This window comes from Rhipicephalus sanguineus, chromosome 1 (assembly GCF_013339695.2).
Source record: "Rhipicephalus sanguineus isolate Rsan-2018 chromosome 1, BIME_Rsan_1.4, whole genome shotgun sequence".
Taxonomy (NCBI): domain Eukaryota; kingdom Metazoa; phylum Arthropoda; class Arachnida; order Ixodida; family Ixodidae; genus Rhipicephalus; species Rhipicephalus sanguineus.
This window is the reverse complement of record NC_051176.1, coordinates 156,277,165-156,421,343: the sequence shown is the minus strand read 5'-3', so window position 1 is coordinate 156,421,343 and position 144,179 is coordinate 156,277,165. Positions and strand designations below refer to the sequence as shown.

Below are 144,179 nucleotides of genomic sequence, written 5' to 3'. Positions count from 1 at the left end.
ATCGCCAAAATTTGTGACGTCATCATGATGTCTCTGTGACGTCACATGATGACGTCATTACATGAAATCGTCGCTTGGTCAAAGGTGGGCCGATCACGGAGGCAGTGCACAAGTGAGGTGCAGAAAGCTTGCAATGCTTCCGATCCTGGACGCTGTGCAAAACCACGTTAGGTGCAGAAAGCTTTCGGAGGGGGGCAAGGGAGGATCGATGGATCGGCTGAGAAGAAAAAGAACAACAGCGGTAGCTTTCACCTTCGAGTCGTCTTAGGCGAACGCATAAGGGACCCTGTGAGTTTTGTCGTCGGATGTCGCACTGGGCTAAAAGGCACTTGTGTTGTCGTACGGCTCTTTTTTTGTGTGTGCTTTTGTCGCATACGTTTTGAACAAATAATATTTCGGACTAATGGGCAAATGGGCAGCCTGAATCATTGGTGAAGTGTTACCTCGTGTCATTTTGGTAAAAAAAAAAAATATAGCGTAGCTTGGCACTGGGGGCGCAATGCTAAAGAGTCAGCGGAGCTGATGGTCACCTATGCAGTCCTTGCTGTTTTGCAAATTTTCTCTTCCTTTCTTCCTCTATTTCTTTCTTCTTCTCTCTTCACTCTGTTTTTTTCTGTCTTTTTTTGCGTTTATTTCTATTTATTTATTTCTCTGTCACTCTCTATTTCCTTCTATTTCTCGCTCTTTCTATCTTCCTTCCTCTTTCATCCCTCTCTCTCTCTCTCTCTATTTCTCGCTTGCTTCTTCCTTCTTTGTATCCTTTTCTCTCTCTATCTCTCACTATATTTCTTTCTCTCTCTCGTTCTTTGATTCTCTCTCTTTCTCTCTCTCATTCTTTCTATGCTATGCTTTACTCTCTCTCCCCTCCTCCTCACCATCACATCTATCCTCCTCACGCTCACTTCCCTCTCCAATCCCCCTTTCTACACTATACTATACAAGGCTAGGCTATGCTCTGCTGGCGTGTCTGGATAGCCGAGAGGTTATGACTCTCGCTTTCGGATTGAGGGTTCCCGGTTCGAATCCCACCTCGTGAAACAATTTTTTCGCCAAGAATTTTTTTCTCTTTCTCTTTCTGTATATCTATTTCTCTCTTTCTCTCTCTCTCTCTCTCTCTCTCTCTCTCTCTCTGCGCTCGTTCTCTCATCCACCAGGGCTATTGCAGGCCACGCCGCAGAAATCGGCGCACGTGTTCTGGGAGCGAAGCAGGAGAGATGAGGAAGAGGATGTAGAGAGCGCGCGCCGAATCATGATGATGCTCATTTCTGTTTCCGACAGACAAATTACGGCGCGCTGCAACTGTTAAAACGAGAGGAAAAACGCTGTTAAAACGAGAGGGAAAAATATGGACAGGTGGATATACATGCAGTCACCCATTGGCAAGATAGCGGTCTATGCCGCTTGGCATAGACCGCTATCTTGCCAATGGGTGACTGCATGTATATCATCGAACAGCTAAGAGCCAACGTGTACACAAATAGCAACATGAGTATGGAGTTCGGCATCGAATGGCATGAAGCGCGTGCGTCGTGCGAGTCAGTGATGAAAGGCGAAGGGAATAAGAATGAACAGGATAACTTTTTTTAATGATTTCAGACATTCCTCATTAGTTCCGTATCGCCATTATCGTCGGGTCAGGCCATTCACTGCGACTTGCGATAAGAAGCGCTTCGCCCAGTGTGTCGATAGTGTCAGCTTTGCAGACGACCTTGAATGGCGCTGTTTCTCGATTTATCTCTCTCTGCCTCTCTTGTTCTACGTCCCTTGCCTTGACTCGCGCTTTAAGTAAGTACCTTTGCGAGGAGGAGCCAAAGTTTGCTAATGACTGTGATCTGTAGACGATAACCAGCATATTGCATGTATTGTATGTCTGCACAACCCATAACGTTACCGAAGATAAGTCTTTTACATGTTCTTTTTTTTGTCTGTTTTGAGAATATATAAAACGAAAAAAATATTGCCGACGATTGCGACATTCACTAATGCGAAGCGCTAGCGCAGCCGTGCGTGTGTTTTCATTTGCCGATACATCCAGGCAAGGAATTTGAAAGAGACGCGTATGTACTTGCAGTTACAGACAACACTTTATTAATTTTGTTTATTTTTGTTATTTTTATTAGCTTGTTCTAAATTATTTTTATTGTTTATTTTGAACTACAGGGTAAACGAGAAGAGCGTCGCGTGGCTCGAGTCGCGCGCGCCAGAAGATCTTTCGTTGCGCTCGTTCGTTCGGTTACGGCGAGGGACGACCGTACGACGTCCAAACCAGGAACGGGCGCCTAAAATCTGCGGTTTAAAGCTTCGCGCCCTATGGGGTTTGTCTTGTTCTAAACAACAATCATGTCACCCTGCGTGCGCTTACTTTCTTAAGCGCTGCGTGCTCGATACAATGCTGACAGCAACGCTATGCCACGCTGATATGACGCATGCATGTCGTTCGTAACCTGAAAGTACCGGGAACACATTGTTAGAGGAAGTGCGCACAAGCCAGATTAGGATTAGTGAAGACAATATGAATGCTACTTTCCCTTACAGTGGCACTCGTTCGGGATACCCGATGCGAAAGTTTATAATAAAGGAAATGAACAGCGGGGCAAACGAAGAACAATCAGAAAAATACTGATTCGCCCTAAGCGAGAGGCGGAGATTGAGAAAAAAAAAGCCATCGCACAGAGCGGAATCTTGCTGCATTTGCTTTATCACAGGTACTGAATTACTCGCCACACGAGGGCAACGCGTCAGTTTATCGTCAATCGCTTTTTAACTCAAAAAGTGTGGTGTACGGCTGCTTGGAAATTAAAGCCGCATGTCGCCCTTGCACGAGGGCGACTGTCTTGTTCCAAGCACGGGACATATCATGCGAAAATTCGGAGGACCCCCCTCCCCTCCCCAATATCTTGCTGTCGTGGCCGAGCATCCGCATGAGTCAGCCGTGGAAATTTATTCGCGATGTTTATACGCCATGTAGAGCTACCCTGTGTAGTACATAGTATATCGGGAGTCTCCTGCAAAAAGTGAATGCGGTGATCTTTATTTGATGGCTATACGTCAAGACCACTGTTAGCAAGAGCATCGTCGTGCAGAGTATCAGCGACATTGCCAGGCACAATGTTATCTCCATATAATAACTATTGGCCTCGAGGCCCACCACTGGAAACGCCGGCGACACCGTCGGCGTGACGTGCTTGGCAGGATCACGTGGTCTCAGCGGCCGCGTCGGCTGCTTGAGGCGCACTGCCGCGTGCTTTGAAAACGAGTTTCAAGTCCCACATGCGCTGCGGTCCGTTCAAATTCGGAAGTTTTCTCTCATTTTCTACTCAATTGAAACCATTGTAATAGAGTGGCTGCCTCCGAAGGCGACGAACATGGGGCTCTACCGCTCGGTGCCGCAGTGCCACGCTTACGCAAAGGAGCCCAGTGTAAGCCTGCACTGGTAACCGCGGGACAAGAAACAGCGTGAAGCATGGGTTGTAAAGCTAAGAACCGGCAAGTAGCCATCCGCTACGAGTCTTGTGTGCAACGAGCACTTCCGCGACGAAGACTTTTGTTACTGCGTCGAGCTGCGATGTTCGGTGAGTAGCAGACAGCGCGCACTGAGACGATGGCTCGCGCGCGCTTCCCGCCGGCAAATGATGCTTATCTGCCACAGGATGGTAAAAGCGCTACCTTTTACCACGTGCGATGCTATCTCAGAACCCTCCAATGCGACCTCTTGATCGTTGGCCCCGTGCTCAGCGACCACAAAATCGGCTGCAGATGCGCAAGTCATTGTTTAGATACGTTGAATTAAAAAACGCACAGGGTCCCTTATGCATTCGTTAAAGATGATTAGAAGGCGAAAGCCATCTTCTTGTCAGTCGATGTACTGATTCTCCCGCGCCCCCCTCCAAAAGCGTTCTGCACCTAACGCGGTTTTGCACGGCCTCCGTGACCGATCACGGAGGCAATGCAAAGCGACCATGACGTGTGAATACGTCATCACGTGACGTCACATTATGTGACGTCATATAGACGCTACACATTTTGGCGATCTGTGACGTCATGATGACGTCATATGGTGACACCATCACGTGACGATTATTTTTTGCATCACTCGTGTTGACGCCGCCGACGCGGGACGCCGACAGGCAACCTTCTCATTTGATTGGGCATGCATTGCTTCATAAGCTACATAAATTTTGCATCGCCTCCGTGATCGGCCCACCGGCCAACCCCATGTATTTTCTTGGAGACATTTATTTACGTGGGAAAGATGCCACCCTGTTGGCGTTAGACACGACGCTGCTGCCAAAATTGCTGGGGTACACGCCAAATAATTACTAACCTGTTTTGCGGCTGCTGGTTGCTGCCATACCATCTATTTTATTCACCGCTATTTCAAGTTCATGTGGGTCCTAGTTCACAGCCGACGTTTGCAGAACAAGTCCGGCAAACGTTACTGTATTTTCTTTCTTTTCCTAGGCGTCGCATGCTACTACATGCTCGGTCTCGTAGACTGGTTCTCCTTCCACCAGTAATCTCGAAGTGGTGAAGCTTTGGTCTATGAATTTGTTGATGACAGAGAGCGGCAAGTTCACTGGAATACAAAGGGAACGATAATTAAGGAGCATTAAAAAAATCACAGCATATCCACGGAGTGAATGATGATGAGTGGGCGAAGCTGCGGAGGTTCATCGGTAAACCGTGAATCTTCCGTGAATTCTGCCCAGTACATCATCACTGACGTGAGATCGGGCGCGTTTATACTAAAGGTTCGATGAGAGTTATGACGACTTGCAGCTCACTTTAATTTTACATGTACGCTGTGAATTTTCATTGTTTAGAAAACCATTGCTTTAGAAAACTTCTGGCGTCTTTCGTTAAGCAGCTGGCGTCTTTTCGTTTTGCTTTAGAAACATCTGGCGTTCTTTCGTTTTGCTTTTAGAAAACATCTGGCGTCTTTCGTTGGTTTATTTCATCAATCAACGGCGTTTTGAACAAAATTTTTATTGTTTAATCACGCACAGGAGAAATCTCACCAGGCACTACCTTGGAGGTAAACAATGGCTGCTAATGGGAATGAGAGACAGAAGTCGGCTTTTAGCTAACACTTACACTTCTACTTCTACTAACGTTTCCTACTGGAACATGCCAATGGCTGCTAATGGGGAATGAGAGACAGAAGAATTCGGCTTTTAGTTAACGCGCACGCTGCGAATTTTTTATTGTTCAACAACGCACAGGAAAAATCTCCCACCGGCACCACCTTGGAGGTCAAGATCTGGTACTAGCGTTACGACTGGTTACGCACTACGACTACTACGACTACGAGGGACGAACGGGTGCCGCCTTAAGGAGCTTCGCCCCTAAAAGGCGTCGCATTTGCTTACGTTTTGTGTGAGCACCAAACGAAACAAATGCGCTGAATAAAGAAACAGAAGCAGCGGCATTTGCCAGCTGAGAAGACTGATCAATACGCAGTGCGAGACAACTTGTCAAATGACATTGAAACGTACACGAATTTAGACCGAAAAAAAAAAACACACTGAATCGTCGGGACGGCAGATCACAAAGTTGCCATGCGCACCGAAGCCGTATAGTTGTAACGAAATTGTTTTTGAACTACCCTGATAGCGTCCGCGCAACAGTAGTTGTTTGTTTACTCACAAATTCTCATATTTTGCGGCCTAAAGTTCACAGCGCGGTGCCAAAACGCGCTCGTAGCAAAAGCGAAACCATCAGTACGAACATACATGCAGACGCTCATACATGAAGAGGCACCGTCAGTCGTCGCGAACCCGTGCGATCGCTGGCTTGAGGCTTCTTTCTGTTATGCTCCGTTTGGTTATACAGGCAGTCTACTGTAACGAGATATTCCACATAGTTTGCACTCAGCGAGTGACTACCTTTCACGCAAGAAGCCGGTTCAGGGGTCTCCAACTCGGTGACAGCGTGAAGCGGGTGCTCGGTTTTCTGCCAAGAGACAGCGACTGTAGACTATCTTGTGCTTTCAGTTCGTCGAAAATGATTATTTTGACAATAAAGAACACAGTTCACTTCGAAAGTACTTACAGAAATGTCCTGGAGGGCTTCCGCGAGGTGTTTTTGTAAAGCGCCGACAGCAAAACCAATGGGGAGCGCGCCGGCGGTATCCTGCCGCGCCAGCGTCGCCCAACCCGCAGTATACGTATCCATAAATGAAACGATGCAGCGTTAGTAATTGTTACAAGGCTGAAATGGATTGTTTATGATTAAATTAAGTAAAAATAAGACTTCAAATAACCGCTTTGTTCATATCGGTAATGGTCAAGAAACAGGTCTAAACAAGCCAATGTTTCACATGCATTTACCCAGCGTATGTCATCACAAACCGACGCGGGCCACCGATGCGTTCGAAGAAGGCGAAAATCGTCGTGTCATCTTTATTTAATGCGTCTGAATACAGGCTGCGTCATCGTCGCGCCCGTGGTGTTCAATGGTAGTGGCACTGGATTTGACTAGAGCTGCATAGTGGCCCCTCATATGCGCTACAAAAACACAAGTATAAATACACGTTAATCGTGCTCGTTGAGCTAACGAGCAAACCATATGTATCGAGGAGGAAGCGAAAGGGAAGGAAATGAGCGAGGGACGCATTAGCCCCATTCCTTGCGCACGATCGCGCCGCGGTTGATTGCGGTGCCGCTGCAGAGCACGGTGTCGCTTTGCAGCCGCAATTGGCGCGGCATGCAGCGATTACAATTTCGACACGGCAAGTGCGCCGTGGGCGCGCGTGGCGAAAGTGTTTCGAATTCCGGTCCCTTAGCAGCAGAAAAGCCCCAACCCGATTCGACCTATGTGCAATTACTAAAGCACCTAGTTAATGAAATGTAAGGAAGACTGATCGACGCACAGCGCGAAGCAATTGCGACACCCGAAGCGAAGGGGAAAAACGGCCACTTTTCGTGCGCCAACGTGAAATTCTGCCGTTGCTATTACTCAGAGTGCATTGTTTTTTGTTATGTTAGCCAGACAATTATTATTATTACTAACGCGATTGCGTTAAAGAGCTCATTTCGCAGAAATTCCGGTCTCGTTGTCGCCGTCTGTGTTGGTGTCGGCGTCGGTGACGGCGTCGCTGGTTGTGAGCGAAAAATCATCATCTTGTCCGTGACCGAAAAATCGAGAAAGATGCGAATGAAATAAATCATAAAAATATTCGGGTTCGAGTGAGAATCGAACCCAGGCCGTCTGCGTGACAAGCAGGTGTGGGCCCTTTGCTTATTCGCAAAAGGAATAATTATGGCGTAGTATGGACTTAACAACTGTACTTGCAGTAGGAATTTTAGGATAGTTTGAAACGGCCAGTCTTACGTGCACAGTCGTTCGTTTCCTTACGGCACGGTTGGGGCATGCACCGATAATCGAAGCCAGGCTAGCAATTAAGAAGGCGATGCGCACGGAGCCCGATTACGCTATCGCGTTCTACTCTCGAAGGCGAAGCTCAAGCGTCCTCCAAGTTAACAACAACAACAACAACAACAACAACAACAACAACAACAACAACAACAACAACAATAATAATAATAATAATAATAATAATAATAATAATAATAATAATAATAATTATTATTATTATTATTATTATTATTATTATTATTATTATTATTATTATTATTATTATTGTTGTTGTTGTTGTTGTTGTTGTTGTTGTTGTTGTTGTTGTTGTTGTTGTTGTTGTTGTTGTTGTTGTTGTTGTTGAGGATGATCATCATCTAGGCAGTGAAATTCCCTCTAGCGGAACTAAACAGAAAGGTGATGGTGTCCTGATGTCTGTTGACAGTTCACCGAGCGAGACATGTTAGACGGAATGATAATGAAAGTATTGCTGAATCTATCTGGTGAGGAATCAGCCTAGAGCGCTGTGAAAAAAAAATGTTGATTGTGTCTTTCTGTATGTCGCCTAATATTGCCCCTAATTTTTTTTTTCATTGTGTCATCCCTCCTCTTGAATATGTATTGTACATTCCCATAGTAGGCACAAAGTAACTGCTCAAGGTAATTAAATGCACTGGAAATTGATTAGAACACATGTCTCATTGCACTCGTTGAGAAGAGAACAAGTGTAGCCTACTTTTGGATATTCTGGCCTTGTAATTTCCTTCAGCAGCATTATTTAATTTGTTCGCCAATTGCTGTGGTTACGCCTCACACCTCTTCGCGTCGTATAGTCAACTTGAAATCTCGCGCTCCAACATTTCCCTCGTTCGTTCCGACGAGTTTAATTAATCCGTAAAACTGGCAATGCTTTCTGTGTCAGCCATAATCCGAGCTCCTCCAGTGGCATCAACGAAACGCCTAGATTTGCTTTCAAGCACTGTGATTACGTTGGCCTCAAATAACGTGAGCACAACGTTCATCATTCGTCATCTTTGCCAATATACGCATCATTACTGTCAGCATTGTTCAGCGCGCTGCTCAGCCGAATAAATAGCGTTTAGGTAACAGCGTTTCGTCTTGCAGAGTGGTGTATGGTACGGGGTATAGGCGGAGAACCGAACGAATCTCTACGGAAACTCGTCGTCCTACAAGAGGTACAAGGGATCGAAAGCACTAGCCACTGGTTACTGAAAAAATTAATGTTGGGGACCAAGTTAGTCAGTTCACGGAGTTTATATTGAGCAGCATGAGCAAATCCATTCCTCAGTTCAGACAAAACGTCGTAAATATTCCCGTTGGTTTTCATATATTTTAACTGCGCTAGAGCATAAAGAGCGCACTGATAGAAAGTCTAGAAGTAACGCGTTTAATCAGTGAAGAGAACAATTCCGTTCTATTTTTTATCGTATATCACATTCCTAAAAAAAAATCGTTTTTGGTCGGCCGGCAGAGTTTGCTAAGTATATCGCTGTATAACGGCGACTCTCATAATCATATCGTGATTTTGGGATGTAACCCCCCCCCCTTGCCTCATAAGGAAAAAAAAGGTCCCATCCTTCAGTCTGCTTTCCTTTCCTTTCTCTGAACGTCGCAAGAATCCTCTCCTTGGATACTGATAAGACTAAAGTCAAAACTTTCACTCGCAAAACAGCAAGCGTATTATTTTTTTTATTTTGCAAATTCTGTGCTGTTGTGTAAGGTTTATGAAATCAATTGTCCCCGGTTATTTTTTTTCTACCTTTTTGGTACAACCTTACGCTTTTCTTCTCCCATTAAGCGCGTTTCAATGTAGGGTCTTCGCTCTCTCTGCTCTCTTTGCAGACTGTCGAGAGAAGTAAATTTCTAACACCTTTCCGAAAATTGTGCAGAACAATTTGTCTTCGCCAACTAAAATGTGTGTCGGTGATCTGGAGTGGTATCCCTAGGTCCAGCAGTGGCATCATAGAACGGGTCGAGAAAACATTCCTAAGCCTATATAATCATCGTTTTGCTGGAAACGACTCTATATCTTGTTCCAGCGCTTTTTTATTACTGTCATTGCCATTACATCATTGTGGACGAAATCTCACTGATATGTTTTTTTTTAACTGCTTCATATATCGTCACCTTCCCTGAAATGCTCAGTTACATCGTTTTTCGAATGCCGCGTAAGGTAACCAGATATCAAGGACCATTTCATGTTCCTGCCTGCCATGGCCAACACTCAGCCGTCCACAGAATGCAAAGTCTTTATAATGCTTGTTTTCTTGGTCGTGACATTTTTGGTAACACGAAGTCAATTTTTCTTTTTTTGCTCTGCACATCACAGTCTGGGGTAACACAATTCGCGTGTGTATAAATAGAGCTTGTTCTATCTATCTATCTCTCTCTCCTTGCGCTCTTGTAACATGGCTGAACGCATTGCTCAATTCCTTTTCTTTTCACTCTGCGTTGCGTTTTGCTTTACGTGAAGTCTGTATCATCATTGGGCTTTTTTCCCTATTGTGTTTGTTTGCTCGCATTGTGCCCTTGTCTTCTGACTTTTTGCTTTATGTTTTCCATTTTTTTTCACTTGCTTTCTTTTTTTTTAGATTGTCTCTGTTATTATTTGTCTATATACTTTTACTTTATGTGTGCTCCAGCACTCGGACCAATAAGATGCGTTGCCGCTCTAGTTGGTTCGTTCTAGTAAGGTATAAAAGAGTTGTAACTTTACGCGGGACAAGAAGACAGACAATGGATAGGTTCTAACTCGCAGTCGAATTTTATTGAAAGAAACATAGTAGCATTCATAGAGCAGTAGTTAAGAGTTTCTTTGATTAGTTATTTTCGCGATGGTTTCCAGCATTCAGGTTCCAAAACGTGGCATGCATATAAAAGTGGTAGCAGATGTTCTTCCGCAGTTTGTTTTACGTCAAGCTTGTTTCTTGTTTCTGACTAGCAGAGGAGCGTGAACGAGGTGGGCAGTGTATTTTCTCCCCGGTGTCCCTCTCATGCGTTTATATGTTGATATAAAAATGTCGGAGGGTTGCCGTCGATCGCTTTATAGCTTCAACACAGAATAGGAAACCGCTGGTAGGGCTGCACGAGGGATGCAAGAGATCATCATCACGTGATGACGTCATGTGACATCACAAATCGCAAAAAGTTGTGACGTCATTATCACGTCGCAAATTCTGGCGCGCAGTCACCTCACGTAACGTCACATGATGCCGTCATCACATGACATCTTAGCTTGGTCAAAGGTGGGCCGATCACGGAGGCAGTGCAAAACCACGCTAGGTGCACAAAGCTTTCGGAGGGTGGCGAGGCAGGATATATACATGGGCTGAGAAGAAAAAGAAGACGGCTTTCGAGTTCGCGTCGTCTTAGGCGAATGCACAAGGGACCCTGTGAGTTTTTTTGTTTCACATGTCAAGAGAAAATTTCAGATCGAAAACTCTTATCATGGGAACCGAGCGGTCGTTCGTAATCGTTCTTCTCGGTAATCACTCCACTGATTTTGATGAGATTTGCTGTGTTTAAAAGAAAAAAAAAACAGTTTGAAATCTCGTAATGTTATGGCAAAGGAATACCTAAATCAATGTATCGTGCACCACTCTTAAGTACTCTGTACTGATTCACGGTTGTTATTTTTGCCAAACACTAACGACCATAATAATCTCACGTAAGCTGTAAAATCGTATAACAAAGTTTGTCAACTTGAGATGCTCTGACCAATGCAGTTTTAAAAACTGCGATATGTGGGGCCGAGTTCGCAAAGCGTCTTGCTCGTAAGTTCTCTCTGCTATTGGTTGAATGCCTTCAGTAATATGCCCAGAGACAGGAGTGGTTAAAATTTAAAAATTTTAAGTTCACGTGGTTTGGGAGGTTTTTTTTTTGTGCTAGAACTCTGTGCTCTCTAAAGGTTTTACTTACTAGAGTCACTAGAATCTAGCTCTAGCTATCTGTCACATGGAACATATTTAATTCAAATCGGTCGGTCCAGCGATTGTCTTATTAAGGAGTTCATGAAAATGGCCTTCTGGATTGATTTTCATTCGTTATGTAGCTTCTTTAACATGGCACAAAGCATTGTTCACAGGCGTTTTTCATATATTCTGTCCCATATATAGAAGCGTCGCCACGGCAGGGAATCGAAGCCGCGAATCGTTCAGCTGCGTGACGCCGTAGTCGCAGCGTCATGCAGGAGAAATAATTATTGGCATGGATTATTTTATTGCCCGTTAGGCTTTTCTGTTCGTTGTTCGGTTGCGTGAATTATGCAAGAAACAGTATGGCAGCAAACATTTTCCAGTCGTTAAGGACAAATAATCATGCATCGTAAAAACACAATGTGTGGACCCTCTTCGCTTCAACTGGAGTTTACTTCAGTTACTGCAAATTTGATTAGTTACTTGCGTAATGTGCCTCACCTACCCTGTTTTAAACTTTTTATATTTTTCTCTTAGGCTTAGGCTTATTTTTCTCTTAGGCTTTTTATATTTTTCTCTTAGTGCATCACTCTATGTCGTCCTTGACTTTTAATAATATGAGTTGTTGGCTTGAGAGCTTCCAAGTAAGAGAAAGCTTAGGTATGCGGTAAAATTGAAGCGTATTAGTTGTTTGGGAACAATTGAGGAAAGTTGCAGGCGAACACTTGTTCACTGAAATGCAGTTTGGCATATTTTTCACCTAATGAATAAATTATAGCCGTGTAGCTCAACACTGGCGTGCGATATCTTAAATGACGTGTGCGTTACGCTTTCGCACCGATTCAGCCAAGTTGATATTGTGACAAACGTAAGCCTCATCAAAGCTATACTTTTTCAGAAGTGGCTTGGATATACATCTGGGCATCGCGTATCGTTCTTATAAAAAGCCACACACGCTTCGAGCTAAACCCACGGGTAAATCAACGGGCTAAACGCAGAGAACAAGAAGCAGTTCGTAGGAACATCGACAGTATATAGATGAAGTTTTGGTTTAAGGAAGTATAAGCTTCGGCGGTTTTTGCAGGTATGGAGGACGACGCGTGCGAACAAAGTTGAGATCTTCAGGGAAAAAGAATTCGTGAAACTCTCTGACAGCACGCGGAAAACGCTGACGATGTTGGCGCGTTGCCGAAACTCACATTGTGCGAACGTCAACATACATACGTGACACCGTCGACTTGACAATTTGCCAGTAAGCGCAAGTGTGCTGCGTACGGTCTAAGTGCGCCTTGAGACAATAGCAAGTGAGTGCGTAAAGTAATTTGAAATACGAGGATATTTTTTTCTCAAAAGATTGCGTAACAATTAATTTCCCATGAAGTCTGCGCACGCGTGGGTGTGCATCGGCTTCGTCGGACTTGTCTCATAGCATGGGTGTATGGCGTCATTAGTTATTGAAGCAGAGACCTATCTTCTGCGGCGCTATACATTGACGCGTCCAGAAACGGCAGGTGCGTCAACGCAGGCTTCGCGGCAACAATACGCGTCAAACGCGTTTGGGCCGCATGGTGGAGGAGGCGGCACAAAAGAGACGCCCAGCTTCCACGCTGACACGCTTCGCCGTTTCGCGCTGCCACGTCGTGATTCCCGAAGCGATACCGCAATTTGCAAATCGGCTCGTGCAGAGACCGGTCGAAGTGGGCCAACGAACTGGGGCCGGCGGAGCACACTCGACGACGCCGTCTCGGGCCGCCCTACATCGCGCGCGCCGCGGCGGACACCCACTCCGAACGCCGCATGGTCTCTGCGCACCGGCTTCCGATAGCACGGCCATCTTGGGAGCATGCAGCTGCTACGGCACAACGATCATGCCATGCAGTTGAAGACGGCACGCTGCCAGCATCATGTTACTGAGAGACTACGCGCGAGGCACTGCAGCACTGGGCCCTTTGCGGGGGCGCTGCACTATAGCATGTAGTTTAATGCATGGCGCCCATGCCGCTCCCTTGCGTGGCTTTGAACGTGTGGCCATGAACACAAATGTATAGCTGGGCCTTCAAATCCGGGCTCCGTCGCGTAAGAACAGGGATGCTTGGCTTGCACGCATCCGGCTGCTAGGGCGCGAGCTGAAACAAATCGCAGCTACTTCTCTATGTGCGAGCGGACGTATATACGCTACACCCCTGAGTAAGGCGTAGCCTTGATATCGCGTTTCATTATAGCAGTTATTTCGCCACCGTTTATTTTTCTCTCTATGGGGGAGAGGGGGGGGGGAAGAGGTAAATACAGAGTTTGACAACCCTTGCGAACGTTTACGTGCACCGGAACACTCATGAGGTGTGATGGATGAGTTTATGAACGGTCTGTTACCGACTGCCGCAAATACTCACCTCTCCTAGATGCGTTCGCTCGAAACTTCACTGTATGTGCAATTAGCTGCAGTGCATGCAAGCTTTAGACGTTCAATGGCAGGTTGGCGAGTACCACTACGCAAAAAAGTTCGCAAGGAGGGGGCGTATGCCTGCGATGTCCTCAATAACAGCGGCCACTACGTCTGTGTCGTATATTATGTTACGGTGGCTTGCTCATGCAACGTTCATTAATACTTAAGTGGGCGCCGGTGAAGCTTTTCCAGCTGCAAGGTAAAAACAGGCAAGGTGTCGCAAAGGATCAAAAACAAAAAGAACGAGGTCTGCGCAAGAAAGGTTACAGCTGCGACCACTGGTGTAGGTAGTGGTGCTCTGCGAAGTATTGTATGCGCTTACATCAGTACGCGAGACTGGCGATCTAACATTAGGGTTGAATCTAAATGGCGCGAAGCTTGTGTGAGTTAGCGAAATAGCTACATTAGCGGACGACACGAACACGGCGTCGTCCCTTGTAGCGGTCTGCACCACGAAAACGGAAACATTGCGTTTAATAGCCAAAGTGCGACACACACACACACACACAAAAAAAAAAAGAAAAAAAAACTCAAAGGGTCCCTTACGCAATCGCCTAAGACGACTCGAAGGCGCAAGCCATCTTCTTTTTCTTCGCAGTCGAGGTACTGATCCTCCCACGCCCCCCTCCGAAAGCTTTCTGCACCTAACGTGGTTTTGCACTGCATCCAGTATCGGAGGCATTGCAAGCTTTCTGCACTTAACCTTGTTTTGCGCTGCCCCCGTGATCTACCTAAACGACGATGTCATGTTCGTTGTGTGACGTCATGATTACGTCACAAATTTTGGCGATCTGCGACGCCGTGATGACGTCACAAGGGGACGTCATCGCGTGATGATTTTTTGCATCACTCGTGTTGACGTGGGACGCCGACGCCGCCGGTCAATTTTCGTGTTTGACGAGGCACCTAAGGCTTTCGCCTTAGTGCATTTAAGACTTCATGACCCTTATGTAATCTTGGCGCATCCATTCCGGGACCAGTAATGGGTACATATTCAGTCGAGTGTACCCAATGTCGAAGTTCTGTTCGTGCACATACCGAGCGACTCTATAGTTGTCTACTCGGCAGGGATAGGGGCTGTTGTATTCAGCAACGCTATATATAACCGAACGCACGAAAGCGCCAGACAACGCGAACTTATACCACTCCACAATTTTGCTTACCGCGACTGTGCGGTCATACTGTCACAGCGTAAGACCGAGTTCAGCATTGCAAATAGAAAGAGTTGAATGCATGAAGCCGTTTTTCTCTGAAGAGTCCGCTACTTCTCGTCCGCTTCTGCGTCCGTCTCTCAAGATCGATGGCTGCAAACATGGTCAAGGGGTCGAGTAAAAGGCACAACATCCTGGGAGAGATTTCTTTGGCGTAAACAACAGCTTTCGCCCGCTTGGAGCCACCTGCTCCTGACAACGTCGTTAAGGTCGTCTTTTCCTCGTCTTGTGACTGACCTCTCAATACCTCTGCAGTTTCTGTGCATCTGAGACCAAATTCACAAAACTTCACTTTCGTAAATGCGTTTCCCCATTGGTCAGCCGGCTTCGCTAATATGTCCCACTTCGTGATTTGCTGAAATATTATCTTACGAAAATATTTAACGTAAGACGTTTTTGGGAATATACGGGCCTTCTTTCCTAAGTGTTTTTTTTTTTTTGCCGTTGGCCGCCCTAATTCGCTAATTATTGGTCGGGCATCAGGATTGGCAGAAACATTCTCTTGCGAACATTTTTAGCGCAAGACACTTTTGTGAAAAGGAACCCTTAAGCCGAATCCACAAAACTTTTCTTTCGTAAATGCTCTTTGCCAGGACCGGCCGCTTCCGCTAATAATATGTCCAGCATCCAGATTTACTTTTTTTTTTCTTACGAGCATTACCTCGTTTCTTCCGCCATACTATCTGATGCACTGTCCCAGGAGATCTTCATTTTGCTCCTAAGCGAAAGATAGCTTTATGTAATCACACTGAGATGCGAAGGAATTACGCGTGCCTTGAACGTGCTGTGCGGCAGGAATGGCAACCCGCTGTGTTATTGCAAAACAGCTGCTGCGATCGAGCTGTCTTGTGCATGTCCATAATCATAATTCGTATACATAAAGTGACAATGCGGACAAAACATAAATGTTTTCTTCTCTCCTTAATGGTATACAGCTTTGTGTGCTGTCCAGGCATAAACCGTACGCTGACAAGCTAGCGCTGGGGCTGGAATTGACGTGTGTTTGGAGCAAGAGGCGTCAAAACGACCTCGCCATGCGCCCCGTCGTTAGCTAGGAAGCGAATCCGGAGCGTTTTCTTTTATCGAAACTTCTTTATGAGAACTCTTTTTCCCTAGCGAAGAACGTCGATGTCATCACGCGTCTGTTGTCAGTCTATCGTCTTGCTTCCTCAGCGCTGTGCCCTGTCACGTTTATTTATTACTGTTGCTGGGCATAGTAAGAGCATGATACATTGAACGAGCATTTTACTTTGACTGAATTCATTCTTTGAATTCGCGTTTATGGCATCTCAACTGTTAAATCGGGTTGTTGTGCCGAGTGTGCCAAGCGCATGCCACGAGTACTTCGGTGAGTCGCTTTCCGCGTATGCTACCAAATGCATACAAATACATTGCCTTAAGGCTAGATAATTATTTTGCTCGTGGTGCGAACATCCAGTCTCTCTCTCTCTCTCTCTCTCTCTCTCTCTGTTTGCTTTTTAACCCGCCACGGTGGTCGCAGGTCGCGGGATCGAACCCCGGCCGCGGCGGCCGCATTTCCGATGAAGGCGAAAATGCTTGTGCTTACATTTAGGTGCACGTTAAAAACCCCAGGTGGTCTAAATTACCGGAGCCCTCCACTACGGCGTCTCTCATAGTCACATCGTGGTTTTGGGACGTTAAACCCCAACAATTATTATTATTGTTTGCTTTTTTGAACTCTTAGTCGACGAGAAATGTGGTTGAAATCCTTGCAGAATTAGGACATTTTCCGAGTTATTTTTGCAGTCATAAAGGAGCATGCACGCACGCAAAACAAGTGCTGTTTCGTTAAGCGGACAGGTAATATCATTATCACCTATAATACTGTATGTTCATGCTGTTGTAAATCAGTTCCTAATAGGTAACCTAACGCCGTACAATAGAAGAGAAACTATGTCTTTAGAAATTATCTTAACCTCCTAAAGGCACCCAACTCGCACAGATCACCCACCGTGGTTTCGTACGTCAGTGTCTCAACTTCGTATTGCGGATTCGAGACAATAAAGCTGCAGCCACTGACCATTGCATCTGGTATTTTAGGAAAGTTTATTCTCGAATACTTAGAGATGTTATTTGCTTTATTCTTGTTCATGTATAAAATAGCACGTTTTGTTTCGTTGTTTTGTATTTTTCATGTTGTAACCCGCTCCCCTCTGTAAAGCTTCGGCGATTGAGGGTAACAAAATAAATAAATAAAATAAATATGTATTAGCCTTTATGTTTATTAAGCTGGCCTGTTTTCTTTTCTCTTTTTTTTTTTGCTCTTACTGTAGGGCACCCTTACTGTAGGTTTAATAGGATCCGACACCCATCGTGCTCATTTCTGTTTTCTCTTACATCGCTTTCCGAAAAAAAGAAATGCTTCGGTGCTGAAAGTAATCACTGAACATTGGACAAAGAAACGCGTACTAACGAGCAGAAAACAATGCTTCATTCATATACTTTCATGTCCGAGTCATTAACTTGTACGTTATGCCCACTGCGTGCCCTCCATTCACGTGTTTACTATTCAGAACGAACAAAAAGTCTGAATGAACGCGTGCACACCACACAGCTGGCAGTGCGCAGGGAGAAGTACCGAACGATAATGACTGCCTAATGGCAACGAATAATTTAGCAAAGTGAGCTCATGCATGTCTCCCAAATTACCGGATGGCAATTACGCATTCGGAGCGCCGCGTATAAATCACAGACTTCTCCACGCTTCCCTCAAAAAGCAAAAGACCACTGCGCGCACTCATCATGTCCGGGCGTCCCAGAGGAAGCTTGGTCCGGGGACGGCATTGCGAGCTTTGTAGGAAATCTGTGGCTTCCTTCATCTGCAAGCACGTCAGGGTCCCTTTTTTTCTTTTTTTTTTTCGGCATGGTTAGCAAGACCGCAGGGCTGTCACCGTTGATTACTTATTAACCATTAAACAGCGATAGCACAGAACGCACAAGTAACCGCGGAAAGTGGCAACGAATTGTAGAATGAAGGGAGCAAACGCGAATAAGAATTGGAAGCACAACACAAGACGAGAAAAAAGACAAACACCTGCCCCTGGCGTACCACCTTAAGCGAGCACGTAGAGGCACTGAAAAGCACGTCGCTGTGGGTGTATCTAATGGTATATCTACAAAAGCGGCGCCCTCCCTCGGCACAGGCTAGCGATATATACTTCTAAGCTCGGCACTCGAGCGCATTTGGTTGTGTCAATGAAGTACCTTTCGTATCGGGCGTCCTTGTGCGTCCTTAAGCAGCGCTTTTATTTCTGCGTCGCACGTCGAATGCCGGTTTCCTAATGAGCGGCGGCAGTGAGGCCGAACGGCACATACGTTTCGAGCAGCGGCGTCGAATGCATGGGGACCATTGAAAGCCCACGCTGCCCATATGCGTATAATACACGGCAGCCCGCGGTGCTACTGAAAGTGTTTTCCACCCGAGACACGTTCCGCGTGTCTCCGAGCGCGGAACGCGGAATGAAAGCTGCATGGCATTTTGATTCTTCAGAGGGACGTGACTGCTCGGAGGAATTGTCATCGAATTGGGACCAGGGGGTGTCCCGAGTTTTGCAATTGTCACGCAAACTCAATCGAGGCGTGCGTATATGCGCGACTGCGTGCACCGGCGCGATCTTGTTTCTTTTCCTTTGATATTTGCGTGTGTGCGCGTGCGTAGGCTAGCGGAGGACGCTGAGTGTTGGATGCTCGTCCTTTAAGCAGGTTTCGTTTATCTTTTTTTTGCGATATTTTTCTTTGCCGCGCTGTGGGGGCGAAAGTTGTTAGAAGAACGACGACGCAGCTGTCCGACGTCCCTGAACTGCTAAGCGACTCCGATATCAGGCTTTATGGGGCCGAAGAAGTTTCGTATATATGTAACTGTCCCGTGGGACGCATTCCAATTAGGGAACAGCGCTCTTTTTGTGCTCACGAACGCTTAATATGCAACAAACGATGAAGTCAATACCAAGGCATCTGTGCTAAACATACATGCAGTTTCCTTCGGTGTGGGTGACTGATACGTTAGGCCATACACGTCTGCTGGATCATCATAAGCTGTAAGCTTCGGGCAGATGATAAGAGTCGTGCAAGCTTAAAGTAAGTTTTCGTTTCAGTCAAATGAGACATGTATACTATACACATTATGGAGCGCTTGACTGAAGCAAATACGCTCACTTTTCACCCGGAGCTTACGTTCACGGTATAACTGCAATTTATGAGCCTCTTACTTGTCACATCGTCATACCATGTATAATGAATAATGCACTATTTTTGCAGGGTATTTATTGTTCAAGTTCCTGACTTTCTTTTTCTGCCTTCAAGAATGTAGGCAACGTAGCTGTTAGACGTGACAGCGAAAATGGCCTGCAAAGACGAACAAGCGCGTGGCTGCTCAGATTCAACCCCTCTGTTTCTTCAACCTCTTTATTTCTTTCTCTCTCTTTCTTTGATTCTCTCTTTCTCTTTCTGCATTTCCGTCTCTCCCTTTCCTACCTCCTTGGTTTACTATACTATACAAGGCTATGCTATGCTCAGCCAGCGTGCCTGGATAGCCGAGTGGTTAAGACGCTCGCCTTGGGATCAGGGGTACGCGAGGGTTCTTTCTTTCTTTCTTTCTTTCTTTCTTTCTTTCTTTCTTTCTTTCTTTCTTTCTTTCTTTCTTTCTTTCTTTCTTTCTTTCTTTCTTTCTTTCTTTCTTTCTTTCTTTCTTTCTTTCTTTCTTTCCAGCTCTCTATCTGTAATCGTTCTCCTCTCGCCCATCAGAGTTATTAGGTACATCCCACGCTGGAGAAATCGGCGCAAGTGTTCTGGGAGCAAAGCAGAAGAGGACGAAGAGAGCGCGTTCGTGATGATGATCATTTTTGTTCACCCGTCACGAATCAATGCTCGGCTTAAACAGCTCCGCTCATAAAAAGAGCCATTCCAGTCAGCTCGCGGGTATGAAATGTACCACCATCACGTTGTATTAAAGTTACTGATGATGGCGCAGCAGTGCACATATCAGGGGGTTGGTATCGCATGCGGGCAATTTCCGACAGAATGACGCACCAAAGGCGACCTCTTGGAGCGTTTTCATGTGCACGCTTGCGATATAGCGTTCAATTGAAAATTTCGGCCAGTACCTAACTTGTCAAATTTAGTGTATCGACTTTGTAGTGTATAGCGACTCTGCCAAGATATAAAACGCGTTCATTTGATCTTTCACCGGTGTTCAGATTCTCTTCTTCGTCGTCAGTATCTGGCGCTGTTAGGCGGCAAGGATCTCCCTGCCACGAAGTATGATCGGGTGAAGGACCCGTCGGAGCGGTTTTCACCGGAGGCGAACGTCTTAAGTGAAGCGCCGTCAGTATACCTTTACATTTTTGCCTGAGGAGCCAGCCCTGGCAACGAAGCTCTAAAATTGGCCCAAACCTCGCGGCACGCTAACGAAATGCGATCGCGACACCAGCACGGAAATCTAAAATTGTCGCAAGATTCTGCCGAGTCTGACCGCTCGAACGGGGTCCCCAAGTGACACGGGATACGGGCTGCGTCAACTCTCGGTTGCCCTTTGTTTGTTTGTTTGTTTGTTTGTTTGTTTGTTTGTTTGTTTGTTTGTTTGTTTGTTTGTTTGTTTGTTTGTTTGTTTGTTTGTTTGTTTGTTTGTTTGTTTGTTTGTTTGTTTGTTTGTTTGTTTGTTTGTGCGAGAGAGAGAGAGAGCAGGGGCGACAGTCGTCTACGTAACTGTAGGCATATGAGGGAGCGGCTAACCCGTGCTGTTTTAAACTGCGCCGCATTTTTGCTAATGCCACATAACTCCGGGTATAAGCCAAGAAGTAAAATACTAAGAGCAGGTAGTGGTAGCGTCGGCTCCCCTACTCTGCTCACAAAATACTTATTTGCCAATGGGAGTGCTTACAGCAGCCATTGGCCGCTGCAAGCACTCCCAGTGGCAAGTTTATGATTTAAGTTTTAATTCAGTTCTTTAGCTTCAGTTCAGTTTTTGAGATCAGTTCTCAACTCTACTGCTTAGCGGCTATACTGCAGAACTGGGCCCGTGTGCGTGAAACTACTGTTACTTAAGCACGCTTTCTCAATGGCCATACAGCGTTCTGACGAGCGCCAGTCATGGTGATTGGTGGTGGATTAAGGAGACAACTGCCCCGAGCTAAGCATTCGCAGATGGCACTCAGGCCCAACGAATTGTTGCTGTGTGAGTTGGCTCATTATGCTGAAGGAGAAGAAAATTCGCAAACGAGACAAAGACGACATGTCTACTACATAGATTGCGCCCGTCCGTTTCTACTTAATTGCTGTCATTGGTTGGTTTGCGCATTTCATTCGCCTTAATAGGAAACTTTTTGTGAGTATGAGTCCTGAGCAAGGACTACGTGCTCCTTCAATATAATCCGTTTGATTTGCTTGAGGTGCTGTGTTCGATTGAGCAGGCATGAACTAATCCCTCAAATAAGTTAATTTAGTTGTTTCAGCGCACCAATCTTTTTCTGGCTCTTCGTTTCGAGTCGTTTCTATCAAGCTAATCCTCTGTTTTGTACAAGCCTACAGGCTGCACTCTTGAGCTGGTAAGAACAACGAAGGCAACACGGGTCTGCGTTCAACAACGGCCGCTATTCCCTGTATAGTAGAGCACTGCACGGCAGGGGCGTAGCCAGAAATTTTTTTCGGGGGGGGTTCAACCATACTTTATGTATGTTCGTGCGTGCGTTTGTATGTGTGCGTGTATATATACGCAAGCAAAACTGAAAAATTTCGGGGGGGGTTTGAACCCCCCCAACCCCCCCCCTTGGCTACGCCCCTGCTGCACGGGCTCGGGCCTCCTCGAAAACCCGGGCCCGTCCCGTGGGCCGGGCTCGGGTCTAAAGCTCCGGGCTTAGGCTCGGGCCCGGGTTTGAGGTGGCGGGCTCGGGTCGGGCCGGGCTTGGACTTTGCTCAGCTCCTAAAGGGACGCAATGAACTGGTTTAGATTGATAAAGTATACTCTGAGAACTCTAGTGTCATTAATTTCACTGTCATAAATTTATTATTCGAGGAGAAAATCAAGGTAGCAGAAAATCAAGGAGCAGAAAATCGCGCCGAAATCTCCGAGCGTGACGACATGGATATGTCGTATTTTGGGCATATTGACTCAATGGAACTTTCCGAAACCTGGTACGTCATGTCTATGGTCCCCTCAAAGGTTAATATACTACATTTTTACCGATTAGGAAATACCTAGGCCCTAGTAGACGCCGTCAAAATTTATGATGTCACAGCGGTTGGTGCGCAAATTTTAAGGTGGCTTCGCCACCCGCATTTTCTTTTTGCGCGCTTTCTCGTTTACCAAGAGCCTTGCGGCGGCGAGCGTGGGGATTTTGGAATTGTGAAAGAGTAATTTTCTGACAATAGAAAAATTGTTTTTATCGCGCTCCCTATTGAAACTGAACTCATGCTGTAAATCACTCTCCTTGCTGCAATATCTGCTACAAAACGCCCTTGATGATTCTCATTGTATTTGCTGAAAAAAATAGGTACAGTATACCGCTGCCGAACAAGTGTTCATCGTACCCAGTACGTCCGCTCAGCTGTTTCCACTGTTAGGCCCTTTTGTACAAGGAATTACCGTAGGTTAAAGTATAATTGTTAGCGAAGCATGCGCCAACAAAGCGTAAATATCCGCTACTTAAAACGCCTTGCTGTCCGATTGCATGTTCGGGCAACACCGCCTATAGATTACTGGCTCGGGCCCCTGTCGGGCCCGATCTGCGGTCGGGCCGGGCCGGTCCGGGCCGGGCCCGGGCTTCGCTTTGAGTCACCGGGCCGGGCTCGGGCGGGTAAACGTGAACGAGTTCCGTGCCCGGGCCGAGAATCACGGCCCGTGCAGTGCTCTAACGTATAGTAGTATATTCGGCTGAATTCCTCCAGGAGACGCAAACCGCTTTTCTTTTTCCCTTGCCGACACAGATGCGGGATGCTTCCGCATATTGTTGCGGGCTCTCATCCATCGATGCGGAACTGCAGACACGCCAAGCGTGGGTGACGCATACGCGCGTGCTGATAGGTGGAAAGGGCTCGAGTTAACGAATTATTTGGTGACTGACCTACGGCTGTGCGGAGAAGTTCGCTTAACGGTTCCTCGCGACTGTCCTGAACAGCGCGTGGGAGCTGGTCCGTTGGTTCCCTCGGCCTCATACATATGCGTGAGAAATGGCCGCCCCCATGGCTCATCGCCCTCGCTGTACGACAGAAGAGCGCCGGACGACAATGCGCCCTGTCTGAGAACGGCTGACCCATTTGGTTCATTTGCCGCTCCCCCGGACCTTCGTCGTCCTCGCGTCACGTTGACAATGACGACCGTGGACGTGAAACCGGCCTCGCTGAAAAGCTTCCGCACCGTCATTGGTCGCTCGTTAGCGTTTTCGCGGGAACGCTGACGGCGATGGCAAACTACCAGGATAACGGCAAAAGGCGGAAGAGCAGCACAAATCATGCGCTTGTTTTTTGCCTTCACTTACTTCTTCGTTACAGAGCTCCGTTCCCACCGTCTACATAAACATTCCACTTCCTCAGGCGCTTCTTCGGGCGGTTTAGTTCAGTTCAGATAGTCCGAAACGCAGTCTCCATAGTATACAAGGAACGCGTGCGCGCTTCTCGGCAGGCTGAGTCGAGTCGCGGGTCACATCTGTAAAAAACTTTATCTTGTCGAGGCCCGACGCTCATTTCTTCGGTAATGTTTCACAGATTCTGTCGACAGTCTTCTACTATTTGCCAAGTATTGCCTGTACGAATGAGTATCACGACGAGCGGAGCAACACCGTTGCTAACGGACAAATACTGCAGCTGCCACTTTGTGAACTTACTCAGAACATTTGGTTGTTAAATAAACGTATTGAGCTCACACACGCACGCGTGCTACCTAGTTCAGGGATGATATGCGACGCTTTCTACGTAGCTCAGACATGACATATGACGTTTTATATGTATCTCAATAAAGCGTTTTTAAGGGTTTTTTTACGGAGTCGTAGTTTATGTAACAGAGAGTCGCAGTTCAGGTGCAGCATATTTCCTTCAAGAAATACATGCAGTTCACGCTGCTTCTCGAGCAGTTACATGCGACATAAACGCTGCAGGTCGAATGTCAAGGTCGCTCTTTATCTCCCCCTTAGTTGTGGTCCCGTGAATTCTGCCTTTTATTTGACGTCCGAATATTTTTCTCTCGATACAAATAAAAAGCGTGCGAGGAAGGCTGTGTGCAGACAGACATTTGCAATTTCCAATGAATTGTCCGATTTAGTGAGAAGCTATATCGTACACCTTTGATATATATATTACCCGTAAAAAGGCGACATATAGACTAGAGAAGTGAAATGCGCTTTTTTGTTCGTCTACTTGCAGGTTTCTCGCAACTTCCAAGTTCCAGCCCACGTATGCGCGGCGGGCCTTTCCGTGCTTCGACGAGCCCAACTTCAAGTCGAGGTTCAACGTCACCATTGTACACGACAGTGATCACATGGCACTGTCCAACATGCCGGTCCTCAGTGTACGTGAGTTTTGTATTCAGTCTGCCAGTGACGCATATACGGGAGGCGATGGCCGACAGCGAGGTGGAATGATGTTGCCGCTGCCTGTGAAATGTGGCGACACCCAAGAATTTGCGTGTAGGGTGGAAACAGAATTTAGAGGCGTCAAGTGTTTCGGACGGCACACAGGAGGCGGTACTACACAATAGGTAAATAGTGTATGTCGCGCGATTCCCTGTGACAGATATTATTCTCATCTTGTCGACTTTCAGTGGCGGGATACTTTCCCGGGCAACTGCGACATCACATCGCCGCAAGCCAAGCTAACGCTCGCAGCACTGTTCTCGTGGTGCATCATGGCAAACGTTGCGACCTAACTTTAACGTCTGGCGACAGTGTGCATGCATGGTAGAGCACGGAATCTGCCTGTCATTTGAACGTGTCACCCACGCTTTGAATGACATGCTGTGCTGGGCTAGCTTGCAGCAACAAGCGCCACAGGACACAAGAAAAAAACGACGAACGTTTGCACTCGTGTCTTGTGTCCTTGTTTCCTGTTGCGCTATTCTACAAGCCATTCCATGATGACAAACCAATAATTTTTGTCGGGTCATTCTAAAGCTTGCGTCAAAGTTTGAATATTGCCATTTTTATTACGTCATATACAACGTACAGCTTCTCGGAACTCTGGTACAATTATACCCATAATAAAAATTTAACCCTTTCCGCGTGCCCGTACCATAATTTAGTGCCCTTCGTTTCGTTTTGCGGGTTTACGTTTCCAAAATTAAAGTGGAGGGGACGGATAAAAATTGGCCGCTCTTTCTAAAGTCTATAATTGGAGGAAAATCGCTTTCATGAAACCACTTCAGAATTCGAGTTAGCCGGAGTTATTTGTACGTGGGAAACTCTAAGCAAACCGTCAGTGCCTAATCTTTTCCGTAGCACAGTATATTTCGTTCCCGAAATCGTGTTACAGCATGTCGTTGCGAGCGAGCGTTTCCCAAGTTCCGTTTTTCTCTCTTTTTTTTAATCATTTCTTTTACTCCGGTTCACGCATAGCGTGATCCGCTTTTGCAAAGAAGGCCTAGCTGGTGATGAAGACTGTATATGTAAAACGCTTGTATTTTATTGCATGCAAAACTTATAGGACGCATTGGGCTGGCATCTATCCCTTAAATAATTGTCCACGCACCTTCACGTGGTAATTCAGCTACAATTGGCAGCGAAATAGTAACGAATGGGTGTTCCTTTTATGAGGACGCTATATAGACCGAGACCAACTGCGATTTAAGTTCCATATTCAAATACAAGTAAAACGCAGAAGGGCTTTCATACTGAGACAACCGATGGAGTAAATTGAAATCAGTCGCATATGGGAGAGAAAAGGTGAAACTCTAGCGACTCTCATGAGCAGAATTTTTATTAAGGGCCTGAATATATTTTTCACGAAAGTGGCCGAATATGGTAAAGTGTTCACAGAAACTTTAAGCACGAAGTTTACAAAGTCGTAACCCTCCACAAAATACAAATATCGCAGCTCTGTAAATTCCATCCATTAAATCACCTATAGGAGAAAAATCTGACATATTAATATACAGCGTATATACGTAATATATTTATAATGCTTACGGTGGTTCTGCGAAAGTTTTCACGCCATGGACTCTTTCATAACGCCGACGAAACGGAACAGGGCCGTGTTTTGTAATGAATAGATTCAATTCCCGTTGGTTTTTTGTAATCTTTTTTCTTTCCTTGCTTCCTGATTGGCTCGCGCGAATTGACGTCCATACTATCGTCAGGATCGGTCGCTGAGCGAGACATGTAATGAGAAGGGAAAAAAAATCGAATCCAGTGGTAATAACCGGTACAAAATATGACGCCCGTGTTCACCTTTTGTAACAGTGCCTCCCTTTTAAGTTTATGCCGTTATCCTCCTTAGCGCTGATTGGCCGATTCTGGCGTAAACAGAAGACGACGACGCGTGCAGTGCCGTGGCATGACGGAAAGCGAAAATATTCGATATGAAAAAAAAGTAATCCTTACGAAATCAAGCAGAGGCGCCGGACTTCGTGAATATTTGTTACACTTTATGAGCTTGCTCCTCTTGCTGGGGGGTTGTCTCTTGTCCCTCCTGCCGTGTACGCTAGTTCTCATTGCTCCCGCTAGAGGCGCAGCTGTGCCCTCCGTTGATTCAAGGGCGCGTGCTCCGCTCTCGGCGGAGCGCGCACCCTTGAATCGTGCGCTTGAAAAAAAAAGAACAAGAAAAAAAACAAAAAGATGAGTACAAAAACACAAAATAATATAAATAAGACAACTTCGCTGCTGATACTAAACGGGTTCGTCGACAAGCGGACCCAGAGGCGGCACGGGCCCGCGAGGCCGAAGCGAAGCGGGCGCAAACACAAGCGGACCCCGAGCCGAGAGCCCGCTAAGCAGAAGAAGCCATTACACTAAAAGGAAAACGTTCCTCCGAGCTTATCTGATCCGTAAATAAGCTCTTGAACAAAATGTACATACTGCATCAATATGTAATATAGTGCATCTATATGTAAATTATAAGCATTGTGTGTATAATGTGTATATACAATCACACCATAATAACTCTTGTGTCACTTCTTTATATGATGATGATTGAGCAGATGTACAGAGGATTCACGCTTTACCGGATTTAACCTCTGGAGCAAGCTCCTTCGTCATCATTCACTTCGTGGATATGCTGTGATTTTTTTAGAGCGCAGCTCGTAGCTCCCGTTCCTGCGTTGAGCGGCGTCGCCGTCGCCGTTGCCGTCGGTGGCGTAACCGATAGATTGAAAAAAATATGAGAAAAAAATACACAGGATGGAATGGGATTTGAACCCGAGACAGCTGTGTGGCAGTCGAGTATTGTACCACAGAGCCAGGCTGGGGCTTGATACTCGTTTGCAAAAAGACCGTATACTGGCGTCATGTCGGGCAAGGAATAGCGTTAACCTATGTAATATAGCGTGGCAGAAAAGTAAAATAACAGCCAGCCATCACACAATGGTAATTGCGCAACGAGTGTGTGATTTAATGCTTCCCACACACTGCAAAGTGCTCAGCCATAATTCTTGATCGTCATCAGCCACATGCAGTATCAACAAAGTGCACATAATACCTTACAGATGTGTAGCTGGTACCTCGCTTATCCGCAGAAACACGAATAATGGCGTAGCGAGTGCTGTCCTACTTCACAAAAGTTATGATTTATGGCGTTGTCGATGCGGAAAGCCGAAACTTCAAACACAGTTGGCTTTGGCCCAACACGAAGCTGCGCTCTGAATTCTCATTAGGCAGTATCGTAATCATCGGTGAATTTTTTTTCTCGACTTTCGTTGGGAGACCTGCCAGTACGACTTAGCAAAAGAAAAAGAAATAGGAAGAAAAGACGCTGTTACAAAATGAGGTCCGTTTACACACACGTGTAAAACATAGTGGTAAATGAAGGTGGATAAGGGAAAAAAGCCGCACAAACGCGGCTTGAGGGAAACCTCACCCCCTTTACGGGCAGAAATTGAGCTCAGCCCGACTGTTATGCATAGAGCGGCCACGGCGCGCGAAAAGCGGATTCAATTCAAAATGGGAGACAGGTCCAGAATGTGGGAGACGACGGGTGTTGCATCACATGACTTATCAAATGAAATATAAAGATACAGAAGGTACACGCACTACTTTCGCCTAGCCTTATTTCACCAGAAAAGTGCAATTACATACTATCAAATGCACAAATGTTGAATGTTCAGCGGATGCGGCTCTATTATGGAATAGTGTCGACGGCAGTTACTATCTGACGCTAGTCCGCCGCGGTGGTGTAACGGTTATGTTCGGCTGCTGACCCAAAGGTCGCGGTTTCGATCCTGGCTGCGGCGGTCGCATTTCGATGGAAGCGAAATGCTAGAGGCCCGTGTGCTGTGCGATGTCAGTGCACGTTAAAGAACACCAGATGGTAAACGTTTCCGGAGCCCTCCACTACGGCGTCTCTCATAATGATATCGTGCTTTTGGGACGCCCAGATATTATTATCTGACGCTAAACTAAAGCCAAATTTACAAAGTCTTTTGTTGGTAAGAACTGTTCGTCATTGTCAGGCCGCCTTGTACGTGTAGCTCAAGTAAAAAAAGTTCAGCAGGTGTTACACACCTGTAACACAAGAAGGCGTAAGCCTTGCTGTGCTCGTGTAAGACAAGATGAGTCGCAATGAGCAGTACACATATTTGGCATTAAAAGGGACCCTTTGAACGCCTTATGCGAGTCCCTTTTAATGGTGTGCATATATTTACGTCTTCCGCTCGTTGGGCCCGTCGTTGTTCCGCTTCTCGCTCCCGCAGTTCGGGATCCCCTTGTCTTGAGCATCGTGCTCGAACAGAAGCAGAAGCATGAGCAGGGACACGGAGGAGGAGGAGAAAAACTTTATTGAACAGGGGAGTTTGGAGCACGCAGGCTCCCGGGCCCCTGCACGACCCCGTTGCGCACAAGCGCTCATTTGGTGGCGGTCCATGACGCTGGAAGCCCGGTCGGCAGCCATGGCCTGCTCAACCGGGTCCTCTGAACGCAGTAGGGTCTCCCACTCCTCCCAAGTCTTTAGGTGCTCTATATGGCCCGCGGAGGAGGATCCGCCGGGCAGCGTGAGGGGATGTGAATAGTGGAAGCACGAGGTTCAGGGCAAAGGGTGCAAGCTGAGGTGAGGAAAAGGGGGTGGTAGTGCGATGGAATGAGAGGAGAGGGAAGAGTGTGAGTTTGTAGCTGGCGCCAGAGGGTTTCCTGTTGGTTGCTGAGGGACTTGTGCGGTGGAGCTGATATAGCTGACGCGATGCCCTATAAGCCCGAGTCAGCTCGTTGAAAGTGTGCGCGCGCTCCTTCGTGAATCTCGGATCTGAGGCCGCGAGAGCTCGGTGTAAAGAACCTCGGGCTAAGAATTTGGCGGCCTCGTTTCCAGGATTCCCGCAGTGCGCGGGCACCCAAATCAACTTCATTTGATGGGGCGGGCCGGGGTGCAGCGGGCGAATCCAGTATGCAAAAAGCAGGGACGTGAACTCGGCCTCGTGCAAAATTTAGGATTTCGGTTTTGGAATCTGATAAGACATACTGTGCTTCTGTGTTTAGGATTGCTAAGGCAATGGCAGCTTCCTCTGCAGCTTCGGGGGAGGTGTCTGGAGGAAGTGCCTATGGGAGAGAGATTGTGCTTCTTCCGCAGTGGCATGCTTGCGCGGCGCGCTCCATCGTCCACCTCCTCGCCGCCGACAACAGCCGACGCCGGAGCAACTGCGCCTAGTTTGACGTAATGCGCAGTGCGCGCGCGCCCACTTTTATGCGCAACAAGACCTGCTGATCTACTGAGTAAAGCCGAGAGGAGGCGTTGGCTGCTCGCGCATCTCTTCTTTCTCTCGCTCACAGCTGTTTCCGCATGCATCCGCGGAGGGGGTCTTTTCGTCACATCGCGTTTCGCGTCAAGGTCACCGGATCTCCTAGGGGACTTCCAGCAAAGACACCTAAGGCTTTCGCCTTAATAATACCAGGCATCAAAACTATATCCCCGAGTTCGTCTTATTCTGGAGAGGCGCTGCACCAGTCGGTTTGACGGTGCTATCCCGCTCGTTCGGATGAAGTCATTCATCTAGAAAATGATTCACCATTGTATCCAGCTCCCCTTTGGTGATGTTTATTAATATTATTTTTTCATCGATGATGGACAGCGCCAGCAGAGTGGGTGCATGTAATGTTTTTGAGGAAAACCCCCATCCAGGAATGAGTATACTAGCGGCGTTTAGGGTAGCAAAAGCGCCTGTAGCTCCTTAGTGCAACCTTAGTGCAGCCTGTAACTCAGTTGGTCGCTGCAGCCACACGCTCGTTTTTTCCGTGAAGCCATTTGAAGCGCGCCGGTGCCCCCACACGCAAACCATTAGCGTAATTGTGAATTCCGCTGGAGCGTGTTTTCTTGAGTCGCGATGGGGAATTTGCTCACTCGTCGATGGCTGGAGGAGTGTGGGGTCAGGATCGCGCTCTCCATCGTGGATTAGGATCGACTCGCTTCGCGGTGCATTGCTCCTGTTTATAATGCGCGCCGCGAAGCGAACGGCCTAGATTCAACCGGAAGTTCAAAAAGCATTCTTCCGGGTAGTGCACGAAGTAGCGTGCGTGCGTGCGTGCGTGCGTGCGTGCGTGTGTGTGTGTGTGTGTGTGTGTGTGTGTGTGTGTGTGTGTGTGTGTGTGTGTGTGTGTGTGTGTGTGTGTGTGTGTGTGTGTGTGTGTTTAATGCCTTTTTTAATACGTCATTCATTGTGTAATCTCGTAATGCATGACATAGTGAATGCCTTTGCTGAAGCTTTAAACATCTTTTTTATAGCGCATAGTGATTAGGGCTTAAAAGCGAGTGAATGCGAGCCAGTTGGGGAGAATCCATGGTTAAAACAGCGCGAAGAAGACGCGGACAAGAAAGAACATAGGACTAGCGCTGACTGCCAACTGATGGTTTATTGTAAAACGCGCAAATATACGCAGAAACAGAAAAAACGGGCAAGGGAAACATAAGGACGCATGCGCCGCTAGAAGCTCTCTTATGTTTCCCTTCCCCGTTTTTTCTGTTTCTACGTATATTTGCGCGTTTTACAATAAACCATCAGTTGGCAGTCAGCGCTAGTCCTATGTTCTTTCTTGTCCGCGTCTTCTTCGCGCTGTTTTAACCATGTGATTAGGGCACTAGGCGTAGTAGCTGAGACGCCAGCAGTATTGGCCAGTTTCTTTGAGGCTGTTCGATTTCCATCAGGTGTTGACGCGGCTGAAGTGACAGCAGCTCTCGGCGCGGGGGATGTCGCTCTCTGTTGGTAAATCTCCAATTACTAAGTGAAAAATAATTAGACCAAGTTGAAAAATTACCTAGGCACTTCCATGTCATGTTCTACAAAAGAAGAAAACGCTTACTTGTTGCATTAATTTGTCCACATCGTCATATTCACTACAAGGTTACCTCAGTAGTTGGAAAGAAACAATCCATGCTATGTATAACACGGACGCACGCAGTATAGAACGTAGAAGACAACACAAATGCTTGCTTTCGACTGATATGTCGGACGGTTGCGGAAAACAAAATATAAGACACATGGCGAACCTTGTGGCGCAGAAAGAAGGACACGGACGAAGCAAGTGAAGACAGGACGACGCACATCGTGCGGTCTTCACTTTCTTCGTCCGCGTCCTTTGTGCGCTGCAAGTTTCGCCATGTGCCACCACCAACAAGCCCATTCTTACATCCTTTCAAGTAAGGCACGAAATTTCTCGGCGCAAGATGAAAAGGCAGCGCCAACTGGTCGTCAATCATACATACTCAAGTGCGGTGTGGGCGCTCACGGAAAGGAACTGTTTATGAATGACAACTCACCTTCGTCTAAAATAATCGAGGTCCGTGTTACGCACCTGGTGCCTCTGTTGACGATGATGATTATTAGTGGGTTTTAGTGGTGCGATGGCCAGATGTGGCCAAAGAGTGGGGTGCCTTCAACCACAATTAATGATGCTATTTGATACAATGTAATCGACTGAGGACGTCAAAGTAACTTAAAGCGCGCCTCTTGAGAGCATACGCTTTCGTATATGCTGTCCTTAGCGTTAGCTAAATATATTAGGCTGTTTTAGAATCGGGCACCCAAACCTTCGCGGTTGCGTTTGTTGCCACTGCGCATGCGTCATACGCTAACGTCTTGGTTACGCGCGCTACATTTCGAAAATAGCGTGCGCACCCTATAGCAAAGCAAACCGTATACGGACCCAATTCTAAAGCTCTCTGCTGTCATTTTTTTTTAATAAAAACTTGTACTCTTGCTAGCTAAGCAATTTGTTAGATATTTCCGCCGGAGTTTTAATAGTAATACAGACTCATTGCAAGTTCGCCACACGTGAAGAACACCCGTGAACAGTCTTAGCGTGCATAATGTTGGGATAGCTGGTGGCATACAGCGAAAGCTGCTCTCTTTTGTACGAAGGTTATTAACAGCTATATATGGAGTTTGGTCGTTTATTCGTGCGAAAGAATGTAATCGGGCGTTTACTTGTTGCTGCGCTTCAGGAGTGATGCTCAAACTCAAAGAACGTGTACCAACAGTTTTAAGACGGTACCTCTCAACGTTTGCGTGTGCACTAGTCGTGTACCTAGCGGATCATGTACGGAAGCTCGCCTGCAAGTTGCCGTCATATCACATTTAACATTGCAAGTCCATGAAACTTCGAATCAAACAATGGAGGTTATTTTGGTAGCGCATGCAGTAAATTACGAGAAACTTGAGGGCTGTCGTAACGGCAGCAACGCGTGCGTGGTCGCGCATTGCCAGCCTGCGGATTACGCCGATGGCTGCATGCCTCCTCCATAGCTCTTATAGTGCCGCTCACTCGAGCGTGGACGCGAACGAGCCCGGACACGCGACGTATGCTGAAATAAGGCGGCCACAAATAGAACCACGAAGAGGGAAAAAGATTGGCAGCGGTGTCGGCGCACGGGGTTATCCGTCCGCTGGAACGCCGTTCCGCGCAGTGCCGCGTGACTCATTGGGACCGGCCGCTGTCCCTTCATCTCGCACGCACGCTTGTCAAGCCCGTCAAACGAGGTGCAGGGAAGGATCCGCCGCTGGTGGCACGTGGGCGGGCCCGACAAAGCGAAGTTGCGCGCGGCGGTCACGTTCGCTCCCGGTCGAGAGGTCCCAAACAGCGTTTTCCTGCTTACCGCCACTTGCACCACGGCGTGCCACCGTTCTACGGGCGCGCTTTGTTTATATAGCGCCCATTGCGCTGTTTACCCGGAGTCATAGAGAGCGCCCGGGAAATCAACGACTAGCAAATTTGCAATCATCGCAAACACAATTCTTCGCGCTCATCACTCATACATTCATCTGCTCGTGTCTAATGGACGACGCTCCATTAGTGCTTGGGAGCCCATCACGGAGCGTACACGTGGCCGCGTGCGACGCGTGCGTAGCATGTACTGTCAACACGCATTCTTGTAGGATTGTTTTCCTACGTGTACCCCAGTCATTTGCGATGTTTTGTTGTCACAGCAATTATATGAATGCTGCAGGCAAATTATTGCCGTCAACGTTGTAGACGCCGTGAGGTTCCGAAAAATCTCAAGTGCGATGAAATTGCGCGCCGTATGCCGTAGAAGGGTGAGCCGGTCTAGAGTGGCAAAAGTTGAGCGCGCCTCTCCACTGGCCTAGTTGTGGCTGCTGCGCTGGCTTTCCGCACTGGCTTTACGCGCACTGTTTTAGGGTGACCCAGCCGCGGCGGGTGCGCGTCTAGTGTCGGAGGTTACGCAGTCTTTAATTTCGGAGATACGTTGAAGAGAAAGACAGTACGGAGCGTTTGCTCGACTCTGTGTTACCGCGCTTTCATTACTCCAGCATTGTGACAGCGAGTGTTAGTCGTTATGGATGGAGGTCAGTTCACGTTTGCCTGTGGGCGCTTGACACTATGCTTGCTGATTTACTTAGTAAGCTAATACCTACTGCAGTTTATAAGGCAGATGCAATTCATAAGGCTACAGACATTCGTGCGGTTGCCTTTACATCGCTATCGTCATCAGTACTTCGTGTTTCAGAATAAACATTACATTTTATTGCGATAGCAATTATATTGACTCTGTCGACGGGTCGCCGTCGCCACCATGTTCCCTATAAAGTCCAAATCGATGACAACGCCCCGCGCATCGTATGTTCTACCCGCGAGTAAAAGCGCGCGAGCGGGGGCGACGAGCGCGGCTGAAGCAGTGAAGAAACGAGCCGGCCATCTCAGTCGCACGGAGGCCGCACGCGATAACATCATCTCGCGTGCGAGGCCTGCCGTAAATTGCTCGTCATGCACAGAGGAAACACCCCGCCCGTTTTGCCTCGGGCGAAGGAGCATGGACGCCGAGGGAGGGGCTGCGTCGCTCGAGCAGTACGGTTAAACTTTGATCATAAGGGCGCGCTCGCGAGCGCTGGCGCGCGTGCTATCTCGGCAGACATTACCAAACGGCTCGTATACCCTGCTCCGTGCTGTGCTCTCACCGCTTCGCGTTGAGGCAACACATTGCACGAAAACAGCTTCTCTCCCTGGAGCGGCCATATTCTCTTGCACCAGCGTTTTACAGCGGAGCTGTTAAAAGCCAAGCTCAAACGGGTATAGTATCGTCCAGAAGACAAGCTTAAACTGCGAAGACAACACGTAAGAACATAGAAACACGCACATACGCGATGTGCTTCGTGTGTGTGTGTGTTTCTATGTTCTTATGTGTTGTCATCGCGCAGTTTAAACTTGTATGCTGAATCTATGAATCGACTATAGCCCAACAACATGCCGCACTGAAGTATCATCTGCAGCCTAGCGAAGGAAGGTAAGGAGGAGGAAGGAGTTAAGCATGGCATAGCCATGTATTGTGTAGTATAGCAAGGGAGTGAGAAAGGGAAGTGAAGTGAGCGTGAGGAGGGGAGAGGGTAAAGGCATAGCATAGCCATGTACAGTATAGTATGGCAAGAGAGTGGGAAAGGAATATGAAGTTGAGGAGTGATGTGGTGAGGAGGAGGAGGAGGAGGAGAAGGGTAGAGGGTAAAATCATAGCATAGCCATGTATAGTATGGTATAGCGGGGTTGGGAAAGGGAAGTGAGGGTTAGGAGGAGAGAAAGCAGGAGGGGAGAGAGGGTAAAGCAAAGCATAGCCATGTATGGTATAGTATAGCAAGGGGCGTGAAAGGGAAGTGAGGGTGAAGAGGAGGGAAGGTATAGTATAGTATAGCGTAGGCGAGCGGAGAAGGGAGACGAGTTGGAGGTTGGAGAAATGCAGGTGGTCAAGCGGAGAGGAGGTTCCTTCAGTGCTAAAGCATGTCCATGTTCGCCTAGCGTTGCATCACATTGCATTTCATCGCTGAGGCTTCCCCTCAGCTCCGTTGTACACTGGCCTTTATGACGTTAAGTCAGTTAAAGCCACGCATTTATTGTAGATTTGCGCGAGATCGGATCCAAAAGAGTTAGCTACTAGCGTTACGTCGTATAACATTACAATATGTTGCTACCGGATTCATTGCTTCGCCCTTGCGGTGTAACTGTAATTTTTTTTATTGACGCACGAAGAGGCAGCTCAGTGCTTTCTGTAGATATCTCTGCTCTTTTAATAACCGCGCTCTTTTAAAAAATCATCCGCGATCTGCTCATCGGACGTCTATGCGCACTGAGCTATCCAAAGGAAATGCACGCGGTCATCCGTTCTTGCGCTGTACACTTGCATAAGATCATAGGCTAGAGCAACAGTGGCTTATTGTCCTGTGGTGCGCCTTACTTCTCCCCATGTTCGTGAAACTTAACGGAAAATGTAACAGGTCGGTGGGAAGTAACAAGAAGGATCGGTGAAAATTTTAGGCTGGCTGATCGAACAGCTATACTGCCGCGGCTCAGTGGCTGTGGTATTGCTATGTTAAATACAAGTTTAAGTGTAAGAAAACTTACTTCTGTTCTTAATTAGCCAGTATACAATAGGAAAGAAAGTAGAAGGTCAGACAGCGTGGCAACTACGCGGACCCAAGCCACAATTTCCGGACAGGGCTCTATTCCTGATAGGGGCCCCATTCCCCATCCTTGCGCTATTATGGCATGATGGCACATGCAGCGTGGCATGCTCGGCAGTATGGCGCAAGCTTCTATATGACGCACAGGGGACGAACCTACAAAGCTGTTCGTTTGTGAGTGCTGTTTGTCATTGGTCAGCCAGCCTTGATAATGATATCCCCAGCACTGGTATTGACTGAAATATTGTCTTACGAATATTTCTGTCGTAAGAGGGTTTTGTCAATTCGGGCCTAGATGTTCGTGGGGCGTAACGGTTGTGACAGGTCAACTCGTCGTATTGCCATGCATATTTTAATACTGCAGAAGAATTGCTGTCTGGGCAAGTTGGAATTGGTTATGCATCTTTGAAGCGGGCGGCGCACCTTTCTTTTGTCCTTGTTTTTTCGCCGCGCGCTTCAAAGATGCATATTTTAACACTGCCACTTGAAAACAAAAGCCGTCACGTGCTGTAAACAAAAAAAAGCATCGTTTTCTCAAGCACCCGCTTCTTTACGCGTGTCGCGTAACGACGCTCTCCTATGGAAACTTTCATTGTAAAGAAGCTTACCTGTACTAAGTTAAACGTCACCCACTAGTGCCCATTGAATGTGGACAATGTTTAGGTTTCCCGACGAGATTTTGAGTCCTTAGGCTGCAGTGAGCAACTTGGCACGCAGTTTCTTTTTTACATAATGCTTCACCATTAGATAATGCTTCACCACTCGAGCCAGCTTCTTGTACAATGTAACTGGCAGAAAGCTTCACTGTCGGATGAAGCGACGTTCAGTGTATACAAAGTTTTGCGAGCCAGTTGCAGTAAAATGGCGCTTCTGCAAAATAAGTTACGTAAATCTAAGCGCTCTGAGGTATGTACCGCATAGAAATACATAACACAGAGAAGTCGTGACGCTCGCGGTTACGACTGGACGTAAAGCAGGCCGGGACCACGTCGCAGTAAATATAAACTGGCGAAATTCTTCAGCGTTGTGTATAGACGCCCAAGGTGGTCGCGTTGGTCGTGCCACTCGGTCATTTCGGTAGCCGTCATGATCGTCATGAAAAATGACCTTTGAACATGGCTTGCAGACTGATGGAGCGGGTTGTGTGCTCATCAAGTTCGGTCCGCACTCTGTCGTAAACAATGGCTTATGGCCGCGCTAAGGATGCGTGAGCGCGTCACGGAGCGACGAAGATTTGTGAAGGCCGTGCCAGCTAAATGGATCCCACAGCCGTAATCTCAGTTGCGATCAATCAAATGTCGTCATGTGTATACAATCATATCACTTAGAAATGGGCTCACCGAATAGCAGGACCATTCTTTCACGTGTCTTTTATTTTCTACTGCTATAACAAACAGGTTTCTTCATGTAATCGTTGCGTAGACACGCAAGTCCTTCTTTTGTTCTCCATCATTGAAAGGTCGAAAATATATCGATAACTGGCCGAGGAAACTTGTTAGGCCTCCCATGGGGGTAATAAATTTATTACAAAAATAAGGACAAATAAAGGACCAGAATATGTGTGTCACACTGACCTAACCTAATGAAACCTAATGAAAACAGCAGCAATCTATTTTACAACTAAGCAATCAGCTGCAGTTTTTGAGTATTATATGCTGCATATTCTCGATGTGATCTTTCACGCCTAATAATTGTATCGTGGTTTAAGGAGAGGAAATGTATTTGCTCAAAAACTGAAGCAAGGCCGTAGTAAAATTAACATCAGCCTCTCTATACAGAGACTAAAAAAAGAAAAGGCAGAAAGTGAAGTGTCAGGACCAATCTTTTTATATGCTTTCCTTTTAAGCACCGACAAATTTGTGAAGGTGGCATACGCCTTACGGACTTGTATACAAGCTTTCGTAAGCTGGCTTGTTTCAGTAGAGATCTTTTTCCGGACGATTCAGCACGAAGCGGTCCTGCATATGCAGAGAGACTCTTAACTTGAATATATAATGGCAGGTTGAGCGCCGAAATGAATGGATCACGGAATTCTTTCTAGGGAGCGATATTTGCTTTTATATATAACACAAACACACGCAGAGACGCGCGCGCGCCCGCTATATCCCATTTTTACCACATATTCTTCTGTTCATTAATCATCTTCCTAGCAACAGTACCTCTCAAATACGCTATATGCTGAAAACTGTATTGTGCTAGGTAATTAGGGACCCAGCCGACTATTTCCACCTCAAGAGATTTTTGTAACGCTTCGATAAGTTGTGAGACATTTGTCAAATGAAAACAAACCTAATGAAAACAGCAGCAATCTATTTTACAACTAAGCAATCAGCTGCAGTTTTTGAGTATTATATGCTGCATATTCTCGATGTGATCTTTCACGCCTAATAATTGTATCGTGGTTTAAGGAGAGGAAATGTATTTGCTCAAAAACTGAAGCAAGGCCGTAGTAGCAGAGAGACTCTTAACTTGAATATATAATGGCAGGTTGAGCGCCGAAATGAATGGATCACGGAATTCTTTCTAGGGAGCGATATTTGCTTTTATATATAACACAAACACACGCAGAGACGCGCGCGCGCCCGCTATATCCCATTTTTACCACATATTCTTCTGTTCATTAATCATCTTCCTAGCAACAGTACCTCTCAAATACGCTATATGCTGAAAACTGTATTGTGCTAGGTAATTAGGGACCCAGCCGACTATTTCCACCTCAAGAGATTTTTGTAACGCTTCGATAAGTTGTGAGACATTTGTCAAATGAAAACAAACCTAATGAAAACAGCAGCAATCTATTTTACAACTAAGCAATCAGCTGCAGTTTTTGAGTATTATATGCTGCATATTCTCGATGTGATCTTTCACGCCTAATAATTGTATCGTGGTTTAAGGAGAGGAAATGTATTTGCTCAAAAACTGAAGCAAGGCCGTAGTAAAATTAACATCAGCCTCTCTATACAGAGACTAAAAAAAGAAAAGGCAGAATTTCAGGGGAAGATAGCAGCTTGAAGAGATGAAGAATCCTTGGAACACGGGGTGTCGCCGGAGCCGACGTTTCGACAAGCGGTCTTGTCTTCTTCACGGCTTGAAGAAGACAAGTCCGCTTGTCGAAACGTCGGCTCCGGCGACACCCCGTGTTCACGAATTTGTCATCTCTACATACAGAGACTAAATTACTTATGTATAAAATATTCATTCGTTTGAGACCTCCATAAGCAATAGAATAAAGTACTTTCAAGTGAAATTTATTATTCCTTCTTACATGAATGAAAATTACACAAAAATGTGTTTAAGCCCGTAATCGGTGGCCAGTATGAGGTTTAAGTGCATGCCGAAGCAGTCTAAGCCGCCTGCGTCACCCTTGAGACATTACGCTTGCTTACCAGTTCATAACCAGTACTAACCATGCTCTTAACGTTACTGTTTTTTGTCTCTGGTGCTGACATGTCCAACAGAGCTTTTTTTTCCCGTCCACTGTCGATCGGACATTGGGGCCTGCAGTAGCTGGTAGCATTCTCCTATTGTCATTAGTGGAGTTCTACGAATGGCCTTATTTTTGGTTGGTTCTCATACTTCGGAAGACAGACAAGCATTTCTTGTTAATGTTCTCCGCAGTAACCGAGCCTGTTTTGCATGTATAGCACTGAATAGCTCTTACTTGCTGCTTCGCACTTTACAGTCGTGTGTGTGTGTGTGTGTGTGTGTGTGTGTGTGTGTGTGTGTGTGTGTGTGTGTGTGTGTGTGTGTGTGTGTGTGTGTGTGTGTGTGTGTGTGTGTGTGTGTGTGTGTGTGTGTGTGTGTGTTTACCCTGAATGTTTTTACGGCGTTGAATCATTCCTGCTGCATGTGCATTCACGTGTTCGTATTTTCTTCGCTCTTGCTATAGCCGAAGTGGACTGCAAAATAAATAACTAAATCCCAGAAATCCCACGTATAGTACTAAAGTATGCGGCAGCACACGCTTTGTGGGGTTGTTCCTTGCAGGCGATTGTCACGTGCTGCACCAAACGGAAAGTCAAATATCTTGTCAACATTCTTCGTCTCTTCGCAGAAGTCAGGTGTCACGTCATCATTACTAGGCGTCCCCTGTGACATTATCTGAATAAACGCAGCGTATGTTTGCTCCCTTGTTTTATGAGATGTCAAACACACCGAGTAAACTCTTCAGCGATTATGGCCAGAAGCCTCGGCATATGTCTTAGCTTCTGTCAGCGTTTTCCTCATGGCTGAATCTCGCCAGTTATCGTTGCAGGCATTAAGCTCTGCCACGTCTATTTTCGTTTTCTGATTCAACGTGCTAATCATCAACTTCGAGATAATATTCAGGGTTTGAACGCATAATAATGATATCTGGGGTTTAACGTCCCAAAACCACGATATGATTATGAGAGACGCCGTAGTGGCGGGCTCCGGAAATTTCGACCACCCGGGGTTCTTTAACGTGCACCTAAATCTAAGTACACGGGCCTCAAACATTTTCGTCCCCATCGAAAATGCAGCCGCTGCGACCGGGATTCGATCCCGCGACCTTCGGGTCAGCAGTCGAGCGCCATAACCACTAGACCACCGTGGCGGGGAGGGTTTGAACGCAGTACGTTTCCGTGATGTTATGGCGCGGCACAAAAACCTTCTGCTTGCTCATAAATATTGGGCTAGAAAACTTTCATTACCAAAAAAGGTAGAGCACCTTCTTTTATACCGAAAGAAAGAAAAATGAATGATGTTTACCTTAACAGGCTGTTGGCAAGGCTACATGCTGTTAGACAGAAAGTAAGTGTCATCACGAATAGGTGATGAAAAGATGCCGTGAAGCATATCCACCAGAAAAGTTGCATTATATGCCTTCACGCACGTTACTACAGTTCCTTGAAAACTCCGGAATTCCTGGACGTTACTAAATCTGATTATTGTACTTTTCATCTCAGTAAAACATATTTCTGAACGTGCTTCTCTCTTCTTTAATTATACACACAGTGCGACTATAATATAGAATGCTTCATCCACCTGTATTCACACACTGATTACTGCAATCGAGGGCGTCGGAGCGCTACGCTATTAAATGCGAAACATTTCTTAGCGAACCAAAGGCATTTGACCGTTTCTATCTATCTATCTATCTATCTATCTATCTATCTATCTATCTATCTATCTATCTATCTATCTATCTATCTATCTATCTATCTATCTATCTATCTATCTATCTATCTATCTATCTATCTATCTATCTATCTATCTATCTATCTATCTATCTATCTATCTATCTATCTATCTATCTATCTATCTATCTATCTATCTATCTATCTATCTATCTATCTATCTATCTATCTATGTCTGTACGCTCGCGTGGTCGTCTCCTTAGCTTGGTATATATCAAAGTTGGCATAGGAGGTCGCGAATGTATGACGCATACAATTCGCAGGTCATGTTATGAATAACGTGACCTCCCTGTCACGTACGTCATGGTAAAGGGGTATTGCGAAGTTATGGTAAAAAGGGGTATTGCGAAGTTATGTGTGTCCAATGCTTTGCGTAGGTCTTCCCCCGAGCTCATGAGTGACAGTTTCTATGAGCAGGTTCTTCGCCTCAGGGATGCGGGGTATCCCTCGCATGTACTCGTTAGCGTTGCTGAAGGCCTTCTGAACCGTATGGCACCGAAAAGAACCATTTATCCGCCTTCAAAAAGTAAAGTAGCAGTTATTCCGTACATTCACGGTTTTTCACACCGTCTAAAACGTATCGGTGAACGTGCAAGCGTTAGAGTTGTTTTTTCTGCGCTAGATAAACTGCGATCTTTGTGCAGATTGACTAGCGTGTGTGCCCCAAAGAATAGTGAGTGTGATAAGAAGCACAAAAATTCTTTCGTTGACTGCGCAAAAGGCACAGTTTATCAACTGCCTTTGACTTGCGGCAGCTATTATGTTGGCCAAAGTGGACGATGCCTTAATGATAGGCTCCGGGAGCATCGTTACAACGTATCCGAGATGAGAGGGGGGTTTTTAGGTGCCCACTGTAGATCTTGCACTGTTATGACCACGTGTGACCCGTCTTACGACGAGTGTTCAGTTGTGAGTAGAAATAGAAATCGGCTAACCCGCGAGATTATTGAGGCGGAGTTAATTGATAGATTAGGTGACGCATGTGTATCACAACCGTCTATTGCTCTTTCTAGGAAAGAGTTATGTTTCTTGCGTCGGGAGATGAATTTTGTGCCGACAGCGCACACGTGATGTGTCACGGCTTCTGTGCTATATATGTGGTTGCCTGGTTCCGAATAAAATACTGTTGTAAGTCAGCGCTCGTGTGTGTCAAACCTCTTCTCTGTCTTCGTCCTTTGCGCTTTCAACCTGTGCCATGCCAAACCAACAAGCCCAAACAGCTACCCTAGTCATGAAATCCTTTCCACCTGTCACGTGTGGCACACACCCACATACCGCGACCCATGGTGTGCGGGTTGCGCCACAGGCGATTCCCAGTTTATATCAACCCGGATTTCGGAAATCTTAACCCGATAGTGTGAAGGAGCCTGTTTCACAGAAAATGCGGTGCTAGGGTAGGTGGTGTTGCCGATGGGTTATAATAATAATAATATCTGGGGTTTAACGTCCCAAAACCACGATATGATTATGAGAGACGCCGTAGTGGAGGGCTCCGGAAATTTTGACCACCTGGGGTTCTTTAACGTGCACCTAAATCTAAGCACACGGGCCTCAAACATTTTCGCCTCCACCGAAAATGCAGCCGTCGCGGCCGGGATTCGATCCCGCGACCTTCGGGTCAGCAGTCGAGTGCCATAACCACTAGACCACCGTGGCGGGGCGTTGCCGATGGGTTAAGTATCACGATAGAAGCAAATAGTAAAGACCGCGGCTCGAGCCGGAATCGAACCCAGGCATTCTGCTTGGCAGTCAATTGGTCTATTTTTTTTTTTTTTTCGGAAACTGTTTCGGAAAAGCACCGTCATGTAAGGACAACGCCAACTGGGGTGGTAATGTCGGCTATCCGCTTTTACATCGATGTAACAAACATTACATATCTATGATTCATCGAGCCATCAAGCGTACGCGAATACGCCTATAGGACCGCTACGTATGTTATGCACATCATCGTAGCGTGCATTTCGCGGCGATGAAACTGACGTCTCTGAACTAACGTGAGGGCTGACGTTACGTCGGACCATGAGCTACCTTTTACACGCCAGTGTATACTCGGCATGCCTGGTAAGCACACGATAAGCGCACAACCGCTCGATTTACACGAAGACGTCGAACCACCTCGTAACGCTTGCCCCAAAGCGTAAAATCTGGCATATAGGCTGCTACTGCCTGAATGTTTCGGATGAAATTGATTCCCACAATGTGTGGGATCTGCCGGATTTTTTTTTTTTTTGTGCTGTACAGTTGTACAAGAATTTTTCTATTATTTCAGGGCAGGAAAAGGAAAAATGTAGAAATCTAACGCGAGCTAAATATCCTGTCAGTATTTGTATGTACTACGTATGCGTGTTTACCATGACATCACTGCACAGAGATATATTTTATGGGATACGTACGTGACGTCTTATTTCACACTGATGCGCATGCAGAGACGGTGCAGCACGCGGGTTGTTTCAGCATACGCGTGTGTCGTGTTTTGGGCGTGGTGTAAGGATTGTTTCTGCATTCGCGAGTGCTATTTTTGTAATGCGACACAGGGCACTGATCTCGCAGTGTTTTTGCTCCTTGTCGCTTGTATCACTTGAACGATTTTGTGTATAATTGGCGCCGCCTCTGGTGCCAGCATCTTCCTAAACGACGGAAACGGTAAAACCTCTAGTTCCTTGCGCGCACGGAAGTGTGTGTTGCTCATTACTGTGCTCTCATCTGCTCATCTACTCAGTACTGTGTTATCAGCGCAAATTCAAGCGCCAAGGAGTGAACTGCGTCGAGAATACATTATTTGGCTTCCAGCATCGCCTTAATTTGTAACGGTTGTTTAATTCGGGTGGCCGAACGTACATTCAATTCCTGTTAGCCGCCGCGATGGTGTATATATACCACCGCGGCCAACGGGAATCGAATGTACAACCGCGACTTTAGGGTCAGCATTCGAGAACCATGCATAATCACTACATCGGGTGCCCTAAAGTCGCGGATTCCATCCGGGCCGCGGCTGCCACATTTCGATAGAGGCAAAATACTATAGAGGCCCGTGTGCTTAGATTTAGGTGCACGTTTAGAACCCCAGGTGGACGAAGTTTCTGGAGCCCTCCACTACGGCGTGCCTCATAATGATATTGTAGTTTTGGCACGTAAAACCCCAGGAATTATTATTAGTTACATTCGATTCCTTGCCGTGCTTAACACCTTGAGTACGGTATAATCGTTCGTCATATTATATTTCGACGAATCCTGGTGCTGAACATATAACGTTAGTGAAAGTGACCGGCCGACCAGTGTCAAAGAGCATGAACGAACGAAAGCTTCGTGTATTCAGCCCCTGGGCTCTGTACCTCCTAAAAGATCTTACGTTAGAATTCTTTGTGAGAGAAATTTCTAGCCAATCGTGATGATGGACTTGATATCAGCCAAGGAACGGTCACTGAGAAAGAACGCCTAAGAAACAAGAACTTCGCGAATTCGGCCCCGGTCAAAGAACGATTGCCCGCACTACTCTCCCCCCTCCGTAATTATAAGGGACTCGCGTCCTGCATTATTTCTCTTTTGTTTTTTCTTCTTTTGTTTCCGCGTTTCCGTTTATGTGGTTGCTATAAACGGGGACCTGCTCAGCCCAAAGGCTTTAGTCGATGCAAGCGTTGTGGCTGCGGCGCTTGCGGTCCTCTGTGGAAGCACAACCATCACGCGATAGTTGCACGTCCTTGAGAATGTATTCTGCCAGCCTATGTGCTGTCATAAGCGCTGCTGCTGCTGCTGCCAAGAAGCCGCTATACGAAGCCAGCTGCCACGGACTTACCCGACAGAAAGCGGAAGCCCGGAGCGAACGATTTCACGCGGTCCTTCTTTATACGCGACGCGGGGAGTATACGGCCGCGGACGCGAGTGGGCCGCGGGAATCCCGCCCAGACAACTGTGGTGCCAGTCACCGGAGGAAGGAGCCCTCGAAAGGCGCCGTATTGACGACAGATCGCAAGGCCACCACAACTCGCTACATTCAGCTGCGGAGAGAGCCCGCTAAATGCTGGGCCGCTCCTTTTTGCGACGATGACGACGTTTTAATAAGGAGATTAGTCACTGCAGCGGTGGTTGACACGCGGCTATTGCGTATACAGTGGCCTACGGAATACGAATCAACGCCGATCACCCGACAGGTCGCGCGTGCTTTCCGCGGAAGGAGGGGACCTGCGTAGCGTCCGCGTCTGTCGATGACGTAAATGCAAAGGCTAAGTGCATCGTTAACGGCACGATGGCTGTCATTTCTCTAGACAAGGGGAATGACCGCCGTCGTGAAGGAGCGTTCGATATACTATAGTTCATTAGTAATGAAGCTGACCAACAATAAGTAACAAAGAAGGCGTAAGAAAAATTATTTAATTTTACCGAATTGAAATAAAGAAAATGACCTGCTGGCTTCGTTGCAGTTTCGATTACCTGAAATATAGCCCCTAGGTTCCTCTTTTTCTCGTTCATTACACGCAGAGGGTCTCGTCTCTAGCAGCTTCGATGCCTTCAGGAAGTATAGAGCGCTTGTATATTGTTCCTTTTGCCTTCTCTTCTCGTTCGTTGTGTGCACGCTGCACTTCACAATGAGCATATACGAGGGTTTATTGGTCAGTCGTTTTCGCGCAAGAAATTTGCGTAATGCGTGACGCCTTCGGTTGAGAAGGTGTTCCACGTCCACCGCCATGGTCGTTGAGCGTTGGTGTTTTCTAACGCTCCCAGAATGGCACACACGAATGCCAGAAAAAGAAGACGGGAGAATGGCGCCGCGGTATAGCTCCGTCGTAACAGCATCGCACGCCAAATGCGAAGACGCGGGTTCGCATGCCGCGTACGGCTAGTTAATTATTCTTGCACTTTTATTTGCTGTATTTCAATCAAGTAGAATTAAGCAATTTGCTGTAATTTTTATTTGGTTCCTATTCCTTGTTTGCTGCATTATTATTGAGATTAAGAGAAATAGTATCTCGGTCCCCTTTCATATTATATATAGCTTAATGTGGCAGTTAACTGTTGGTGCGTACAATATACAAGAACTGCGCAGGTCTAATGAGAGAGAGAGAGAGAGGGGAGGGGATGGAACTTTATTTCGAGTCCGGCAAGTTTATGGGTTGAGCCAAATGAGAAATATATATAAACTTAACATGCAAATCATATATAGTGAAAGCATATCTCCAATGTAGATTATGAGTTCATTGACCTTGCATATACGGAAACGACTTGCACATTAGCTTGAAGTTGTGTGCATCTTGTGGGCTATCGCGTTCCCTTCTTTTATCTCCTCTAAACTCTAACGATATTTCGCCATAAACGTTATAATATTTAGATAAGTTAAAATTTCAATTATACCGAGGCATGTCGCGTATTACGCATGGGCATAGAAATTAGTCGAACAGGCAGAGGAGAGCAGCGATTAGTTACGTTACTGAGTGAAACAGCAGTGTTGTACTCGCCTACCACCGGAACCGAACGAACGCGTTGAAGTCGAAGATATTGATTTCTAGGTTTATTGTTGCTTGTCATTCGCAATATATTCGCCTTCGGTGTCATTATATAGGTTCTAGAACACCAGTGTTTGTCATTCTGGATTATCATTTCAGAATTTTTAATCATTTCTGGATTTTTTTTTCGCGCAGGCTTTCATATTTTATCGTAGAAGGTACGCAGATATTAAATAGGAACCAAAGGCTCGAGCGTCACTACGGGCAACATTCACTTGCATCGACTCTACCATCTAGGGTTCCAGTGAAAGAAAGCTAGTAGATGGTAAATTACCGTTGCTTTGGTAACGATTAATTATATTTTATATCCAACATCATTAATTAATTAATACAGACCCCGAATTTGTATCTTTGCTGTGCCTCACGTTAGCGCCTGCTGCGGAGGCTGGCTTAATCGTTGACGTCGGAGAACGTTCTTTGGTTGCCCTTTGTTCCCCAGATGAGGCCTGTATTCCAGCAGCTCCTATATTCGAAACGTCACATTCATTCAGTGTTTAGCGACGAAGCGACTCTTGTGCATGGTGTACAGACTGGGTCATCATAGCTCAGCGTGGTGATTTGTAATACGATACCCTGTTTTCCCGCGCTTGCTGAGGTGTGTTTGCTGAGGAGAATAACGTTATCTTGTTCGCCAAAATCCTCTTGAGACTACGTCCTGCAGATGCCAACCTGTTTTAATAGGTTACTTGATCTAGTTTCATTCGAAAGCGCTTATGCTTTTGTCTGTTTCTTTCTTTTGTTCTACAGGGTTACCCTATTACTCGTGAAGACGGAAAAATGGTGACAAAGTTCGAGGAGTCCGTACCAATGGTGACTTACTTGGTATGCTTCATCGTGTGCGATTTCGATCGGGTGCAGACTACGGCGTCCATGGACCAGATACCGGTAAGTGGTGAATTGTAGTATATATATATACCGCCCCGAATTTCGCGAATGCTTGTGTAACGCTCGCATGCGCCGTCTACTTGTTATGGATAGCACGCTTATGCGCAGCCTCAGTGTGCTAACAATAGAACGGCTCATCATATGAAAGACGTCGAATTTTTTAGTACTGAAAATAAATGTGTGTTATTGTTATGTTTTGTTCTAGGGCTAATGCTAGCTCGCTGTGTGATTGCAAGGGTCATTATTTATTCTGGCGAGGGGAGAACGGTCGGTGGTCAACGAGCTGTTAATATGTGAACGATTAACAATTATGTTTTCCCTGTCTAGTTCGCTTCACCTAAGTTGCAGAGATGTTATAGCGTCATTTATCACGTCACAAGCGAAACCCGTTTGTGGCCATAATTCTTCACCGAGGAGTGCTTCTATGAAATACTCTATTTTTCGCTGACAGAGAAAGTGCAGAATAAAATGCAACGATAGCGTTTACGCCGAGCGCATGACGCAAACAGTGCCCGCAACTGCTTCGTCCTTGCAGAGCAGCACGATGTGCGCTTTACATCGCAGCGTCAGCATCGAGAAAGCATTTGGACAGACTGCTAGTCAGGGGTACATGCGCAGGCTTTTTTTTCAGCGCCCTCTGGGCGCTGACGACATATTTGTATTCAGTGTAAGATGGTGCCGAAAGGACGTCTGCCGATGTACATGCGTGCTCTATTCTTTATCGCGTGGCAGAAAAAAGAGCTGTACGGCAGTGCATGGAAGAAAGCTTAGAAAGTGAACGAGGCTTTGGCATCGTCTACTGCTGTGGCAAATGTTTTTCTCGCTTTAAAGTGCATTCACCATCGCGTTACGGTCTGCAGGACATCTCTGCAACTCAAAAGGCGCATTTCTTGTGTTAATAGCTCACAGCGCTCCTCCCCCCCCCCCCCCCCCCCGCCCTTAAAGTAAAGTAGAAAGAAAGTAAATATCGATATAAGAAACTTGTATACGACGTAACTCCTTGGGTTTTCCTTGTGCTCCTGACCGCACCCAACCATTACCCTTGTCCACAAAAACCTTTTATGCTATAGAATCGTTCGGAAAAGCAAGTTCCAGGGAATCGTGAAGCTATACATGCGGAGGCGGCCGCCCAAAGGCACAATACTCCGTGAATTCTAAGCCTTAGCTCGTATTCATTAGAAAAACCATATCATTGTTCGTAAGAGAAACTTGCTAGCAATCTCAATGCTGGACATACTATGAGCGAGAACGGCCTGCCAATGATAAAGTTCGCTTATGAACGAGCTTTGTGGATTCGTCTTCCGTACACGCAAAAACGCGTTTGCGATAAAATTGTTCGTCATGCCAAATTCCAGCCTGTCCAAATGCTGGACATATTTTGAGTAAATGGTATGTTTGCAATCAGTGGCGGGCCCGTGTCATTGGTGGGTATGTATCTTCCTCTATACTATACTGCTCATAGTATAGAATTTTAGCAATCCGTGATTCTATATACATGCATGCTTGGAGCTTGACTTCGACGGCGCCTCTTCCTTTGCGAAGTTGTATCATGCGTTAATTTGCGTAAAGACAAATATCTAGAAGCGCACGACAAATTTCATGGCAATTGACATTTCTAATCGGTGTGCATGCACCTTGTTTGTTTTTTTTTTTCCCCTTGCAGTTCTCCGTATACGCTGCTCCCAACCAGCTCAACAAAACGTACTACGCTCTCGACATCGGTTCGAGGATACTGAGTTTCTACGAGAAATACTTCGGCCTGAAGTACCCTCTGCCTAAACAAGGTAAACTGCGTTGTCTAGTTGATTCCACAACGGTAATTTGGCTCACGACCGCTTTTCCATAACGAATTGTGTGGCAGCAGTCATTACACGCTCTACGCGTGTTTTAATATTTTCTTTTTCGTGCTCCTTCTGCTGATTCCAATGCGCCTGTTGAAGAGTGTGGCTGACCTTTGCCATCTCACGGTGCGGTTAATTGCACGTTGTTGGCGGAATCCGTAACAGAGAATATAGCGACCGGCGCAGATATAGAGCATTTCTTCTCGAGGGCGCAATTTGTTTTTCGTTTCGGGACTGTGCATTGCATGTCTCAAGTGTAAACACGATGAACTTCCTTGATCGGGTTCCTTCGTGAATAGCGTCCGCGTGGAGAAGTTTCGCCGAGAGTCCAGCTTGGCGGGTCTGTCAACATGCTATATATGATCTTAGTGCTCAACTCTTAATGCGCTAAATCGTCATGTCGCTCTATACAACGTGTCAGCTATAGCGATTCAGCGTTCCTAGACATCTACGCCCGGTTTTAACAGGAAAGGAGCCATGAAAAACATTTATTTCCTCGAACCTCGAAGCGGCGTCATTTCGTGCTTTATGGCTGTAAACACGTAGAATATTATATACCTAGTGTTTGTTTTCAGTGTGGCGTTGCTGCTCTTGGGTTGCGTCACTCGATGACCCGTGTTTCGTATATATATATATATATATATATATATATATATATATATATATATATATATATATATATATATATATATATATATATATATATATATAGTGCCACGACGCCAATTCTTTGGGCGTCGTGGCACTATAATATAATATATATATGCTCAATAATTAATCCTGCGAATATTTTCTCGAGCACTGCTTATTGTGATGTTTGACTTGTAAAATATCCCCGCATTACGTGTACTTATATAACAAGTGACATGCAGTATTTTTTGCCCATACATATGCACTACCTAATAATTGCATGCGCAGGAATGAAAACGCATTTGTTTTACTGTTTCATTTTGATATTACTCCCAATTAAGTCGAGTGCATCCTACCCTGACAGAAAATGCAGTATTAGACACGTTAACTGCAGCCTTGCGCGCCTCCTGCAGACATGATCGCTATTCCGGACTTCGTGTCGGGGGCGATGGAGCACTGGGGCCTCATCACCTTCCGAGAAGTGAACCTCCTTTACGACTCGAAGAAGTCCAGCCCACGGAATAAACAGCGAGTGGCAGCTGTCATAGCTCACGAGCTCGCGCATCAGGTACGCCTCTTCGTGACACTGTCTCAGCACGGGCTCCGCGTATGCTCACTGTACATAAATATCAGCGCTCTCGTTGAACGTCGCTCAGCTATACGCAGAACATGGTTATATCTTGCTCAGAGCGATCTGGTGGGCTAGTTGGTTAAGCCTGTCTATGTGATCACGGCACACAAAAACTTTACACGGATCGGCAGAGTAGACACCAAGAAGCGCTGACTGCAACTCAGCGCTTCGTACTGTTTACCCTGTCGGTCTCTGTTAACCCTTAAAGTCCCAAATTAAATATTTTCAAGGTAAGCCACTGGTTTTTACATTTCGTGATGCGCATGATCAGGGTAGTTTAAAAGGATGAAAAAAATCTTTGCTCACACTTTTCAGTGAAAAGTAATTAGTGACCAAATTAACTTTATAAATAATTATTATTTCATAATATTTCCATTACTTTTACTTAATTTATTGCTTAAAAAGGTATTTAGATGGGATAGCATAATGCCTAATAGCCAAATTTCAAATCTTCGACACATGACTAAAATAAATGCCCTATCTCTGAAAATGTGAAAGAAGAAGCTGCCTCGGCGAAATGCGCGAACAGCGCGACCGCTTCTGTAATTTCTTCGTTCACACGTGACCTCGCTTTGTTGTGTCTACCAGATTGGCACCACATGTAGAGCAGGCCCTAAGTATGAGCTCTTCAGGAAGAACAACGCTTTATCTCTACCAGGTGCTTGCAGACTGACCTACAAAATTGATTATTCCAATTGGAATAATCCAATTGGAATTGGAATAACAGCGATCTTGTGCGCTGTTATCATATAGACATGATTATATGTTCTGTGTCCTTACTATTTCATATCTGAATGTCACGATGTGATCCAGTGAATCTCCCCATGCTTCCTCCGCGAGGGCAAGGATGAGATAATCGCAACAGGACTAAAGCAGAACGAAAGCAAGCCGTCCTTGGCATAGACTCCCAGACAATGCGCCGTCTCGTGCTACCAGCGTAACCACTCAAAAACTATTCGACCGTGAGCTGCATCTCCTAAGCGGCATTTCGTCAACAAAATGAGCGCAATTATTCAGCCACGGTCAATTCCTGTGCTGTTTAGCACGATTAAAGGACCCCCAACTTTATTTCGTAATGGACATGGCGATCGTATAACGAGGTATTGGCATGCGCTATAATAACTGCCTCTCATGCAGCCTTGTTTCACCTTTGCTTTTTATCCTTAACAGTGGTTTGGAAACCTCGTGACCATGAAGTGGTGGGACGACTTGTGGCTGAACGAAGGCTTCGCAAGTTACATCGAGTACAAGGGCATCGACCACGTCGAACCAGAATGGGACATGGTGGGTACTCGCGTCGATATCTCGACGTCGCCACTTAAACGGCGCAGTGATTAAGGCTTTAGCGTTTAGAGCTCAAATTGCGCCATGTTTGGCCCAGACGACGCACTGCCATATATTTACGCGGCGATTTCACTGTCTCGTTGCGGCATCCCCTAATGCCCATCAATGAAGGTTTTTACGAAAGAACTTACGCAACGGCTGTGTGGGCGACGTAGAATGCATTGGAGAACGCCTAGTTACGTAAGGGCAAATTCTTTACTGAGATTACTGTCTGTTGCTGCTCACACGTATTGTAGTTGAAGAAATCCTGACGAAATTTCGTATCGGAACGCAAAGCATAAAGTTAAAAAGTTTGAACACGGCGACATGTCACTTTACAACTGACCATGCGAGGCCCTTTTCGTATTTTTCTTGTTCTGTTTTGACAAAAGAAAGCACAGATTTAATTACCATAAAATTGTGTTACATATAAAAAGGAAGACATCAGCGGTCTTCTTCTTCGTGTTTAGATTGTCTTGCGCTGTTCGGCACGAGAAGATGGATTTACCAACTAGCTCAGCAAACCATTCTCTTGACTTTGGTCCTTGCGAAATTTAGTAAAGAGTTGTATAATTACGCGAGCAAACAAAATGCGAAAAAAGCTCAGTGACTTTCTTCGTTGAGCGGCCAACCACGTGGTTTTAAGCGTCCACCGTCAGCTGCGCAAGATGGCGGGTCAATCGCTACTCAGCACTGGTGGCAGGGTCTCTCCATATCTTGTCCGAAGGGAAAGAAGCAACAGGTGCCGCCCACTACTTAGAAGCGTGGCAGAATACCGCGTGTGACATGCGAGCGGCATGAGACCCTTCTTCGTGCTCTGAAGTTTGCATGAGAGACGCGCTCGATTTATTCCGTGCTTTTTGTGAGCGAATTTAGGTGGATCGCGGGTCTGCTTTCTCGGCGTCGGGACAGACGGCGCGCGAGCGGATTATTCAGTATAAGCTAACGTGCGTCCTCCATATAACTGCTCAGAAATAGCAGCGTCAGAAGCAGCCTTCACGTTTTTATATAACAGTGAGCAGCATCGCTCCAGGTGCTACTCCTTGGTTATAATAATCGCTAAGTGGTCCCTATTACCTGGGTTCCTCTCTTTAGGTGCTAAGGTGGAAGTGCAGCCTTTTGTACAATTAACGGCCTTGCTCGGCGCGGTGGTTATGGAAGGCTTTAAATAGCATCTCTTTGTGTCTCGTAGTACCTCTTGAATGCAAAAATGAGTTTGGTGCGTGCATGCCGCGAGCGTACCAAAGGAACGATAATTGCTCACCATTATAACACTTGTGTAACTGCACTTGCTTCTATACCTGCATATGGGAGGAAGGCACGAAAGAAAGAAAAAGGCAGGCATCACTTGTAAGAGGCAGGAATTTGCATCATGGTGATAGAGGTCGTCCTAAAGAGATTAAAAAACTTATTAGCATTTTTTCTCTTTTTTACACTTGTTTTACTTATATGCTTTCACCTTAGAAGCGGCGAATACTGTACACTCTATAGTAAAAGCAAATCTTCATTTTCCTCGAGGACATTTTTTTCTCGCCACAGCGTTAATCTCTCAAAACACAGGTGGCGCATATTTTTGTGATGAAGGTTAGCGTTTCTCTCTCGGGCGATGGACGTTTATCACTCGAAGTGAATGGCGCGGACAGAGGCTTTTCTGTGACCGCGTTCTCGGCCGTACCGCGCAACCTCGGTTGTGCCCTGTGATTAATAATATGCCAAGATAATGAGAGAGGGCATGAAACGAGATGAACAAGACCGATAAGAGATCATAATCACGAGCCGGTTTTGAGCCGTCTCTGACACCGTCGAATCGCACTGCGTCACCCCATATGAACACCCCAAGAGAAATTGGAAACTCCGCCGTCCCGTAGCGTGCGGGGCCACCCGGCTAGGTGCCGCGAAAGCTTTATGCCCGCGGCGTCGACGTGGGACAAGTGGTTGCTTACAAATTTTGTCGTTATCCTTTTTCCTCTGCACCCCCTACGCCTGCTCAGATGAACCAGTTTTTGACGGAGGACTTGCAGCCCGTAATGGACTTGGACTCGACCACCACTTCGCACCCGGTGGTTCAGAGCGTCAGCCACCCGGACGAGATCACAGAGATCTTCGACACCATTTCCTACAACAAGGTAAACGTCGTTTTTGTATCGATAAAGGCCTCCCCCGAAGCACGCGAGCCACGGGGGAAAAGCAAAGAGGGGCCGCTTTCCTTCTTCTCCGTCCGGCCCGGCTGCTTTCCTTCCAAGAACCGCGCCAAACCAGCTATCCACTATCACACATAGCAGTACTCCGGTAAGAAAGCCGACCGGTGCCCAAGCTAACGGTGCAACACGGCGCAACGGCGGCTTTCTTGCGCCTCTACTCTTCTTGTCTTCTTTTTTTCGCTGTCATTCGCCGTCTCCTATAATGACCGGGTATAATCACACGACGCTGCCCAGCCCCGGGGGTTTCCCATGCGGTGTCGCGTTCCCTCAAGGACACATTTGTTTACCACGCAATCTGGTCGCTCCCGTTTGCCTTCAAGACTTGAAGACGGTGCGCGTTGCTTCCAGCGCGTTTTTAAGTGCTGTTCGTTTGGTCATTCGCAAAGAACTAAGATGGCGAATAGCTGTAATAATTTAATTGTTGACGTCCTTGCGCTAGCTCGTACTTATGTGGTCGATCTCTCTTGGCATAAAACGGGCGGTTGTAATTATATACTGGGTGGTCTTGCTTTTCTTTTCTTTCTTTCTTCTTCGTGTGTTTAGGCGTTTGTCTCTCGTTTGTTTTCTTGTTTTTCGCGATACACATAGCGAAGTTTGGCCGTTTCTGGTGGATTTAGTTGAAAACATATTTTCACGATGAATCGCAATGCCTGGGTAGTTAATTTTCAAAAATTCTTGGTTAACTATATATTAACTTTCAAATTATTCACTTTCGTGCACACGTTGCTAGCGCGAAAATGAAGTTACATGTGCCCGGCAGAAATGGTGTTTCTAAGGGTGTTTGTAAAACCAACAGAGCTTTTAGAAACACCCTTATTCCCTAGCCTGCTAACCTGGCACGTATTCACGAATGCCTCACTTGTTAGTATGAGCGTGTCGCTATTCAATAATAACGTCGGACGTATTATTAGCGTAGGGTAATAATACGTCCGATATCATGAATTATACTATTAAAAGGCTTTGGGAATTCATCGTTGTTCTTCGACAGCGCAATGATGACCGATCGTTGTTGTTAATTTCGATGCCAAACACTCAAGTGTGCATCCACTTAATTGTGGTCGATTATAAATCAGAGGAATCAAAGTATACATACATACATACATACATACATACATACATACATACATACATACATACATACATACATACATACATACATACATACATACATACATACATACATACATACATACATACATACATACATACATACATACATACATACATACATACATACATACATACATACATACATACATACATACATGCGTGCATGCGTGTGCGGGCAAAAAACGTGTCAGAGAAATTGGGCAAATCCCACTGCTCACCACATGGTCCACTAAATTGAGAAATACTTTATTGAACTGTCGGGACGGCTCATTAACCTCCATGCCGTCCAATTCCCGGCATGGAGGAAGGACGCATAGCGCAATGAGAAAGAAAGAAAGAAAGAAAGAAAGAAAGAAAGAAAAAAGAAAGAAAGAAAGAAAGAAAGAAAGAAAGAAAGAAAGAAAGAAAGAAAGAAAGAAAGAAAGAAAGAAAGAAAGAAAGAAAGAAAAAGGCAGGTCAGACGCACACGCCAAGCTTCGCTTGCCTCCATTTTCCCGGTAGAGGAAGGGCTCCTGCATTTATTTTGTGCCCTGTTTGGAACAGCTCCTATCAGTTCAATAACGCATACGGAAATGCTACAAAACCCGGCACTGCTGGTTTCCTAGGAAAGTGGAATGCAGTTAAATTAGCGTTAAATATTGTTGTAAATGATGGCTCGCTTCTGACTAAACTCGTTTTTACAGAAGTGTACGGTCGCAACAACCGCGCAGAATTCACAACTTGTTCGGTTTCAAAACGTCCCGACGGCAGCGCTCAGTGACTGCGTGCAATTTCTCCTCAGTTAGCGTAATCATGATCGCGTCTGCACACCACGGTCCGATGTTTGAACTTCGCGACAGTGTCTAAGTACGCTGTCTATAGAAGGACCGAAAAATGCTCATAGAGTTGGTGGCTATGGAAGCGCACTGTTCACGTCGCGCGAAATACATCTTTTTCGACGCATTATTCGACATAAAAACCGACATAATTTCGCATCATTGGTGTCTTGGACTTTGGTTGTATTTCTTTTTCACTCAAATCTGTTTCAGGGTGCATCCGTGCTCAGAATGCTCGAGAACTTCCTTGGACCTTCGGTCTTTCAAAGGGGAGTATCGGTAAGCTCAGTTGTGCTTTTTCCATCCCTCGTGAACGCTCATTTAACAATGACTCGAATGTCCAGCGTCATCTCTAATGTACTGGATTATGGGAGCGACATGCCAGCTTAAACTCTTATGCGACACTTGGTTCGAGTGCGTGGTTTTACAGTCTACGCAGACACAGTATTCAGCAGAGTTTGTAGTCGATAAAACAATTCATTTTAACGTATAAGTGAAGGAGATCGCATTATTAAACAGCGCTGTGCCGACGAATAGCTGGGGTTCTGGTTTTCTATTAAGGCCGAGAAGAAAAAAAATGGTCCATCGAATTGATTTTCAGAAATTCGCTTTTAATAAAACCTGGAGTATGTTGGACACAGTCATATGAACCCAGCAGATAATCAAGCCTATACAAGAAGAATAATGCAAACAAAATATATAAGTGTAATTAATTACACTTGTCAGTGAACTATATAATTTCGACTTCTTTTTCGGAGAAAAGCTATGTGGTTTCGTGAAAGGTCAGCGCTTAATTACACAGGGCAGACTAAAGCACTTAGCATTACGGACAGTCAATGGAAACTGCGTTCAGCGTTAGATGAATGAAGCTACCATGTAACCATTACGATACATTTGATACGCAGTTGATCGTCGGCACTCGTGCTTCTATTCTTTTGTATCCGTGTTTTCACGCCTTACCTTCTTTTAGCACGAATCATTACGACACAGCTGTTCTGTCCATACCCATTGCGTAAGACGTACGATATGAATTTCTGTCTGTAGCAAATGTGAGCACAGTGAAAAATTCCAGCATGCATACCCCATTGGCGTATACTCCTGCAGCAGACATACAGTGTCAAGCGTCCAGTAGCTAAACGAAATGGGAGTTTTTAACGTCCTGAAACCCTTAGTGAATTATGATGGATGCTGTAATTATTTTGATTACCTGAAAATCTCCGTACACCTAAACCAAGGCATGCGATCATTTTTCCATGTTATCCCCATCAGGGTGTTCAGCAGCGGAAAACTATGCACAATCACTAAGCACCTTGGATCGGGTTAGTTGCGAGCTCTAGTTTACAGCAACTAAAATTTATCGTAAAACTTGGAAGGCTCTGCTTACTTGACAAGCTTGAATTTCTGTGGCTACTTTAGGCTCTTAATCAAATGCGTGCGAATTTAGGCGATGCGTCGATATCGGTTTCGGCGAAAGCACTATCCGGAGATGTGTTGCGAATCAAGAATCCTACTTCTTCGAAGACGAATGTTAATGAAGACCGCTTACAAATCTTTTTCAGTCCTTCTTGGAGAACCACCAGTTCGGAAACGCCAAAACTGAAGATCTGTGGGCAGAACTTTCTGAAGCGGCTGGTAATGTGAGTAAACGACCCTGCATCAATGTTTACAACAATACTTTAGCGTGATCAGATTGTTGTTTCTTTTTCTGGTTCATTCGTTTTAATTACGCTTATGGAAGTCGTGAGTTAAAGTGCACGAATCACTGGCTCCGGGAAGAACCAGAACTTCGCAACTTAGTCAGGCAACCTGCAATTGACAGCTAATTAGTAATTCCAAACTTTAGACGCCAAATAGCGCTACAATGACGTCTAAGAAACGAAGAAATTATATTTTTGTAAGAAACCTTTGTCTACGCATTTTTGCTTACGCGTGTGCGTATGTGCGTTTGTGAGACGTGCCCTCGTAAAAATTCGGGGCCCTTATTCACAAAATGCACCGATGCTATAATTGTTCGCACAAAGAATATTAAATTTAGCTGCTCGTGGTACTGGACATAATATTCGCAAAGACGGCCAGCGAAGAACAAACAGCACTTATACATACGGCAATCTTTGTTATTTGGTCCCCTTGGCATTTCCCCACAAAAGTTGTTTTTCGCGAAAACACATCTCTGTTGGCCGGCAGCTACGGCGAATAATTTGTTCGATGTCACGACTTACTGAGTTAATTTCTTTAAAAAATACGTTAACATACAAATTGTTTTCTAATAAGGGACTATGTGCCCATATTCACAAAAATCTTCTTACGCGATAACTCTTCGCAAGACTGGCGAGCATCCAGTCTTACGAATAGTTTTTCGCGTAAGATCGTAAGAACGTTTTTACGAATGTGGGCCAAAATAACTATAATAATGTGTGTGCCTTCTGCCGCACTGGCAAATGAAATGGGACGGAATTCACAAGTGTTTTCGTTTGCAAGAGGCATTTGCCATTGTCCGACGGTCTTCGATAACAATGAATCCAACATCACAATTTACCCGACATGCTTTTACGAACAGTTTTACGAGCCCTTGAGTGACTTTTTTAGTAGCACATACGAATATCGCCTTTCTGCAGAGCGATATTCGGTATATAGGTTCATTTTGTCTTATTTGTATCTTCTGGGATAAGCAACGATACAACAGTGACTCGCACCCTCCTCGCCAGCTTGCGTGCTCGTCATCGGTTTTGAAATCTCCGGCGCATGTGCGCAACTTGTTTTGGTGTGCCCGCCTATCTGAGAACAAGACGCTGTAACAAGAAGCTGTAACAAGATAAGCGGCGAACGAGACGCCGTGCCACAAAAAAAGAATGCGATAACAAAAAAGCCGGCAGATCCCACGCATTGTGGGAATCGATGTAATGCGAAGCAGCCAGCAAAGAGCTGCATACATCGCCTTGTATGTTATTGAGGAAAATGCGTGTCATGGTTTTCATGTTAACTCCTATTATTTATGTTCACCACACAGTAACGTCGCGCAGTACTAACTTCGGCGTAGATCAAGCTAGCGAAACGGCCGCAGCGAACCATGAGCGTGGCACGCGTAAGGTCATTGCTGTTACATGACATGTGGTGTCATGACCTCTTCATGTTAACTGTGTTACTCTTATGTTCGTCACCACAGCCATATTGGCAAGGATACCAATTCGGTGTATATCAAGCTAGCGAAACGCCGCCGCCGAGCACCATTGACGCGTGGCCATGTAAATCATGCTGTACATGACATTCGTGTCATGATTTTCATGTTCTGACTTGTATTGATGTTCGCCATTACAGTCATGTTACCGCCAGTCCCAAGTTCCCTTGGTGTACATTCGATTAGCCAAGCGGACCCGGAGCGCACAAAGTTCGTAGGCGGCATCAGATAGATAGATCGATAGTAGATAAGATAGATAGAAGGTAGATAGATAGATAGTTAGATAGATAGATAGATAGATAGTAGAAGAATAGATAGATAGATAGATAGGTAGTAGATAGATAGATAGATAGATAGATAGATAGATAGATAGATAATAGAGAGATAGATAGATAGATAGATAGATAGATAGGATAGATAGATAGTAGATAGATAGATAGATAGATAGATAGATAGATAGATAGATAGAAGAAGTAGATAGATAGAAGATAGATAGATAGATAGATAGATAGATAGATAGAATAGATGAATAGATAGTAGATAGATAGATAGATAGATAGATAGATAGATAGATATAGTAGATAGATAGATAGATAGATAGATGAGATAGATAGATAGAGTAGATAGATAGATAGATAGATAGATAGCTAGATAGATAGATAGATAGATAGATAGATAGATACGCTCAAAGTCGCAGAAGTTCGCTAAGAAATGCTTCGCATTTAATAAGCCGGCGGTGAAAGTAGCCTGTTAGGCGTAGCGTGGCAATGCCCACCCCCCTCGCGATGAAGATGAAACGCGCGAAGAACTTCATGAGGCGCACGACGTGGACGGCTTCCGGTCGCGCGCGACGTCCTTCAAGTTGTATCAAACCGTCGGTAACAACCTCTTAGACGTCTGGCCCGAGCCATAGGGTGACTTTGTGGGGATCAAAGTAGCGACAACGCAGCTTCTCACTCAGACCGCGACGGCGAATGGGTGTCCATACCATCCCCTTGGTGTCGTGGTCGTGATGTTTCACATTGTAATGTCAGGCGGCGATGATGCTGGCGAACCTCATTGGCGCGCTGAAGAAAGTTGGCAACGACCGTGCCAACGTCGTGTCGGGAGGGGGGGGGGAGGGGGGGGCAACATGACGTAGCATGGTAGTGACTTGTCAGCCATAAACTAGCTCGAATGTAGTCACCCGCGTAGTCTCTTGCTGTGCCGTATTGTACGTGAACGTGACGTGTGTCAGAATCTCGTCCCAGGTCTTTTGCTTGACGTCGATATACATGGAGAGCGTATCGGAGAGCGTCTTATTCAAACGCTCCGAGAAGGCCATTAGTCCGGGGGTGGTAAGCTGTGTCACCTGCAGCTATGGCTGGTGTGAGTGAAACGCATAATTTTCTCGGTCAGCTGTGCCGTAAACGTCGTTTCCCGGTCGGTAATGAGGACTTCAAGTGCGCCATGTCGGAGGACGATGTTCTCCGCGAAAAGCTTGGCCACTTCGACGGCTCACACTGACTGCAACGCCTTCATTTCGACAAACCATGCCAGGAAATTTGTTGCAACCGCTGTCCACTTGTTTCCAGAATTCGACGTCGGAAAGGGGCCCGCAAATTCGTACAGAGGGAGGCCATCTCATAACGCCGACAGCACAGCAAGGTGCACAATGCGAGTGACTATCCGCGGTCTCATGTACCCGGCTAGCTTCGTAACCCTGAAACACTACTTTCGAGAAGTAATCCTCAGCATGGACTTTCTCGGCGAAAAAGGTGCGATGATCGACCTGCAGTCTCGGTCAGTAACTCTGCCTGTCTGCGGAGAGATGCGCGTCAAAGGAGCGTAACCGACACCGCGCCACACTTATACCATAATCAACCACCAGGTCAACATGCTAGCAGCTTGGTTTCTGTGAAAACGGACGCGAACTCGAGCAGAGAAGTCATCATTGAAACAAACACGCAGCTCTTGCTAAACTTTCAAGTAGGCGTCGCGTTTGGGGTATTATATATATATATATATATATATATATATATATATATATATATATATATATATATATATATATATTCTTATTCAACGCCATATATATACAACTTATTCAACGCCATATAAGACTATACCCAAATGCGAGAAGATGCTTTGCAGTCCGTAAAGCCGTACTAATGCGCCGGTGTCCCATGGCAAGGTCGGGAGCCTTAAGGAAGGGTAGTTTGTCCTCGTTTTATTGTCTTTATTTTACTTTTTTTTTGCTAACGATCTAACTTACAGGAATGAATGAAAATGGCATTTTCAAAGGATAAATTTCTTTATGTCCCAATCTAAACCGATCTTGTTTCTCATTGCTGCCCCATTAATCTCGTGCTTCACAAAGAACCTTGAGACGGCACTCCTGTGGCGACAGAGTATAGACCAGGGGTCTCAAACACGTGGCCCGCGAACCTTTCGCTAGCGGCCTGGCCCGCACATGACTATCTTCGTCCTATATGTTTTTTTTTTTATATGTATGTGCATGAGCTACACAGACGTGACTTGTTTCAAGCATTTTTTTTCGTTAGGCACCCCATCCGGTCACCATGTGTTAAAACATAACCGTGGAATAAAAACGCTTTCAGAATAGGCGTCCACATTTATCATTCTGGCGATCATTATTGATAGTTTTCTGGAAATCTGACGTGAAATCTCCTGCATAAATGACACATGTATGAGGTATGAGAAAGGTCATTCTTTTAAAATGGCAACGTCAACTCCCCCCTCCTCTCGCTTCAACCTTCTTCCCTATCCCGGCCCATGGGGGATTAAAATTTCGCGACTGCGGCCCACTAGCTGAGATGAGTTTGAGACCCCTGGTATAGACGATAGTTCATTTCTCCCGTCTAAGAGAGTTCTAAGAAGGGCAATCGTCACAAAAAGCACTGTTCTTTTGTATCTTTCTTCTCAAGCGCCAGCCAACGAAAGCGCACATGTTGTTGTAGCAAGGGCAAACCTCCAGACAGCGTTTACAGTCATACCAGCCGCAATGTCTTTAGTTGCATATAGGTACACTTGCCCAACGTTTCTTCCGCCGGACACGAGTTTATATAGTCAACGTTCGTCGTTCCCTGTTTGAGATTCGCTTCACGGCGAAGCTGATGGCGCCGTCTTCGACGTCCTTGCCTTCGTTTTGTTCGTTCCGCAGCCTTTTCGCGTGAATGCGGCTTTTGTCCGACGCTTGCAAATCTCATGCTTATCCGGTACGAACGTGGTCCATGCGCGAGCCGTGACCAGCACGCGCCACCGAAGTTGCACAGCGAGGCCATCCGTTTCAATCGACATACACGGCAAGGAAATCCCGCTGAAACACATTAGTGGGAACGATGCCGCAAGTATACATGACTCTGACAAGTCAAACGGACACTGATACCAGCATTTCTCTTCCTGTCTAGTTCCTGCAGCGCTACCAAAGTAGGAAGACATTCCGGCAGCTTCATATTTCATCTGTGCAGGGACGTGCCATAAGCGGCTTGTATACAATTTCCTTGTCAGACGATTGTGTACACATTTGCACTTCTTTACAGTATCGTGAGGCGAAGCTCTGCACGAACGTATTATCTTCTGCAGTGAAGCCCGTGCCTCATTCCGCACACTTTAACTTTATAATCCAATCATTAACCATTGATTCATGTTCTCTTCTATTCTTATGCTAAAGGTCGAATTAAAGATAAAGGCAAAACTGCAAGAAAGAAAGATACTCCGAGGTCACACTTGTTCAGACGAGTAAAAGGAATCTCTCTAAGACCGAGACATAGCCAGTAATCAACAAAGGCTCAACTCGAGAGCCAAAGTCTATATGCAACCAAATTTCATTATGCCAAAAACCTGTTTTCCTCGGCAGTATTGATATTTACCCCCACCACCAATTTCACCTCTAAAATACGGGACCAGAAGGTTAGGCAAGCACAGGAAGCCTGTAACTGAAGTGGAAATTTTCAAAAGTAAAAGGGATAATGAGAAGGGGGCGTGGGTATACCAGGAAGAACAGCATTTCGAGATGAGCTGTTTAGTTGCCCATCGCTTTAAGATAACAGAAAAGAAATACGTCGAAGGCAACGGAGGGCACGAATAAGAATTGTGTGCTCTGTGCAGTCCGTCCATTCGTTCCTCCGTTCCGTTTAGTTATGTTAGGCGGCGTGCGGCGTCATGCCGGGAGCCATGCGTTGTTTAGTTAGTATACACTTGAGCTCGTTGAAGTTTCACGAGTAACTTACGAAACTGCCCGCCATGTTTGCTAACGAATGCTTTAGGTATGTAACTGCTGTTAATAACGTTAGCGTTAGTAGAATTTATTGACTAAAACATGTAGTAGCTGTCACTAACGCAGCTGCATTATATCATTATCAGTACTTCACATATAGAGTGGCTCATCTGATACATAAAAGGCCGCTTCCACGCCTATAATTATGCCGCAAGACGGCAAGTTGGGCCGGTTGTTTACATCTTGAACTTCGTTACAGCGCAACACTAGACACGGACAAAAGGAAGACGAACAAAGGAAAACGAACAACACAGACAGCGCCGTGTTGTTCGTTTTCCTTCCTTTTGTCCGTGTCTATAGTGTTGCGCTGAAACGAAGTTCAAGATAATTTTGTATCTTCTGTTTTTTTATAAGTAAATTATACAAACTTCAGCTTTCATGTTTCTATGTTTTTTTGTTTTTGTGTCCTGTCATATTTATTAGGAGGTCAACTTACAGCCATCATGTTCATACCAAGAAGATAGAGTTGCGCGTGACGGCTGTGCGCAGAAAAAAAACTATTTGCCTCGTGTGCGACCGAAATCGCCACTGCGAACGGCGCTCCATTTTAAGGCGAAAGCCATCAGACGAAAGATCCGGCGGGATCGCTAAACGGTACAAAAAATGTCCCGGGACCTCGCACGCGTGGCTCGAAGCGCGCGATCTGCGCGTTCACATTGTCTTCGCGGCGTTTCACCTGACAAAAAAAAAGAACATTATGAAATTGAATAAAAAAATGCAACAAGTGCTTTCTGTGCATACTATATGCACATCTGCAAAAAGCCGTATACGATTTCGCCTTCAAGTCGTTTTAAGTGTGTAAGAAACCCCGGTAACGTGTGCTTTTTTTTTTTTTTTTTGCAATGCCGCTAAAGCACTACGCGCATTAGAGTCCCGCAATTTTTTTATGATGCCATCAAACGCTTCTTGTGGCATGTTTAAAGCGTCGGGCTGCAACAAAATCGAAATGTCGGGGGCCAGCGAAGCTTGCGACCGACAACGATGAGCGCTCGCTGGACAAAGGCAGCCGCTAATACAGCACTGACATGGGAGCCGAAAGCCAAATACTGCAGTTCGTCGTCAAAAAAGAAGGTCGACCGAGCATGTCAAGCAACCTTAGCAACTGCTCTCGTGGCGCGGCAGTGCAGATTCTCACAGATTACGTCACACGCAAGCGGGTGCCTCTCAATTTCTCGGGCCAAGAAAAAAAAAAAGAAACACATACCACCATATATATATATATATATATATATATATATAATTCAAAAGAAAGTTCTGAAGGTCCGGTGCACATGTAGTTCTGACGAAGGCCGTGCCACGGCCGAAACGTAAATGAGTAAAAATATGCAATTTTCGTAAGTGTGCTCCTTCATTTCTTCAACTATATATATATATATATATATATATATATATATATATATATATATATATATATATATATATATATATATATATGCGTGCCCAACTGGGCAGATCACTTGCGGTGTATATATTTATTGGACGCTGATTGACTCATTGACTATTGGGCAGTGGCGTAAATCCATCAAAACAACAGGGGGGGTCCCGGACTTTGCATGGCAGCCATCTTGATTATGAGAAATGTGCATTTTATTTTACACAAAAATGAAAACTTCACAATAAAAAAAAGAAAACACACAAATATTAATATATCGCGTTATTGCAATGCTCTTGACGATCTGCACTGCGCGACGAATGAGTCATACAACGTTCTGAACTAGTTTCTACAACACAGTTCCAAACAGCCGATGAGTATTCGATGAATCTACACACTGGATATGAAACAAACGTTAAGGGAACACTGACACCAAAATTGAAACCTCGAGATGTTTGTATTGTGTGATTGTCTGTATGCGTGCAAGGGTACTTCGGGCCGTTTATAACTGGCGGACGTTAGCTTTCAGTTATCTTAATTTGATTTTGAAGCAAGCGTGAATGCTCATCTGAGTTGACAGCACCTCGCGGCATCTTCACTAGTATGGCGAAACATTGGTATTAATGAGAACTAACCCACAGCAATGCCAAGGAAAGTATAGGGGGTGTTATTTGTAGTAATTAGAATATAAATGTGAAGAAAGTAAAGTGGACGAAAAGATAACTTGCCGCCGGCAGGGACCGAACCTGCGACCTTCGAATAACGCGTCCGATGCTCTACCACTTCGCTACGGCGGCGGTAATCTCCCCGTCCACTTTATAGGGTATATATGTGGATTGAAACTTCAGGAAACTTAGGAGTGTTAGGATTATTGGTCAGCTGCCTGCTCGTATATAGATCACGTGCTACGTGACGCCAAGAAGGCAGAAAAAAGAGTGTTCCACACTCGACCCCACACTATTCCCCCTCGCCTCGTTCTCTCCGAAAGAGCATATGACAAAGAAAGTTAGAGGTGACCGAAGTCACTTTCATGTCCCTTTTATCAGGTGCATACACAAAATATTTTTACAGATATCAAGAACTCGTTGCGCAGCTTATGTTTGCATAACAAAATTAGAGCCCGGTATACACATAAAGCCTTCTCCTTGCTTTCTCACCGCGGGAGCGGTTGATTGAAGGAGCCATGGGGCGACGCCCTTGGACGGTTCGCTCTGTGTTACATCACTTCCTGCTTGATGTCCGAATAAACACGAAGAGGGCATCATGCCATCATGGGATGTTTTGTGTCCTTAATATACGGGAGATTCAAGTATGCGCTTTTTAATATTTTTTTTTCTTCGCAAATACGCAACTCTGAGCCTTCACATTGCGAGGGTGCATGGTTTCTAAAGCCCTAACCCCCCGTACGCGTTACAACGCGTCAGCTCGTGTCGTGTGGACTCGGCACCGCGCCCTTTCCCTATGGAGTGAGAGGACGCGCGGCTACACGTAGCTGCGCGACCTCTCTTTCCATAGCAGTCGAGAAGGTGTTGAGAGGAGAGACGAGCTGATGAACGAAGGAATGAGAGAAACGAGCGAGGGCCTTTTTTGTATCATCAAACACGTGTAACTCAGCTATTACAGCAGCGTTTCGAAAAATTCTCACGGCTACGTGTTCGTTGATTGTAAACACTTTTGTTCATGAATAAACAGACTGTCCGAAAGTTAGCCACCAGCCTGGATATCGTGCGTGGGGAAACTTTCGCCTGCTGGCATATTGCAGGAAAGCTGGGAGGTTGAACATTACAAAGTTTCGAGGTTCCTTCGCGTGATTCAAGAACCGCGCTAGGAAAGCCATGTAGATGGTGCGTAGAAGAGTTTTCGGGTAGCTCGTCACTGGACTCAATGCCTTGATAACATGTCACTGCTGTGCGTGCGCTTCTATCAACTCCAAGGCGATGACGATTCATGCTAAAATGACTGGGCGTGCAAGCACGGAAACAAGAGAGAAGTCAAGACACCACAAACTCCGCTTGCGGCTCACTAGTTCGTCTCTCTGTTATTATTCTAAGGTAATGAAGAGTTGGCCGAAGCGTCTAAATCGCTCTTCTGAATGGCATTAATTCCTTCGGTGCGTGATCCTGGAACCGGTGGATGAAACCACCAAACATTCCTTGCTTTTTAGCGAATTGTATGAATTAGGGTAGTCCTGATAATAGCTCCATTGAAGCTAGTTGCAACGTAGTTCACGAAACCATTGATTTAAAAGTTATCTAGCAGATTTCTGTTAGTTGTTTAACGTAACGTTGTAGTTATCCTCCTGTCTAATGACTGCAAGCCATTTTGGGCTTTCAAGGCGGCATTCAAGTAACTGTCACTTCCCCCTTTTTTAATCAGAATAAAAACCTTGTATGTTGCACTAAGGGTACCCGACAAAACAAAATTATAATCAATGATCAATTACATAAAAGGCTCACCTCATCAATGTTTTTGGTGACATTGTCTTCCGAAGAAGGTCGCTTGGAGTTCGGCAGAAAGAACGAGCTCAGCGAACTCTGCCGCTTGTGCGGCATCTTCCCAGTCCAGTTGAAAGTCACAAGCACATTACGCCAAGAAGGTTGCGCGGCCGGTTGCAGTGCTGGCAGCACTTCTGTGGACGCGTGCAGGCTGAAACTGCCGAACGACTGACAAGTGATGTCGTATTTGTCGAATATTGGGAAGCAGCCCCCACTTCGAAGCAGCTTTAATTGGAAAACCCCGCGGCGAAAAGGAGGAAGAGGGGCAACCCGGGGGACGCATTTTCGGGGTTGCAACCAAGGAGGTTGAAGGCGACTTTGAGTACGGGGAGAGCGGAGAACGTCCTTGACATTCGTCGTTTTACGACCCACGCGCCCACCCCGTGAAAGAACACTGAAAGCCACAGGGAGCGTCACCCAACACAGGGAAAGCGTTTTCTCCCTCTGTTCTTCAAGTTTGTTGCACGTGCGGGGTGCAGAGAAAATCTTTTGACTGTGCTTGTGTTTCTGTATTTCTATTTTCCTTTTCATTTTTCCTCTCTACGAGAGCACTGTAAATAGTGAACAAACAAAGCAGTCTTCGTGATGCGTTCAAACCAAGCGGACGTGTTGATTCTCTGTCGTCGTCCAACCTACTAAAGAAAGTTTTGCCCCCCTGCTTTTCCGCCACAAAGTGAAACCGGAGGACAGGCGTCTTCGTTTGAACTACAGTGTACTAGAATTGGGCAGTGGGCTCACTGCCGTATCTCTGCGCCGCGCCTCCACGGCCCTCTCCGCATCGATTGCTTGGGCGCCCGCCAGGGGTCTTGACGCCAGTTTCTCCTGAAAACTTCTCTTGCGGGGTGTGAAGCGCGTCCTCTTGGTCGGGGTTACGCTGGCTACGCTGTAATTCCGGGGGGGGGGGGGGGGGGGGGGTATCAACAAACGCGGGGTTGGAGGCGGGGAGAGGGCCACCACAATGACACAACAAGAGATCACAAAAAAAAAAAAACAACGGAGGGAGAAGGGGGTTGAGCATTTTATTCTTTTTTAAAGCTTACCCAAGTAGCCGAAGCTACTGTTTCCATTCGTGCATGCCCTGCAGCGCATGTTCCCGCCATTCATTCGCTTGAAGGACCTTTGTCGGCACCACGCGAGCAGCTTTGCTGCACTTATGTATGCTTGTTTTTCTGAAGGAGCGGCATCTGTGTCTATCCGTACACTGCAACTGTCTCAAAGACGGCCCGCCGCTGCATCTGGACGGGAGGGAGGCGCTTTTTACAGTCTCCGGCGGTCGTGCACATAGAGCATGCAGCTTACGTGCAGAGAAATTTCTCGTGCAGCGTTTGACAACAAAAAACAGCTGGACGCAACGAAGCTAAGAGTGACCGCGCAAAGTCAAGTGCGATAACAATAAAAGCAAGAAAATACGAGGGCGGTGACAGCAAAACCTTACTCGTGCTTTGGTAAAGCGGTCAGGGTACTTCTAAAAAATGATAAAGAATTCTGGCTGCTTGTTTCGCTCGAAGTCCTAAGCACAGAACTACTGCCAGATGAAAAGGGCTGGATAGAGATCGATGTACAAAAACACTTGTGATCGGTGAAATGCAAGGAAGAAGTCCGCTCCCGAGCGAAAGAGCGCCAAGAGCGACCGCATTCCCCGCTCGCCCTGTGCGAATTAAAGGCAAGGCTGGAGGGAAGACAGGACGCGCGTTCCACGACGCGAGGTCGGTAGCATGCCCAACGAAAGCCAACGGAACGCGATCGTGCAAGTGCTCCGGCTTCGCATCGCCTCATGGTTCCATTTAGCGTCCCAAAACCAAATATATTGCTCAAGGTGTGCCTTGCGTTTTTCGTAGAAATAATTTCTTTATCATGTACATTAAGACGAAAAGTTGAAAGTTCACTAGAGTGTATCGCCCGCAAAGTATGTCTTTTAGTGTGATTTAACTCTCGTACGGCAGGGTCCTCGCGCCGTTGCCGGTCCACCTCGCCCGTTGACGATCGGGCGAGGTGGCTACATACAACAACTACTACTACACTTTAAGATTGAAAGGGTTTGCAGCGCAAGCACGGTAGTGCTGAAGGAAAGGTATAAAGGCGAGGAACGGAAAGCAAAGAAGGACGACACGAGCGCTGACTACCAACTGGTTTTATTGCTCACGACACACACGTACATATATACACAGAGGTAAAAACTTTTAACAAGCAGACGTCAGTAACGTGACACAATTCGGTGGCATGTCCGATAAAACTAAGGTAGATTGATAACTATTAAAAGATTAACCCTTATCCAAAAGCGCGAATTCTTTTTCATGCAAGGCCACCGAAGGCTGGCTCACGCATTCACCTTCATATTTTCTAATGTGATACGCCTCAGCGATTTCTCGTGTTAGTTTCTCTTTATGGCGTTCCAACACACTCCCAGCTTGAAATTGCGGCTGACAGCCGCAACTTTTGCAGTGCAACACAAGGTTGGAACTTATCCCCTTGCACAGGTCATTCTTATGTTCCCCTAACCTCTTATTTATACACCGCCCAGTCTGTCCTATGTAACTGCGCCCGCACGTTAAAGGAAGCCTATACACCACGCCCACGGAGCATTCTACAAATTTATTTGCATGTTTTACTGCGCATGCCCGTCTCCTCATACTTGACATTTCACTAAGGCGTTCATCCGTCAACCTACAAATCTGACCGACTTTGCACGGAGCTGATAAAACCACATCCACACCGTATCTCGACCCAACTTTTTTCAGCCCGTGAGATATTTTGTGGAAATATGGGATAACAGCCACTCTTTTCTTTTCTTTCTGTCTTTCTGTTTTGACTTGCTTTTGTTTTACTTTCTGCAGCAATTTTTCACACACAGATGTGATGACGAATTTTGGGAAACCCGCTGAGAGGAGCCTGTTTACTTGTGTTTTTACACTGTCCGTCACCAAGTGTAGGCACGATTTAGATAAGCTCGCGCTTATGGCCGAAGACGCAATCGCTCTTTTTACCAGTTTACTATGGCTGGAGGCATAGTTTAATATAGGCTTAACACTTCGCGGTTGGTATTCCCAGCAAACGTGATTTGGAAATATTCTGATATTAATATCTAGGAAACGCAACGATCCCTGTTGAGGAACTTCGCAGGTGAAGTCTAGCCCACCCCCGTGTTCTTTGAAAGCACCTAAAACAAGCTCGGCCAGGTCTTTTTCATTTTTTACGGAAGGCTGCAGGAAAATTAAATAGTCGTCCACATATCTGAAGGCGACTTGCACCATGCCTTCGAGTTTTTCTTTCAGAGTCACGTCTACCCTGGCAAGAAATATTTCACTTAAGACCGGGGCGACTCTTGAACCTATGCACACACCCGTGCGTTGTTTATAAAGAGACCCACCCCACGACACAACGGTGGAATCCAAGTAGAAAAGCAACAGTTCCATGAAACAACTAACACTGATGCCACAATCATTGATGAACACATCTTCGCGGTTATTCTTGGTTATACAATCTCTAACATATTGTAACAAGGTGCTCTGAGGAATGGAGTAATACAGGTCAACAACGTCGATGCTTATCGTCGGACAACCAATAGGATTATGATCCTTTAGATACGTGACGACCTCCTGCGAATTACGCGCGCGGTAGGGGTCTTCAATTACTAGACTAGAGAGATGTTTCTGTAGATAACCTCCCAAAAGCTTCTGCCAGGTTTCCCTTTCAGAAACAATCGCACGCAGTGGTTGTTCTGGCTTATGGCTTTTTATGGTGAAAAAAATATCTCACAAAATATCTCACGGGCTGAAAAAAGTTGGGTCGAGATACGGTGTGGATGTGGTTTTATCAGCTCCGTGCAAAGTCGGTCAGATTTGTAGGTTGACGGATGAACGCCTTAGTGAAATGTCAAGTATGAGGAGACGGGCATGCGCAGTAAAACATGCAAATAAATTTGTAGAATGCTCCGTGGGCGTGGTGTATAGGCTTCCTTTAACGTGCGGGCGCAGTTACATAGGACAGACTGGGCGGTGTATAAATAAGAGGTTAGGGGAACATAAGAATGACCTGTGCAAGGGGATAAGTTCCAACCTTGTGTTGCACTGCAAAAGTTGCGGCTGTCAGCCGCAATTTCAAGCTGGGAGTGTGTTGGAACGCCATAAAGAGAAACTAACACGAGAAATCGCTGAGGCGTATCACATTAGAAAATATGAAGGTGAATGCGTGAGCCAGCCTTCGGTGGCCTTGCATGAAAAAGAATTCGCGCTTTTGGATAAGGGTTAATCTTTTAATAGTTATCAATCTACCTTAGTTTTATCGGACATGCCACCGAATTGTGTCACGTTACTGACGTCTGCTTGTTAAAAGTTTTTACCTCTGTGTATATATGTACGTGTGTGTCGTGAGCAATAAAACCAGTTGGTAGTCAGCGCTCGTGTCGTCCTTCTTTGCTTTCCGTTCCTCGCCTTTATACCTTTCCTTCAGCACTACCGTGCTTGCGCTGCAAACCCTTTCAATATGCATATTAACCAACTAGCCCAAATAGCCGTTCTTCTACACTTTAAGAAAAACATCTGGCGTTCTTTCGTTCTGCTTTTACAAAACATCTGGCGTCTTTCGTTGGTTTGTTTCATCAATCAACGGCGTTTTGAACAAAATTTTTATTGTTTAATCACGCACAGGAGAAATCTCACCAGGCACTACCTTGGAGGTAAACAATGGCTGCTAATGGGAATGAGAGACAGAAGAAGTCGGCTTTTAGCTAACACTTACACTTCTACTTCTACTAACGTTTCCTACTGGAACATGCCAATGGCTGCTAATGGGGAATGAGAGACAGAAGAATTCGGCTTTTAGTTAACGCGCACGCTGCGAATTTTTTATTGTTCAACAACGCACAGGAGAAATCTCCCACCGGCACCACCTTGGAGGTCAAAGCGTAAGACTTGTTACGGACTACTACGACGATGACGATTACGAGGGACGAACGGGTGCCGCCTTAAGGAGCTTCGCCCCTAAAAAAGAGATTTAGGGGGGATGATTGAAGTAGCGGGGGAGGCCCACGGGGATTGGGCTCCTTTGAAATGCTCCAGTTAGATCGACGGTTGTCATCGGCAGTTTATTGTTTTATCACGAGTGACCATGCATGCATTGTTAATCCATATTGTGATATGGCCAGCATTTGCGCATACACAGGCAGGGTTCCGTGTAAATAAAATTAGTTTGTCAGCACGTGACGCTGTCGAGTGTTATTTTGGTGGTGCAATTCTGCGGTGTAATAAAAATGTACGCACGTAATGTATGTTACTTGTTATGTACTCATAATACCTATGTATAGGTTTTTTTTTTTTTTTTTTCATTGGACCCGCGCGTACCAATATATATAGCCTACGAGTCCAACCAGTTTTGGTAACCTTGTATGATCTATGTCTGCAAATAAAAAAATTTAAGATTACCGTGCGGATACATTTAATACAAAGCCAAGTGATTCCGCCGATTATTGATTCGCGAAAAAGAAAACAGCATTAAGTAGGTTAGTCGCAGAGACCAGCTCATGCGAAAGCAAATAAATAAAAAATGAGGCATTGTTTATATCCGGTATAGTGGGGCTCGAAAGGCGGGAGTGAAGTCGCTAGGATCGCTACAGTGGCGAAAGGGCATTGAAAATCGTATCGACCAGCAGTACATAAAAAAAAAAAAACTTGAACGCCCCACACGCAGGAGCATTCATATTCATCATAGCCTATTAAAATATCGCCCACCCTCTGTAAATCGGTCACAACGACAGCACTTTATTTCACAACTCACAGAAATTTGCATGAAAAGAAGTTTCGTGTGTTGCGCACCGTAATTCAGGCTTTTCTTGCGCGCAAAACAGCAACGCGAGCTAGCCGCGCCCTGCAACCCGCCGGAAAGTTTCAGGTGACGTAGAGCTACTGCATATGCTACCTCTGACTCTAAGTGACTCTAAGGTGACGCTGCGAACACTTCTAGAACACTGTAGTTTGAACGATCGGGTGGATCGGGCCCAGAAGTTCGTCAAAAACGTGCGCGCAGCCAGGGGCTCCGGAAGTATACATATGGGGGCGACGGAATGAATAGGGGTACTGAAAAATGCGTGCAGTTTCAGTTGGGTGTGAAAAGATGACTCATTTGTGGCGATATTTGCAAGCAAAGGCCGAATATCTTTTACTCAATTTCTCTCGCCCCAGACTCGGTGCTGAAGAAATGTCTTCACGAATCTCGTTGCTCTCAGCGAGTTAGAAGGCGCAATGATACGTCACCACGTGGATAAACGGCCGCTGCATTGCAGCGGCTTTCGTGATTGGTGCTATGGATGTGGTTGCAGACTTTGAACACCGCAGGGAAGATGTCGTAAAAATATTATCGTAAGTTGTTGAATTGTGCTCATTTCTTTCGTTGTATCTGAGAGCTGGAACTCTGGTGCGATTTTGAATGGCACGTGTGAAAATAAACTTCAAGCAAGCCAAGATGGAAGATGTTCGCATGCAATATCTCAGGGGGGGACCATTGCATAGGGGGTCCCCCCCAGTCTAAACACAGGGGGGGTCAGGACCCCCCTGACCCCCCCGGGATTTACGCCACTGCTATTGGGCAATACGCCGCAGAGTTCGTCTGCGAACACGACAGGTGCATTACTTTCACAGGCTAATTTAACTATCTGCTAGCTAATTAACCGCATTAACTACATGCTAATTACAAACGCAAGTATAATTTACAGGTGCCTTGAGGTTAAGCTAGTAAGCCCCACTGTACCTCGTCTCTCCCACGGTCTAATAGGACTGCACTATAGTATATTTTGGTGTACTGTAGTTACATTATCCTTGACTAGTTGATATCTGGTACCTCAGCGAAGTTTCGGTCCATAACATTCTGTATTCATACATGTCATATATAATACATGTGTGCGTACTGGAACCTGGTACCTTGCCCGTTGTCCTTTTTTGCGCTATTTAGTTATGTCTGAAGTAAATTCGCACCAACTAACCCTACTCGCTTCTCTAATGTTGTTTCAGCTAACTTGCGCCTAGTATTAAAAAGCAATCATACGCGCTACGCGTGTCAAATCGGCCTAGTATTGTTCTGAGCCGTATGCAGCACGTCAGGATATTTTTTCGATTCCTCCAAGCTGAGTAATTAACAAAGATTGGTTAATTAACCTTCTAATTATTAACTCTAGCGAAAAATGGTAAAGGCAAAAGTTGTAGCACTTGCTCTGAAACGTCGGAATATTTCATCTATGCTAAGATAACTGCCAATCCGCCGAGCTGGGTAATTAACAAAGATTTCCTAATTAACCTTTAAAATACTAACTCTAACGAAAAATATTCAATAGAAAAGTTGTAACGCTTGTTCAGCAACGTCAGGTCATTTCATCTGGGTTAAGATAACTGCCATGTTTAATTTTTTTTCCCAGCTTTTCATTAGAGTGCGCGAAATACAAGGCAGCTAGCACAAACAAAACTGGCGCGCGCTATCCAGGCAGGAGCTGTGTCTTCGACACTTCGCGTAAAAACTGCCGGACTCCGCTTCCCAGTGGGTGCAGCCGTTCTTGCGCGAAACCTCGATATCAATTTTTATAGGCTGGATCACTCGTCCGGAAAAGGATGCGTACGACATTCGAGTGTGATTGTGCGCAGACGCTTCCGGCGGGCTACAACGTGTCAGTCATCATGGACACGTGGACGCGCCAGATGGGCTACCCGGTGGTGACCATCAGTCGCAGCGCCGACGACCCGACGCTCATACGAGTGGTCCAGGAACGCTTCCTGCGCAACAAGCAGCACCAGCGGAACGAGTCCGACGTCTCTCCCTACGGGTGCGTGGCGAGCTGTGCCGTTTACTGACTCTCTAGACAGATTCCCAGTGATGGCCTTCTAGCGCCTATAGCCACGTTACACGCTCAGAAATCACGGGCACTGGTCTCGTAATTAAAGCAAAGCTTTTGCATTCACTAAGCTCAAATTGAGTAATCCGTACACACACGTTGTGCATCGTAATTCAGAGGGCACTGTTTCTGACAAATAGGCGTCACGTGAAAAACGCCTTAATCACCGTCTTTATAGGGGTATTCAGACGGGGGACAAATGCTCGGGGGATAAAGGCGGAGCCTAGTGACGTCAGCTCGCGAGGAGAAGTCTCCACAAATGTCCCCCACTCACACTGACGAGGCGAACGGAGGGGGAGACCAGTGTTATTAGACTACTCTGGTGGCTTGTACGACCCGTCTGACGAGCTGCTGACGACGAGCTGCAGACTGGACACTCACTGCCGCTCTTTGCAGGATGCAGGAGCAAGTGCAACAATGTAGCCAAACAAGAGTCCGAAATTCCGCCATATCCCCAACCGCCGGGGGATCGTTTGCCCTGTCGTGGAAAAGGTCTCAGTCTCCTTCGAGGAGTCGTGGGGGGGTCGCGCCTACTCACTAATCCGTGACGACGTGGTCACGTGATCCGCAATCCCCCCGTGTCCCCCGCCGATTTCTCCCTCGTGTGAATACCCCTTATGGAACTTCATTTACCAGGGGCGTAGCTAGAATTTTTTTTCGGGGAAGGGGAGCGGGCTCAATCACCCGTTATGTATGTTCGTTCACGCGTTTGTGTGTGTGCGCCCCAGATAACTCTAGCTATGCCGACGCACTGTATGACGACGCGACCAAATACATGCTGCTGACTGTGGAGTAAGTCGCACTATTTGTTGTGTTCTACTTAATTGCTTAATTAGGCATGTTTATTGAACCAGCCTTTGAAGCAGCGAAGCTGAGGAAGAAATTCCAATGTGAATGTGGCGAAGCCAGGGGGCGGCACAAGAGCCCAGTGTGTCGCCCCCTGGCTACGCCACTGGTCCCTACCTTTGTTTCATTTTACCCTGTTGGAGTTGCGCTAAACAGATCAGAACGACGAAGAGCAGCTTGGCTGTCAAAAAATACCGCGTGACATGCCCGCTTGCGCACGTATGCGCGCTGTGATTGCAGTGCTCCGAATAACAGAGAGCTGAGCTAGTTGGTAAGTATTCATTCTAAAAAGACAGGGCGTGCAAACACGGACACAAGTCCGTGTTTGCACGCCCTGTCTTTTTAGAATGCAGTGCTCCCTAACGTTCCACGTGCAAACAAAGGCGACAGGGCAGCGACGATGGTGGTGGCTGTGCGATGGCGCACGTTTTCCTACCGGCCGCACAAATGAATGCGATAACTATACTGCGTCTGTTCATTACTGTCATGAACCGCCGCAACGGAAGCATATCGTTTGCATGCGGAACGTTAGGGAGCATTGCAATCAGGGCGTGCATAGGCGCACAAGCGGGCATGTCACGTGGTATTCTTTTGTATTTCGCGGACATCTGTAGTAAGCGTAAAAACACTAATAATTAGTAGATAGAAAGTTAGAAACTGTCTAATCGGACGTTGGGCAAACCGATGTACAACTTTCTCATTGGACTTTTTCCCCAGCTTCGTTGCTTCGAAAGTTGGATAATTAAACATAGCTAATTAGGCAATTAAGCAGAACACAAAAAAATAGTTACTTACTACATTCAATTGTCAGCAACATGCATTTTTTCGCGTTGTCATAAAGTGCGGCGGCATATTTTTAAACTCTGGCTAGAGTTAGCTGGGGCACCCTATACACATGCAAAACTGAAAAATTTCAGTTTTGAATGTCTGGCTAGGCCAGTGTACCTTATATACTCTGTGCTTATGCTGCATTCCCTTTTTTGTGTAATACGGCCTTTTGCAGCTTTTTCACCATAAAATAGTCGTGCTTTCGCTGTGGTTATCTCACCCCCTCTATTACATGCTGCTCCTATAGGTCCTAGAAGCCTGAAAGGGAATGAATGAATGAATGAATGAATGAATGAATGAATGAATGAATGAATGAATGAATGAATGAATGAATGAATGAATGAATGAATGAGACTAAAGTTGCTCTGAAGACGCGCCTCTGATTCGGTCATCCAGGCCGGAGCACGGCTTTCTGACAATCACCATCTTCTCATATTTTTATTCGTCCTCGCCGGTAGAGGCGCTTATACAAGCAGCTGATACATCTACCAGCACACATTGAACCGGTGTAGCGTACCTCAACAAATAAGCCCTCTTAAACAGCAAACATTTTATTCGTTTGTTGTCCTCTCTCTCCGACTCTAGGTACAAATGGAGCATACCTCTCAGCTACAAGACTTCGGCAGCAAAAAATAAAGTCAAGCAAATCTGGCTTCACGACGAACAAGGTCAGATGTGTGCACGCAATTTTATGTATATTACCTCAAAACCTGTCCAAGTTTCATTGGCACGCGCACTATTTATTTTGCTGTTCTCATAGTGACCTGTCGATTACGGCGACATAAACTCAGTTATGTGCGGTTAGTAATTGACTGCCTGTAATCGGTATCCTTAAGACCTTGTCTTGTGCTTCCTAAAATAGTGCCTACTTAACTAAGGCAGAAAGAAAGGAAAAAGAAATGGTGTGCAAGGTGCAAGGTAAAAAAATATATTAATTATGGTAATGAGGAGGTGGTTATAAACAATTGGTTGGGCGCTTGCAACCACACAATGGCCGCCGCAGGTGCTCCCAAGTTCCCACGTGTAAGATCGCAATATAATAGTCCGTATTTTTTTTCTTTTTTTTTCTGACATATGTCACACGGACATGTGTGTTCATTGACCAGTATCATTGACTTGCAGTTTAACTGAGAGTTTTTATTTTATTATTAGTAGGGGTATGCGAATATTCAAACTTTCGAATATTTTTCGAATAGTGTTTGCTATTCTATTCGATTCGCACCGAAGTTTTACTATTCGAAGTGTTCGAACTTCCTGAAAATAAATATAACGGTTTATAATAACGGAAAATAAATATAAAGACGCTAAATCGGCTTGCAGCGTGCTTGGTGTTGCGTTTTGGGGCGCCGACGTGCGAAACTGCGAGCCGCTTCCACCGATGCCCCGAGCGGTCGCTGCGCGACGAGCTTGCCGGGGGGTCCGCTGCCGATGCGTAAATCCGCGGTTCCGAGGAACCAGTGGGCGATGCGATTCGTTGCTTGCGACGAAACGCAATGCGGTTTCTTCGCTTTCGCATGTCCGCAGGCGCAATGTTCTTGCCCGCAAAGTTCGGATTCGTCTCGTACATCGGCGCCGTGAGCGGAGTTAGCTAGGCCTAGCCACGATTCCAAGCAGTAAGTTCGGTCGCGATGTGCGTGGCCGCGGTACCCGATGTTTCAAAGTACGCCATGCTCGATCGCGAGTGCGAAGAGTCGTCCCGCGATGGTCTTCGTCACGAGGTACGAAATGCTGATAAGCAGAACAGCAAAGGGCGTCCGCAGAACTTATTGCAGGGGGGTGCAGGGAGGGAGGGATAGATCCAGCACTGACAGCTTTCACTGCCGCGACATGACCTGCAAGAATAGTCAGTAGTGTGCAACGTGCGAAATTGGTTGGAAATAGAGAAGATCGGGACCTGAGTGTGCTAATCAAGCTGTGTAGCTCATTGCTATCGCATAGAAAAATATTATCCGAAATTCCAGGGAGGGGCAGCTGCCCCCCTTGCACCCCCCTCCGGACGCCCATGAGAACAGCTTGTCCAAGACGCACGTCTGCGATGTTCGCGACGAGCGCGGCGCACTATCGTAATCTGATGCTTGAGCTTCCGCTTGCAGCTGCCAAACTAAAGCGTAATTATATTCTAAATGATCGTCGACCTGTGAACACAGAACGAGTGCTAACGCGACTCTAAGTAGCGCGATTTTTGAGAGCCGTGACCTCGCGACGTGCAAGGAGCAGACGACGCTATCCCGGAGCGAGGATAGGACCAATGGCGAGGTGTGCTGGGGCAACATGGTGGACGCAGCCAATCGAAGGCCACGAAAATAACTTCAAACATTTGCTTTTTGTACGATTTTTTCTGAATGGAGGACCTAGCTGGAGCGGGAAATTTGAAGACGGAGAAATGCTCTTTCAGACGAGCCCAAGATGGCGGTGCCTGGTTGCGCCGCTGCGGAACTATAATTTCTTTTTAACGTAGTTTGTTTTGTTTTGTTTTGTTTTGTTTTTGCGATTTCCGCAGTAATTTTCGCCACCTCGGCAAGCACAACAAATTTTTTACCGCACTTCTACGTAGTTTTCAGTGGCGATATTTTGGAATCAGAAAAAGGACTACAGAAACTCAAAATGTGATTTTCGGAAATTGATTTTTTTTCTCTTATTTTTCGCGATACGAAAGCCGCATCCTCCCTTAGGAATAAATCTGTTCTTTGACCATGTTTGGGACTTGTAATTGTTCCTGTCTCGTAAGAACATACTTAGGGATTCTCTGCAGCTTTTTTGTGTAATTTCGCTGCGAAGTATTCGAAGAATACTTCAGGAATATTCGAAAATTATTCGAAAACTATTTGATTTTCATTCTCACTCAATCTTTATTATTCGATTTCGCTTCGCACTAAAGATTTTGCTATTCGCACAGCTCTAATTTTTAGCAGAACGTTTCATGCATATTTGTGTCCTCATACCATCGGCGCACTTACGCCTAGAACGCTACCTCATTCTCTCATGTTTTCTTTTTTTTTTCTCTCGCCCCGTCTCCTTTAGATGAATTCCACATTTACGACGCCGGACAGCACGGCTGGGTTAAATTTAACGTCAATCAGACAGGTTACTATCTTGTCAATTACGACCCAACCGATTGGCAGCGACTCGGAGAGGTTCTTCAAAAGCACCACGAGGTAAGTGCTGTAGGCGGGCACATAGCTATGTAGCATTGAAGAAAAATGCACCCTAAATTGCGTCGTCTGTGGCACAGTGCGATGAAGCACCGCAACAACATGAGTGCATTGTTTGTGAGTACAGCACGCGTTATCTGTTTCTTGGTATGTCATTGCCGAAATTACCACGTTGAATATTTTCCGTCACTTAGAGAAGAAAAGAAGAAAGCAATCACTGGCTTCAAATTTTGTTCATTTAATTGTGAACGCGCTTGTATGTGTGCTAGAATTCTTTTTAGTGCACCCCCCCCCCCCCTTCAACTTTGTCGACGCCAGATGGGTAACCTACTCATCTGCTTCAATTGCTGTAATTTCCGCTGTACAATCTGTACAATTTATTTCTTTAGCTTGCGGCTGCATGCAGTAAAGGTTCTGCCACAGTGTAAAAACAACGACAAAGTGTTTGGAATGTTATATCTTGTAGGTATTAAGGCGAAACCTAATGATGCTTTGTGATTTAGTTTGGATGGCTTCTAAGACCATTGCAACGCGGAAATTTGAAGCTGCACTTGGCATTAAGATTCTGAAGCCTTCGAACTGCGTGGTGATTGTGCCATGAAATCGCTATCCTCGTTTGTGCGTACATTTAAGTAAAGTCATTAAAGCTTGACATTCGAGCCATCCGCTGAAGCTACACATGAAGTTTTACGGTTGATTTAATTTTTATCCAGGGGCATATAACTAAATGATGCAGCGGAAGCGCCAGGGGGGGAGGGTCAGGAGGGGGCAGCCCCCCCCCCCCCTGCCTCATGCAAACATAGTCAAAACACAACGTATATGTTCCACATGGGTCCCCTCCCCCAGTAACGAAATCCCGGCGCCGCCCCTGCGAATGATGTTTTCTGGGCAGTAACTTTTATGGCACCTGTGTGCATACATGCAGCCACGGGCTTGCACATGTTTTCTTTGACATCAGACATGTCTTCTTTCGGTTGCCCACCAGGAATTGACGCCTGCTGACAGGTCAAACCTGCTGTATGACGCCTTCCAACTAGCTTGGTCCAACCGCCTATCGTATGATGTTCTTTTTAATATGACTCAGTACTTAATCCATGAGATGCACCTCATACCATGGTCAACAGCGCATGGATCTCTACTTGCGCTGACGCATCTCCTCGAAAACACCGAGGTCCGGCGACCCATGCAGGTAAGTGCAACTTCTCAGCTATTTGATAGAGGCGCTGATTTTCTGAATGCACGCTTTGTTTTTGTTTTTTCTCTTTCCCTCTAGACATATATCCGCAAATTGGTAGACCCCATTTACAAGACACTTGGATGGGAAGATGGTGATAAGCACATGAACAAGCAAGTACCCTGTGTTGAATTATTACTTAATTTTAACTGTTTTATCAGGACACCTTCCCTGAATGAGTTGCACTGGAGTAAAAAGAACCTTGGGAACTGAAAGTTTCAGAAAAGTTCAAAGACAAGTTTCAGAACTGATTTATACTATATGCAAACTCAATAAATAGGTGTTAGAAAGCCGATATTCCTGTTCGGAGTAATATTAACCTTGGAAGGGTCTCCATGTAAATTTATCATATAGGTTCACAATGAAGGGACAAGGGGGCAGCGCTAGAACGAATACAAAGGACGAGATGAAGACAAAACAGCGCGTGTCCTGTCTCCTGCCCTCATCTCGTCTTTTGTGTTCGTTCTAGCGCTGCCCCCTTGTCCCTTCGTTATGAACCCAAACCAACTCGCCCACCTATCCGTGATTATGCAATGCTTATCATATAGGCGGAAGAGCTGTGTTTAGCAGGGTGGCGGCTTGGGCTAGTTGGTAGGTTATGACAATTGTTATAGCGCAAAATCCGGACAAAGACAAAAGGAACACGAACGCTCGTCTTCCTGTACTTTTTGTCTTTGTCCAGATTTTGCGCTATAACAATTGCTGTGTTTAGCATCCCGCTGTTCGGCTTGCTGGTGCGTTTAGTTGGACGATACATGAGTGATGTGATCGGAACAAGCTCTTAGCTAAGCGCTAAGTTTTGCGTGGGGCTTGCGAAAACGAGTGAGACACATGTAACATGGTTCAGTGCGTATTTGATGATGAAGCATCATCAATAAGACGTGTTACTGAATGATACCAAAGATTTAAGGAGATCCCCCGGAATTTCAGGAGACAGTTGCGGCCATAGTGTATACATATGAGACAGACTATTTAGGGATACAGGGGCTGCCCTGAAGGTACTAGCTTAAACTAGAACCTCTACAGTGACGCACTAAAACGTTTGCGCTAAGAAATTCGGTGCACTATTCTGATTTGTCATCTAAAGTCGGATACAGCTTAAGAAGTCTTGGGGGGGGGGGGGTCCCGCCCAGACGACCGACGTACAACTGCCGATAGCCTTCGCGACTAAAGAAATCATTCATTAGACGGAAGGCGAAGTCACCCGCGGCCGCCCGGTTCATTACGTCAGTCGAGAGTGTGAGACCATTGGTGCAGACTCATATTCATGCGCCTTTGAGGAGAAAATACCGCAAACTTCTAAAGTTGTATTCGACCATGCATGGGCAGTGGTTTACGTAAAACTACAATGCGAGGCCCCACGTGTATCAGCCCAGGAGTATCCAGCCGAACAACGTTCTGATCTGCTTCATATCAGCACCCATATTCACCCAGGCTGTTGAATTCTCACGTTAATTGTTGCTGTTTGATTCGGACTGGTTAATTCGAACGCTCTCTTATTTATTTATTTCAGCAACAATTTCGGCTGGCATGCATATGTGCAGTCAATCTTTTCGGTCTGTCCGACGAAGATTTTCAAACCAGGGCGGTTATTCACAATGACTGATTACATCAGTAACCCGATTCTTACGTGCGCCTTCCTTATTTAATCATTGGTTGGAAAATTTCAAGCACAAGCGCGCAATGCACAGTACAGTCGTAAGTAAAATCGAAACTGCATTGCGCTACTATGAGAGCTTCAACAGCCTAACTGCCACCGCCATCACAAGATGGCGACAGCTTGCAGCGCGCTATTTTCAGTCTGATTGTGAAAGCCCATTCAATATGAAAGTTGTTTTACATACCGAGTTAATTGCGAATATTGTCAATGAAGCTTGACAGAACTGTATGCGTCTCAGTATCCACCGGCAAAGCGGTCAGTGTAGTCGTGAGCCACCATCGTGGGCCACATGGAGGAAGGAAAGCTTTCCTTCAACACTACGACAACGTTGTGTGGTGTTCATAAGTGGGATCGGTTATATGCCTAAATAAATTTTTATACTGTGAAGGTGAGTTAGCTGCTTTTGTCGCTTTTCTTGTTGCCAGAATCGGAGGCTTGCTGAGAAACAAATTGCGCGGATTTCTACTTAGTTTAGAAGTTTTCTCGGTTTCCTGCTTTAAATTCGTAAGAAGTGGGTACGCGTGCGAATCATTGTCATGACAAATGAGTAGGCGGTGTTTTTTAACGTTTTTTCTCCTCTTGTTTGATTTGGCCCGACGGTTAATTAGGTAACTCGCGGATCCTGTCAGGGTCGCGTTAGGACAAGGTGACGCGCATTGGTGTGGCAAGAGTGGGGGTTGGAAGCTAGGGGGTTGGGGTTCAAACCTCCCCCCCCCCCCTCCCCGCTGGTATAGTTACGTTTTGTATGTATGTGTACACATACTCGCATACATACAAACATACGCGCGAACATACAAAGGAGGGGGAGGGCATCGAACCCCCTCCCGTAAGGCTACGCCTCATGTTCTAGTGCAGACATTCTGGCTGTGCTTATTTATTTTTAGGCTTTTTTATTTTAATTTTATTTCACATTTATTTTTTGTTAGAGGCCCTGAGATTCCTTTCATAAAATGTGGGTATGTTCTCTGGTAGCAAGGTTTCTGAGGTTTTCCTCTTGCCAGTAACACCCCATACTTGTGAAATTTCAAGAAACCTGGGCAACGGGCATCGTGTTTATAAGAGCTGGGCAATAAACATCAAGAGTTTCAGTGATGTCAGGAAGTTGGAAGGGATTGGCCATTGTTTTGAGTGAAATTGTAGTTTCGCTGTTGCATATTCAGGAGTAATGTTTAGTAATATCGATAATATCATTCTCAAAAAGCAAGGCAGCTTTACGCCGAAAAAATGTTTCAGAGCTCTTCTACCACGAAATAGAGATCGAACAGAGCATAACAAATGTTGTTCAATGTTTTAGTATGCTGAGAAGAGTCATACTGGACCTGGCATGCCGAAATCTACATCAAGAGTGTCTCAAAGAAGCAAAGCGGCGCCTCTCAGCTTGGGTAGATGGTGGGCAGTAAGTAACCATTACCACTTCTGTGCATGGGCGTCAGCAGGATTTTGTCTTGGGGTGGTGCAAATCCGTGCTGCACAAAGGGCGGGAGCGCTGGTGTGGCTTGAGAGGGGGGGTGGGGGTGCAAGTGCTGGTGTGGCTTCTGGGGAGGGTGGGAAGGGTGCAAGTGCCCTTCTTGCACCCCCCTGCTGACGCCCATGCTTCTGAGTGTGCATGCTTCTGTGTGTTCTGCGTGCTTCTGTGCATGCTCCTGTGTGTGCAAGAAATCATATACGGAGATAAGTTCTAGTAATACTGTGTCAGCCATTGGATCGACTGAAAGTATTGAAATTTGTAGGGAGAAGGTAGCACACAGATTCTTTATGAGCACAAGGGAACTGTGCTCATCTTAAGGATGATGTTGTCTTTAGTGTATATTATTCTCAACCATAAATGAATTATTGAACATAGGTGCAAAAATAACATCTGACAGGGGTTACAGGATCAGGCACTAGAGGTACAGCAATGCGAGTGAAAAAGCAGCTGACTATTTATGACTTCAGTTTCAGTAGTTTTTTTGATAGGCAGATGTAAATAATTTAATTACAGCACTCAAGTTTTGGAACTGTTTTGAAAAAAGCATGGTTCATACCTGACGTTAATAGGCATTCAGCTGGCATTTCTCGTTATGGAGCTTCGTCCAACCATAAAGGATAGCTTTACTAAAAGTGACGATCTTGTAGGTCATAAATAAGCACCAAAGGTTGCAAACACCCCCTTTGCGAACAACTCTCACCTACAGTACTAGAGACACCTGTGAAAGGGTTGATGTGCATAATGACCACTGTAATTCTACTGTTCTCTCTTTGAGCTGTCTCTAAGCGTCAACATACAAATAAATGAATGTGTGGAGGAACCAGTTTCACATTCTTGTGTTATATTTACTATATAAAAAAAATAATAGCTAACAGCTACGTGGCTATGTGTTAAGTTCACTACATACAATAAATTTATCTCTTTTTTTGTTGAAGGGAAGTTCCAAGAAATATTAGAGGCATTGTTTACCGCTACGGAATTTACCAGAGCAGTGGAGACCACGAATGGCAGTTCATGTGGGAAAAATACCTAAAGGAAGTCTCAGCCCAAGAAAGGATCAACCTGCTTTATGGCCTTGCCCATGTGAGGAGTCCACCACTGATCCACAGGTAATATGCACACTGTGAAATTATTTATATTACAAATAAGAAAATGTCATTCCATTCTGGGCACTTTCATTATTTTCAAAAATATGATTTCCTACAGGCATAGAAAACACTGTATGATACTTCCATATTCAGTTGTTGAACAAAGTAAATACTAGAAGAGTAGAAAGCACAAAGTTTGTCAAGCAATGTTTTCAAGTAGGCTGAGAGATTTGTTAAGGGAAGACAGCTTGTGACTGCATCATTGTTCATTTGTTGGTAACTCTGAATGAGAGTTGAAACTGAGACTTATTTAAAACTGTGTAAACAGCCCAATGATGGCATAAATTATACACACTGTCATTTTTAAACAGCCCTAAAACTACAAAGACAAGAGAGGACATGAGGGTGATCACTGTCCTTGTGAATGTACTATATACTATGTTCAGCAATCGCCCTTATGTCTTCTCTTGTCTGTGTAATTTTAGCACTGTTTAAAGATGATAGGATTCAAACCACCTAGCTCACGCACGCATGCTTTTAAGAATGCACACTGGCCAAATGATTTTTTGTACTACGAGAACTTTGCCAAAAAAAATCAAGTAGCTTGATTTTGGCCACCAGCAGCAGAGAAACTCAATTGACGTATTATTTATTTATTTATTTATTTATTTATTTATTCTGAAATACCTTGCAGGGACCATTTATATTAAGTAAGGCATGTTTAATACAAATTACACAAATGAAAGTAAGAACACTACATAAAAGGTATATGAATGTATCATGCCCGACAACCAAAGAAAAGCAAAAAAATGCAGTAAACATGTTGATATGACAAGGCAGAGAAAGTACCAGGTACTGCTACGCATAAATCACAGCAAAACATTAAAAAAATAAAGGGTAGCTTGAAGGTATTCACGATACTTACATTAAAAGACTACCAAAAAGTCTTTTTGGGTTCGCTTCTGTGACTATGCTTTCAGAGAAGGTTATTCCATAGACTTATCACATTTGGAAGCACTGATCAGTTAAACGCATCAGTGTTATCATAGATGTCTGTGAAGCTTTAATAGTAATTGTGTATTCTTTGTGGCATGTACGACAGCATTTTCAGGCACAAAATATGATGCTTAAATTGATCTACACAACTACAATACAACAAAGAAAGGGCAATGTCATGGCAGTTACTAAGCAGCTACAAGGAAAGAGATAGTTCACTTTGCATTACACTGGAGTGGTAGTTATAATTTTGATAAATGAAATGAGCACCTCTATTCTGAATTGCTTCTAACGTTGTATTATAGCTAGGTAGTTTTTATAGAGGACAAGATTGAAGAAAACTCAAGGTGTAGGAAAATGAATGTTTGAAACGCTAACTTATGAATAAGAAAGGGTGAGTTTTGAAGATTTGGATATAAACACTATGCCAATGATCTGCTGCATGCATGCACACGATGGTAATATGGAGAATCCCAGAGAAGTGTAGCGTAAGGGTGTAGTGTAAGGATGGCACCGACGTACTTCAGTGAACAAGCCTGAACTAATGTAATGTTTTTTGTTGTTTTTTTATGGCATACAAAAATACAGAATGCTTTTGGCATAAAAGACATTACTTTGCATTTAGTCAAGTCAAAGTTCACTACTAGGAGGGGGTGGGCGCTGGGTTAGCAGTGTCACATAACTCATTATTTAAGTTTTGGTCTTCTTGAAGAGTGTGGAGGTCAGCGCAATTATTAATGGTACGAGTCCTACTTTTTTTTCAAGGTCCAATTGTCCACCGAATAAAAACCCAACTGAAAATCTGATGATGCTACACGGACATACGTTGCGCAATCTCTTTAGTATGCCCACCTACCGCATGAGGTTGCAGCTCAGTTCTGAGCACACAGCAGGCATGTGCCTTCGATAATAGAGTCTGCCGCCTAGTGTGAAGCGCATGCTGTAATTCGATTTGTGCATGCTGAGGGGTGCAGCGCAGCTGAAATTCATCAACGAATGAGTAGTGTGCACGGAACAACTTTCATGTGGGACAGCAAGGTGCGGCAGCCTCGTACAGCGTCACCCTTGAACACCTACGAAGGGCAATTCAGAACAAGTGAAGAGGAATGTTGTATATCAGACATCGTCCTTTTTCATGACAATGTGTGGCCTCACAGTGAAGCTGCAACAAAGAAAGTCCTGCAATGTTTTCGGTGGGAAGTGTTTGATCACTCACCGTCATAGGCTGGCAAAAAAATTGGTGCTCACTCACTCAAGGAACTATTTTGCTCTTAGGGCTCACTCGGACTCAGACTCACTAAAATTTTTCCCAACCGGGCTCACTCGGACTCAAACTCACCAACATATTACTCATACGGACTCACTCACATTCGTACTCATGGCTCAATCTAAGTCTGAGTGAGCCTAAGTGAGTCAACTGATGAGTGCGTGAGTGCAAAATCAGATTTCTTGATCATGATGTCAATTCTCTGTAACGCCAATACCTCACATAATTGGTACTCTTCATGGCGCCTTTTGATCTCGTACCTTGAAATACGAGTTATCAGTGGTTGCAGTGCAGTGAGGACACTTTTATGAAATACACAACTCGCACGGGATTTTTTTATCGAAAACTTGCCGTGAAGCAGTTTGCGGGGGAGGTCAAGACACCACCTCCCCCCTAACTCATGCCTCTGATCAACACATATTAAAATGATGTATGAACGCTAGTGCGTCGAAATATGTGTGAGTAGAAGTGAGTATAAACGTGAGCCAATATAAGGCTGATAGTAATGCTGAAGATGAATAGATAGGACCACAGGTCGGCAAAAGAAGTGGAGCTCACTCAGACTCATCAAGACGTATATTTTGTGCTTAGGGCTCTCTTGGACTCAGACTCACCAATATTTTCCTCAACTGGACTCACTCAGACTCGCTAAACTTTTTCTTAACCGGACTCGCTCGGACTCAAACTCACCAAAATATCACTCACCCAAACTCACTCATTCTCAGACTCACGGCCCGATCTGAGTATAAGTGAGTTCGAATGAGTTTGCCGGCCTATGCCCACCATACAGCCTGTATGGTGGGCATAGATTACCATCTGATTACCATCTCTTTGCTCACCTGAAACACTGGCTAGGAAGACAGGAGTTTGACTCACACAATGAGCTGCAGACCAGCGCACAGAACTAGTTGAAAGCACAGTCGGCTGCCTTCTGCATGGGTATAGGAAGGTTTGTGCCATGCTACAACAAATGTCTCAATCTAAACGGCGACTATGTAGAGAAGTAGCTGGTATGTGTACATAAATGTTCAAAATAAAGCAGTTTTAATTTTCACTCAGGTTTGTATTTCGCGTCCGATCGGACCTTCAGAAAATAAATAGTCCTCTTATAATATATATTATGTGACAGTATAATTGGGATGTAATTGCTCACAGTAGTTACATGAGTGTTTTATCAATTGAGTTCTTCACATCCTCTAATGCATAGTCCAACAAGCATCATCACAATGTTGTGAGGGTAGAGTTTACGCTGCCAAATTTGCTGTCATAAAAATTCTGGCAGACATAATTAATATGCTATCTGTAAAAAAATGTTCAAGAGCTCAACAATTTAAACAATGAAACGTTACTGCATCTGGTATTGATTTCACGAAAATTACCAGTCAAGCAGTGCTGAGAATGCCAATTTAAAATGACCCTACAATAAGAAATGCATTTAGTCGTGTGGTGTTGTTCTGTAAAAGTCCACTAGATCGGCTGTACACTTCAGCACGTGTTAACTGGATAGGGCTAGATAGTCTACGGTGACGATCAGCACCCGTTTGCGAGCTCTCAAGCTCTGTCAAATCGGTGTACGCTGAGATGGACAGCCCACATAGTGGGCCCTTATAGAATACCACCCTTGGTGTCTACAAAAGTAGTATTCATGATGTGATATTTACAGATATTTTTCAGAGAAATAGAACAAAACATTGTATGGCGTATGGCGGGAATTTTTTTTGTCGCGTATAGTGGCACGATAGAGCCTGAATAATTGATAAAGTCTGAAAACTTTGTCAAATGCTTATCTAAAGTTAATTGCAGTAATACGAGTGCGTCTCACCGTGAAAGGCTTGAATAATAAACTGACTGGCGAATATTTTTTTGTGAAGAATGCGTTTTAACTCATCAATCTCATACACGCAGATTCTCAGTCATTATGCATGCAAATACATGGTTGGCCATATAAACACACCACTTGGTATTTTCAGTTTGTTCCAATTTTTGATAATTGTTGCTTTGTTTACAGATATCTGGCATATGCAATGAATGAGAGCTACGTGCGTAGGCAAGATTTTTTCAGTGTGCTTTCCTTCCTGGCTGGAAATCCAGTTGGCCGTGATATTGTTTGGAAATTTGTGCGATACAAGTGGGACAGGCTTGTCCACAGGTAAGCAAACTAGTGCAAAGAAGCCGGAGGCTTTCTTTGTAATTAACATGTTGGCTAAAATTTAAGACTGACAGTAATGCCCAACTTACTGTTTAGGTTCTCACTAAATGACCGCAACTTTGGAAATGTTGTGAAAACAATATGTGATTATTTCACAAAACAGTTTGATTACAATGAGGTAAGTGAGCGCTTTCAATATCGACAAGAGATAAATGGGAAATAGGCTCACTGTGTGTATACTGCCATACATTTCCATGACATCTAAAAACTCCTTTTGCAGATGCAGGCTTTCTTCCATAAGAACCCAAATGCTGGTGCAGGCAGGAGAGCCCGTGAGCAAGCTCTGGAGAATGTTCGCAACAACATAGCATGGATCAAACATCATGAACCCAGCGTGGCACGATGGTTGACCACCAACGTCATTCCAGAGCCCTGGGAAAACATGCGTTTGCCTCGCCATGTGATTCCTGCAAGTTATGACATCACACTCGAGCCCATTCCTTCAGAAAATGTTACAGTGGGTTCCAGCACTACTAGGATAACAGTGGTGAAGGCTACCAGTGTCCTTCTAGTGCATGCAAAGAATGTCAACATTACTCGAACAGTTGTCATGCGTCACAAGCGTGACACGTTTGAAGAGGTCTCCCTGCGTAACGAGCCTTTCTTGTACGTAGAAAATGACTACTGGGTCATACAGACCAGGGACATTCTCCCTCCCGGAGGCTATGTGCTCAAATTTGAGTTTAGTGCTTCCATGCTCAACTACCTGAGTGGCATCTACAAGACAAGCTACTGGGATGAGGCATCCCAAAGCAACAAGTGAGTTAAAACAGACCAGAAAAAAAAAAATTGCTATCTCACTGTTTTTCTGAGGATTACAACAAATAAGTCAAACCGTTGAGCGGCTTTAACATTTTTTCTAAACAGTAAACTTAGGTATTAGTTGTGATGTTGCACCTATAATTTATTACATTACAACTTTAATCCCAGCCTTATGAGTTGGACATACAAACTGTAATACATATTTTACATATGCCGTATTTTTTTTTATATAACCCGCACCCACAGTTACAATGGACTGCAAAAAAAAAAATAATTGCATGTATATCACACAGAAATATCTGCAAACAACAGCACTCAAGTCTTTGTAGAAACAGTTTCCATTTTATGGATGTACAACTCGTTCAAGTTGGATCTTTGGCTTGGGGCTCTGTTGCCCATTCCTTTGACAACTCTGATAATCTCCAAGCTCTACTGCATTCTGGGGGAATGCTGTTTAGCACATCTTGTGGTGAAGTCTAAAGCTGCGTGGCCACCCTGAACCAATGTACAGAAACTATGGAAATTTCGGATGCTGTGTCTAGCTCCATTTTTTAGACATATCAATGCGCGCTATTATTAAAAATGGCAGCCATAATGTAATGCCATTCAGGTTGTATGTCACACTCTTGTTTTTACGAGGAGGATAATTTTTCAGCTTTCTGAAAGCTGTGCAACCGCTGCGAATAATTTCCATTGAAGTGGTACCAGATTAAAACAGCTAAGTTAGGCATGGCAGTGTATAGCAAACTGTCACAGGATGTTTGCCTGCATCAATTATGGGGCCCATGATCGCATGATACAAGCTACTGAGGACCACAAAAGGCCTTAAGTTCAAAATTTCAATTGCTTTCACGCCACGCAGCTGTATCATACTTTGCTGTGATGCCAAAACTTGGTGAGGGGTACTTTTAACTTGCACATAGAGGGAAAGCATCAAGGTGAATCAGCACAACACAGTAAGAACAGGATGTAAGACAGACAGAACAACAAATTGGAGCTCCCATTTGTCCTAGGGAAAAGGCATAAGGAGAAAAAAAGCCAAGGAAAAATTCATTGTTAGGCTTGATTAAAATGTAGAAATAAAAAAGAAAATGAAAGTGGACAAAAAGATAACTTGCTGCATGTGGGAGCTGAACCCACACCTTCTGCAGCATATTGGTGGTTGTTTACAAGTTAAGCTGCTATGGTGGCTATCCTCCTGTCCACATTGTTGGGCAGTGGTGTTTTCAACAAATATGACTGAATGTGAAAAATATGTATCTTTATCATAATTACATAACTCTATCACCACACTTTTTGTTAGCTTAACAGTTCTACTTCATTTAGTGCAAAAATTGACAACTAAACAACAGGCCAGGCATTCAAGCTTTTCATTTCACACCTGAACGATTTATCACCTATATTTTGAGAATTATGTTTGTGCATCCTGGTTGAAATTTTTGTATTTTTCACTGTTAACATGAGCTTTTTTTCTCTTCCAGGTTTATGATCACTTCACAATTTCAGCCCACGTTTGCACGCATGGCATTTCCTTGCTTTGATGAACCGGGATTCAAAGCAAATTTTACGATAACTGTCATTCACAATGCTACAATGAAGGCTATATCTAATATGCCTGTTGACAAGGCAAGTTTCTTGCTTTTGCTGTTGTTGTTGTTATTGTTGTTGCTGTTGTTGTAAGCTACTCAGAAGAGTCATCAGTTGCTCATGGACAAGTTTTTCAATGGTGCAATAAACTGCGAAAGGTTATGAAGCATGAAAGCCATGAGGAAAGAAAGTTTTACCCCATTTTATAACTGCATCCTTGAACTGAAGGTTACACTATACTTCTGCACATGACAACTGCACTGGACTTGTCCAAGTTTTTACATTAAAGGGCCCTGCAACACTTTTTGAAAATGGTGAGAGAACGCTTCCAATCAATAGTCAAGGCTCCTGTGAACATGTGAACCAAATATTATTGCACTGCACGTGGCAGGGAATTTACAATTACATTTCAAACACAGCTAAAAATTGCTCGTAAATTACTGTATTTACTCGAATCTAGGCTGGCCCCGATTCTAAGCCGACCCCTGAAATTCGCAAGGCCAGAAAACAAAAAAAATTTAATCATTGTACTTGAATCTAAGCTGATCCCCACCCCCCACTTTCACACATGTTTTTTTTTTTAAAAAAACATCGGCTTAGATTCGAATAAATACAGTACGTCTTCAAGGCGGCCCCTTGATGACATAATGGAGAGAAGGACGCAGCCATTGGCTGATTTGAACATTCTTGTGCTGCATAGTTACTGTGGCCATCACCGGGTGCTGCGACAAGCCGGCACCGTACTCTGTAGTGTGCTAGAATTACACAGTTGTGACACTAGTACATTCGCGATCAGACTGAAACTTAGTTGACACATTAAAAAAAGAAAGGAGAAAGTGCTCAAGGCCTTGAAGCTTCTATGCAGCTTTTTGCCCCTTTGTCATCCCCGCAGTGTGCTCGTCAGGACAAAAGGAGAGAGAAAGCGCTTAAAGCATGCAACAAATCCCTGTAACTCTGCTCATACTTGACGGATCCACAAAATTTTTGTGGCAATGGATTATTGAGGCATAAACTCCAATATTGAGGTCATTCGAAGGTTACTTTGAAAAGTGTTGCAGGACCCCTTTAAAGCCAAGATGTGTGTTAACTTTTTCCACAGATCCTGATCTCTGAAACCTTTTTGTACAAAATAATGCTGCATCAACTTTAGAAGTGCCCTTGTTTTTTCAACCTCTTGCTGTTTAGATGACAGTTAAGAACAATTTCTGTTATTTCATTCACAGATTCGCATCCTAGATGACACCAGAGTCGCAACAAGATTCCAGGAATCTCACAAGATGACAACTTACCTTGTGGCTATTGCTGTCTGCGACTTTGACTACATATCAGGGAACACATCAAGTGGTACACCGGTAAATCTGTGCTTCATAGAATCGTATTGCACATTCTTTTTTGTTATGTTGTGTACAGGCAGCATTCATGAAACAGCTTGTTGTCACTTTTCTTTCCATTTAGTACTCAGTAGACACTTTCGCCTTGGTCATTTCAGGTGCGAATTTTTGCCCGGCAGGATATGCTCCCTCACGCAAATTATGCGCTTTCAGCCACCATTCAAGTCCTGGAACTCTTTGAAAATCAGTTTGCCATAAGGTTTCCCCTTCCAAAGCTAGGTAACTAAATCACAATTCTTGTTTTTTAATGTACTCAGTTTCTCTAACACCTAAGTACTATTGCAGCACATTGCTTTGACACCAAGGTTGCTCCTAGTCCATGGCAATTATCTTGCTGCAAAATATAGTGGAATTCATGATCACTTGATATGGCAATGTTCGACAGAACTCGTGTGCACCATTTACTTTTTTGCCTATATATTGAGTGTGCAGTGTAACTGATCAGCTTTCTGTTTTAGACAGCATTGCCATTCCGGACCCCCAAGCAGCTGCTATGGAAAACTGGGGCCTGATCATGTACAGCGAATGCATGATGCTCTACAACCAAAATATGACATCAGTCTCTGATCACTACAGCACAGTAGAAGTTATATCTCATGAACTGGCACATATGGTTTGTAGATTTATTTGCATGTTTTCACTAAAAAAAATTGTATGACATTTCATAATGCACTAGTTTTTTCACATTAAGCAATAACTATGTATGCCACTTTCAAACATTTATATGCTTGTATCAGTGGTATGGGAGTAAAGGCATGCCATTAATGAGGTCCAGCATGCGAGTTTAACCTTGTAATATGGCAGCTGCCCCTAAAAAGAAGCAGGATGTAGAATACTCCTTGCACTAGAAACGTTGCAATGCATGTAAAAGAACCAAATTCTCTAAACTCCTGATAGCTTAAACAGTTGAAACACTTCATTAGGTACTTTTATTTGGGTGCATTCACAGAAATTAGTATAGTGGCCATATCTTGTTGCTCGGCATCTGTCCAGAACAAAGAAACTTGTTTTTCGAAAGAGAAATCCAGGAGAGAAAACGACTAAGGAGTGTCCCCTTAAAAGGGATGCATTGTGCAGTTTATGCCAAAATTACACTTTAGGTAGCTTCCAAACAGTTAAAAAGAAAGTATGAATGCATGAAATTGCACTGAGGGATATTTTTCAAAGAATCAACAGTTGGATTTTGAACAAAAAAAGGAAGAAATACACGTAAATGCAAAGCACTGTTCAATATAGATAAATCTGTGTAAGTGCATGCACGTGGTGCACGTGTTTGTATGTAATGTGCATGCATTTATTCATGTTTGAAAGTTTGCCAGCATGTTGCTGTACAGCTCTTCAAATTTATGCTTAATATTTTCACTGCATTTGGCACTGCAATCTAGCAGCAAATGAAAAAAAAAAAAGAAAAAAAATGGACATTTGCGTCAGTGATACCTCCATAAGATTGTATGATAATGAAAGCAGGTTCCTCGCATGTGCATAGATGAATTTGCGGTTTCGGTTATATAAATATGCATTTTCTTTTCAATAAAATCCAGTCGCGAGCCTGCGCCCGTCCTCGTTCACTTCCTTGTCCGTCTTTCCTTTGGGCAGCACCCTGTTTAATGATAACAGCAAACACTCAAGTGCAGGTATGTTGCCGAAGGTGCACCTAAAAATCAATTCTAAAATGCCATTTTTAAAAATATTTGAAATCAGTGGCTTGCCAGTACAATCTATAAAAGTGTGTATTGTTCTTATGCTTATGGAGTTATAAAACAAGAAATTTTATGAAATTAATGCTGCTGTGCAAGTCAAAAACCTGGCTTAAAAAAAGGAGAGTGTTGGTTGATGTTCTTGTTTCTTAAAGCCATGCCTCTTCAAAACCAGGTGGGATTCTGTCAAACTTAGGTTAAAAAGCTGAGCAATAACAATAATAATAGTGAAGCTCTTGTCATGTCAGAGTGATTCCAGCTGTCCAAGATGATGATTACATTTTACCTGGTGGTCACTTTCTAAACATTGTCCATCAGTCAATGCAGGCATCTTGCACTATAGCAGCGTTATAATTGTTGACTCCTACAGCTCATTAGCCTAGCATATTCGCCATCCAATGGAGGGCAACTTCATGAATATTTCATTTCATGTGGTTGACCTCATCCTTAGTTTGACCTCAACTTCATAAAGTAAGATTGGGTGGGCAACTTCTAGATATTCTGTGTGCAGAACGAACAATTTTGTGTGCAACCTAGCATTGAGTGGAGTTGAATGCAGGTTAAGTTGTGAGGTCGAAGATGATAGGTGTAAAGCAGATGTGGAAAATGGTGCATGACCTCTTCAGATAGAATTCAGAAGAAAACAGCAATAGCACATAGTATGAGGAATGAGCTTTGTTTTTCTTTTTCTGCTGTCATTACACATATTGAGCACTTCAGATTTAGTACTGGCAGTATGCACAAATGCTAAACCAAAATCTATCGTCCTTTTAAACATCATTCTGGTTACTCGACCACACATGCTCGTAGAATCTTCTACATACAAGCAAACGGCATGTTTATTCCAAACAGTCAGCTAGGGCTTTTAATAATACATACTTTACAACTTGTTATGTAATGACAGAAGTTTGCTAAGTAAGATTTGAACATTGTTATATATTAATGGCAAAAAGAGACTGCTCAATATTGGAAAAACTATTTGAAAATCATAAGTTGATACAATTCAGTCCACTGGCAGTGGTATTTAATTTAGTTTGTGTTCAGTTTGGTTCCAAAAATGACTATTTGTGCACACTGACATTTTATTGCTGCCATCTGCATGTCTTAGCCACGCTATATTCAAGGAATGTCCTGCCACGTTAGCACTTGTAACACTAGCCCACTTTGCTATTAGCTAGTGTCCTGGCACATGCAACCTGGTAAGCACATTTTTTACCCTGCATTCTTCTCCCCAAACAGCAACCTTTCGACCTCATTATTTCAATATAAGGCTTTATTGTTATTATTTCATTCAAGGAAAGCACTAGATTTCATATTGAGTCATCTGGAAAAATGCGGGCAGTATTATTTTAACTCGATCACATTTATTGTGGAGGTCACCACTGACTGATCCAGCATGCAGCACGAGCTTCCTCAGTGTTTTGGCTATCCTCAATGAGCGGCTGCATTCCTTCTCTGCAGCAGAAATTATTCGCACTGTTTGCAGTAAGGTGAAGCAAGAATTTATCAGCCATGCAGATTTCTTTTTCTCGGGAAGTCACTGCTTCCACAAAATGGGAAAGAAGCATATTTGCTACTGTACACGAAGAATAGCCTCCTTTAACCACCAGGGACCCACAATATAGTACATAACTACTATGTTGCACAGTAGACTCTCGTTAAACAGAACATGAAGGGACCAAAAAAATATGTTCCTTTTAACAGGAGTTCCTTTTACTGAGAGATGAACAGGGGGGCAGAATTCAAGTACGAAACCAATCATATTAGAGGCACTTGTTCCATTGAAGCAGCAACCTCATTCAACAGATTTCTGTTTATTGAGAGTCTACTGTATGTTGGGGAAAGACTATAATATGGAAACTTACATCAAATGGAAGCAAAGTGTTATTTGTGGTGATGTTGTTGGCTGCAGATGCAAGGCATCTATTTTTTTTCTTTTCATTAAAATCTTTAAGAGTTCAATAACAACATCTTTATTTGCCCTTGACATGTTATAAATTACACAAAATAATTTCACAGTACATATCTTTTAGAACGTACTGGAGCAGCCACCACTAGGCAGTTGCCAATATCATGGTGATAGGTGGGATGGCGCTTTTACAGTAGTTACAGTCTCTAGTAGTATTGATAACAGTGATTGGTCATGTCTGCACACAATAGGAAATTTTTTGTGCACATAATTAGTTTCAGCAGTGATCACAACCATGTAGGTCTTTCTATTTATCTTACTGCAATGTGTCATTGTTTCTTCCAGTGGTTTGGAAACCTTGTTACAATGAAATGGTGGGATGACTTATGGTTGAATGAAGGATTCGCCACCTATAGCTCACACAAAGGAATTGAACTTGTTGAGCCTACATGGGATGCAGTGAGTAAAATAACTATTTTTGTCTATCAGTAACACGTACGAAACATTTTTTATTCAATGTGTTAGTCATAGGAAAAAAAAGTATGTAAGGTGCAAACACAGAAAATTTTCAACAAGCTTATGTGGACACTAGCTGAGCTGCCAACAATACTTTTTGTTGCCTCCTGAAAATACCTTAGAGCATCTTTATGATTAGCATCTTTATGATTACGCGTCTACAATTAGTGCAGTATTGTTCTGAGCCATATAGATGGATGGACGGAAGAACTTTATTGTTTGTCCGGCAGATTAATGACCCGGGCTCAGGTCTCCCATGTCGGGACGTCAAGGCCTTGCCTCTCCGCCGCTTCACGGGCCTGCTGGACTTAGCACGTCAGAATATTTTTTCCAGCTTGCCAAGATCGGTAATTAACAAAGATTGGTTAATGAACTTTTTAAATAGTAACTCTAGCGAAAAAGTTTGAATACAAAAGTTGTAGCGCTTGCTCAGAAACATTGGATTTTTTTGTCTGTTCTACGATAACTCCCCTCATTAATTTTTTTTTCAGCCTTTCTTTAAAGTGTGCGAATTTTAAAAAATACCACGTGACTGCCGCCTAACTCGTGGCGCTTTTAGTGTCCTCAAATGTAAGTAGCACGAATTATCTAAGACTGCCCCGCGCACAGAGGTCGATTGAACAGGCTATGAGTGACTGTGTTTAAGAAAAGAAAAAGTTGTTCAAAGGAAAAGCGGCCACCACGGGCAATTGCCGTACGAGACCGTAGGCAGCATTTAATGCAGCGTAGGCAATTTTTTTTTCTTTTCGCACCAATGAAGAACACGGTGGAGGGGGCAAGGGTGACAGTGTGATGGATGGAGGTACAAAGGTTCACTCGCACGTGGTGGCCGCTTTTTCATTCAATAACTTTTTGTTTTCTTAAAATGGTACGCCCCTTCCGTCGCTTAACGTCCATGACACAATCACCCATAGCCTGTTCAGTCGACTCTGTGCGCGGAGCAGTCTTTGACAATTCGTTCTACTTACATTTGAGGGCACTAAAAGAACTGCGCGTTAGGCGGCAGTCACGTTTTTTTTTAAATTTGTGCGCTTTACAGAAGGGTTGGAAAAAAAATAATGAGGGGAGTTATCGTAGAATAGACAAAAAATCCGATGTTTCTGAGAAAGCGCTACAACTTTTGTATAGAAGATTTTTCGGTACAGTTACTATTTAAAAATTTCATTAACTAATCTTTGTTAATTACCGATCTTTGCAGGCCGGAAAAAATATCTCGACGGGCTCTATATGGCTATGAACAATACTGTGCTAATTGTAGACACGTAGCGCCTACGTTAATTTTTTATTGTGGTGCTTCTTAGCTGAAACACCGTTTGATAATATTGACATGCTAATATTTACACGTCAGAACAAAGATTTATTTGTGCAGCGCTATCTGTTAATTCTTCGAGAAGGTACTGCAGTTATTGTTCTGGCTCAGTAGTTGCGTGCTTCACAGGGAATGGAGATGAAAATGTCCGCGAGAATTGTTGCTTCCGCCTGTTGAGAAGTGCGAGCTGTACTTCAGTTTTTTAATGCAAAAGGATCATCAGCTTTTCAAATTCATGGGGAGTTGTGCCTAGTTTATAGACCTACAGTGATGATTGAAGGAAAGGTCAGCAAGTAGTGCCAAGACTTCGCAAATGACCGCGCTATGTGCACGACGAAGAGCGGAGTGGCAGGCCCAATGTCAAGACTAGTGAAACTGTTCAGCAAGGACCGCGAATTGCGATTAGATCGACAACCAACAGTTAGTGGTCAGTTGGATAAGTTTCCTTTTGTTGGCCGCACTACAATTTACATGATTGTAACTGAAAAGCTCAGATTTCACCGAAGTGTGTGCAAGGTGGGTACGAAAAATGCTTACCGACCAACTCAAACAGCAAAGAATTCCCAGGCGGCAAACTTCTATGCAGAGGGACTAAAGAAACGGATGCAGCTGTATGAAAAGTGCATAGAAGCTTACGGTGATTATGTAGAAATGTGAAGTAGGATTATAGTAAACTAAACCTGCCAATGAAAACTTTTACTAACGAATATTTATTTTTTGGGGACGAAACGGCCCTTACCTTTTGAATAATTTGGCTCACATGTTGTAGGCCTGCGCCTACAACATGAAGAACCAAAGCCACTTAATGAAGGATTAATCCATGCAGCACAGTATTTACTCAAATCAGCTCCACTCAACCAGAAGCACTAAGTTCATAAATGACCTTCTGAGAGCCATCCACAATATGGCAGCTTCCTGAAATGCAGCATGCATGCCTCCAAAAAGATCACACTTCTGAACTGATGTTGCTGCAAGTGTGAAGGGGTGGGTGCGAAAGTCATAAAATATATTGAGCTACTTTCAGATTCATAAAGGTTTATTGTTGCTTTTAAAAATTCATATAGTGTGATAGTTATTAAGACCAACAGCTACCGTGTTGTTTGATCACACATGCAATGAACTCTTACCTGCATCAACTGCCACGAAGTATAAAATAGGAGATAAAGATAAGGTAAGTGAGCACAGATAAAAACATCTGATCACATAAGACTGGGAAAGAAGGCCATATTTTTTGTTTACTTTGGGATTTGTCTATTAAGGCTTAAAGCAGTGTCGAGTCTAAAACCAATGTAGATACATTCATAACTATTAATTACAGATTCAGTACTGTCTAATTGTGTGCAGCTTTAATAATGTGTCACTCTATGCTACATTAACAAAAAAAAAATGAATTTTTGTCTCAGTTTACAATCGGGTGAAATACTTTTATGAAGAAGACACTGTAATGAGATTGTGTAGTTTATGTTAAACCCTGTTAGCACTGAAATTGACAATTCTAATATGACACGCAGTGAAGAGCAGCTACTATACATAGTAGCTGCTCCGTGTGACTATATGTGAGTAATGTATGCAGTATTTGGGTTTTCTTTCCTGGCTTGTTCCTTAGATATGACACATCTTTCAGTTTTGTTGTGTGTGAAAGTCGTTTTACATACTCTTATCTGCCCAGAAATCTGTCTAGTTTCACCACGTTACATATGTTTGCAATTTTGCTCTGAAAAGTTGTGTACTGTTCGCAAGAAATGAGAATTGTGTCTTGGTGTGTATATTAAAAACAAGAAATGCTGTATATTTGTAAAATGCATGTCAGTGTTCTATTTGTAATGCTTTTCAATAGATTATCTGTATAAGGCATGCACTGCAATTTTTTTTTCTGAATTGATGTGTGAAAAGGTTGACTCTCTGCTGCCAAATTCTGTAGGGGCAGGGGCCTTTGTCAAGCCGCTATAATAGCGGCTTTTTGCTCCTGTCCTAGCATTCGTTCTCATGATGAATGCTGAAATAAAGGAAATCTGAAATAAGTTAACCCTGTTCTGTCGCAAAAAAATCATTACTTTGCTGAGTAAAAGGTCATTTTGTAGCATGCAAACTTTGAGAAGCATTGGTAAGGAAAAGGCAGATTTTGAATTAGTAAACATTCGTATATGAATTGGTATTTTTATGCAGGAAACGCAGTTTCTGTTGAAGCTAATATCAGGGGTCCTTGAAAAAGATGCAGTCTTAAGTTCCCATCCGATTGTTATGCCAGTCACCCAGCCAAGTGACATCACTGAGATATTTGACGTTATATCCTACAGCAAGGTAAGCTTTACTCTTACATGTAGCTCATTACTTAGTTTCATCAACCAATTTGTGAGCACATTAATTATTTTCAGGGGTCAGCTGTTATCAGAATGCTGGAATCCTTTATGGGAACAGGAGACTTCATACGAGGACTTCAGGTATCAACGCTGTATCTTCATGCTGATGAATACATGGTTTAGTGTTTATGACATCACTAATATATGTTCGTAAAATGATACGTTTCTTTTATTTTGTTGCAAACACGTAGAATTACTTAAAAGGCCGGAAGCGCAGCAGTGCTGTAACACTGGATCTGTGGAAAGCACTGGAAAGTGTCTCATCAAAAGTAAGTTCCACTAACTTACCATTACCACCCTTAACACCAGAAAACAACTTTTTAAAAAATTGAAAAGCATTTGTACTCCATGGAACCTTATATGGGGTTCATTTGTCATACTTTGTGCCGAATATATGTGCTTTGTACAACATGGCAAAATGGCTTTTTGTCCGGTTGTATTTTTACTATGCTAGATGGTCAAAGATGCAGTCCATGTAAGAAGAACAACTGTTATCGTTTCAGCATCAACACATAACTACAATCATGAACACTTGGACAAGACAGATGGGCTACCCATGCGTGTCAGTTAGACGACTGCATAGCAACTCTAGCCAATATGAATTTGTCCAGCAGAGGTTTCTCTTGAACCCTGATGATGCAGCAAATCTCACCAATGATTCACCATTCAGGTTTGTATGTCCACAAATTCAGTTATAGCTTCAAAAGGCATCTGTAAAGTTGCCATTTGAAGACTTTATGTCACCAATGAAATCATGTGTAGGAGTTTGTTTGTACCAAGCTAAGCATATATTATCTGCTGTGAGCCTATTTTTGCCATATATGAAATTTTAATAATATTGTACTTAAGAGGCCATAATGCAATGAAGGGCTTTTCACAGTTTGAAGAATGGCTTTTAGATTCAGTGTTGCGATTTGCCATGAACTAACAATCCACAGTGCAACGTTAGCCATAGGCTTATATAACAATAATGTTGAACACAATATGAAAAATATTTCAGTGATGTCTTGTTGCATGTGGCCACATGCATGTGTACCACAGCTTGCTCTGGTGTCCATTGTCATGTTAAATCATCCACTGTGCTCTGCTAGAACATTCCTTCTGCACCTCAGGGCCAGGTTCTGGTGAGTTGGGGGAAGCCAGGTGGGGGTGTACCTGGGAAGCCAGGTTTGTTCCCCACCTTTCACTAGAAGTATAAGCTTCTCTGTTCAGCCTCCCCACCTTTCCATATACTACTATGGAAAGGTGGGGAGGCTTAGCAGAGAAGCTTATACTTTTTGATGGATACCACCAGGGCACAGGTCCATTATGGTTCCATGTATAACACAAGTGCTTTCTAAGGCAACTTTATTCTACACAGCTAAAAAATTGTATTATATTCACAGAAATATGATTTTCTTACTTTATTGTTTTATGTGCAAGCCCTAGGAAAAATTCAAATAGAGAAATCTGATTGCTATCATCTTATTGCATAATGAAACAATAGACCTGGCATAATGACAAAACTAACAGCGTGCATTGGTTTATGAGCTTACAAGTGTATTGATGTAGATAAGGGGGGCTCTGTGTGTCAAAGCAATAGGTCATATTAACGTTTGTTAATACTCTGCCAGACTTTACTGACCGCAGCTGTTTGTGCTGCCTTATTGCCAAATAGCTCACCCCCATATAACACATTGTTGTCTATATATGTCCTAGCTGTGCTACCTTTCTAGTGTGGTAGCTTAGCAGGTGAAGTGTCGTGCTGCTAAGCCTGAGGGTGTGGGTTCTATAACCGGCCGCCGTGGTCACACGTCAGTGGGGGCAAAATGCAAGAACACCTGTGTACTTAGATTCAGGTGCACATTAAGGAACCTCAAGTGGTCAAAATTCATGGGTTCCCTGCTGCGGCATGCCTCATAATCATATTGTTGTGTTGACTCATAAAACCCCAGAAATAATTAATTACCTGCACTACCGATACATACTGTATATGGTCATGACTGGCTCAGTTCACTGTGGAGTTATGCCATTAAACAACGAACAGTACCTGTATGTATTCTCATTGCAACAAACATGTGGCTTATAGTGCACATGCCCTTTAGCACAAGAATTTAACTCCTGCCTAGGAACTCGCAGCCTTTAGTTTGCTGTGCCATGAAACCTTAATGGAGAATAAGGCGCATCTATTTAGTACCATCGACCCACATGCATGAAATGCCCATATGGTGCTCTGAATCTACAAGTAAACGTTAGTATGTGTACTTTTTAACTAGAGTTGGAACCTCTTTCCCACACTACACTGAAACCTCGATATAACGAACACGGATATAACGAATTATCGGTTATAACGAAGTAAATGAAGAATAGTCTTGTCATAGATACAGTGTTACAAATAAATGTTTATAACAAGTTTTCGGATATAACGAAGTTATTTTCGTAGAAGATGTGACTTTGTTATAATGAGGTTTGAGTGTACCGCTACATGCCACTGCCGCAGCACCTTCCTGCATAACTTTTAGCCTAGCATCACCACAAAAGTGCATGTTAAATCGGACACGTTATTCGAAGGTCGCAGGTTCGGTCCCTGCCGGTGGCAAGTCATCTTTTCGTCCACTTTACTTTCTTCACGTTTATATTCTAAATACTACAGATAACACCCCCTATACTTTCCTTGGCGTTATTGTCTGTTAGTTCTCATTAATGTTAAATAACTTGGAAAAGATAGGTGACAAAAATTCCTTCAATCTTGCCAGTGCTTTCATGGCCGCATTAAATCAAACATACTATGCCTGTGGGTTTATGAGCGCTATTAACAGGAGTGTGAAAAAAACTAGCTAGTTACATGACCTGTGGGATTTATGCTACTGCCCTCTAAGGTGTCTTGGTGCTTGTGCCTTCAAGCCTAAACAGACTCAGTACCTCTGTGCTAGCTGATGTCCTTGGGTGAATAACCAGGGCTATCACTATCTCTGCTGTATGTTACAATGTCCAAGTGTATGCCCTTGAAGTGGTTGCTCCTGATTCACACATCTGGCACCCTGAAGAACGAAAAATTGTACCATGTGAGTGATTACCCAAACTATCTTTTGGTGGATAATCTTTACTGTTAAGAAAAAAGTTACTGAGCTGTGCACATGTGGTGTTCAAGTGAATGATAATCGTGAGCATTGTTTCTCTAGCATTAATTATGTTGTGCAACCTTGGTCATGTGAAGGGATGCATAACAAATGAGATGCTTTGTGCAGTCTCAGTCACTCCAGTCTGTGCGATCTTTTTTTTTTCCATATCACCCAGGCTGCAGAACTTTGCAACTTCACAGTTCTTGTTTCTGTGGTTTCTATGAAAGTGCTGCAAGAGCATGAACTGTCAACAGTATAGTCCTGGTTCACTACAAATATTATGTGCTCCAGTAACAGTACTCCTGTCATCTAAAAGTTGCTCAGGACTGCATAGCTGCCTTATATTATGAAATCAGCTGTCATCAGCTTTGTGAAGTTTCTAGAGTGGCATGCTATACTATACATTAAGCTATGTCACCCTGAAGGGTTGTCTTTCCATCAAGGCTGCCATATTTTATGTAAAATACACATACTGAGTGTTAATTCTGACTGCGAATATCTTGCAGCACAAGTGCTGTAGAAGAATAAAACAAAATTTAGAATAAGGTTGTCATCATGCTCTTAATATATACATACAGGATACCGCAATCTCAAAATTAAGAAATGTATGTTTAAAATTTTTGTGAACCAGTATATTTGCAGACCCCCACTGTTTACAAAAATTTTCTGGCAGAGTCCATGAAGTACCTTTTTGTGTAACGTGTGTATAGCTGGTGTGGCATTTTCATACAAATTATTCACACTTTTACTGTGATAAGTGTTTATTTCTTATGACAGCCTATTGGGGGTGTGAAGAAGGGGAGTTTTACTTTAAAAGCACTATGTGTCCATGGGCATGAGTGTGTACAATTGCTACAAAATTATGCTCTTAATTTCTACTGTCCATTACATATTCAGGTATACTTGGGAAATCCCTTTGAGCTATAAGACTTCTGAAGGAAATGAAGGACTTCACTGGCTGAAGACTAAGAAACCAGGCAGGTGTCTTTCTTTTTTTTTTCTTGCCCTCTTTTTAAATCCTGTAGCACAATTGATGCGTTGTTTCTTGGCACACAAAAAAAATGAATACATGTTTAACTGCTATGTTCATCTAATGAAAAATGACCAACCAACCCTGTCTCTTCCTCTCTTTACAGAAATGTCAGTAGTCTTTTCTACATAGCCAGTTGCATTAAGAATTTTCACATTTCAGGATACCCAAAGTATCTTTTGGCATGCAACTACTATGTGCGCCACAAGCATTTAATGCTCTTCTATGCATCATATGTTCGATAAACTTCTGCAAATTGCGTTGCTCTAAACAGTCTCTGTCAGAGAGCAGCATTTACAAGTGCCTGCAGTTTTATACTAATATGTTATTGTTTATAACTAGTGGGGGTTTGTCACCTAAACGTGCTGTTAAGGTACCCTTCACCAAGGGCCATTACAAATTTTGGTTATGCTATACATTGGAGGTTGCAAAGAATTGTCCAGGGTGTGTTCTTCTGCAAGAATACTTGTAAATGGTTTAGCAATACCAAAGGAAACAGAAAAAGGAACATTGTGAGGTCATGGCACAAGAAGGCAAGCTACTCCTCCCACACAAGGGGCTCTCTCTCACCATTGTCTTGGTCAGTGCCCACAAGCATTATTCCTTCCTATTCTTCACCCATACCTGAGCTGAGAGCCCGTGGGATAATTACACTGCAACCCTCATCTCAATTTAAAAAAAATAATAATCTTGACAGTGCATCTTTAGAGGTTTAGAGGTGCGTACTCTGCATTTTGCAAAAGTCTGGAAGCTGCTTGCACTGTTGCTGGCTGCTTATGCGCTGCAGGTGCTACTCCTGTGACATCATCTGTGTTGGCAGATAAAGAGACTTCTTAAAGAGGAAGGGGGCATGAGTTTTGTTTTAACTTTTAGATGTTTTTGCTGCCTATATAGCCTTAATATTTTCCAGACACGGTTATCACAGCATTATTCTACGCACCTTTTTTGCCGGTTTTCAATTCCCAGGCATGGTGAAGGGCCTTTTAACCTGAAGAATGGGAAGGATTCAGGCACAAAAATGTTTCATAGGCCTCCCTGCAAACAAAAATGAATTCCTCTTTGTGCTTATGGTCAGGCGATGACCAACATGAGGCAATTAAAAGCACAAATGTAGTATGTCCAACTAGTGCACCCACCTAATAAAAATTATGTCCCAACTCTGTCTCTTTCTACCTTTACAGAAATCATTAGTCTACCCATCAGTAAAGACAGCTCATGGGTAAAGTTTAACAGTGAATTCAAGGGATACTATCTTGTGAAATATGATGACAGTGAACTAAAAACGTTCTCTCGACTTCTACTGGAGAATCAAACAGTGAGTTCCTTGTGTCATTCTTCTCGTTTGCGGAAAGTGAGAATTGTTTAATTGGATGCTAAATGAGGAATGTTAAGTACATATTTATTAGTATATTATTTCAGCACATACGCATGCACTTGCCTCATAAGGTTTATGCTTGAAAAGAAAAAAACATGTGGACTTCACCATAAATCTTATGCACACTTTCTCTGCAATGTTGTACATTTTAGTCACATCTGGCAAAGCCTAGTGAGTTGTTTATTAATGAAAAAGAATTGTACTATGTTGTAAAGTAAATGAAAATTTAGCCTGGAAATACTGGAGGGTTTTCTGCACGAAAAGGACTGAAATATATGACCACACCATGAAGTCAATGACGTTAAGAGTGCTGCATTTTGAGCATGAAATTTTAGGATTGATCGGATTTCACAACAGATAACACGCAATCATTTCCCAATAAATAAAGGCTTGACAGCAGGTTTCTGTTGGATCCCTTTAATGCTAAAAAAAAAGTGAATATGAATAAACTGAAGTCGATTGTGATGAAAAGAGAGAAAGGGACTTTAAGAGAGATGTTTGTAAGTAAGTGAGTAACACACGTGAAGTGGCTGTTATATTCTTGGCAATAATAAGTACAGTTTTAGAAATGTTGGACAAAGCTTTGCATCTCCAAGTTCTACATAGTTGGCTGTTCTCCAGTATGGAGGACAAAGAGAAACTTATAATTGCAGTAAGCACTTGTAGTCGTGGGTTATGTGTTTGGTTCAGCACACCATAATACATAAATAAGAAGCTCTGTGAAAACAAAATCACAGAAAGTTTCCTAAATGGACGGAAGAAAGAGTACTAGTACATGTTATTTAAACAACTACAAAATGCCAACATCAATACGTATTACCATTTAAAAATATTTTTAAAATGTCATTACTTCTTTTCATCATATGAAGCCAAGAGAGTATAGACCAATCATGTAAAAGATGCATGTTGATATGCAATGTTTGTTGATTCCATGCATGCAGGAAGAGAAAGTTCTACGAACATATGCTGCTTGTTGCCAGCATTGCACTAGATCACTTTCTTAGCTGTGACCAAAGTGCAGGTGATGACAAGCCAACATGTACACAATGATTTTTATAAAAGGTCATCTTCACTCTCCTTTTGATACTTCATTAATTCTCATACTTTGTGAGAACAAGCCAAATTTGTTTGATATTTATTCTATGTTTCATTTATTTTTTTATCTCAAATAAAGCCCAGCCTGGAAATTGCCTTGGATTATGAATGTGTGCAATGGTAGCCAACTTTTTGTCTTGGATCCTCTAAGCACTTAGGTTGCCAATTCTAAACGTTTCTAAATTTTGTGCTAGTATTTGTATAGCGTAGACGTCAAATTTATGATTCAGGAGGCAAAAGGGACTTGGTAAGCTTTAGCCAGCTTTCTTATACAATGCAAATTGTCTGCTTATATTATGAGCTTAACAAGTTCAAAATTATACTGTACATTGTCAAAATGTTAAGAATGCACCCTGCCATACAGAGAGAGCAAGGGAATTCCGAGGGTCCCAGCTGCGGCATAGCTGCTACATTTCTGTTACCGCATAATCTGGTCAGAAGGTCTGCTAAAGGCAATCATCTCACAAATTGAAACACTTACGCCTCGGTCTGCCTTGCACATTAACACTACTGCCGCATGCAAGTAAGAAAAGCTGGAATGTGCCGTCCTAGCTTGTATTATGATATTGATAACCATGCAAGCATTTCCCGATTACTAGTGCCATTATGAAATTCTTGACTTGCCTGTTTGCCATTATAGCAATTGTCTGCTTCTGACCGTGCGGAGCTGCTTCTGGAAACATTTTTACTAGCACGAGCTGGCATGACACCTTATTCATCTGCAATGGAGCTCACCAAGTACCTCCGACGTGAGCGACATTTCATACCTCTTATGGTGGCATCAAGGGTCTTCCAGCACATTGCAATGTGTCTCAGGGGGCATCCAGAAAAGGTCCTTTTTCTGGTGAGTACCAAATTATTCATTTAATTCACAGAAGCAAATGCATGCAGGTGTGTATTTTTCCCAATATTTTTAATTAAAAATACACTCAGCCCATTCACAAAGCTTTCTGAAGCGTCCTTTAAATGCGGTCTAGCAATTTTTTGTTTGCAACGGACATCACAATGCCATATCAGCTTTTGGGTCTAGAAAAGTTACAGTAACCATGGAACAGCGGCATGATGAATTGCATATGTGGCTGCACCTCTCGAGATGATGTTGCTGATCACGTCACTGAGCGACAGGCAAAAGGAATAAGAGGGAGCATCACGTGATTCCGCTAGCCTTGGCAAGCCAACCTCCTCTGACGCCGTCCTTCCTGCTCTCTGGAACCCAGTGCATAGTGTCTCTTGGATAGGATTAAGCCCCCACAGCATCCACAGCAGACACAGCCAAAACGAGCTGACCAATAGTAATGCTTGCATATCATGTGGCCAGGGCATATTTCTAGCAAACAAACAAAAGAGTCGGCCCCGCCTTGACTGTCGCTGTATCGTCGAGTATCGTCGCCGCTAATAAACCTCTTTATAATTTGGTGGAGAGTGCTCCCTTAAATTTTTTATGACTAGGCTTCGTGATTGTCACATGATACTCCCTCCTAGTGTTTTCTACTCCACACTCCACTCGATACCGGCGGGCCCACCAATTGATGATGTCAGCAGCAACGTTGCTCCGAGGTTTGCGACCGCATGTACATGTTAGTGCCTAGTTTCAGCATGCCCTGTTTCATCTTGCTGCAGTTCTGTGGGTAGTCACATTTTTCCTTATCCAAAAGCAAATAAGGCTTTTGCATAGGTCTTACTTCAATTTCCTAATTACTGTGAGGCTGCTGCACCTAATAGCTTAAAGGTAATTACGAACTAATTACCATGTATCACCCATCACCGTGTGGTCGTCAACACTGATAGCACCTCTCCAACACAACCACTCTTATATATCAAAATGACCATTTTTAAATATTACCTTAGATCTTCATAGAAACACTTGCTTTATGCCACAGAGTCTGTGAAAGAGTCCACATTTCATGTTGTACGTTTTCGATTCCCAGCCACGGTGGGCACGTTTTAATTGGGGTGACATGCAGGAACACCTGTGCACCTATATTTACTTACATGTTAAAGGTCAGAATTAATCTGGAGACCCCCGCTGCAGCACACCTCATAATCATATTGTCGTTTTGGGCACATAAAACTCCAGAAATTATCTAGGTTGTACTTTGTAGACCCATAGGTTATCCAGGCTCTTGCTAGTTCATTGAAAAATGTAACTCTCTTTATCACATTAAAATTAACAGATCATGTGCACCAAGCTCTAACAAAGGAAAGGTAAAGAAAGAATTTTTCTTTGTACTTGCATGTGTACACATATATGTAGCGCACATTGTTAATATTACTTGAGTGTAAGGCTGATATGTTGGATCAGTGGTTACCAAGTGTTATTGCCGTCAAACTTGTGAGCATCGTCATGTTTGTTCAAAATTTTGTTTGTTACCAACACCAGTGGCTAGTAAATGTTGATACATAAAAATAAATAACTGCATGAACGCTCAAGTGATAGCCTTTTTTTTAAAAAGGGAACGCTCATTGCTCTCAACGAGTTGTGGCGTACAATGGAGTGGAGGTATTGCCCCCTTCACTGGCCACACCCCTGTTTTCGCCGAAGGGAAACCTCTTCAAAAAGGGAAACGCTGGTTGCTCTCAAAGAGTTGTTGAGGGGAGCTCACTCACAGGACAGTCAAGACACAGCCTGCCAGACAATCCTATGATAATCGGCACACCAAGCACTCCAAGAAAATATAGCCTGGCTGAGGCACGACTCACCAGGCCAAGCTTCTTGAGTCTCATCAACACTGCTTTGCCGGGCAATACAGACAAAGCACGACCAACCATGCTGTCGGCCCTGCCCTTGCACAAACACTGCGCTTTCAAACGACAACCCTCCATAGTTGAAACAGCTGCGGTCTCACAAAAAAAAAGGGACAATGTAACAACGTCCTCTATACTAAATTACTTGTGTGGGTAAGTAGCGATGATCCTTTTGCTGTACAAATTTAGGGCAGTATCATAAACCATCAACAATGCCTCTGTGCCACATGTCACTATACTTGTTATGTGATATGAGCACATTGAAACACCACTGTGGTCTGCTTACATTCCTAACAGGAATATGTGAGATACATAATGGAAGAAGCTTTCGAAGAACTCATGTGGAGGGACAGAGGTGATCACTTGACAAAGTAAGTTCAAGGAACTGTGTTCTATTTTCACTTTCCTTAGCACATTTTTATTTTTGCTGTAGTCACTTGTAAGTCTGTTTCCAGTTCTATAGTTCAGAGTTATAAGCAATTACGATTTCTTCAAAGGCAATATGTGATACTCAACACCATCACGCGCTGTAGCATGAAGGATTGTTGTAGTGATGATATTGTTTTGATAAGAGAAAACTAAGTGACTAAATGGCTTAGTTAAATTTTGCTGAATAATTGTTTTAATTTTTATGTCTTTTTTCTCCCTTTTGCAATTCATAGACGAGCACGTGAAGTGGTTCTACACTTATCTTGCTTCAGTGGGGAAAAGGTTTGCCTGAGACATGCTGGAGAGCTGTTGGATGCCTGGTTTGCAGGTGCTACGTATGTACAAGTGCCATATATACTGTGTTTTAACTAGTTGACCGAGAACCTACCAGAATAAGCACAGATTCACAAAGAAGAGTGCATCATGGACACTAGGCTCATAGTTCATGTTTGTTCTTAAACAGGTGTCCACAAACAGCAGCATATGTTCATTAATGCATGCACTGCCATCTCTGAGGAACGGTGCTGAGTGAATGTTGACTGGAGGTTCTGTGTTCGTCCTAGTTACATTTAAGTAGTCTGTAAACTCATGTTGCATTAAATTAGAGGGACTCTAAATAGGTTTGGACATTTTAAATGAACAAATGCAGTGTGTGGAGAGTTTATTTTGAATGGATATCCACCAAACACTGCCACGCTGCATGTTGTGGTAAGACCACTAAATATAACGAAATAGTGTCCACTTTGTTCCAACACTTGTTTCCTTAACAGATCAAAGTGATGCCAGCTGCACTTCCAGGACATTAAAAATTCTTCTGAAAGTATATTTTTGCTGTGGTCAACAGTGACCTAACAGGAGATGTCTCTGGAGCCAACATTTGGCTCATTGACTTGCCTTTGTCATGCCACTGCTTATCATTCAAGTCTCCATCTTCCTGCGAAGCTTTTTTTTGTTTCGGTATATTTCTGCTAGCTCTTTTGTTTGTGCAATATGTACAAAGTGTTGAGGTGATGTCAGCTCCATTTTCATGGCATCAAAATTCTCCACATACTGATAAGTTGATCATCACAATATATTGGCTGATTAAATAAATCAACACTTCTTCATTGCAGCAGTATGGGTTGTCCTTGTCAGAAAACTGAGGTGCATTGTTGTGTATTCTGGCATGTGGTCCCTCTGCAGAAACCTCTACTGTGCCAGAAGAAATGTGCATTCTTACCAGTGTCCCCCTGGTAGAGATTAACTAGAGCCACAGCACAGAAGGTGCATGTGATGATTATGCATGCATCAACATCTCCCTACAAGCATTCAGTGTAGCACAGGATTTTAGCCTCAATGCCTTAAACTCAGTGACTGTGTGAAGTACCTTTGCTGAAGTGGGAATCTCTACATGACACCAGTTGTGAGAACTCACCTCTAGAAGTGGCAAGGGTATGTGGCATGTGAAAAAATAATAAAATATATAGAAAAAAAGATGTACTACAGTGGATATATGTACATTGCAGTAGTGAGTGCATAGTGAGCTCAGTTGCTTCGAAATGCTGTCACTCCGAAACCTGCTTGTCTGTTATTGTCGACATTTAATAAGTGTTCAAAATCATTTGTACAGAGCACATTTTTGTAAACTGAGATAACTGGGCCCTTTTACAGGGACAGTACAAGCTGTTGAATCTTTGCATTCCTTTCTATACACAAATGGTGGAATGTGATGAACTTCACATTTCAATACAGGTGCCAATAAATTTTATATGTTGCATGAGTGAAGGCTGTATGTACAACTTGTCCTGCTGTCTTTCTCTAGGATCCCACCAAACCTTCGGGAGCTCGTGTATATCTGGGGAATGACTGCAAGTGAAAATGAAACAATATGGGAGGCCATGTACTTAAGATATCAAAATGAGGCACTGCCAGCAGAACGGAAAAGCCTCATAAAAGGACTGGCAAGCATTGATAACAAAACTGTCATAGAAAGGTACCTAATTCTTGCTTTTCGAGGTAGGACATTCTAGCCAGCGCTTGTGCTAAATAATAAGCATGTTTTGCTAAATAATAGACATGAGAATACATATGACTGTTGGTTGTAATAATAATAATACGTGGGTTTTTACATGCCAAAACCACGATATGATCATGAGGCATGCCGTAGTGGAGGGCTGCATAAATTTTGACCATCTAGTGTTCTTTAGCATGCTCTGACATCACAAAGTACACGGGCCTCTAGAATTTCACTTCCATCGAAATGCGACTGCCGTGGCCGGGATCAAACCCACGACTTTCGGGTCAGCAGCCAAGCACCGTAATCACTGCTCTTCCGCGGTGTACTGTTAGTTGGAGTTACTGGTACATGTGCATTGTATGTTTTGCATACTCTGAGCACTGTTTATAACTTGAGGGTTGTGTCATAATACATACAATTATACAAAGTGCCCCAGCTAACTTTAGCCAGAGTTTTAAAATATGCCGACGCACTCTATGATAACATTGCCAAATGCATGTTGCTGACTATTGTATGGAGTAAGCTAAACTATTTTTTTGTGTTCTGCTTAATTGCTTAATTATGCAAGAATAATTAACCAACCTTTGAAGCAATGAAGCTTGGCAAAAAGTTTCCATTAGAAAGTTGGAGATCAGTTTGAAAAACGTCCGATTGGACAGTTTCTAATTTTGCATCTATTAAGAGTTAGTATTTTCCTGCTTACCACAGATACTCATGAAATAAGAAAAAATACCAAGTGACATGCCTGCTTGTGCGCCGTGATTGCAGTGCTCCCTAACAGGCATCAGCGTTTCTAGTAAATAGTGATAGCAGAAAGAAAATTACCTCATACCTTACTTTCTCCACTGTTCTAGGCTTCTAACATTGTCCCTTGATGACTCTGTCATCAAGAGAGCAGACTTTACTGTCCTCATCGAACACCTTGCAACCAGAGACATTGGCCTCCCCTTAGCTTGGGATTTTATAAGGAACAATTGGGAGCTTCTTGCATCAAGGTAAAAAGCCCTTTTACAAATTGCTGGCCTACTGTCTTTTTTTTTAAGGGAAATAACAGCACTGCTAAGAAGTTTTATTTGGAATTTTTGACCATTTGTGTTTTCAAGTTCTTAAATCTAAATAATAAGACGTACTTGTGTTTTATTTTATCAGGTACTCCTCTGATGAAAGACAGCTGGGAGCAGTGGTGTTTTCTGTTTGCAAACACTTCACAACACAAGAACAACTTCAAAAGGCAAGTATTGAAAAAATAACCAGCAAAAAGGTTTTGCAATTTGTTCCAAACAGAATGTTTATTCTACAAGTAGCTCTCTTGCTAGGATTTCCTACTGTATGACAAAATTAGTGGTTAGAAGCTCAGCTAATATTGAACGACAGATGGCTGTTGTTGTTCAATATAAGCTTGTTGGTACTGAATGTAGGAACGGTCCACCTTAATAAAGACGGTATGTCAGGGTAAAAGACTTCTCATTTTGTCTTTTGATAACATTTATATATGGTGCTGTATGTCCTTTTCAGGTTGAGCAGTTTTTCGAAGAATATCCTGAAGGGGGCAAAGGAAAGCGAACTAGCCTCCAGGTGCTTGAGACAGTGAGAGCAAATATTCGCTGGCGGAACTTCTTTGCGACAGCAGTGCTGACCTGGGTGAAGAACTACCAATATGTGCCTTGGGAAAACCTGCGACTCCCAGCTCATGTCATGCCTGTGCACTATGACCTTCAGATCCAGCCCTTCTTGGACTTGCAGACATTTCAGGGCCAAGTGGATATTCAAGTGGAGCTTCTCAAACCTGTCAGGAGTGTTCACGTACATGCCAGGAATCTCAGCATCACATCTGCTTTCATGACAGATGAGTCAACAAAGATGATGGTTCCCCTATCCGGCACGTTTGTTCATGAACCAAATGAATTTTACGTGATGCAGTTGGGAAATATTGCTGATGTTGGAATTTACAGCTTGCATTACGAGTTCAAAGGTGTTTTGTCCAGAGACCTGCGGGGATTCTACCTTAGCAGTTACCCTGTTGGAACGAATGAAACAAGGTTAACAGCAAAGCCAACATGGCCTTCTTAAACTCTGTTGTAATTTTATTTGTTGCTGCTGTGAAAGCCATAGTCTGGCTGTAGTACATAAACATATTTTTGTTACAGGTACCTTGCAACCACACAGTTTGAACCCACAGATGCTAGGAAGGCATTTCCTTGCTTTGATGAACCGAGATTTAAAGCAACATTCAGCATCAAGATAATCCATGATCCTGAGTACATCGCTCTCTCCAATATGCCAGTCATGGTGAGAAATAAACTGCAATATAACAAGAACATTATATGTGTAAAGAAGCTCCATTGCATAAGAATCATGTGTAGGCAGAAATTGCACATCAATCTTAAATGGAACACAAGAGTGAAATCATGTACTAGCAGGACAACACTACTTATAATTTTGTTTAGCTGCTCTAGCTCTTTTCTTCTGTGCCACATAAATATGCACTCATCAGAGATATTTAAAGTCTTTCTTTTTTGTTTTATGCAGGGCAAAGAGATAACAACAACAGGCCTACAAGTCACGCAGTTTCAGAAGACCGTAAAAATGACAACTTATTTAGTTGCTTTGATCGTTTGCGACTTTCATAACATTTCTGGAGAGAGCTTGAATGGAGTAGAGGTAAGAAACATTCTTCTACATTGTGGGCTTTAACATATGTGCTTTAATTGGTCTGAATTAAATTCTGTATTTGTATTAATATTGCAACACTTCTTGTACATTTACCAGGTTGAGAAAGCATCCTTTGCAATACTCAAGACCATGACTTCAAGTATAACTATTTTAAAATTAATTATTATTATTTGCCACAATTTCATGCATATATTTATATTGTGGCTAGCTTTCGTATCCACCAAGTAACCGAACTTTGTGAGAAGCCAGCTACAAGGTGTTTGGAATGAATATGTATGTGACAAAAAGCAAAGCTTTGCTCAACACAGACAGAGAGAAGATTACCTTAATTATCAATGCCCTGTTCATTCAGGGAAGGAGGCATTAGGTACAACAACCCTATGTGCTGTCCGTGCTCCACTGCACTGTAAAAGTGTTTCTCGCCCAAATGCATGCCACCGTGACATCCAGCAGACTGTTACTTTCCCGTCAGGACATTTTAGTTCAGGGCTAAACAGTACTATAAACTAACTGTTACTACTGTGATGTGCTGTTGTGCACACCCATTCCAAACCCCAGCACATGTGCAGTAGATTCCTAGTTGTAGCACGTCACTGTAGCAGATTGAGCGTAATGTTAGGCTGTGCTGAACCTACCCATTTTCATTTTGCGGCTAATGTCACCTCACAAATTGGTAGCTCAAGCTATAATCACTGTGTTTGTGTATGCTTGGTTGCCTGCTTGCTTGATCGTTTGTCTGGGTTCTAACCTGCTCCCTCCCCTTTTATTATAGTGTTTGTGGTTGTACAGATGTACAGCCTTTGACAGAAGTATACCGGCTATATACTCTGTGCCTTCCGAAGAAGGCTGTGTGGTGCACATATCATGGTTCTACCGACACTCCGGATTCTAAATGATTAGTTTGAGAGTTAAAAATTGCAACATGGACTGAATCAGCCTGGCAGTTGCAGTACCTGACATTCAAAGTAATACTGTTACATCTTGTGGGTAATCAAAAATATTTCTTTTATTAACAGGTGAAAGTCTATGCCAGAGAAGAAGAAATTGGCAAAGCTCACTATGCACTTGGAGCTGCATTGAAAATTCTCACCTACTTTGAGGATTATTTTGGAATAAAGTACCCATTGCCCAAACTAGGTGAGTTTACTAGCTGATAGACATGTAGTTACTTGTCTTGGATTCCATGCACTATACAAGCCACTCAGGCCACAGTAGAACATCGTCTGAATCTCCTTTTGATTCTTTGGTACCCAAGCTACTTGCACCTCCAACTCTAACGCTCTTCAAAGAAGACACCCAAGAAAAACAGAAGACCAGTTGAAATGCACTGGAAACTTGTTGCTCACATAATGCCCCAGTGTATCGATATAAAATAATTGCCATTGAAAGCCTCAAAATTTAAAATGAAATACATAAATGTTTCTTGTACCTCACTCTTCCTTGCTCTACATTGTAGAAGCCAATAATTAAGTCTTCTAGGTTGGAACAAACCTCTTAAACCTTTTACGCTATGAAATTCGCAGTGGTAATGTTCTACCTGATAACTTCATGTGGTGAACTTTGCAGCATAAGTCGGCCAACTCACTCACGAGTCGACTCACTTGGACTCAGATTGGGCTGTGAGTCTAAGTAAGCCGGGTGAGTAATATTTTGGTGAGTTTGAGTCCGAGTGAGTCCGGCTGAAGAAAATTTTAGTGAGTCTGAATCCGAGTGAGTTCAGTTGAGGAAAATATTGGTGAGTCTGAGTCCAAGTGAGCCCTAAGCGCAAGATTTATTTCTTGAGGGAGTCTGAGTGAGCTCCACCTTTTGTTGCCAACTTATGGTCCTATCTACTCATCTTCAGTATTACTATCAGCTTTATATCGGCTTACGTTAACACTCAAGTCTATTCGCACATATCTCTGCACACTAGCATTCATGCGCCACCTCAATATTTATTTTATTATTATTATTGTTATTATTATTATTATTATTATTATTATTATTATTATTATTATTATTATTATTATTATTATTATTATTATTATTATTATTATTATTATTATTAGGTCTCCCATGGCCCTACACAAATTGTACACGGCAATGTGTCTTCCGCAACTTGAGTATGCGTCCGTGATATGGAATGGCATTGCTCAATCCAGCGGTAACACCATTGAACAAGTCCAGAAAAAATTCCTCAGCATATATAACCATCGCTTTGCTAAAAATGACTCTGGATCTCGTTCAAATACTGCTGAATTATTATCACTGCCATCACTTCACTGCCGACGAAATCGCTCTGATCTCTTATTTCTTTACAAGCTAGTCCACGGTATCATATCCTGCCCTGTACTTCTCAATTGTGTAAATTTTCGAATTCCGCGTAAGTTAACCAGAGAGAACAGACCGTTTCATGTACCCGCCTGCTTCTTCCAACACTCTACCGTTCACAGAATACAAAGTCTCTATAATGTTAATTTTCTTGATCTTGACGTTTTTCATAGCCCACAATCATTGTTTTTATCCGAGCTTTGCACTGTTTTGACATAGTGTGGCACAATGTACAAAGTCTTCCCTTCTCAGTCTTTCCACATAGTTGTATATATGCAATCTAATTTTTTATGCCCCGTCAATATTTCTCGTGTTGTCTTATTTTACTCCTCCCCTTTTGTGTTCATTTCTCTTTGTCTACGTGTTCTTGCTCTTTTTATTTCTGAAAAATGTCTGTATTGTATTGTTTATTTTTATTGTTTTTTTTTTGCGTGCGCCAGCACAGAGACCTTACGGTTGTTCCTGGGCACGTTAAATAAATTATTGGTTGATTGATTGATTGATTGATTATTATTATTATTATTATTATTATTATTATTATTATTATTATTATTATTATTATTATTATTATGTTATTATTATTATTATTATTATTATTATTATTATTATTATTATTATTATTATTATTATTATTATTATTATTATTATTATTATTATTATTATTGATAAGAGGTGTGAGTTAGGGGAAGGGGTGCCATGAATTCCTCCTGGAAACTCTTTCATGGGAAATTCTTAATAAAAATATTTCGTGTGAGTTGTGTATTGCATAAAAATGTCCTTACTGGATTGATATATGGTAATGATGATATATGATATATGATGACAACTCGAATCTGAAGGTACAAGATCAAAAGTCGTATGGTAGAGCATCGATTACGTGATATATTGACGTTAAAGAGGATTCACACCATGATTGAAAAAGTTAATTTTACGCCAGTGGACTCATGAGTCGACTCACTCAGGCTCACCCAGGCGCAGGTGAAGCCGTGAGTCTGAATGAGTCCGGCTGAGTAATATGTTGGTGAATTTGAATCTGAGTGAGTCTGGTCGAGAAAAAGTTTAGTGAGTCTGAGTCCGGGTGACTCCAGTTGAGGAAAAGTTTAGTGAGTCTGAGTCCGAGTGAGCCTCCAGAGCAAAATATATTTCTTGGGTGAGTCTGAGTGACCTCCAATTTTTTTGCCGACCTATTCTTTGCAGTGCTTGAAATGTCAGGAAGTTATCTTGAAAACCACTAAAAGTAGTGCCTTAGCTCTTGAATTAGTCCTGCAACACTTTTTGAACACCAGTCAATACTTTCATTGACATATGAGCCAAATGGGAATTCTATATATGCTGTCAGGAAACCTGCTCATAATTTAATCATGAGGATAGCAGCAGAATTTGATTACCAGTAGTAACTTCATTAAAGAACATATTCAGAATCATTTTGCTGGAGCATATTTAGGAGGACATGCTCTTTTACACAGGGTGCATCCCAGACATTTTATGAAAGATGTTGCAGGATACTTGCTCATTACTCTGTTATAGTTGTTTACCAGACTTCAAGCTGTTTTGGTTATAGTATTGCTGTAATTCTCTGTCCCTGCACAAAGTGTAAGTATGTCTTCTCTGGCTGTGAACTAAATGTAGCACTATTAAAATTTACTGGCAGATAAAACAAATAAATCAAACCAAAAAAGGAATGGTGATGTAAGCAAATTCTGATTGGGTTGATAAGGTATTTTTAGTATTAGCTTCATTCTGCATCTGATAATCTGTATTGTGATGTGTCTCATTTTCTATCCTTGGACAGATTTAATTGCCATTCCCGATTTTTCATCTGGAGCAATGGAAAACTGGGGATTAATCACATTTCGAGAGGCTCGGCTTCTCTATGACCCGGCAACATCATCAACCTCTGACCTCATGACTATATGTCGTATCATTGCACATGAAATCGCTCACATGGTAAGCTTACCGCAATGATTAAATTTCGAAACTATGTAATGGATAGTCTTCATGTAAAGGTGTTTTCTACAGTTGAATCAATTTATCTTTACATTTGCTTTTACAGAATAATGCGCACAGGCAAGTTAAGTTATTCATGCAATTATGCGAAATGTCCCATAGCTCACTTTAAAGCAAACACATGCATGTGGCAGCCCCTGGCAGTGTGGACTGCACAGGAATGAAGAAACGTGTCTATGGTTGAGGCTTGGCATATTGATAGTAGTGGTAGCGCATGTGTGAGCCAACTATAGATTAACTTGCATAAAGGAGTGATAGGTGGCAAATGAAAATGAATTTTACCAAAACAGTCGCCATGACTTTCGGTAACAAAAAGAAGCCGCTGAATTACTCTTACAATGCCACTGGTAGTTACTTGTCCCAGGTTAGTGAGTTCAAATATCTGGGTGTCATTTTTTCCCATAACATAAAATGGCACGCCCATATCAATCATATCTCTGCAAAAGCACTTCGAAAACTTGGTTACATAAAGCGAATTTTAAAAAATGCAACATTGGAATGTAAGCTGACTGCCTGCAAATCACTAGTTCGTCTGATACTAGATTACGCTTCAACTGTATGGTCTCCTCACCTCACGTGTGACATAACGCAGCTAGAATCAATCCAGAAAAAAGCTATCAGATTCATCTTCGGTCGTTATGATCGCAGCTTCTCACCTTCATCACATGCTCACACCTTATCGTTGCAGACTTTGGAGCATAGGCGCAAACGCGAACGTGTAATTTTACTGCACAAGATCGTCCACACGCCATCCGGTATTCACGCACCCTTCTCTCTTATACTCGCTAATACACGTGTCACTAGGCAAACCCACAGACTAAACATTATTCCTTTCAGGACACACATTGACTGTTTTAAATTTTCGTTTTTTCCATTCACTGTTGAAACCTGGAACAACTTGGATGGTTCGCTTCGCGCATTGACTCATGATGAGTTCGTTGAGAAACTACGAATACACATCTAGTTTTAATCTGTTTGCATTGTCTTAGCGGTTGTCTTTTTCTGTATTCCCATCAACGTCTGTACTCGCACCTGATGAAAGATTTTGTTGTACAGCTATGTAAGCATATCATATCTTCATCTGTTTGTATAATTATAGCTTTTATTTCTTTTGTTGTTTGTACTAAAATATGCACCCACTCCTGCTATGTCTCGAAATCGAGACAGCAGTATTTATAAATAAATAAATAAAATAAATAAAAGTCAGATACCTGAACAGTTATCTCTCATGTGATGATGTGCTGTGAGAAGAGTGGTTGGATAAAGTTAACACAGTATTAGAAACATACCTGTTTTTTTTACATTTAAGAAATGTGATGCAAAGTAAATTGCAATATACTATATATGTATCTACTTGCTTTCTTTGAATGGAATGATGGAAGATTGAGCATGTAGAGATAGTGACACACTACTTTATAGCTGCTCTTTACTAGTTGCTCTATATAGGGCAGCAATGTAAATCACACATTACATCTTTGTGTATTAGCAAGAATAGAATAATGCCATGGCAAGGTTATTTCACCTCTGAAGTTATTTCATAAATTTGGGACATTGTGAATTTGTTTGCACAAGGTTCCTATAATACTGTCCTATGAAAGCGAAAACATGAACAAAAGTCCATATTGGTGTGTATTATAGTGTACCTCTTTAAACGTCACTGATCCTCAGTAAAATTAGCTTCCATTAATTCAACATTGTAAGAAAATGTAAAATCAATTTCCCGAGAGCTTAAATGTTTTCTTACGTTGATATTTTCACTTGGAGCTCTGCACTGTACAAATAATCTGGGAGTGCTGAGATATATTGTAAAGCATGGTTATCATTTCCTTGTACTTGAAGACAGTTCTAGTCAGTTGTCAGCTTAGTCTGTCCTCTGAATAGAGCTGTTTTGTACAGAAGCTGTCAATGGCTCAAAAGCTTTGAAATGTGTAGGTCAGAGCTTACAATATAAGCTGCTCACAAAGCCTGTCTGTTGTTGGCATGCTGCTTCCAGTTATATAGTAGCATTCCCTGTGCTAGCATGCACATGTTATAGTATTATGCAAGCCGTGTCCTCATTGTTGCTCCCTTGTGGTGCATCTTAATTTTCCATGCATCACTTGTGCAGTATTTTGCTTCTTCATGCACCTTGTATTTTGCATGCATGATGTGTTGCTGGCACATGTCCCAGTGAAAATTACCACTATTAGCACTTTCTAGCTTAACTGCTAGCTAGCATAATCTGCCCATCATTGATTTGTTCAAGTTCGAATTGTTTGATTTTCATTACATTGAAATTAAAATAATGAGGTTTTGTCCACAAAAGAAAAATAGAGGTACCTCCTCGAACTTTGGAACTCAAAGGAACAAGCTAATATCTAATTAATGTAACCCAACTTTATGTGTTTACAAATAGGAGGTCTGGTTAGTGTGGTGTCATTGGCATGGTGTTTCTGGTGTTGTAAGCCTAGTGGTATTTATTGACAAGGCCTTGACTATTCCCTGCTCTTAATGTGGGTTTATTTAACACATGCTTATCTTGACTTCCAGTGGTTTGGAAATCTTGTTACAATGGAATGGTGGGATGATCTTTGGCTCAATGAAGGCTTTGCCAGCTACATTCAGTACAAAGGCATGGCTTATGCCAGTCCTGAGTGGGAACCTGTGAGTTGATAATTTGTTTACAATTATATGGCATGAACTCAATACATTAATTTCTGAATGCAACAAACGCTAGTAATAACTCTTCGTTGACATTATTGCATTATTCACAGAAACGTTTTATAAACATTCCTTTCGGAGACATACAATATCTAAAAGAGGCATGATAAACCACAGCATCATTATTTGTTATGCGGCCTTCCTTGGCACACTGCGTTCAGTTCTATGTGTTCACCTGCGTCATGTCGAAGCGAAGCGCAAGGGAAACAGGACACAGTAACACTGCGTACAACACTGCGCACAACACTGCGCATTCATCGAATTTTGGCGTGCACTTACATTGTCGAGAGTGTAAGTGCCCGCCAAAATTGGATGAATGCACAGTGTTGTACCGGCATAGAAATGAAGAAACGCGCCTGATGATTGAGGCATGTCATATCGAGAATAGTGGTAGCGCACGCGTGAGCCAACTGTCAGTTAACTTGCATAAAGATGACATCAAATGCCTTAACAGTTATCTTCCACGTAGACCCCCACGCGTGCCGGATTGATAGGTTCGTCTATTGCATGGGCATGTGCAGATAAGTTTTCGTGCCTTCTTTCTTTTCCGCAGTTGTGCCTCTCTTTGTGGTGTCCTGACTTCTTTCTTGTGTCCGTGTCTGCACGCCCTGTCTTTTTAGTATAGAATGCCTATGATTATGGGTACATGGGTCCAAAAGCAATGAGGCAAGGTGCGACCACATTAAGTGTGTGAGCATGCACATCCCATGATGTCAGAAAGCATGCGGTATATGTAGCGTATACTGTGTATCGACTGATCTAGCTCATCACGGAGGCACAGCCGTGTGGAGAAATGAAAAACATTCTTTCCCAATGGACAGTTAAAAAACTTGTTTGAGAGGCCAGCTATGCAACAGCTTGTACATCACGTTAAGAAGCTACAACTGTAGGCGTGCACACGAGGGGGGGGGGGGCAGGGAGGGGGGCGGCCGCCCCCCCCTATTCACCTAAGAGGGGGGGCTCGAAATCTGCCCCATACATTGACCCTCCAAGTCACCTAAGAGGCGCAGGGGGTGCAAAATCTGCCTCGTACATTGACTTAGTGGAAGGGGGGGTGCTGCCATGAAGCTTCGCCCCCCCTGATGGTGAACTCTGCGCACGCCTATGTCTATAACATATCTCATTCACTCTGCATTGGCTACAACATCCATGACTGTTGCCTTCGTTTCACTGTATGCTTTAAGTTTGAAGCAGAAGGCAGGCTTTTTTTTTTTTCACCTTTATTTTCTTTATCTACAGTGTAAGCATAAAATTCCCCTATCCCAAACCCACCCAAAAAAAGAAGATCAGACGATTACTAAAGCTCTCGTACAGTGAAATTTTGGTTTTTGTGGTACCCCTTAATAAACATAAGTACAAATGGGAACAAATAAATCCTAAAGTGTATTGACATCTCAGCATGATGTCACATCGTTGTTGTAAAAAAACTTATGCTGATGACCTTTCTGTTTGCATATGGATAAGGGTAATGATTCATTGTTTTAAATATTCCGGCATGCACACATCCACCCAAAAAAAAGAAATAAAAACAATTATTAAAGCTTATATATTGTAAAAGCTTGTTATCTTGTACAAAGTGGAATTTCAGTTTATTTTGACTTGTTCACATTAAATTTCTTATTAGTCTTTGCTATTCTGCTTCATTCCAGGATGCTTTGTTTACAAATGTTTTAGCCAGTGTCCTTGAAGCAGATTCTGTGATATCTTCCCACCCAATTATTCAACATGTCAATAACCCAAGCGAAATATCATCACTCTTTGATGTGATATCGTATGCAAAGGTGAGACATTTTACCATTGTAATTACAATCAGTGAAATTTTTATTCTTCTGTTAATAAGAGTCATTCAGCTGGTAAAGTCTAGCACTGGTAATGACACACATTAGCAATTCAATGGGAAGATTTACACAAATCCCGAGCATTGCATTTCTAGTCTATGTTTTAATATGCATGCTTAGGACATGATGAAAACCTTGAGTGGTTTCTGGTGTAAATTCAATGTTTTTCATAAGGAAATTGTATGTTACAGGGTTCATCAGTCCTTCGCATGTTAGAAGACTTCATGTCAAAAGATGACTTTCGGTATGGCATTGCTGTAAGTTGCTATAGGCCTCTCTGAATCTTGTATGTTTCACTGAACTGTAAACTAATGTTTTGCCTTCTGTATCCAGAAATATCTGAAAAAGTACAAGTTTGCAAATACAATCACTTTTGATCTCTGGGATGAACTTGAGGCATCATCATCTAGTGTAAGTGATTGTTTATTACATACGGGTATCATTACTGCATGAAATAATCAATGTTATTTCTTGTAGGAGAGTAACCAAGTGCTCCACAGAAAAAGATAGGTCACAGCTATTTCTTGCAAAAAATAATAAAAGACAAGTGGTGAAAAATTGCATTAGGCTGTCTTAATTGTTCCTTTTTGTGCACATTTTGCCAGTGACTTTTTTAATTTGTACATTTTATTTGGCTCTTTGCATCACAAGAATGGATTCAGATGATTGGACACAACCAAATGACTTTATACTTTCATTTCAAATAGTTCTTCACACTGTCATTTCTGAGCTTTTGTTTTTCATTTACTCATGGTTGTCTTGTTGTTTAGGGCTTGAGCATAACTAGTATCATGGAAAGCTGGACCAAGCAAATGGGATTTCCACTTGTTTCTGTGGAAAGAAATGGAAACAGTTTCAATATGAGACAGTCACAATTTTTGATAGATCCAGACACTGCCATGAACCGCAAGCCAACACCATTCAAGTAAGTGAAGTGTCAATTACTTTATAAGGCTATTACCAAGCAAAAAAAAAACAATAAAAGAAACCTGATTGGTATTACAGGGACAGTAAAGGTAAATAATATTAAGGACAGATGCTTTTTCGTAAATTATGTTTTTGCAGTAGCACAAGGACCACTCTTACTGTTAGGGCACGTTTGGTAAGCTACAATAGATTCAAAGGCAAAACACAGGGGGCCAAGCTTCTCTAAACTTTCTGCACCAGCTCAACACATTGTCATGCAATTTAACATGTGTTCATGTCTAGTTAATCATCTATTGGTAAAGAAATGCTCTGTTGCATTCTAGAAACAAAGGCTCAATCTATATCATGTTTTGAGAACTCTTCCTGCACCAAAAATTACCTGTACATGAGAAAGTATTTTAATGTCCATAACATTTACAATCACACACTGGTGCCATTGTTTTGGCATAAATTGAAGAAAAAGAATTTTGCTCTTTTTTTTGTGCAAGTAATTAAGTTTTTTTATTCTGAAGTGGGTGAAAGCTTAACTATGAAATAAAAATTTACAAGTCTAAACTGATTCGATGTTATCTATTATTTTCCATTTAAAAGTCTGAATAACATTCACATGAAAGATAGTATGGATACCCACATTCACACATCTTTAATTTTCAGGTACATCTGGAAGATTCCCCTCACATATCAGACCAGTGAAGGCAGCACAGGACTGCTTTGGCTGACAAAACCCCAGCAAAGTGAGCAATAATAATGTAGCATATTTACAGAAGCTTTCTTATGCTGTAAAACTGAAGGAATAGTTTGTATCATTATTATTTTTTACAGTGGTACCATGTATATAGATCTTTCAGTGCAAGTGCTGCCAAGACAAACATTTTTTTTTAAAAAGGACTAAATGCGTTAAGTGGCATGTGGTAATGAGAGGAAGACATTAATATTCATCGTAACACTAATGCACACAATCAGAATATCAAATGCAGCTGTAATGAGCTCAGAGAAACTTGTCTGTGCTGCATTCACCTCATGGAGCTCTGAATGCACACCGAAAGCACATCAGGCGTGCAGTGCTCAGCAATTGAAATATGATATACTTGTAACACGTGGCTTGCAGCAGTTTTTGTGACACCACTGAGTGATAGGAACACCAAGCCGATACAGTTTGCTATACGATGAAAGTGTCTCCCAGTGATCACCCAGCACTCTGTGGTGGCTCAAAAAGTGTCGGCCATCATGCAGTCTGAGTATCACACTTTAAATTGCGCAGCACTGTGCATATAGCTTTGCCCTTTGATCTCATTTTAATTTATTGATCATATTGACTCTTAGTTGAATAAATGACAAATGTAATACACATTAATGTGATCCATTGCGGGACATGAAATAAAAGGAAATTAAGCAAATATTACATTACATTTAAACTATAACAACACCACATAAAATGATTTTTCTCATATATAAGACAGCCGCTTTGGTAGTAACAAACTTGCTTGCCTCTAAGCAAAACTAAGCTTCATGTAACATTGAAATTGCCATGTTGGATGTGCTGCATGTAATGTTAATTTCGTCACACTGGATGTGTTCATTGACTCTGTGTAAAACTGATACATTGGAGCACCTGTTTTCTCAGAAGAGTTGGCATCAAATTAAATAAAGTAGTGAAACTCCGATAAACGAAAAAAGATGCCAATACAAGCTTGAGCCATTGAAGCGAATTTCACAATTTCACACACAATGCAATGCAGTCCAGAAGACTGTTGTAAACAGACATGAAGAGGCTTGATGCAGTATACAATGTAAGCCTCAAGTTGTGCCTGCTGTATGTATAGTTATACGCTTTAATATATTATTATGATTGTACTATAAGTTAACATGTATATGGCCGTATATAAACATATGTATATGTTTATATGTTATACATATAAACATATGTATATGCATGTATATAAACGTATGTATATGGTAACATGGCCGTATATAAACATCTACATGGATGACAATGGTCCTGCCAAGATAGTGAAGTAGTGTATCACTGTTCTGCTATTGCATGCACGCATTAAGCATACATGCCTTAGTAGAACAATAGCAGATGACAGTGTAGAGTTTAATCCACATGTAGTATACATCTTGTGAAGATTCTTGTGAGTGTATTGCGAGATATTTTTAACAGTGTTAGTAAAGTGCAAATTATGAAAAGGACTGTAAGAAAAGTACATTATGCTTTCTTAAAAAACAGCATATAAATTTCATGCCAGTATCGGGTACCAAGCTGCTCACCAGCTTCTATGTTATATACTGCTGTTAATTTGTTTTGCATTGCTTTCCTGCATGCTGCATGCCTAAAGCAAAAATTTATCAAAGCAATCTGCAAAGTTTTGCATGAATAAAAGCACCAATATACATGACCCTGCCCGCTCAACTGCGGGCTCCTTCACATTAAAATTCCATATAGGGATGAAATTCTGCAATGAATGCATTTTAATACCACCATTGGGTGCCTTACTTGCCTGTTGCCTGTTTTCTCTGGTATAAATACCTAAGAAGCGTGCATTGTCTACAGCAATGCCAGAAACAGTGTAGAAATTGTGGAAATATTTTTTGTGGCACCATCTACCATTGTTGGAATGAAACCCTAGGCTGCAGGCAAGACACAGCATGCACGATTATGGTTACAGAAAATACAACAGCGCTGTTTTTGCAAACTACACTTTCTATTGTACATCACTTGGCCAATACATACTTGTGATTTGTTCTGGAAAAAACAAGTAAGTAATGTATCTAAATCTGGCATTAAGAAGGCTCCACTGCAATATGCTGCATAGGTGCAAAATTTGATAGCAAACAAGCCAGCAATTAAGCTAGAATGGGTCATATTTACCTACATAGTATATTCCTATTTCTGCAGCATTTCGTACACTGTACCCTGAGAATGCAAAGACCACCTGGCCACTTCTGGCGGTGGTCAGATTGTCTTTGCATTTTTACAACAGAATGTGTACTAATCAGTCAAACCTTATTATAAACTTGCATCTGAAATGAAGATATCTTCGTTAGATTCAGTATTAATTATAAATGTATATGTTTTGCACAGTAAAAGTTTTCATACAATTTTTAATTTACTTCATATCAAGTTTTATTCTATGTGTATTTCTTACAGTGTACTGGAATACTTTTTTTTTTAACTCTATGCAGTGACAAACTGCAACCTTCACAAATTGTATTTCTACATTTTACAGCATTCAAAATAGCAGTTTCTGAAAATTCATGGGTTAAATTCAACAACAACATGACTGGAGTCTTCTTTGTGAAGTATGACAAAAAGAACTTTCTCTTGCTTGAAGATGTACTTAAACGGGACATCAATGTAAGTTGAATTTTATGCATTGCATGACATTAAGTAACAGTTTTATTTTCAGCCATCTTTTAAAAGAGTGCAGACGCCAAATTCTGGGGATAACCAATTTTATCTTGGGTACTACACACCTTGTGTACTACAATAATGGCAATAGTGTGCATGGTCATGTTCCCAGTAACTTTGGCTCAGTCTCTCGCTGCTAAATTTTTGAGTCGTGCAACTGCAGTTAATATCAAATGACTTCTATAACACAGTACCATAATGCGTCAAGCCACTATCCTTCTTGGCTTCTTGACTGTCCAATATAATGAAATGGTTTCAGGCAGACATTGTAGTGCTTATAGCATATTTGTGGTATTGGAACAGTAAACTAAATTTAACTAGAAAATCTCCTCTCCACTTATTAATGATTTGCACACCAAGAGTACCTTGAAAGTTTATGATGCATCCTAATAACTCCATCTTAAATGAAAGGTAATAAGACGTTCTGGAGTATTCATGCAAATGGTTGGTTTTGTTGCAGATTGGACATGCAACAGTACCTTCTATTTTAACCTTTTACAGTCACCAAATAAAGCAGTTAATGAACAGAAATATGATGTTATTGACTAAACCAGGCAATTAAAAAATGCTTAATGAACCCTAGATTCTTAGATGAATCCCTCTGCAACAGGCCGTATGTGTCCTTTCAAACTGTGATAAAAGCTTGTGAGAGGGCCATTTTCTTGACCACTACTAGATAAAGTGTGCTAAACACCACCATGGACTTCCTGGAGTACCGTATTTACTCGAATCTAGGCCGGCCCCAATTCTAAGCCGACCCCTGAGATTCGCAAGGCCACAAAAAAGAAAAAAACTTAATCATTGTACTGGAATCTAAGCCGACCCTCCCACTTTCGCACATCGTTTTTTGGAAAAAAAACATCGGCTTAGATTCGAATAAATACGGTAACTCTGCTGATCAGGGGCGTAGCCAGAAATTTTTTTCAGGGGGGGGGGTTCAACCATACTTTATGTATGTTCGTGCGTGCGTTTGTATGTGTGCGTGTATATATACGCAAGCAATATTGAAAATTTTCGGGGGGGGGGGGGTTGAACCCCCCCAACCCCCCCCCCCCTGGCTACGCCCCTGCTGCTGATTGAAAAGTAAATTTGTTCATTTCTTTTTTCTTTCTTTCCAATGACCAAATTAGAAAGAGTGTGACACTACACACTGAAAGAAGTGTGGCACTATGGTAAAGCTAATAAAAAGGATGTTTCTGGTGTATCCACACTGAAACGCCAAGGAAATCTAGTATAAGGTGATTTTTCTAATAAATAATGCTTTAATGAACACTTCCACTCTGTTTTTGCTTTAAACACACCAAATTCTGTGTCCTATGGGCAACATGCCACACAACCACACATCAAAGTACTAACCAAATCGGGAAGACGCACAAGCTCTCTTTTTTTGTAAGCTAATGCTAACCATGGTCTCAACTCCATATCTGGGGCGCTATCCTGGACATTGGCGCATTTCGCCGTGTTGTAAAATTCTATAATTGTGACATTTTCGGCTTATCAGAGGGGCCACAGCAGACCACCGGGCCAATCAGAGCTGCCAAGATGGTCACATTGACAACATAATGGAATTCAACAGTGTCCGGAATACTGGCACCCATTTTTCTATTTTTAAATAGTACACATTTACATCTTCTATTGTTCTGAGTGGCTGCAACTGCTTGCAGGCAGCAATGGAAACAAGGTGCGTAAAGTGAAAAGCACCTACTAGCAGAAGAGTGCAAAAGCACACTTTCTTTTGTCTGAGCTTCTTAGATTGGTGCAGCCCATCAAGGTGGAAAGGAAAACTGGTAGCAAATGTTCATATTTAAAAGCAAGCACCGGTGTGTTGCTGAAGTAATGCTACTGCTAGTGTGAGTCAAGAGCTGATAACAGACCTGCAAACCATTCACTGCATTATAAGGGAATTGCTTATTTATTTTCATTGATAAGAAACAGAAACCTCAATTTAACAAAATGCACTGTTTCACAAAGTTATAGGCTTCAAGGACAACTTGACGGATGAAAAGTTCGACCACATATTCATGAACAGATGCGGCTTAAAAAGGTTCAATTTTTTTATGCTTCGCAGGCTTTTACTCCAGCTGACAGGGGAGAACTGCTGGCAGAAGCCTTTTTCCTAGCTAGAGCAGGTCACCTGAGCTACATGTCTGCTCTGAATTTGAGCAGATACATTGTCCAGGAGGACCATTATGTACCATGGTCAACATTTTCCACAGCAGTTTCGTTCCTGCATCATCGCCTCACTGGCACAGAGACTGGAAAGCATTTCAAGGCAAGAGGCAGATCTTTAATTATACTTCAGTAATACTAAACCAAGCTGCATAGAGCTGTTTGTTTTTGATTAAAAATGAGAAAGAAACAGCTCATTACAGAGCAGCCAGGCATGACCAAGTGGCGAAAATAAAAAAACAATGTGTTTCTTTTATCTGTATGCATATATAATATGGGCATCTTTTTTTCCAGGCATTTATCAGAGGTTTACTCACTGAGGCTTTGAAAGGTGTTAAGTTTAGTGACACAGGAACTCACTTAGAAAGGTAATGTTTTTCTTCCCACCAAGTACTATGTGGCCCTACCGCGTGTTCTGCTGCATGTTGCTGCTGTCACTAAGTTTACTTGTATTCTGTGCAGGCTAAGAAGGGCAGCTATATTCAAGGTCGCTTGCAGATGTGGTGAGAAAAGTTGTCTCCATGTTGCCAGTCATGCTTTCAGAATTTGGCTGAATGGAGAATCGTAAGTATTGCTATTGCAGTGACATACTGCTGATTTCTTGGCAAAACATTGCATTGTAAACAAAATACAACTTGAATTTCTGTTCTCTAGGGTTGAGCCAAACTTCAAGAACATTGTATTTCACTATGGCATGAGGCAGATTGGTGATGAAGGCACGTGGCAGCAAGTATTTGAAAAATACCTTCGAGAGCCTAGCCATGCAGAAAAAATTAAAATAATGACTGCTCTTGGACAAGTTCAAGATGAAGTCTTACTCTCCAGGTCTGTACACACCTTTAATATGTGAAATTCACTAAGCCTGGAATGTATAACAGCTATGATTCTACTTCTCAGAACATAATGTTAACGACTAACTTGCAAAGTTATATTAATGTACATTTTGTTGTGGCATGTATATAAAGGGAAGTACAAGAAAGAAGGAATCTATGGGTCGTGCATGTTTGGTACGCAACCGGGCATGGTAAAATGAGACTTGTTTGAATTTAGGAAGCTAAGCTGCATGTCTTTAAGATGTGTATGTCCCCTTCCCCCTTTTTTTAGCTACTCAGTTGGTCTTAAATGGGTATTACGGGGGGTCCACTGTATGGTAAGACAAATGCAACCAAAGGGTCACATGTTTAGATTTGGGTTGGTGTTATTCGGGATTTTTTGAAGGGGCCCTGCAACACTTTTTCAGCATGGTCAGAAAATGCTGCCAATCGGTAGTCGAGGCTCCCGAGAGCATGCTAGCCAAACATTATAGCGCAGCACGCAGCCTGGGATTTACAATAAATTCTCAGTCAGCTAAAAATCGCTTCCTCTTCTCTCATCAAATGATGTTACTTACTCAAAATCACTTCGTCATTGACTCAAGTTCCACGCCATTGGCTCATTTGAACATGGCGTGCTCGCCATGTTCAAACTACTGTGGCTGCCGCGGGAGGCCACCACTCGCCCGTGCGCGCTCACGATTGCTCTGAAAGTACGCCGCGCGTTCGAAGGAAAAAAGAAAAGGTGCTCAAGGTCACGAGGCGCGCATGGCGTAACTTCTTTCCCCCTAGCCATCCCTCCCTGCTTAGCTTCCTCCACCTTTGTCGGGACGAGAGAAGATGGGAGGCAATTACAGCATGCGACAAATCTTTGTAACTCCACTCGTACTGGACGGATTCTCAAAATTTTTGCGGCGGTTAATTCGTGAGGCAGTAAGCTCCTTTAGTGAAGCCATGCCATGGCTACTTGGAAAAGTAATGCAATGCCCCTTTAAGGTGTCAGTTGGAATCTCTAATTATGAGCTGATTTTACCAGGGCCTTAAATATCAGTTGGTCTTAATGGGAGTTACCCCAATAATTTCAAACAAGCCTCGACCCATAGTTCGCCCTTCATTTGACAGAGCTGAGCACAGTGCCACCATCTGACTGAAAATGATGCCGTGTTTCTGAATAATTGTTTAACATAGGTTGCGCAATATTGCGCTGCATGGGCGTGACAGGGGGGACACTAACGGAGGCACAGAAGAACACAACCAGAACAGGTGGGCACAAGGTGTCAACTCACCTGTGAGCCCACCTGTTCTGGTTGTGTTTTTCTGTGCCTCTGTTAGCGTCCTCCCCGTCATGCCCATGCAGCGCAATATTTCGCAACCTATGTTAAACTTGTACCAACTAGCCCAAAGGAGTCCTTTATTGAATAAATGCTGCCGAGCATTAGGTAGAGGGATGTTCTAAAATATGGTGATCACTATTTCAGTTCATCGCACTCAGAATTCTTATGAATAAATAACACTGTGATGCAACAAAACAGTTAATAAAAATAATCAACTCCTGTAAATTTGTATGCTCAATGGAGAACAGTACTTAGGTATAAAACGTAATATACTATTTATTTGAAACATTGGCACAACATGGTCATCTAAATTTTTCTGACATATTTCTCATGTCAGTGACAGTACATTTAGCAATATGGCGGACTTTTTTGGAGTGAGTAACCATTGTTTGTGTGTAATAAAGGGAACTGTCTGTAATTGAATGTGAAATGCTCATGTTCTACAGCTTGTTCAGTACTACCACAAGCAACTAGGGTTTTTGATTTTTCATCCAGTCTGCTAAAATCCCCACAGTCTCTTTATTTTTACTGGAATCATAATGATGATTGCTTATACATAGTGCAACGATAGCCACGAGTTTAAATGAGAGCATTTCAGCAATGCTTTAACATTGCACAATGCACAATCTGTCACAGATGTGCACCAGTATGGGATAGGCTTATGCAGATATTCGAGCAATTCGAATATTCGAATTCGCTTCGAAACGAATTTAAATTATTCTAAATTTTGAAGTATTCGAAATGAACGAATAGACATGTAAACCGCATGTAACACCCTGTAAAGGTGGTTTCACTGCAGTGGATGGGTGCTATACCGTGAATACATTTGCCTAGGGGAAATCCGCACTGCCGTGAAGCCCCACTTCAAGGTTAAATGAACGAATTAACCTCACATCGATTCATCATTTTTTTAAGTTTAAAAGCTCGTTATACCAGCTTATATGCTCTGAGTATAGTAAATTTTAAAACGCAACATATTTTACAGGTTATCACGTGCATTCTACCGAAAGTCAAATTCTGCTACTAACCTTTGAGCCAAAAACAATGACATTTGCACATGCCTTGTTTTAATTTTTAAAAATATTGTGCAGGTTAGTTGGGTCATGACAAATATGCTCATTTTTCTTTATAATATGTGATTATACTATTCGAATTTGATTCGAAATTATTCGACCAAATCACTATTTCCTTTGAATTTGCTTCGAATTTGCTTCGAACCTAAAATTTACTATTCACACAAGCCTAGTGTGGGAGTATCTGTGGAGGCATGCATCTCTATGCAAAAACCATGAGATCTGGTGCCCCAGGGATCATGAAGCCAAAGGAGTGTGCACTAGTGTGGCTGTGAGACTGCATGAGCACACATAAGGACAGACAGAACTGATGCACCCTGCGTAGCGATGTATGAACCTCAACAGTATATGCGGCATTTGGCCTGGTGGTTTATCATTAATCTGTTAATGACAGAGATCATTAGTGCATTAAATGAATGAACTTACTAACCTTTGCTCTGCAGCCCTCTATTTTATTGCATTCTCACAGCCCTTGCAGCATATGAACCCTTGCAGCATATGAATCACTCAGTGAATATAAGTAATGCCTGTTATATTTTACCATGATTGTAAGTGTAACAACAGGGGCTTTTTTCAGGCCAGTAGTGCTAGAAAATATAAGTTTGCGTTCATGCAAGTATGGTATGTTTTAATTCTTTTTGTCCCCTCCAAATTCTTTTTGAACATGTGAGACAGCACTGTAAATGGCTCACTTCATACATTCAATGTCAATTCTAGATACCTCAACTTTACTTTTGATGAAACGAAGATAAGAGGTCAAGATATTGGTACAGTTTTTGGGACTGTTATAAGCAACCCGAAGGGTCACAATCTTGCTTGGAACTTTTTAAGAGAAAACTGGAAATCCATAACCAACAAGTAAGTGGCAATGCTGGAAAAGTAAATTTTTATCATCCATTTCCGATATTTACTTCCAATGCCTTTTGCCATTTTTATTTTATTAGGTTTGGAAAGCATTCTCGTACACCAGGAAAATTGCTTCGAGCTGTCTGCAGTGATTTCAACACTCCTGAGAAGATGCAGGAGGTAGGAAACTAGTGCCAGTTACAGCCAAGCTTTATGCTTGTAATCAGTCGTAGGGGTGCTACACCAGAATATTTGTATTTTGCTTTGTCTTCAGATCAAGGAGTTTCTCAAGGAGCATCCTGAAACAGATGCAACAAAGCAGTCTCGTAGAGAATGCCTCCAAGATGTGGAAAACAACATCAAGTGGATATCAAAATTTGAGCCAAAAGTTGCAGAGTCTTTACGTGGATTGCTCAGTTGACCAATGTAGCTCTGTGAGCAGTTGATTACTTTGTCCTAAGCCAGCATCTATTCTTAGAAGGAAGTTCAAGAGAGATATTCCATTTAAACCTTACTCTGTTCAGTGAAACAGAACAAACAGCATGTGTACCACATACTGTGATGGACAAAAGTTTTTTTTTTTTGTGCAATTTTTAGATATGACAGATTATGAAATGGTGAAACTTGCAGGAGCTTAGGTGCGAGTCAAAGAACAACTGTTTTTTACCAAAGTGATTTTACAGGAGTCATGTAAATAGTTATTTGTACATACAGTATTTTATTGAGAACAAGTATCTTATGTATCACTTTCTACAGAGTATTTCATGCGTATTTGCATATAATACAACATTTGCATTTCAAGTTGCCACTATTGCACATATTGTAAGCAAAATAAGCTGCCATGACTGTGTGACTGCCAGATATATACAATTAAATTGTAAACTAATTGCATTTCATACTTCATCAGCATTACATTCTTTTTCACTTTAATAATCTACATGCTTAAGTTATAAGTGGAACCCCTGTTATACAGCTTTCACCAAACTGCATGAAAATGTTGCATAGCCCAGACATCATATAATCTGACCACCAAAAATCGTGTGTAACACACGGTTTTGCACTACGAAATTGCAAGGACTTTTAATTTAATCTACAAGCCATCACTGTGAGGGGCTCAGAAACCAAAACCGTCCATAAAGTAAATATGAAAAGAATTCTGCTGGCAGGGGCGTAGCCAGGGGGGGGTTGGGGAGGTTGAAACCCCCCCCCCCCTTGAAATTTTTCGATTTTGCATGTGCATATATACACGCACACATACAAATGCATGCACAAACGTACAAAAAGAATAATTGAACCCCCCCCCCCCCCCCCAAAAAAAAAAAAAAAAAAAATTCTGGCTACGATTCTGACTGCTAGGCACATGCCAATCACAGATTATAGGGGAGGAGTTGCATAACTTGCACCCCAAAGGCTTGCTCACCAGCATCTTAAAGCTTTATTTCCACAGTGATACACTTTAAGTACCCCAGTCAGTTTCTTCGAGCCAAGCAGCTAGTGGTTTCTTTCGAGCGCAGCAACATCCGCAACAGGGGTGTAGCCAGAAAATTTTTTCCAAGGGGAGAGGGGTAGGGGAAGTTTAACTCCCCTTTATGTATGTTTAAGTGGTGCGTTTGTATGTGTGCGTGCATATATATATATATATATTGCGCACACATACACACACACAAAATCAAAACTAAAAAAATTCGGAGGGGGTTTTAAGCCACCCCCGGCTATGCTAGTATTCCACAAGGAGGTCATGTACAGCATCACCTGCAAACAAACAAGCCTCCAAACATTGTTGATGCTGCATAGCACATCTGTGAACCTAGGCATGGCCGAGGTAGCAGCCAGCAGTCCTGTCTCATACGATGACTTGTGTGGAACCGGGAACCAGACGAACCCTTGAAAAGTCTTGCATGCACATAGACAGAAAGTTCCAACTGCTTGCAAATTTCTCTATGCTGCTTACAATCATCATGTCTTTCAGCAGGTACTAATCAGTGTGCTCTTTGCACATTATTTTGTGCTTTCTGTACTCGCCAATATATTTTGCTTTTGTGCGAACCGGCACTGGTCACATGAAGCATATGGCCGACAGCACTCTTGGCATTACATGAAGATAGTGAGTTTGTGGTCGGTTGATGCGTCACACGAAATTAGGTGAAAGCAAAACTGTCTCTGAAAGTGATCATGCAGAAATACTTATCCTAATCCCTGCTTTGCGTTGCCATCACATCATATGTCGCAGTTGCTCATCACGTCACAGGATGTTGTACATGGAAACAGTTCAGTTCCTTGGCATTTTGAGCACTGCCCACCTTGATCACAATTAATAAAACATTGCAGACAATAGATGGTTTAACTGACCTAAGCACACACGGACGAAGACCAGTGGTGAATGCAGTTAAACCATGCATTTCAACCAACTAGCCCAGTTGTCGATTCTTTTGCACACAATGGGCAACATTGCAGACAATGGGGGCACCATCATGTGGTTTTTTCAGCTTTCTGCCACCTAGCTTGCCACCCACGGTTTTCTCTTTTCAAGCGAAGCTTGTATTGGCTCACTTGTGCCGGGGGTCGATGTCTGCCGAAAAAAACCAAGGCTGCGCCAGTAACTCATTCAGAATACTTTTGATGCGCGGCTGGCGAAACATGTGGTGTGTACACCTGTAACACATGACATACACACCCAATTAGAGCCGGGCTCTCGCTATGAAAAGAGAAGGGGAAAGAAAGGGGCCTGCACATGTTGTGCTGGTTCTCTTTCTCGTCAGTTCATGCTTGGCAAACGGATGGGAAGGCTGCGCGTGGTCCATTTGGTGGCAGAACAGGCCACTTTTAATGAGCAACACTGACAACGCGATTAGTAGTGGGATTGCGCATGGCGTGCGGACCAGGCGCTGAGGGCTGCCAAAATTAAGGATCGTCGACAGTATAGAGCCGCGGATCCAGAGCTAAAAGGAGTGTGACACCCTAGCAAAATGACAGAGATTGGCTACAGATGCCGGGGCCCAGCAATATAAACTTCAAGATAAACGTCAGAGAAGGACAGCGAAACCCTCAGCTGCAGGCACGAGAAGCAGAACCGCACTGGCAATGTCAACAGGGTCTCCCAGAAGCTGCCAGCACCAGCAGTAATGCCGACAACTCCAAATTTCCGAGCTTCACTGGCTTCCATCTTCACAGTAGTGGAAGGGCTCTGAATTTTTTACACAAGTTATCACACTGAAGCTGTATATGGCGAAATCAAAATTGGTCCATGCTATTTGCTCAAAAACTCCTAGTGTGTCTGTGCTACAGAAATTGGCCAAATCCCACTACTCACCACTGGTTCACTAAAAATGAAGAAGGGAACACATGGACGGCAAACACCGTTTAAGATTTCTGGACAGACATAACCAATAACTGAGGGACTTTAATGAACCATCAGAATCAACCCAGTGATAAACACCAGTGCCGCACATTTAAGCTTCGCTCGTTAACCATCTGTATGGAGTGCTCGGGCGGTGATTTATTATTATTATTATTATTATTATTATTATTATTATTATTATTATTATTATTATTATTTATGACCCTCACGATGAGAGCCAATGCTGTTGAGAGAAAACAAAGAAGTGCGTGTGGACAATCAACACAAAAGACATGGAGATAGAGAGAAGAAAACACTAGGAGGGGAAGGCAAACGATGAGAGGGCAGCAACATGGTGCAGAAAAACACTGGAAAATGGTGGAGATGGTGATTGTGAGGGAGCTGCTGGACGACAGTGGCACATCTTGTCTCGCACAATCAAGTTATATGGCCATTACATGGACATTGTGGGGGGAAAAAAAAACTGCTTACATGTTTGCTCACGATCTTCTCTGCCAAGCTTTCCCCCACCGCATGCCTTGTGACCCAATACAGGCAGGAAGCCATAATGCAATCTGAAATTCTAGAAGCGCTCAGGGCAGATTGAAATATCTTTCCTTTACCACATGCAAACCTTATTAGACTCTATGAGCGCATGCTCCAAAGGCTACAAAGAAACACATTCCTATCCCTCGTAAAATTGCACTTATAGTAAGTAACCCTTTTGAATTACAAACCACAATGTCCTCACTACATAAAGCTTGCAAACTGATATCATGAAACGTGAGCTTGCCAGTTCACTCCCATGGTAGACCTCATTCCCAATCCCACTTTCGAGCAACGGGAGGCCACCCTTCACAGCAATGGCCCTGACCATCGTGGGTAAGGCCCTAGCAGTGGAGGAAAACATTAGGCAGCCAGACCAGGCTGCTCTCTCATGTAACTTGTAAGATGTTTCACACAGGATGAAATGTTTTGCCTCAATCACACGGCCGTTATTGGGCTTACAGTTTTGCACAGGTCATCGTATGAGACGAGGTGCGGAATCCCATGTTGCATAAAGGTTTTTAGTGCATTGTCTCTATGGGAAGTTTGCCGGGACTGCTCTAATGTAATGAAAAAACTTTAGGCGTTGCAAAATCTGGAGGTGCATAACTGGGGTTCCACTACTTATAGTGCATTCTTTACACCAAGATTTTCACGCAAGAAATTCTCTGAAATCACAGGCATGGTGTGACATTTGTGAAATTCAAGCCATTTATGAAAGACAATTTTGTGTTTCTGAAGATATGCTTTTTTGAGAGAAATGAGATTTGCATCCTAACATTGAGCCATTTGACTGTAGTATGAGATATGTGTATCTGACAAGACATTTAAATTATTTGTTTAAATTAGGTGTTGTCAGTAGCACAGCGAAAATTTCAGTGTGATAAGGTTACTATATATAGAGGATCGCATTATAGCTAATGTTATTCATGATGCAGTGTTTTGCAGGATAGTTCTGTTATTTTCTATATCATAAATAATAAGGCATGGACACGCTAGTGTAATGTTCTGAATTTTGCGGGGAAAACATTGTTGTCTTTTCTTTACTGATAATAATTTAAGTTTCTGTGAAAGAGTTAATCAATATATGCACCATGAAATGAAAGTAGAAGATAAAGGATATCAACTAAATCACACCATGTGTAAACATGCTTCGATGTAATTTTGTTTTAGTTCAGAGACATATGTCCCTTTATTACGTAGGTCTCTTATTAAAGCCATTAGCCAAACGACATGTAAGTTGCTTCCACAGTCATAATCAGCACACTCAATAGCGGTAACATACTTCAAACCTTGTACTTCGTTTGAGTCAGTCATTCAATGTGCTGGAGTTGGGTTATGAATTGAACCCAAGCTATAGTACAGTCCATGTGTCTATCGTCACGTGCCCTTCATCACATATCAATTGCTTCTATATGCTATGCTATGGTCTCACCATTAACTGCATGGGATGACACTGATGTTCCTTGTCTGTGATGTTCTTTCGTTTTAGATGTGCAACCTTCACCATACATAGAGCAATCCCTAAGTACTCTTTCTCTTGCCAGTTTTTAGGCTTGAAGGAAGTGCCAATTTGGGCACAGCTGTCTTACACCAATTTGATCTATGGAAACTGTCTGCATTTGAGTTATTGTGGTGGCAGACATTTATTTCAGTTTTATCTTTTTCCCACGGGTGCCATTATTTAACAGCAAAAGATGTGCAGTTTAAATTATCAGTAGTTCCTTGTCTGAAAATTTGTGATTTGTGTATTGACACCCCTCCATTAATACATGCTAATGTGTTGTGTTAACCCTGAGTCTAGTCCAAAGAGACACCACATCAAACCTTGGTACACCATATATATATATATATATATATGGTACTATAGCGCTTGCTGTTTAAAACTTGAATGATCTAGAAGTGTGGCTGGGTAATTAGCCGAAGCCTGCAGAATGGTTGTCATTGTTTGTGGCTCTGGTCAAAGAGCGTAGCTGTCAAGTGTCTTTTGCCAACTGCCCTTGCTCCTCCCGTACTCCAAGTACTTCTAATGCCCTTGAATGTGCTTGCATATGTCATTGAGCTCAGACTGTCCTGTAATTTGTTGTAGAAAATCAATTTCACACCTTCAGCATGGGCCATAGGATAGCCACTTTTGCTTATTTTATCACTCTACTCTTGGCAAGATCGTATATTTAATTTCCTCTATACTTTTGCTGTATCAGACAAACAGGTATTTTAAAACTATGTATGTATAACCAACAAAACGTTAGAACGAGAGTATTGGATGTATGAAGAGTATGAGTTTCTGAGAAAGGCAATGTTGATAGTAAGGGAAATAATAGGAATCGTGTAAAACAACTTATTTTTACTTTGTCTTTAGGGATGCTGTGTGTTCTGTTTAGATGCTTTTTAGTGTCTAGCATGCATTTATTTCAGCCTTGATGTAATGAATGTTGACATTGTGCAGTTTCATAGTATAGATGCAGGAAGTGCTGGCATTTATGGAATTTATGCTCTGGCAGGTGCTGCCACCATCTTTCAGTCACAGAATAGGACAGAGTGTAGCACACTCCAGCAAATACATGTAGTGCAACCATAGCAATTTGAAACACTAGCATCTAAGAATCTTTTTTTTTAAATCCAGTTAAATTGGGCAAACTGCAGTTTCTTTCATGTTGATTTGGAATGTGATAATACTGTACACAACTTTTGTTGTCAGTGCATGAACACAACTTACTAATTATAAATGCAACGTTATACATTACGGTACTTAATACCATATTATCAAGGCAACATGGTCTATTCTTTCATATCTCCACACAAGTTTCTGGGTTATGAAAGTTACACCCCAAGTAAAAATGATGCTTTGGACATCTTGGAAACTTATTTTGTCACTTGGGTTGATTTAATGTGTGTACCTAAAGCCCCTTGAAATATCTTAGCATCTATGAAGTAAAACAAGATATCAAGGTATTCTGCAGGCAATGATTTGCTGCTGCTTTCATAAAACTTACCTCATATCAGGTGAACAGCAAACGAACAGCAAACTCATATCAGGTGAACAACAAAGGTCACGTACTTGTGTCATTGTCACCTTCAATTAATTCAATAGTAAAATAGAGGCACATGAATTGAACTCTTATGTACATGACCTCTACAGCTCACAATTTTGCTTTTGTTTTTTCATCAAGAGACATCCTATGTGCTTTGTGTTTAAAAGTGCTGAAGTGCTGTTTATTACCACTGAATTTGTTTTGCTTTTCTGGGGAAAGAGGCAGTTACGGAAAAAACTGTTTAGTATGGGTCCCTTGCATCACATTTATGACAGCTTCTCTGAATAGAAAATGCTTAACCATGGTGATAAGGTTCATACAGGTGCTGTTTGGTGTCGCATTATGCATAGTCATTTCCTGCACACCTGTTGTGGTGATAGAAGACCCGTCGTGATGCTACAGTGAATGATCTTTTTTTTTCTCTAAAGAACGCTAATTTGGATGTACTGCATCACCTCCTCCTGCAAGACCTGGATCCTCTTTAAAATTGGTCATGCAGCAAATAGTTTACCATTTACTGACATTTAGCATATGTGTGGATGTTCAAATCATACATCATGGAGTCTAATATTTATCTTTATTTGTACCCAGTGAAGACTGCCTACATACAGGCTGCCATGTCTGTGACAGCTTTATGTGCCAAAACAAGAACGGTGGCGGCTGTGAATAGAGTGGTTTAAAATAATTTTTCGAATCTCTTGTACTAACGACTGATGCAGTTGCCAAGAAATGCCGTGCCTGTCTGGAAGTGTCACCTTAGAGAGTCTGTGCGCCATTTATTGCACAATGACAAGTCACATTGATTACTTTTCTTTTCTCATACTACAAAATTAATGAGCATTGTAAGGTTCTTTCTACTGCATTATTTTGTATGTACTTTTTAAATCCTCCAACGTACCTCAGTGTATGATATGTGTGCAACTGCACAAAAATTAAAGTTGGTGTAGTTTTATAAGAAACTAAAATGTGCTACATGTCCTCATTTGTGATCAGCCTCTGCTTTCAAGTTTCTCGTTTTGTTAGGAATCATACTTTCCCCCCTCAGTGCCCCTGCTAGAATAAAGAAAATTGGTGAGATATACAGTAGACTCTCATTAAACGGAACATGAAGGGACCCGGAAAATATGTTCCGTTTAACAAGAGTTTCGTTTACTGAGAGATGAACTGGGTTAAAACATTCAGGTATGAAACCAATCATGCTAAAGGCAGTTGTTCCATTTAAGCAGCAATTCCGTTTAAGAGATTTCCGTTTACTGAGAGTCCACTGTACTTGAATGTTTGATGTCAAGTGGCAAGCATTTAGTCATGTTTTGGTGTCTTCAGTATTCAAAATTAAAACAACATTTCATTTAAACTTGTGTGTTTTCTATAAAATGTTCTCATTTTACATGTTATACCATCTTTCCTTAGGCACGTGCTACTTGGTTGGCAAATTTTTCCTTTCATAAATAAAGCATTTGGGTTACCTGAGGGGTGCGACATGTAGTCTTCATAGACCTACTGGATTTTGTAAGTGCACTTAGGCTCCAATCATACCATGATTTAAGGCAGCTCTAAAGTTTCAGCATGGAGGAGATGTAGAAGTAGAGGTTTAATGAGAGCAGTCATTAGCGTTGCACTTAACAGTGCTGCTGTCAGAATTAGCGATAATTGGAGAAAAGCAAGATAAATAGACAGGGATGAGGAGATTTCGCAGCTCCTCATTAGGAAACAGCCGGTAAAAATTTAATATATGCTTAATTAGGCAAGGAAGGGCCACCACGTTTTTTGTTAGCCCGAGACTGGATAGCAACTCCCGACTCGTCGGAGCCAAGGTGGCGAGTTGTATCCTGTGCTGAGGT

General features: G+C 43.2%; 1 protein-coding gene across 1 annotated transcript; it reads left to right on the top strand.

The window, feature by feature from the left end:
• Positions 1 to 24,320: 24,320 nt before the first annotated feature.
• LOC119400797 (putative aminopeptidase-2) lies at positions 24,321 to 143,808 on the top strand. Its single transcript, XM_037667744.2, has 54 exons — positions 24,321 to 24,462; positions 47,387 to 47,524; positions 49,188 to 49,308; positions 50,409 to 50,563; positions 51,797 to 51,910; positions 53,941 to 54,075; positions 56,289 to 56,354; positions 57,635 to 57,712; positions 75,022 to 75,200; positions 77,529 to 77,611; positions 79,965 to 80,098; positions 81,081 to 81,284; positions 81,369 to 81,442; positions 84,284 to 84,385; positions 85,393 to 85,566; positions 89,817 to 89,957; positions 90,054 to 90,135; positions 90,238 to 90,776; positions 92,261 to 92,405; positions 93,590 to 93,718; positions 93,856 to 93,976; positions 94,216 to 94,370; positions 97,709 to 97,822; positions 101,355 to 101,489; positions 101,564 to 101,629; positions 101,740 to 101,817; positions 102,052 to 102,218; positions 105,547 to 105,626; positions 106,861 to 106,994; positions 108,790 to 108,993; positions 111,192 to 111,265; positions 111,557 to 111,658; positions 113,125 to 113,295; positions 114,174 to 114,314; positions 114,469 to 114,550; positions 114,835 to 115,358; positions 115,467 to 115,608; positions 115,849 to 115,980; positions 117,009 to 117,129; positions 120,095 to 120,249; positions 122,839 to 122,952; positions 124,659 to 124,790; positions 125,039 to 125,104; positions 125,181 to 125,258; positions 125,618 to 125,772; positions 126,429 to 126,508; positions 129,005 to 129,132; positions 131,255 to 131,458; positions 131,650 to 131,723; positions 131,818 to 131,919; positions 132,010 to 132,180; positions 135,292 to 135,432; positions 135,519 to 135,600; positions 135,695 to 143,808. The coding sequence occupies exons 1-54, from the start codon at positions 24,433 to 24,435 to the stop codon at positions 135,839 to 135,841; spliced, it is 7,395 nt and encodes a 2,464-aa protein (XP_037523672.2). The 5' UTR covers positions 24,321 to 24,432; the 3' UTR covers positions 135,842 to 143,808.
• Positions 143,809 to 144,179: the final 371 nt, after the last annotated feature.

What these genes read in the sequence shown, in the direction of transcription:
- LOC119400797 (XM_037667744.2), top strand. Translation starts at nt 24,433, where the DNA reads ATGGCACTGTCCAACATGCCGGTCCTCAGT. An exon ending in AACAGTTTGATTACAATGAG is followed by an intron (nt 90,136 to 90,237) that starts GTAAGTGAGCGC and finishes CTCCTTTTGCAG; the next exon opens with ATGCAGGCTTTCTTCCATAA. An exon ending in ACTTTCGGTATGGCATTGCT is followed by an intron (nt 125,105 to 125,180) that starts GTAAGTTGCTAT and finishes TTCTGTATCCAG; the next exon opens with AAATATCTGAAAAAGTACAA.